Source organism: Sorex araneus, chromosome 2 (genome assembly GCF_027595985.1).
Source record: "Sorex araneus isolate mSorAra2 chromosome 2, mSorAra2.pri, whole genome shotgun sequence".
Classification (NCBI taxonomy): domain Eukaryota; kingdom Metazoa; phylum Chordata; class Mammalia; order Eulipotyphla; family Soricidae; genus Sorex; species Sorex araneus.
Genome location: NC_073303.1, coordinates 237,659,778 through 237,781,673, shown reverse-complemented (window position 1 = coordinate 237,781,673; position 121,896 = coordinate 237,659,778). Strand labels below are relative to the sequence as shown.

Sequence of the window (121,896 nt, the reverse complement as noted above, 5' to 3'; positions counted from 1 at the left end):
GCATCCCATATGGTCGCCTAAGCACCGCCAGGGGTAATTCCTGAGTGCAGAGCCAGGGGTGACTCCTGTGTATCCCCAGGTGTGACCAAAAAGGAAAAAAAAAAAAGAAAGAAAACAAATGCAAATGGGAAGAACAATCGGTGCTGGCCACCCTGCCCCTGGCAGCCAACATGCTCCTGACTCCTGCCCATGCACCCACAGTTCTCCTAAGTGGACGCGGACAGTGCTTGGGTGAGCTGCGTGCAGCTGACCTTCCTATCCCTGCTGAGCCTGGCGCCTGGTAGACCTTCACCTGCCTGTGCCAGAAGTAGTCCAAAGGGCTGGACACGGCCACGGGGGGTCAGGGCTGAGCGCTGTGCTTGCAGGGGGCCGCTGGCCAGGAGCTAGGCCTCAACCAGACAGCGGCGGCTGTGCTCCTAGCCCCCAGGATGACTGCTGGGTCCGTCGAGCGGGCAGCAGGAGGGAGCAGGGGGGTCTCTGCTCCAGCGTATCGTGCCCCAACCTGCTCTGCCCGCACCCCACAGTTTCAGAAGGGGCAGAACAAAACCCTGCTGGAATTCAGCGCTGCCCAGGGAAGTGTCCTGCCACTGCTTGACGTGGCAGCTGCTGGCTTAGGACACCTCGACCTGACCAGAAGTTCGGCTTCCAGCTAGGGCCCGTCCCCTGTAGTAGTGGAGAGTCTTGGGGATCGCGGGAGGAGTGGTAGAGGGACGCCCCCATGGGGGCATTAATGGTGCTAAGGCCTCTAGTTGCCCTAATATTTTCTTCTGCAACTGCCTGAAGGCAGACAAGAGGAATCTTCTTTCTTCTTCAACCCCTGGGGGGACCCCAAACATCTCCCTTCATCTCTTGGGGGATGCAGCCAAAGTTTAGCTGAAAGTTTAGCACCTCTGCACCTCATAGAAAGGACTTCCAGCTGACAGTTGATACAGCCCCTCCCCCCCCCAAACTTCCTCCTGCCTTGTCCCACCAAAACTCTGATGCTTCTGGACCTCCTTGTTGACCACTGGATTCCCTCCTGTTTGGCCGAGAACAGTGGACGGCTTCCCTTGGCAATTGGGGCCCCAGGGCGGGTTACTGAGTGTAGTAACCAAAGTTGGACTCCTGAAGGAAGTGGGAGCCCCTGGCAGAGCTGTGTGTGTCCCCCCACTGCCACATCCACACGCCGGATACTGCCCAATACTTGTTCTGACCACCCCCTCTCCGAATCACCCAGCCAAATCAGAGGTGTGGACATGCAGTGAGCAGTGCTCCAGAGCCAGCTGCCCGAGAGGGAACAGGGTGACACAGAAGAGGCTGTGCCTTCCTGCAGTACGATGTCTCCAACCAACTCAGTTCAAAAGGTCTCCAGACCCCACATCCCCACACCACAGCACCCCACATCACCGAGGATGCCATCTTCCGTCCCGAGCGTTTTGAGGCTCCTAGACACATGAGAAGTCCTGTATATTCTGTTCTCCATGGAGGAAGGTGGCAGAGGCCACATTCAACTCCAGCATCTCCAGTTGTCTAGGGTGAAGGCAACAGCCGTCAGAGGAAGTTGGGGTGGGTTAACAAGAAGTTTAATTAACACTGAAATAATGAGCCTAAGATGGGGCAATCTCCTTTCCTGGAAATTCTATATATATCACTTCTGCCTAGGATTCTTTTCTTTTTTGCTTTTTGGTCACACCCAGCGATGCTCAGGGTTACTCCAGGCTCTGCACTCAGGAATCTCTCCTGGTGGTGCTTGGGGGACCCTGTGGAATGCCAGGGATTGAACCTGGATCAGCTGCGTGCAAGGTAAACGACCTACCCAGTCTACTAGAGCTCTGGCACAGAAGTATGTTGGGGGGGGTTGGTGTGGGCCCTCTCGGTTCTGGGAACATTGAATACCGGGGATTAAATCTGGTCAGCCACAATAGGACAAGATTATTTTGTTGTTGTTCTCTTCTCTTTGAACAAGAAGAGTTATGAATCCAATTTGCTTTGTCTAACCCAGCCCTTTGGAAAGATTTCCTGGTACGGTCAACCCACATGCCATCACCCCACATTCTGAGGGTGCCCCAACACTCCACTACAAAAAGAAGAGGCATGAATACAGCAAGATACAGCTCAGACACCTCAAGTTGAGGTGAGGGAATACACCCTCAAGGCTCTGAAGCTGTTTTGCTTTTATTTGGTTTGTTCATGGTTTACGGGACACAAACCCAGCAATACTCAGTGGTTCTCCTGGCTCTGACTCGGGAATCACTCCGGCATGATGGTGGGACTGTATGGAGAGCCAAAAGAACCAGGGTCCTGAAATTGCAGGCAAGAGCTCTAACCACTTTGCTCCTGTTGCATAGGCCCAAGCAGCAGCCTGCTTGATCCTTACTGACCCTGTACTTAACATTGAAGCAAAGAAAAGGGCTGGCAAGCTTATTCGTGGGAAAATTTAGCCGCGGTATTTCTGGTGCAAGGCCACGAGATGGCGCTGTGGGCGCCTCCGTCCCTCCCCAGGCCCGTTTCTCTTATGAATTTTCCACCCTTGGCTTTGCTTCAATGTTAAGTATGGGCTAATTAAGAATCAAGCACGCAGCTTTCATAGGTGCAGCGGTAGGAGAATCTTGGGGGTGCTTGTCTTTCACGCGACTGACCAGGTTTCAAAACTCACCTCCAGACCTTTGTGGGGTACATAGCTGAATCTCCTTGATTTCGAGTAGGTTGTTCCAGAGATTGATCTCTGGACAACGGCGTGTACAGGGGTTTGATTCCGGTCTGGAATGAGCAAGGCAAGGTTATTTTCATCTATTTTTTGTTGTTGTTCTCTTCGCTCTTAGAAAAAAAAAACTTCTGAACCGACTTTGCTTTGTGTGACCAAGCCATTTACAAATGTTTCCTGTTGGGGCTGTAGCACAGTAGGTAGGGCAGTGCTCAGGGGACCATATGGGATGCTGGGAATTGAACCATTGTCGGCCATTTACAAGGCAAATGCCATACCTGCTTGCAATGCTATTGCTCCCCTTCAGTGATTCAACTTTTTTTTTTTTTTTTTGCTTTTCTCGGGTCACACCCGCCGGTGCCCAGGGATCACTCCTGGCTCTGCACTAAGAAATTACCCCTGGCGGTGCTCAGGGGACCATATGGAATGCTGAGAACTGAACCCAGGTTGGCCTTGTGCAAGGAAAATTCCCTACCTGCTGAGGTAACACTCCAGCCACCACCTCCCCCACACCCGTGATTCAATTTTTTTAGAAGGAAGGAAGGAAGGAAGGAAGGAAGGAAGGAAGGAAGGAAGGAAGGAAGGAAGGAAGGAAGGAAGGAAGGAAGGAAGGAAGGAAGGAAGGAAGGAAGGAAGGAAGGAAGGAAGGAAGGAAGGAAGGAAGGAAGGAAGGAAGGAAGGAAGGAAGGAAGGAAGGAAGGAAGGAAGGAAGGAAGGAAGGAAGGAAGGAAGGAAGGAAGGAAGGTTACAAGCTGGGCTTCCTGCATACTGTGTTATTGCTCCGGTTCCACTGAGAGAGGCAAAGCTGGCCCTGACCAAGTGACAATACCCGCAGCTTGGCCGACCTCAATGCAGGCTTGGTGTTCATCACACACTGAGTGGGATCCCTTTGCAGATCTCAGCTTTGAAGAAGCTTGTTTTTCTTCATATAGAGTCTCTGTTACATCAATGTCACATTAGCTTGGCAAATAAGGTAAACATCAGTGGCTGGTCTGTTGGACATTAATCCTCTTAACCGCTTAGACCTGTGCATCTCCTTACCCAACTGTGTCAATGTTTAGAGTCGTTACTGACTCTGCAATAAATGTTCATTGATAAAGAATGTCAGTGTTTTCATTTCCCAGGGGAAGCATCTTGGTTTATTCTCCTGCCCCGGATATGGGAGAAGAGAATCTCCCTCCCTCCAGAGCTAGAGAGACCCCTTCATTGTGCTGTGTGTATTGAGCGCTGCAAAGTTTGCCTGTGTGAGAAATGGAGTTGGTCCCTGTGCCAGGGGGACGACTTGCTCTCTTGGCAAGCGTGGTAGGAGTTTCTTGGTGGGAGAGACAGTGCAGCAGGGTTGGTGCTGGCCTGGCACATGGCCACCTCAGGTTCGATCCCTGGCATTTCATAGGCCTCCCTTGAGCAACTGGATGTGACCCCAAACCAAACGGCAGAGTCCCCAGCCTCTGTTCTCTGTGGGTCTCCACCAAAGAACTTGCTCCCTTTCGAGCATCCCATGTAGCCCTCAGAACTTTAATAATCCTTTCACTTTTTCCTGGCTATTGGCTAATGCACATGAGTATTGCTGTGGATTGAGTTGGGGGTCATCCACGAGTAGGGCAGGTTCCCTAATCACGATACTATCATCCCCGATACCTGTGTTAGGGCACGGTTCTGGATCTCCGACCGCAGGCAAAGACCACACAGGAATGCAATTAGCAAGCGCGTAGTTTATTAAGCTGGCTAGCCAGGGTTGTGCATATGCACACAGTGACACGCAGGTCCGTGTGCGAGGCAAGGCCCCGAGCTTCTTCAAAGGAGATCTTATATAGGCCTTCACCGGCTGGTAGAGCAGAGCCCACACATTTCATAGCCAATAGATTTGTAATGATACATATTTTCCCAAGCAATCCATTTAGAAGGACATCACTACTTAGCCTATAGTTTTAGACATCAGCATTTGCGTCAATGTTTAGGAATGTCCTGGGTCTTAGGGCAGTCATGGGTCTAGTGGCATGGGTTTTGTAGGAGGCATCTAAGAGACATCTGGTTATCTGGTCTGACTTGCAAACTGGGGCATTTGTATCTGAGTTCCTTGCTCAGGGGCAGAAAAAGAAGTTCTTCTGCAATGCGGGCTCCTGTATAAAGAATCTTGAGAAAGCTAAACTAATTCCTCACGTCTGTTCTGGGCCAGTTCCTCACACTCTTTGTGCTCAAGAATTACTCCTGACACTGCTCAGGGTTCTTAGGGGCTGCTGGGGATTGAGTCAGAGTCAGATGCATGCAAGGCAAGTGCCCTATCATTTGTACTACTCTTGGGTAGTACAATACTGATGAAATCATGTTTACTAAGATGGTTTATGGTGAAGAGGAGTGTGGTACTGTATTCTCTGCAAGCCACCCTTTGCTCCCAGTTATTTAACATTCAGGGCTGGAGTAATAGTGAGTTGGGGGAGAGGGGTGCTTGCCCTGAAGGCAGCAAACCTGGTTTTGATGGATGGAATCCCATATAGACCCTTGGTCCTAGAGTGATTCCTGAGAGCAGAGCTAGGAGTAAACCCTGAGCACTGCCTAGTGTGACCCCCCCTCTCCCCAAGAGAATTCTGAGAAGTGTCTTAGGTTCCCACTTGACCCAGCTCCCAACCTAGAACAATATGTGAGGAAACTGATTTTTCACATTCCCATTTGCACTTGGAGACCAGAGCTGGAGGGATTTTCTCCCTAATGGGCTGGATGTCTAGATTTTCCCAGATGCCACTGATTAAGTGAACAGGGACTCAGATTTTATTTTGTTTTTTTTTTTGGGGGGGGGCCATACCTGGTTCTGCGCTCATGGATCACTCCTGGTGTGGTTCTTGAGCGGAGGTTCTTGAGCCAGGGCTCGAACCCAGGTTAGCTGTGTGCAAGGTGTTAGTTTCTGAAATCGATAATTTCCCCCTCTCTGAACCCACACAAAAAGTTCATCCAGTAATATAACACACAATCAGAGTTTATTAAGCTGGCTAGCTGGGGACTAGAGTGATAGCAGAGCGGGTAGGGGGTTTGCCTTGCACGCAGCCGACCCTCGTTTGATTCCTAAGTTCCTCTCAGAGAGGCCGGCAAGCTACTGAGAGTATCCCGCCTGCACAGCAGAGCCTGGCAAGCTTCCCGTGGTATATTCGATATTCCAAAAACAGTAACAACAAGTCTCACAATGGAGATGTACTGGTGCCCGATCGAGCAAATAGATGAACAATAGAAATACAGCTGGGGTCAAGCTTCTAGGCACACAGGAGCAAGTAAGACCCCAAACAAGGGAAAAGCCGCAAATTTTATACTCAGTGCTTACATCATAGCCTGCACGTATGAAGTTTAACAAAAGAATAAGTGAAAATGCAAGTTTTATAATTCAGAAGAAAAAATACTTTCAAGTAGTACAAACAAGCAGTTACAGATCGGTGATCTAGACATGTTTTCAGAACATTCTGGCAGCTACCCACCCTGCTTGTGTCTGGGTGGCTTCGATACTCAGTGAATAGCGCTTGTGAAACTATTTGACAAGGCTGAGTTTTCAGCCCAGTTGTCCTTCCCTTACAGATGGCAGGTGGAATAGGGGATAGGGGTGGGCAGAGGAAGCGGGTTTTAAGAAAAACAAAAAGGTTTAAGTAAAACAAAATGTGAAGCAGGAGCCAGGCATGATGGAGTTGCTCCTGCCCTCTCCGTGTCCAACAAAGGGAAAGGCCCCCTGGCTGTGGTGTGGGAATTCACCAGCATTTAGGAGAGCCTGTTTGGATGTTTTCCAGGACCTTATGCTTCATGCCTTAAGCATTCCTCCTTAAACCTTTATTCTACCTGTTATCTGCAAGGACCTGGAAGGATGTGAGGCTGTGAAAGCGGAAAGGTGGGGCGCCACGTGATCTAATATGTATCTGATTGGCCCTTTTAATTTCACCGGCCCTCACCTTCAACCAATCAGAGGTAGAGCATAGGCGTTGAGGGCGGGTAGATAACTCCAGCCGAAGAGGCCCCAGCGCTGAACTGGGTCTTGGCCCTTTGAACTCTGCCGCGTGGCCTCTGGACCCGCGGGGCCGCCAGCTCCTGGGGAGGAGCGATAAGGCAGATTCCAGACCCAGAAGTATTGCCGGGAGGGCAAAGACGGCCTAGGAAATAGACCAGGTGGCCAGGAAGAAGCAATCGGGAACAGGTGAGGGTGGATTCTGGGAGTGGGAAATGGGGGAGGGGAGGGATGAATGGCGTCATAGCCGAGGCATCTGAACCCAACAGCTGAACAGTTTAATGAAGTTACTTTCATTTTTCTCTTTTGGCAATGTTCCCAATCTGCCCACAGGGCTTAACTTTGCCTTTGGGGACTTGTTCCTTCCTTTCTCAGTCTATCAGGTTTTTTTTCTGCCAATTTTGAAGGGTCAGATCGGTTCGATCAACTCCAGATGTGTGCACATGTAGTGGTGTTTTTAGTCAGTTCATTGTCTGTTGTCTGTCTCTCTATGTGCAACACTTGAGTGCTGGAGCCAGAGTGAAAATCAGTAGTAAAAATTAGGCCTGGGGAAAGCAGGTTTGTCTCAAGAAATCAGAGGGATATGCAGTTCAGCAATTTAAAGGATCTATGTGATTTTGGAACGTGTTAGACCAGGTTTAAACAAAGATTTCTTATCAGAATGTTGAGCCTAGAAAGAAAGCAAAATTCTCAATCTAGATTTCTTACTGGAAGAACATTAATGGCTATTAAGAGTTGTAATTCTTCTGAAATTCAGAATCTGTATTATCTAGGAAGAACTGCAGAAGTAGTGCCTAAAACTAAAGTGAAATAAGAGTTCAGAGAATATAAGGCTTTATCTTTCAAGCCTCAGCCAATTTTTATGAGGAATTTAGCTGTTTTACGAGCAACGGAGGTACAGAAGCCATCAAAATAAACGTTTTCTTATGTTTCCATAAACATTGACAGTCCAAGTATTTTTTTCTATGCTAATATCAAGGTTTGGTAAAAAAAAAAAAACAAAAACCTAAAGGGCTCTTTCTATGTCAAAAGCATGTTTGTATTGTGGAATTGTTTAAGTTAGAAAGCTCATGATTTGAAATAACTAAGGTATAAGAACTATTGAACTTAAGCCAAAGAAGGTTTTCCTATGCTTCATAAGAAATGATGGTTTAAGGGTTTTGTTATGCTAGTGTGTTAATGCATATATATTTGTTTGTATTTGTATTATATTATCAGAATGTGAGTAGAAATTATTGTGGTATACTAAAACAAGTTTAAAGAGTAATGAGTTTAAAATGTGAGTTGCTAAAGTTATAAAATTGGTTGCAAAACTTTTATCCTATCAGAGTTTAAAGATATTAGGCTTTCTTGTGAATCCAAGGGGCTGCCCCCCCCACCCCTTCCCCTTCTCAGCAGAGGCAAGTGAGAGCTGAGAATGGTGACTTATCACAATGTTATGCTGATTCCAGGCTTGAAGTTAGGAAGTTAATATCTAAGTGTTAAAAGTTTTGAATGTTTTTTTAATTGGGAATATCCAAAATATGTATATATGTATATATATATGTGTGTGTGTGTTTGTGGCAAGAAAGAATTTAAGTTTTAAAGCATTCTGGCAGAATTTTGTCTCAAAAGTTATGAAAAGGAATATTTGACCTTCATACTAAGAAAAATATAGATGATTAAAAATTTTGTTCCCTTTATATTTTTGTGATTTTCAAGGATTGTTTTAAAATACAAGTTTAAACTGCATATGTGACTATTTGAATTGTGTACTGGAAAGAGAGTAAAAACTGAGGTTAGAATCATTTAAAAGAAAATAAAATACAAAATGCAGTCCACTGGAAGTGATGAAGTGGGCAAAGGTTGAAGGAATATGTAGGTTAATGAAATATATGAATCTTGTGAGTATTTTAAGAATTTGGGAACCTATGTTATAAGATATTTATGAACCTTTTGAATATCTATGGGATTGATGTAATGCTTTTAAAAGATTACTGCAGAGTATAGCTTAGTCATGGTAACTGAAATAATGATTAGCAACTTTTTTCCAAATTTCTTGGTAGATCTAACTATATTAAGTTCAATAAAAATAAGGTTAAAACCGGAGAGATATAACAACAAGGAAGGGATGTAAGTGTGTATTCTAAGTTAAAAGGATGATGGATGGAGATACCATTAGTGGGGGGGGGAAAAGGAGAAAGGAATCCTGTAAAAGTGAAACTGGTTTTGAGGAACAGGACAGAATGAATGTAAAGGAATGTGTAGAAGGCTTGAGTATATGAAGAAATATGTGTGTAGGTTTGAGGTTGTGTTTTAAGAAAGAAGACTGTAATTAAACTATACTGTTAATAAGAAACTCCTTAAATGATCTGAAGAATAGTTCTAGTATAAGACTCCTGTTACAGTGCTCTTAGATAATTGAAAATCAAGGCTTTTAATTTGGGACTAAATAAGTTAGATCTGATGTTCTTAAACTGTATATCTCTACAGAACATTCATTTGACTAGGACCCATAGTAAATGGATAGATCTCATTGTGAGTAAGGGAAAGGTTTGCTTTTCTCCCCTCAGTGCCATGAAACATAAAGGTATTATGTTTGCATAAACTCAGACAAGACTTTTTCCTCTCTGCAATAGGGCCTATCCTGGAGCAGACAGGAAAACCAGCTATGGGACCCCAAAAACCCTCCTTCAGGGAAGGAGTCAGAGGATTGGTCTAAATGACTGGAGCAGGTATTTAACAGTTATTGTTTCAAGTACTCTACTAACCTCAGGGAGACCCTGAAGGCAGGCTGGCTCAAGGAAGGATTGGACATGGTCTGTGCCAGGGAAAATGAGGAAGCTGGAAATCTGCAATGACTGACTCAGCCTGAGCCCCACCCTCCTTGTATGGGATGAGCTCCTGACTGCAGGACACTGCTATGGAGGGGGAGAGGCCTGAGGCCAAATTTTGTTCTACCTGAAGGCTCTACCTTTAAGTTCCTCATGGGACCTGATCTTCACATTTTTTTTTCTTTTTCTTTTTCTTTTTTTTTTTGCTTTTTGGGTCACACCCAGTGATGCACAGGGGTTACTCCTGGTTCTACACTCAGGAATTACTCCTGGCGGTGCTCAGGGGACCATATGGGATGCTGGGATTCTAATCCCGGGTCGGCCGCATGCAAGGCAAACGCCCTACTCGCTGTGCTATCGCTCCAGCCCCCTGATCTTAACATCTTATGGCCAAGCCTGGGTTATCCCTGATGTGAGTTAAGGACATTAAATGCTGTTATTGGTGTGTTTCCTGCTCTGTCTTTGCTAGTGCCTAGGACTTCTCAGTAAGTAATGGGGTACCCCAAGTGGAGAGTTCTCCAAACTTGCTATGTTTATGCAAAAGAGCAAGCCAGATTTGTTAAGCTGTCTGGCAAATTTAAAATGGAGGAGGAGAGAAAACCATGCTTCTGTAATTTGCCTCTTTTGTGAGAATCAGATTCTAGTTATGCAAAGGTGATTGAATAATTGGGTAATTTAGTAAGTAAGCTGTCTAGTCTATAAAGATACTCAAATGTTGTGCATGCTGTCACCAGTCTGGCCAGAAAAGCAGGAGCCAGAGCTTTACCAAAGTGGGGGAACTTCAGCTTAAAGTATCAATTGCTTCCCCAACCTGTAAATTGATTAAAGACCTGAGAGTGGTGATCTAAATTGGTTCTAAGTCTTCACTCTTAGTTAGTACATAACAGCTCTCAATTCTTGTTTCATCATGGGGTTAATAGCCCATTACAGAATAGCTCCCCTAAGCCAGAACACCCTGCAGAAGAGGAGGAAGAATAGGTATTGGAGCAAGGTTGCCAAAGGGACACTGACAATTACAGACCCCTAGACTAAGAAAGTAAAGTACGTCCTATGTCATTGATAATTTGTTCTTGTACTCTGAGCGCTTGACCATTTGTCATTTGTTCTTCTGCCTCCAAGATTTGGGCATTTCGAAGTAGCATTTCTTAGACTAACGGATGTGATTTTTCAAATTCATTGCCTGGGGCCCACTAAAAACTAAGGCAGCTTGAGATTTCACCCCTTGTGCAGGCAGGGTTCATCAGCATCCCTGTGTCAGCAAGAAGCAGTTCCAGAAGATGGACCTCCAACCATTTTCCCTTAAAGGATTAAAGGTGGTGGAATCTCTGGGGGAATTCGAAGTAGATAGATTAAGAAGCCCATCCCACCTTGAAAATCCCAACTGCCCTGTTGTGAGTGTGAACCCCATTAACGGAGGAACTCTGTTCTCTTTGAAATTCTTTTGGGTCAACTGCCACTATTCCAACTTCGCTTTGAAATGGAAGTGTAGGCCAGAATGTATGCTCTCTCTCTTCCAGTTATTACTAGCATTTACAGGTATCAAGGCCCAGCTCCATGCAGGGCTTGGAGCACACTGCCAGAGTAAACTCCTCAACCATATGCATTGGGAGATCTGGTTTGAGTCAGGTGACATAAGACTGCCACCCACGAACCTCATTGGAGAGGTCCTCACACTGATCCCGAACACACCAACTGCTCTGAAGGAGGATGGAATCAAAAAGCTGCCTCCCCACTTGGAATCAAAATGACATCGACTAGTGGCATGTCCAGACAATGGGAGACGACCCCCTCAAGATAAGACTGATGAAAGTGACTTAAAGGAACCATGGGAAGGGCATGGGTTATTCTCTGTTTCCGTATGCTCGTAGCGAAAGCTGTAAAGCGAGCTCCTTAACTGCCCCAGTTTTGGCACTGGGTAGTTTTTGATATCGAGGCATGTAAAATTAACCTTGGTCTTTGCCCGTTATGACCCATGCTGGGATGTGTGTTGGATCAGGGACCTATTGAGCCTATTGTAACTAGAACTATACAGTGGCTTCCCAGCATCTATACTACAGGTTAGCTAGAAGAACCCCTATACCGGCCCCAACAATACTTGGCTTGCTTGTATGTAACCCCTTGCTTGTTCCCCTCCTACCTTGCCAATTCCAGTACTTCTGAATTGTGTTTTATGGCAAAGATGATCCTACAGGTATCTTGTAATAGAAAGGAAACTGGGAAAGTCAACTTGTTTACCCTGATCCCATCCCACCTGGGACCCCTAGTACCCCTGCCTTTTGTTCCTGACCATGGACCCCTTGAAACCAGAATGAGCTAGTAGCGTTTTTTAGGGATCTCATTAATGCAGTCCAACTGCTGGTTCTGAGACAGCAATACCAGCCTCTGACCCCCGCAGTGCCCAGGGAAGGGTATTCTTCAGTCTAGAGGCTGGGCATAGTGAAAGATTCCTCACTATATAGCAGGGAAAGGGAGGAATGTGAGGAACTGGCCCAAAACAGACCACAGGAATCAATTTAGCTTTCTCAAGACTCTTTTTTACATGAGCCCGCATGGCAGAATAACTTGATTTTCTGTCCCTGAGCAAGGAATTCAGCCAGAAGGGTGGTGGTCAGGCCAGATAACCAGACCCATATCACAAAACCCATATCACAAGACCGAGGACTGCCCCCAGAACCGGGACATTCCTGAATATTGGTGGGAATACTGATCTCTAAAACCATAGGCTAAGGAGTGATGTCCTTTTAAATGGATTGGTTAAGAAAGTTTATAACATTACAAATCTATTGGCTATGAAAAGACTCGGCTGTAATGGCCAGGGAAGGCCTATATAAGATCTCCTTTGGAGAAGCTCGGGGTCTTTTGCCCATCCTGCTGGACCTGCGTGTCCACGTAGGCGGCTGGAGCCTGGCTAACCAGTCTTACAATAAACCCTGCTTGCTGTTTGCAGTCTCTGGAGTCTCTTTGTCATTATAGGAAGACATCGATCCGCACCCTAAGAGTATTACTCAGAAATTACTCCTTGCAGTGCTAGGGGTCTATTTGGGATGCTGGGGATTAAACCTGGGGCAGCCGCATGCAAGGCAAAAAAACACCCTATCCACTGTGCAATTGCTCTATTCCCTTAAGGAACTTTCCTATTTTACAGGAGGGAGGTCACACCCAGCAATGCTGAGACCATCTCCCTGACTCTCTAGTCCAGGATCACTTCTGGCAGGGATATGGGACCCAGTGGGGTGATGGTAATCGAACCGCCTCATTTGTCTGCAAGACAATTCCTTTGACCTGCTTTCTGGTACCTAAGAGTGAACAACTTTTTTTGGTTTGTTTCCTTTTGTTTGGGCCACACCTGGTAATGCTCAGAGGTTATTCCTGGCTCTGTACTCAGGAATTACTCCTGGTGGTGCTCAGGTGACCTATAGAATGTGGGAATCAAACTGGTGGCCAAGCCCTCCTCATTCTACTGTTGCACAGGCCTCATGAACTTTTTATTCTTTTTGCTTGTAGGGTCACACCTGTTGATGCACAGGAATTATCCTGGTATTGCACTTAGGAATTACTCCGGTGGTTTTTTTTTGGGGGGGGAACATAAGGGTTGCTTGGAATTGAATCCGGGCTGGTTGCGTGCAAGGCAAACACCCTAGCCACTGTGCTATTGCTCCAGCCCAAAACTCATGAACTTTTAGGCTTCTGAATTTTGTCTGCAGATCTGTTCTGAAGAACCCACCCACTCTGGAGTGAATCTGCCGTCATCTAACATCCTCGTTATTTTTCTTGCAGCAAGTCTGGAAACTTCCCGACATAGCTTCTTCATATGACCAGATCCGCTGTGCCCTGACTACCGACCTGCTCTAGTAAATGGTGAGCTTGGGCTTATTGATGATGATGATGATGATGATGATTTTGGGCTTATTGATGATGATGATAATGATGATGATGATGATGATGATGATGATGATGATGATGATTGTGTCTTTTGGGCCTCAAACTGTGGTGCTCAGGGCTGATTCCAGGCTCTGTGATCGGGGATTACCCCTGTAGGGTCCTAGTGCCCATATGGGATGGTAGAGAGGAATTTGGTTTGGCCTCTTGCAAGATAATTGCCTCCCCTCTGTCTTACCTGCTCCTCCCCTCTTTCCCCAGTTTCTATACTGCAGTTAGTGGCTGAGATTTCCATGCCAGTGAGTGCTTGGGGATTGTTTGGGGTGTTGCATATCAAACCTGGATTGTCTGCATGCAAGCTGGGCTCCCTGCCTACTGTCTTACTGCTCTGGTGACACTGATGGAGGCAAGGCTAGCACTGACCCGAGTGAAGATGCCTGTGGCTCAGCCGAGTAAAATCAGCAATGAGAGGCCAGTATGATGTTCTGCCACGGGACCCAGACAAAGAGTGGGGAATTATATTTGAGGTTTGCAGCAGAGGCAGACAGACGTGTGCAGGGATTTGTGTTGATTCAACACCCAGAGTGGAATCTCCTCACAGCTCTGGGCTTTGAAGAAGATCGTTTTTCTTCAATCACAAATCACTGGTATACCAGTGTCACATGAGCTTAGGTCTATAGTAAAGATTGGTGACTGGTCAATTGGACAATAATGCTCCTAGCTGCTTAGACCTGTGCATCTGCTTACCCTATTGTGTGAACATTTAGAGACATTAGTGACTCTACAATAAATGTCCGTTCGTGATGAATGTCAGTGTTTTCATTTCCCAGGGGAAGCTTCTTGATTTATTTTCCCGACCCTGGATATGGGAGAAGAGAATCTCCCTCCCTCTAGAGCTCGAGAGACCCCGTCATTGTGCTATGTGTGTGAAAGAAGTGAAGGTTCCATGTTTGAGAAATGGAGTGGGTTGCTGTGCCATGGGGACAACTTGTTCTCTTGGCAATTGTGGTAGGAGTTTCTTCACTGAAAGAGAAAACAGTGGGGAGGGTGCTGGCCTGGCACAGAGCCACCACTTTCTCTGTCAGTCTCCACCAAAGAACTTGCTGCCTGTCCTGTATTCTATGTTGTCCTTGGAACTGGGATAAACCCTTTTCAGTTTTTCCTGGGTGTTGACTAACTCAGGTGAGTTGCAGTGAAATAATGGCCACATTGAGTTCCATATAGGTTTGTGGGGGAGGGAGGCCTGGTTAAACCTGAGCCCAGACCCTCTGATTAGGGTGGAGCAGACTGACGCAAGTCATTTAGTACTGGGGTTTCTTATTTGGGGGTGAGGGCGTTGCACACCTACTGTTTCCAGGGCTAACTCCTGGCTTGAGGCTCACTGATCACTCCTGGTGGATGGAGGGCCTATATGGGATGCCAGGGATTAAATTGGGGTCAGCCACGCATAGGGCATGTTCCCTAACCACTGAACTACCATTCCCAGAGGTTTCTGAAAACAACTTTGAGGGTTTTTTTTTTTTTTTTCAGGGCTTGTGGGCGACCCACACCCGGAGATTCTTAGGGGTCTCTCATCACAGTGTTCACGGAACCCTTTGGGTACCGGGGATCTAGCTTAGAATGGTTGCCTGCCTGGCCAGTGCTCTCCTCCGCTGGCTTATCTCCCCAGTCCCTGCTCTTTTCCAATTCCTGTTGTGCCTAGAGATGGGTGATCCTGGGATGTTAAATGACCCCATCTTGCACTTTGTTCGAGATGCTGCTCTTTCTGTTTTTTGGGAAGTCCAGACTCTGCTGGATCTGGGTTGCTGGAGGTGAGAACTTGCAGCACTTTTTAATCTGGTAACAGCCAGAGGAACTCAGTGTAACAAACTGTTTTCTTTTAGGTTACACCCAGCAGTGCTAAGGTAACACCCCTGGCCTTTTGCTCAGAAAGTTACGGGATTCTTGGGATTGCCCTGAGCCTGGCCATGCCGTGGATGGAGGAAACGACCTTAGTGTAAGAGTAAAGGTTGCCCGTGAGGTATCCACCGCCCAGCACCCTGATGGTGGCATACAGCAGGATGTCATTCAAGAGAGTGTGGGAACAAGCCTCTGAAGCCACTTGATTAGTTTCAGAGATAAAGGGGGATTTCCAGGACCATAGAGAAGGACAATCGGAGTACCATAAAACTTTGCAGTATGGAGTTCAGGGCGCACGTGATCCCACAGAGCTGGGGTTCATGACGACTGTGTAGTGCAGGGTATGGTAGTGACCACAAAGTGGTCATCAGCCCTCACGGTCAGAGGAGGTTGTCCAGTATGGCAAGAAGATGAGAAAAATGCTTCTAGTGATGCAGCCCTTGGATTTTTGTCTGGATGTTCTATAGTATTTGGGGATGGTGGTGGAGATGAAGCAGATGTCCACCAAGGACAGGTCAGAGAGCAAGAAGTACATGGGGTTGTGGAAGCGGGGGTCTTGACTGATGGCCAGGATGATGAGCAGGTTCCTTAAGACCATGACCAGATACATGGATAGGAGCAGCTCAAGATGTGGGACTGCAATTCTCGTTCCTTTGATAATTCCAGAAGAAAGAATTGTGAAATTTTGGTATAATTCTGTTTCCATGTGTAGATAACTACCAGGAAGGTTGGAAATTGAAAACATAATGGTAGTTTTCTCCAAACAGAACATGACTAATGTAAGAAGGGTAATTCTACAGTTGCGATTTTTCAGGAAAATACATTGGCATTTTGGCATGGAAATGGTAGGGAATCCCCTAGGTCATATCCAAGTAGGAATTTGTCTTATTCACAATCTTCCACCTCCAAATGTATGTATTGTATGATTAAATTTTACTTTGATTTTCAGTGCTATGGGAACCATTTCTAGAGAGGGACATAGCTGGTGGTGCTCAGAGACCCTATGGGATGCGGCAAATGAAACCTGAGTCAGCCACATGCAAGGGATATGTCATGGACCACTTTGGCAGTGCTCACGGCTTACTCTTCTCCTCTGTGCTCAGGAATCACTCCTGGCACTGCTTGGGATACCATAGGGGAGCCTAGGGATCAAACCTCGCTCATCTGTTGGCAAGTACTCCAGCCACTGTACTATCACCCTGGCTCTGAAAATGATTTTTATGTAGGAGCACTGTTACTTTAATAGCCACTGATGAAGCAGAATAAAGCAGGCATGAACTCCACATAACTTTTATAAAATTTGTAATTGAATATCCGTGAGCAAGACCATTACAATTTGTTCATTATTAGCTTTCAGTCGTAGAATAATCCAGCACCCATCCCTCGACCAGTGTACATTTCCCACCACCATGTCCCCTGTTGCCATCCCACCATCCCCCAGTACCTCAATCCCACCTCCAGCCTCCCTTCATGCAGACACTTTCCTTCTTGCTCTCTCTCTCCTTTTCCTTTTCTGCATTTTGGCTTGCAATACAAGTACTAAGAGATCATCATGTTTGTTTAGGGCATTCAGTCTTGAAATAAATTTTATTTTATCTTTATTTTGAGTCACACCCAGCAAACAGCAGGGTTAACTCCTCACTTTGCACTCAGGAGTCACTCCTGGGGTTCCTTGGGGGAACCATATGGAATACCAGGGGTTGATCTTGATTTGGAAGCGTGCAAGGCCAATGCCCTATCCACTGTACTATAGGTCCAGCCCTTAAAATCCTTTTTTTTTTTTAAATTTTATTTTATTGAATCACTGAGAGATTGTTACAAATTTTCAATTTTGGGTTACAATCTCACGATGATCAAACACCCATCCCTCCACCAGTGCACATTCCCCACCACCAATATCCCGGGTATACCCCCCTTTCCCACCCCCCACCCCCGGTCTCCATGGCAGACAATATTCCCCATTCTCTTTCTCTACTTTTGGGCATTATGGCTTGCAACACAGACACTGAGAAGTCATCATGTTTGTTCTATTATCTACTTTTGGCATGCATCTCCTATCCTAACTTGTTCCTCTAGCCATCATTTTCTTAGTGATCCCTTCTCTATTCCATCTGTCTTTTCCCCTCCACTCATGAAACAGTCTTCCAGCTCTGGGCAATCCTCCTGGCCCTTGTATCTACTGTCCTTGGGTGTCAGCCTCATGTCATTTTATTCTATTCTGCACAATGAGTGCAATCCTTCTATGTCTGTCCCTCTCTCTGACTCTTTTACTTAGCATGAGACTCTCCATGTCTATCCATTAATAAGGAAATTTCATGACTTCATTTCTCCTAACAGCTGCATAGTATTCCACTGTGTAGATATGCGAAAGTTTCCTTAACCAGTCATCTTTTTAGGACACTCGGGTTGTTTCCAGATTTTGGCTATTGTGAACAATGCTGCAATGAATATATATGTTGGGGCTGGACTGAGCTATCAGAGCGAGCCCATGTAGACTGTACTGTACTATGGACAGGAACATAGAGACCCATGAAAATGGGCGAGATTTCTTGTGTGTCCTGACTGGTTTGGATGAAGCTGAACATTTTCCCCCTTCAAGCTGCCTTGAGAAAAATAATTTCAGTATATTGAAAAGAGCAGTTTTCCTTCTCTCACAGAAGCCTGGCTGGCCTTTGATATGCAGATCTCCTGTGTTAGGCAGGCCTGACCTTTGATATTGTAAATTGCTGGCTCTGGTGCAGCCTAGTCTTTTGGTGTAGATTTCAGGTGGGTGGGGGGCACTTTTGTCTTTGTTATGTAAATCCAAGTGCTTTTAGCCCAAGAAAGGTTTCAGTCTTGGTTTTTGTATCTCCTTTTTGGAGTCCAAGATTCCTGGCCTGCAGATGCAAGGGAATAATGCATATTCTACTGCCTCAGTATTCTTCCTGTAACTTCTTTTGATGCCTTTAGTGACATCACTGTATTGTGCCCTTTAGAGGTGCCAAGATCAAGAAAAGGAGATCATGGGGCTCTCTACCTTTGTCTCACAGTCAGAGAGAACCAGACCCTCAATGAAATAAATACATTTCTTCCAGGTTCCTAGTCTCAGCGCCTCTGACCACGGGAACATTCACACAAGATATATAGGTACAGTTGTCATTTCTACTATGGTTTTTTGCATCCTCGGGATATATTCCCAGAAGTGGTATTGCGGGGGTCATATGGAAGCTCAATTTCTAGTTTTGAAGGACTGTCCATATTGTTTTCCAGAAAGGCTAGAGCAGTCCACATTCCCACCATCAGTGAAAGAGCATCCCTTTTTCCCCACATCCACCTCAGCACTGGTTTCTTTTGTTCTTTTGAATGTGTTTCAGTCTCTGTGGTGTGAGATGATATCGCAATGTTGTTTTGATTTGCATCTCCCTGATGACTAGCGATGTGGAGCATTTTTTCATGTGCCTTTTGGCCATTTGTATTTCTTTTTTGAGGACATTTCTGTTCATTTCTTCTCCCCATTTTTTGATGCAGTTGGAGGTTTTTCTATACAGTTCTACTAGTGTCTTGTATGTCCTGGATATTAATCCCTTGTCAGATGTATATTGGGTAAATATTCTTTCCCATTCTGTGGACTCTTCTGTATTTTGGTCACTGTTTCTTTTGAAGTGCAGAAGCTTCTTGGTTGATGTAGTCCCATTTGTGTATGTTTGCTTTCACTTGCACGGTCAGTGCCAGGAATGACCCCTGTGCATCACTGGGTGACCCAAAATGGATATATACATGCAAGACAAACGCCCTCCCCACTGTACATATCATCCCAGCTCCTATTTATTTAGTCACTCCTGGATCTTCACTCAGAGATCACTCGTAGAGGGCTTTGGTTGGGGGGGCATTATGGGTGCTGGTGACTGCATGGTGGCTGCATGAAATGCAAGTGCCTCACTCACTTTATTACCCCTCCATCGCTCTCAAAATCTTTTCTTTTTAAACAAATTTAAATCATTCTGAGAAACACAGTTACAAAGTTGTTCATGGTTAGGTTTCAACAGCCATCCCTACATCAGTGTACATTTCCTACCACCAATGTCCCCAGTTTCCCTCCCTCTACTTCGCTCCCCAAATTCTTTTTTTTCTTTTTCGGGTCACACCCAGCAATGATTACGGATTACTCCTGGCTCTTTACTCAGAAATCACACCTGGTGGTGCTCAGGGGACCATATGGGGTGCTTCGAATTGAACCTGGGTCAGTCATGTACAAGGCAAATGCCCTACCTGCTGTGCTGTTGTTCTAACCAATATCTTTGAACCTATTTTATATACAATTATTTCAATTCTCTTTTAACAGCTCATTTAATAGTTCTTATACTTTAGATATTTTAAATCATGAACCTTTTATATTAATCTTTAACAGTTTTCACCTTGGTTTCATGCTCTAATTTTACAACTCTTAATAAGCTCAAAAAAACACTCAAACTTTTAACAATTTTTTGGAGTAGGATTGCCACTTCTGATTTCAATCTGACTTCAATATTTAAACACTGAACACAGACAGACATACAGAAAGACAACAAAATCACATGCACAGGCATGTGCATTCATACCTACCTGATCCTCATTCTGACCCTCCAAGAACCAGGGAAGAAAAACTGATGGACAGAGAAAGGAAGGGCTGTCGCCAGGGTAAAAATTTCCCTGTCGGCTGATTGGGATTCTCCCCTGTTTCTCAGTCCAGCTAACCTGTCTCCTGCTTGTAGAATTGGATCCAAAAAGAAAAAGAGAGAAGCGCTTCTGTTTTTACAAAGCCGGCAAAAATCCATGAAAAAGGAATCCATACTGCAATGTTTTCATTTGCTATGCATTATTCACTGAGAAGCTTTAGTAGGACACCAAAAGTGGTTTCTGTTTGCTGAAATAAAAGCAAAACCTCGTCCCCACCTTTCCACCTGGCTTGGCATCCAACTCCCAGAGACTGGGTCCCTGTAAAGGACCTCAAGTCTCCTATTAGTTTTATCTAAATCATTTTTAATTCTATTAGAACTTATTTCTTCTTGAGCTATCCTGAGTTTTCCAGTGTTTTTCCGCCGATGTCATTTCATCAGAGCAATTCAAAAAATTCAAGGTGAACAGTCCAAGATGCATATTGAGAGTCCATTACAATATTTACTGGTTCAGAATAATTTTGTGAAAGAGAAATGTAAGCAATTCATTCTTTTGAACTGATTTATATGGAGTTTGTAAAACCTTGTCATTTTTCATATCAGTACAAGCAGCCTTTCCTTCTTTACTAGCATCTATGAAGAATGTAACAGCGGACTCAATAGGTTCAGCCTTTATAATATTAGGCCAAATCCAATTAGTAAATTTAAGAAATTGAAATATCTTTTGCTTTGGAAAGTTGTTATGAATTTTGTCCAGATAATCAGTGCAAGCAACTTGCCAATCTTCATCAATTTCCCATAGCTTTTGAATCTGCTCATTAGTCAATGGTACAATAATTTCAGTAGGATCGCCCCCTATTAATTGTCTAGTTCTTCTTCTTCCTTTAAAAATTTGCGCCTGATGAGTTGGTGTTCCCACTTCCCTACATACATTAATAAAATCATCCAGAGAGTTTTTTCCCATTAGCTTAGCAGTTTGAATTGACTTTTTGCAGTCTGCTGTAGCATTTTCCACTGCTAAAGTTAGCATAAGCATTTCACAAAGGCCTTCATTAGGTATAGCCTTTTCAAGAGAGTCTTGGGGTCTGGCAATAAAATCATGAAAGATTTTTGTGAATGACATAGTATGTTTTGCAGAGGCCTCAAGATAACGCCATGCCTTTAGACAGGTCTTATTGACAGCTTCTAAAATGTTTGCCTCTAAACAGACTTGTTCTTCTGCTACAGCCCACTTGCCAGTGCCTAAAATCTGGTTCACAGTGTTATCAACTTGTTTTGGTGTTTTAATTCTCACACATTTCTCAACCTATTCTCTCCACCAGGATTTAAATTGTACATATTGAGAATTTTCTAAGACTGCCTTTGCAAGATTTGCCAATCAAACGGAATTGCAGTATTAGCTTCTGCAAAATTTTCTAGAAGGGCTAGCACATAGTTAGAAGGAACACCATAGGTGGTCACAGCTTGCTAAAGCAAGGAAAGATACTTAAAAGGAACAGGCTCATATTCCCCTGCCTGTCTTTTTCTTTGTATATCAGGATTACAAACAACTGGAAGAGTCATAAACTGAGGGGGCTGCTGACTCAACTTTGCTTTATATAAAGGAGCTTCATATTTTTGCACCAGAGAATGCAACTCAGGAGTAAGCTTCAAATGGCAACACAGAGATTCCTCTTCCCTATTCTTATATAATTGAGGGGAAGGAACTGCCAAAGGGTCAGGATCAGTGATACCCTGTACAGCAGGCTTTATCCTTCTTTCAGAAGGGAGGTGCATCTCAAAGTACTTCATTTGTCTAAATAATTTATCTAATTTTTCATGAACTTTTCTCAACTCTTGGGAGTGTACATCCTCTTTTAAAACTGAATTTTCTGTGTCTGACTTGACGCTGTCACACTCAGACTGGGCAGGTGAATCATCAATTTGGTAAGATTCACCAGACAAGACAGATGTTGTTGGCTCAGCACAAAATTTTGGCAATATCAAAGATTCTTCCCCACTTTTCTCCTCTAGCACAGGAGCTTCCCTGTAATTTGCCTTAGAATTTGATGAATTAGTGGAGAGAGCCGTATGAGAAGACTAAAGAGTTGATGAATCAGTGGAGAGAGACTTATGAGAAGATGAAAGAGAAGGCTCCTCATACTCAAAGTCAACCTGAAAAATTCAGGGCAGCAACAATACAATTGTACGCCCTCCATTCCTTTGCTGGGATCAAATCTCCATTTTTCTATGCATAACACAGTTCTCTCCCTATTTTTATCCATAAATCTAGATTGAATTGTTCTATATTTTTTGGCTTAAACCAATGACAATACCTTTGTATCCTCTCAAGGAGGCATCTTATTATCTGTTCCTTTAAAGGCAGATCAGCTGCTTTTGTTAGAGATTTCAAAGTGTCAACATAAGCATCCTGCTGAGAAGTTACAGAATTGCCCATTGCCCCTTTTTCTTTTTCTTCCTTTATTCTTTATTTCTTTTCTCCCTTTCTTTCTCCTTTTCTTCTTTTCCCTTTCTTTCTTTCTTTCTTTCTTTCTTTCTTTCTTTCTTTCTTTCTTTCTTTCTTTCTTTCTTTCTTTCTTTCTTTCTTTCGTTCTTTCGTTCTTTCTTCCTTCCTGCCTATCTTTCTTTCTCCAAATCTATCTTTCTTTCTCTTTCTTTCTTTTTCTTCTTCCTTCCTTATGTATATTTCTTTTTCCTTTCTTTCTCTTTTTCTTCTTCCTTCCTTTCTTTGCTTCCTTCCTTTCTATCTATATTTCTTCCTTCTCCCTTTCTTTTTCTTCTTCCTTCCTTATCTATATTTCTTTCTCCATTTCTTTCTCTTTTTCTTCTTCCTTTATAGTTTTTCTTTCTCCCTTTCTTCTTCCTTCCTTAATTATTTCTTTTCTGTCTCTTTCTCTTTTTCTTCTTCCTTCCTATTTCTTTACTTCCTTTCTTTCTTTCTCTCTGTATTTCTTCTTTCTCCCTTTCTTTTTTTCTTCTTCCTTATCTATATTTCTCCTTTCTTTCTCTCTATATTTCTTTATTCCCTTACTCTTTTTCTTTCCTTCCTTTCTTTTTTTACATTTCTTTTTTTTATTTTATACTTATTTATTTTAATATTATAGGTTTTTTTTTTTTTATTGAATCACCATGTAGAAAGTTACAGAGTTCTCAGGCTTATGTCTCAGTTATACAATATTCAAACACCCATCCCTTCACCAGTGCCCATAACCCACCACCAAAAACCCCAGTATACCTTCCGCCCCCGCTCCCCACCCCCAACAGCATAACTGATGAATTTCACTTCATTTTCTCTTTACCTTGATTACATTCCATATTTGAACACAAAACTCATTATTGTTGTTGGAGTTTTCCCCCAAGAAAGAGAACCCTATTACCAAGGAAGCATTTGATAATTAGTTTTCCATTGCTGAGAATGAAGAGATATGTAGCCCCACTGCTCCAAGTACATAACTCTTTTTTTTCCCTTTTTCCTTTTCCTTTCTTTTTTTTTTTTTACCTCATCCCCCTTCCCGTGCCTCATAGTATTGTGGACGCCATGCCGCGTTTCTCCCCGAAAATGGGAAACAACCGGGAAAAAGGAATATTTCCTCTTCTCGGCTGGCGTGGGGCTGTTGCTTAGTTCACAGTCCAGAGAAATGGCTGCTACTTTGATTACCTTCACTATTTCAACAAAAAACTCACCATTATTATTTGGAGTTTCCCCCCCAAGTCAGAACTGCTAAAAAGGAACCATTTCACATTGCTGACAATTAAGAGATGTTAAGGTTTTGGATTTCCGTATAAAGTCCAGGGAAAATTCTGCCAGAAATTGCATAGCCCATCTCACAGTCCCAGTGCATTGCTGTAAGAAGCTGCGCTGGATGCCCAAATGTGTTAGGTCTCTGGAATCAAAGTCTTTTGGCGCAGAGGGTCCATTTAGCATTCAACAGCTCCTGCTTTATCTGGGTCCAGGGCGTGCCGGTTACACCCACTTCCCATGATTCCCTAGGAGCCCCAAGTGTAAAAACCGTATACCTCTGGGTTAGGAGTCTTAGAAGGTGGCTCCTGCCATGTGGATGTTGCTGCCACTGCCATTTTCCGTGCAGAGAGACAGGGTGGAGAGGAAAGATCCATCCCCGGGCAGCACGAAGTTGTAGCCCAGCTCACAGTCCCAATGCATTGCTGTAAGAAGCTGCGTTGGATGCCCAAATGTTTTAGGTCTCTGGAATCAAAAGTCTTCCCACATTGGGTGCCATATGTTGCAACAATGTTGCAGTTTTACTTGACAGTCCGAGGCATTTCACTGGCAGAAGAAATATACTTTTTGGGGGAGGATCACATGACTGTTTCCGGAGGTTTTTTGAGTTATGGCCTGCAGGAGAGCAGCCTGTTCAACCCCCTTTTATTTAGTAGGTTGATGTACTAACCAATGATATTCGGCCACATAGGCAGAATATGCAAATTAACTTAGCCAACGGAAACAGTATCAAAGTCAGTTAAAGTAACAGTAACAGTAACAGAAAAGGATGTTTACATCCAGGCCTAGCTAGGCCTGAGATTATGGGATGTTGTATACCAACACTCCCTAAAGACTTCTTCTCCCAGCTTGTCACCACCCACCATTCCCCTCTTACCCTCCTGGTGGCTTGATTATTTTAGAGACTGCCTTGCACACAGCCAACTCGGGTTCTATCCCTGGTATCTCAGAGGGTTCCCAGTGCCTGGCCAGGAGTGATCCCTTAGCGTTGTTATGTGCGGCCTGCAGAAAAACAGATCTTATTATTATTAATTTTGTTTGAGGTCCATACATGGCAGTGTTCAGTGCTGACTCGAGGGACCCTACAGTGTACCGGGGATCAAACCTATTCCAGCTGCATGTCAGGCAAGTGCCTCCCCACTGAAGTATCTCTCCGGCCCCACATATCATTGTTCTTTTAAAGTAAAGACAAGTTTTATCTAAAAGATCTGAGAAAGGAGAGAGAGAGAGAGAGAGAGAGAGAGAGAGAGAGAGAGAGAGAGAGAGAGAGAGAGAGAGAGAGAGAGAGAGGAAGAGGAAGATGAACAGGTAGAGAGAGAGGGAGAAAAAGGGAGTGAGAGAGGGAGAGAGACATGCAAGAGAGAACATGCGGGTCTAGGTTCTATCTCCAGCATCCTATATGGTCCCCCAAACACTTCCAGGAGTAACTCTGAGTGCAGAGCCAGAAGTTACCCCTGAGTATTGCTGGGTGTGACCCAAAATGCAAAGAGAGAGAGGAAATCAGAGGGCCAAGGGAAAAGACTCCTTTTCTGTCCTAGAAGATAAGGGCTCCCTTTGCACTGGGGACTCACGGGCTTGAAGGTCAACACACCAAGGTCTCTCATGAGCAGATGCAGGAGTAAATATTGTGAGCAATTAGCTCATCTTGGGCTGGGCAGGAGAAGGTCTTTGTCTTTTGATTTGGAAGTGGGGGCGATGGTCGGACACACCAGGTGATGCTCAGGCCTTACTCCTGGCCCTGCCCTCAGGAACAATTCCTGCTGGTGCTTCGGAGAACACATGGGTTGTGGGGATCAAAGACTGGTCACCTTTGTGTACGTCAGATGCCATCCTCAATGTGCTATATTTCTGACAGGTCCTCGTCTTCTATCTTCTATGTTTATCCTTTCTCTTTTTTGTCTGCCATTCTAAATTTGACTCAGGACTGATGTCTTTCTGCTGTCTGGGTCTTGGGAAGATTTCCGCTCCATCCTCCACCTTCTAACCCTGCCCATGAAGACCGTCTGCTCAAAATCCCCGTCTAGGTACATTCAAAGAGTCAGATGGCTCTGTAGTGAAGAGCCAGAGAGAACAGAAGTCAAGAATCTTTCCCTATGATCATCTGAGTGCTCAGTCAAGTTTGCAATGTGGTGAGACATCACTCTGGCGTTTGCTTGGTTCCTATGCCAGCATGTACATTTCTGCCCCTTATGACCCAGGGGCACTTTTCTTTCCCTAAACATGCCTTAAAGTAATCTGGAAGGCATGTTTGGTGGTCATTGATCCTCTGAACTGTTATTTGACTGAATGACTCTACTGTTCATTGAGGTCTGCGTTCTTAGTGAACTGGGTAGAGTATTGTTGGTGGGACATATTCTGCTGTCAGCACTTTTTGATACCACATCACCTCCACCACCCTGTCTTCTGATCTATAGTTTCTTGAGAACTCTGTGGACAGTCTTGTAGGCATTCTCTTCAGAAAGAATACTTTTCTTTTGCTGATTGTAGGGTTCACTCTTTCTCTTTGCTTTTTGTCATTGTAGGCTAATGTATCTTGGTGGTTCTGATTGGGTCTCTTCTATTTGGAGCTCTTTGAACCTATGGTTCTGGATGTGCAACTTCTGTCTCAGCTTGGAAAAGTTCTTAGCTGTTACTTTCTCCAAACTTTTTTGTTTGTTCATTTTTGTTTTGTCTCACACACAGCAATGTCATGTTACTTCTGGCTCTGCACTCAGGAATCACTCCTGGTGAGGCTCAGGGGACCCTATGGGATATCAGTTATCACACTTGGGTTGGCCGCATGCAAAGCAAGTGGTTTGCCTGCTGTACTATCTCTCTAGCCCCAATTCTTTTGTTTAAATAAGAATTTGGGGGTGGAGGGTTGGAGCAATAGTACAGCGGATAGGATGTTTGCCTTGCACGTGGCCAGCCCAGGTTTAATTCTCAGCATCCCATATGGTCCCCTGGGAACCGCCAGGAGTAATTCCTGAGTGCATAGCCAGCCGTAACCCCTGTACATCGCTGGGTATGACCATAAAAAGGATAAAAAACTAAAGAAATGGAAAGGAAAGGAAAAAAAGAAAAAAATAGAAAAGAAAAATAGAAAAGGAAAGAAGAATCTTTCCTTTTGCAGTATTCTTTGCAAGCCACCCTTTGCTCCCAATTACTTAAAATTCAGGGCTGGAGTAATAGTGTGTTGGAGGAGAGGCAGCGCTTTTCCTGAATGCATTGGACCTGGATTCGATGCCTGGAATCCATATAGTCCCTTGGTCCTAGAGTGATTCCTGAGAGCAGAGCTAGGAGTAAACCCTGAGTGCTGCCTAGTGTGAACCCCTCTCCCTCGGAGAATTCTGAGTAGTGTCTTAGGTTCCCACTTGACCATGCTCTCAACCTAGAAAAAATGTGTGAAGAAACTGATTCTTCACATTCCCATTCACACTTGGAGACCAGGAGCTGGAGGAATTTTCTTTGTAATGGGCTGGACATCTAGATTTTCCCAGATAAAGTGAGTACAGACACTGCTTTCATTTTGTTTTTTTGGGCCACACCTGGTTCTGCACTTGTGGATCACTCCTGGTGTGGTTCTTATATGGAGGGTGCCGGGGCTCGAACCCAGGTCAGCTGTGTGCCAGGTGTTAGGGTATGGAGTTGATAATTTCCCCATCTCCGAATCGGCAGAAAGAGTTCAGCCAGTAATGTAACACACAAGCGGAGTTTATTAAGCCGGCTAGTTGTGGTCAAGCTTCTAGGCACACAGGCCCAAGCAATACTCCGAACAAGAGAAAAGCCAGAAATTTTATTGTTAGTGCTTACATCATAGCCTGCACTTATAAATTTTTTTTAATTTTATTTTATTGAATCACCATGTGGAAAATTACAATGCTTTCAGGCTTAAGTCTTAGTCATACAATGCTGAAACAACCATCCCTTCACCAGTGCCCATATCCCACCATCGAAGACAAAAAAAAAAAAAAACCACAGTACACCTCCCATCCCGCCCACCCCCACACCCCCCTACCTTGTAATTGATAAATTTCACTTTACTTTCTATCTACTTTGGTTACATTCAATATTTCAACACAAACCTCACCATTATTATTAGGAGCACCCCACTAGAGTCAGACCTGTTGTGAAGAGAAATGAGGTTGCGCAGCCGCTACTGCGACCTCATTTTTGTATTTCTGTACTTTAACAACTACGTCCAGGGAGATTTCTTCTGGATATTCGATCATTGCAAGCTTGTAAATCCCATCTGTGGTTGTCATAATATGGCGCTGCCCACGCCCTTCATCCCCGGGAAGGGACAGGCGAGAGAGAGAAATACCTTTACCCTCCTGGGCGGGCATGGGGTCGTGGCTTAGTTCTCTGGCTGGCGACAATCTGCAAGGAGCAGTCCATGTTGAAGTTGGTTCAGCTGGGTCTGGATTCACGCTCGTGCAGCTTCGGAGGAGCCACAGCACTTATAAATTTTAACAAAAACATAAGTGATAATGCAAGTTTGATAATTCAGAAGAAAACATACTTTGAAATAGTAAAAACAGGCTATAAGCATGTTTTCAGAACATTCTGGCAGCTATCCACCCTGCTTGTGTCTGGGTGTCTTTGATCGACAGTGAATAGAGGTTATGAAACTATTTGCTGGGCCATTTTCCAGCACAGTTGTTCTTTCCTTACAGATGGCCAGGATGGGTTGGGGTGGGGGGGAAGCAGAGTTTTAAGAAAAACAAAGAGGGTTAAGTAAAACAAAACTTGAAGCAGGAGCCAGGCACGAAGGAGGTGCTCCTGCCCCCCTCTGTGTCCAACAAAGAGGAGGCCCCCCCGCTGTGGTGTGGGATCTCACCAGCATCTAAGAGAGACTGTATGGATGTTTTTCCAGACTTTATGCTTTACGCCTTAAGCATTACTCCTAAAGTCTCATCCTACCTGATATCTGAAAGGACCTGGAAGGATGTGAGTCTGCGAAAATGGAAAGGTGGGGCACCAGGTAATCTAAGATGCATGTGATTGGCCCTTTCTATCTCACCCGCCCTCACCGTCATCCAATCAGAGGTAGAGAATAGGCGGTTGGGGCAGGGAGATAAACGCAAATGAAGAGGCAGCAGTCCCAAACTTGTTCGTGGCTCCCTGAGCTCTGCCAAGCTTAGCCACTGGACCCACTGGGCCGCCAGCTCCTGGCGAGGAGAAATAAGGCTGACAGATTCCAGATCTGGAAGCCCTGCTGGGAGTGCAAAGACAGCCTCAGTATTAGACCAGGCAGCCAGGAAGAAGTAATCGGGACCACAGAAAAATCAAATACCGTAGAATCAACTTACCTAAAGAAGTAAAGAACCTCTACAAATAAAACTATAAAACGCTACTCCATGAAATAAAAGAGGACATGAGGAAATGGAAACATTTCCCCTACTCATGGATAGCAAGAATCAACATTGTCAAAATGGCAATACTCCCCAAAGCATTATACAGATTTAACGCGATCCCTATAAGGATACCCATGACATTCTTCAAAGAAATGGATCAAGCAATCCTGAAATTCATATGGAACAATAAATGCCCATGGATAACTAAAACAATTCTTGGGAAAAAGATGATGGTAGGCATCACCCTCCCTAACCTTATACTTTACTACAAAGCGGTAACAATTAAAACAGCATGGTACTGGAACAAAGACAGAGCCGCAGACCAATGGAACAGAGCAGAATATCCCTACGTACAACCCCAAATGTATGATCATCTAATCTTTGATAAGGGGCCAAGAAATGTGAAGTGGAGCAAGGAAAGTCTCTTCAACAAATGGTGTTTGCATACCTGGACAAGCACATGCTAAAGAATGGACTAGAACCTTACCCTGACACCATGCGCAAAAATCAGATCAAAATGGATTAAAGACCTCAACATAAGACCACAATCCATAAGGTACATCTTAGACAAGGTCGGCAAAACCCTTCATGATATTGAAGATAAAGGTATCTTCAAAGATGACACGGAACTAAGCAATCAAGTAAAAACAGAGATAAACAAATGGGACTATATTAAACTAAAAAGCTTCTGCACCGCAAAAGACACAGTGACCAGAATTCAAAGGCAATCTACAGAATAAGAAAGGATATTCACCCAATACCCATTCGATAAAGGGTTGATATCAATGGTATATAAAGCACTGGTTGAACTCTACAAGAAGAAAACATCCAACCCCATCAAAAAATGGGGCGAAGAAATGAACAGAAACTTTTCCAAGGAAGAGAAACGAATGGCCAAAAGGCACATGAAAAAATGCTCTGCATCACTAATCATCAGGTAGATACAGATCAAAACAACTATGAGATACCACCTCACACCACAGAGAATGGCACACATCCAAAAGAACAAAAGCAACTGCTGTTGGAGAGGACGTGGTTCGGAGAAGGTAACCCTTCTCCACTGCTGGTGGGAATGCCGACTGGTCCAGCTCCTTTGGAAAGCAATATGGACGATTCTCAAAAAATTAGAAATGAGCTTCCATTTGATCCAGCAATACCACTTCTGGGAATATATCCTGGAGAAACAAAAAAGTATCGTCAAAATGACATCTGCACTTATATGTTCATCAAAGCACTGTTTACAATAGCCAGAATCTGGAAAAAAAACCGAATGACCAAGAACAGATGACTGGTTAAAGAAACTTTGGTACATCTATACATTGGAATACTATGCAGCTGTTAGAAAGGATGAAGTCATGAACTTTGCATATAAGTGGATCAACATGGAAAGTATCATGCTAAGTGAAATGAGCCAGAAAGAGAGGGACAGACATAGAAACATTGCACTCATCTGTGGAATATAGAACAACAGAGTAGGAGACTAATACCCAAGAATAGTAGTATATAATACCAGGAGGTTGGCTCCATAGCTTGGAAGCCAGCCTCACATGCTGGGGGAAAGTCATCCCAGATAGAGAGGGGAACACCAAGTAACATATGATTGGAGATCCTGTGCGGGAAGGTAGATGCGTGCTGAAAGTAGACTAGAGACTGTACAGAATGACCACTCGATACCCCTATTTGGAACCACAACACCTCAAAGGAAAGAGAGATATCAAACTGGAATGCCCCACTACAGAGGCGGGGTGGGGTGGGGGGATGGGACTTGGGGGTGGGAAGGATACTAGGTTCATTGGTGGTGGAGAATGGGCACTGGTGGAGGGATGGGCTCTTAAACATTGCATGAGGGAAAAACAAGCACGAAAATGTGTGAATCTGTAACTGTACCCTCACTGTGACTCACTAATTAAAAAATAAATGAATTTAAAGAAAAAGTAGTAATCGGGACCAGGTGAGGGTGGAGTCAGAGAGTGGAAAGGGAGAGGAGAGGGATGAGGCAATAGACCACGCTGCCAGGAAGAAGTGATCCTGACCAGGTGAGGGTGGAGTCTGGGAGTGGAAAATGGGGGAGGAGAGGTATGAGTGACATCATACCCGACGCATCTGAACCCAACAACTGAACTGTTCAATGAAGTTTCTTTTTATTTTGGCTCACACCCAGCGATGCTTAGGCATTACTCAGAAATTTCTGCTTGCGGTGCTGGGGGACCATCACTGATGCTGGTTATTGAACCTCAGTCAGGCGTACACAAGGTAAACGCCCTACCCACTGTGCTATTGCTCCAGCCCCTTAATGAACTTTCCTATTTTTTTTATTAGTTTATTTTTAATTAGAGAGTCATCGTGAGGGTACAGTTACAGATCCGTACATCTTTGTGCTCATGTTTCCCCCATACAAAGTTCGATAACCCATCCCTTCACCAGTGCCCATTCTCCACCACCAGTAAACCCAACATCCCTCCCCTCCTCCCCAGTCCCGTCTCCCCCCACCCCACCCTGCCACTATGGCAGGGTATTCCCCCTTGTTCTCTCTCTCTGATTAGGTGTTGTGGCTTGCAATAAAGGTGTTGAGTGGCCATTGTGTTCAGTCTCTAGTCTGTATTCGGCCCACATCACCCTTCCCCCACATGACCTCCAACCACATTTTACTTGGTGGTCCCTTCCCTGAGTTACCCAGAATGAGAGACCAGCCTCCAAGCCATGGAGACAACCTCCTGGTACTTATGTCTACTATTCTTGGGCGTTAGTCTTATAGTCTATTATTCTATATTCCACAGATGAGTGCAATCTTTCTATGTCTGTCTCTCTCTTTCTGACTCATTTCACTTAGCATGATACTTTCCATGTTGATCCACTTATATGCAAACGTCATGACCTCATTTTTTCTAACAGCTGCATAGTATTCCATTGTATAGATGTACCAGAGTTTCTTCAACCAGTCATCTGTTCTAGGGCACTCGGGTTTATTCCAGATTCTGGCTATTGTAAACAGTGCTGCGGTGAACATATAAGTGCATATGTCACTTCGACTATACTTTTTGGCTTTTCTGGGATATATTCGCAGCAGTGGTATTGCTGGGTCAAATGGGAGCTCAACCTCTAGTTTTTTGAGAATCGTCCATACTGTTTTCCAAAAGGGCTGAACTAGCCGGCATTCCCACCAGCAGTGTAGAAGGGTCCCCTTCTCCCCACATCCTCTCCAACAGCAGTTGCTTTTGTTCTTTTGGATGTGTGCTAGTCTCTGTGGTGTGAGGTGGTATCTCGTGGTTGTTTTGATCTGCATCTCTCTGATGATTAGTGATGTAGAGCATTTTTTCATGTGCCTTTTGGCCATTCGTATCTCTTCCTTGGTAAAGTTTCTCTTCATTTCTTCGCCCCATTTTTTGATGGGGTTGGATGTTTTCTTCTTGTAGAGTTCAACCAGTGCTTTATATACCATTGATATTAACCCCTTATCTGATGGATATTGTGTAAATATCCTTTCCCATTCTGTAGATAGTCTTTGTATTCTGGTCACTGAACAATGAGTGGGTCACGGAGGAAATCAAGAAAGAAATTAAGAGATAGCTCGAAACAAATGAGAATGAAGACAGAAGCTACCAGAACCTATGGGACGCAGCTAAAGCTGTGTTAAGGGGAAAATTTATAGCTCTGCAAGCCTTCCTCAGAAAGGAAGAAAGGGCCTATATAGATAGCTTGACTTCGCAGCTCAAGATCTTAGAAGAGGACCAGCAAAAGGAACCCAAACCAGATCGAAGGAAAGAAATAATAAAACTTAGAGCAGAAATTAACGATATGGAAACCCGAAAAACAATCTGTAAGATCAATGAAACAAAGAGCTGGTTCTTCGAGAAAATAAATAAGATCGATAAACCGCTAGCAAGACTCACAAAGAAAGAAAAAGAGAAAACCCTAATAAACCGAATCAGAAATGAGAAGGGGGACATCACAACAGAAACCAAGGAGATTCAAAGGATCATCAGAGAATACTTTGAAAGTCTGTATGCCGCGAAGCAAGAGAACCTAAAAGAAATGGACGAATTCCTTGACTCCTACAATCTCCCAAGACTGAGCCAAGAAGACATGAAATACCTCAATAGGCCCATAAATATCAAGGAAATCGAAACTGTAATCAAAAGTCTCCCCAAAAACAAAAGCCCAGGTCCAGGCGGACTCACTGGCGAATTCTTCCAAACATTTAAAGAAGACTTGTTGCCAGTTCTCCTCAAGCTTTTCCAGGAAATTGAAAAGACAGGAACCCTTCCGAACAGTTTCTACGAGGCACATATCTCCCTAATACCAAAAGCAAACAAAGACACCACTAACAAAGAAAACTATAAACCAATATCCTTGATGAACACCGATGCGAAGATCCTCAACAAAATACTAGCAAATAGAATCCAGCAACTCATCAAAATGAACTTTCCTATTTTCTGAGGGGGAGGTCACACCCAGCAATGCTCAGAGCTTCTCCCTGACTCTGTAGTCCGGGATCACTTCTGACAGGGCTATGGAGACCCAGTGGTGTGACGGAAATCGAACCTGCATCATTTTTCTGCAAGACAATTCCCTTGACCTGTTTCCGGGAACCTAAGAGTGAACAAATTCTTTTGGTTTGTTTCCTTTGTTTGGGCCACACCTAGTAATGCTCAGAGGTTACTCCTGGCTCTGTACTCAGGAATTACTCCTGGTGGTGCTCAGGTGACCTATAGGATGTGGGAATCAAACTGGTGGCCATGCCCTCCTCATTCTACTGTTGCTCAGGCCTCATGAACATTTTTTTTCTTGTAGGGTCACACCTGGTGATGCACAGGGGTTACTCCTGGTGCTTTAGTCAGGAATTACTCTTGGCGGTGCTGTGGTACCATATGGGATGATGTGAATCAAACCCCGGTTGGCCGAGTGCAAGGCAAACACCCTAGCCACTGTGGTATTGCTACAGCCCAAAACTCATGAACTTTTAAGCATCTGAACTTTGTCCTAAGATCAGTTCTGAAGAACCCACCCACTCTGGAGTTAGTCTGCCAGCGCACTAACATGCTTGTTATTTTTCTTGCAGCATGTCTGGAAGGTTCCCCACATAGCTTCTTCACATGCCCAGATCCGCTGTTCCTTGACTTCCAAACTGCTCAAGTAAGATGGTGAGTTTGGGCTCATTTGTTTTTCATGATGATGATGATGATGATGATGGTGATGATGATAATTGTGTCTTTTGGGCCTCACACAGCGATGCTCAGGGTTGACACCAGGCTCTGTAATCTGGGATCACCCCTGGCGGGTCCTGTGTCCATTTTTGGACTCATGCAAGGTAATTGCCTCCTGACTGTCCTATGTGCCCTTCCCCTCTTTTCCCAGCTTCTATACTGCGATTAGTGGCTGAGGGGGCAGGCAGCACTTGGACTCGGGCATCCTATGAGCTCCCTTCCTTTGTTCAAGGTGGCCTCTATGGAGATTTCCAAACTGTCCCGCTTGGGGCTTCTACCTAGGTAAAAGTCCATTGCTAAGAAGGTTGCCAAGGAGTTGGAAATGGTGGTGGTCTTCTTTGAAATCCTTTCCTGTCCTGTTATTTCTTTAGGAGCTTCTCTGGGTCTGTTGGTATAGATTGATTAGGGTCTTGGCAAGTCTTAGTTCCTGTTTCTCCACAAGGTTGGCATTGCGATGTCAGATCTATTACTTCCCAGGAAATTTACTGTGATCACCTGGGGAGGGGCCTTCCCTATCTGCCAGCCGACCTACATCAGAATGATTCCTGACTCCGAGCTCAGGGATCTCGGCTGGGTGTCTGGGAAGATGTGATAGGATGTTGGGGATCGAACCTGGGTTGGAGCATGCAATGCCTGCGCCCTTCCCACTCTGCCGTTATCCTGCCCATAAGCAAGTCTTCTGGAGGTCTTGGTTTGGCCCCTTAATGCTGCATGGACGGACAGCAGAATCTCTCCTGTCCCTTAAGCAATCCTGCGGGTCTCCCGGAATTAGCTGTCTGAGCAGCAAGTCCCTGGGGTCTGAGGAGTTGCCCAGAAGTTTCTTTTTTTAAACTTCTTATTTTATTTATTTATTTGTTTGTTTGTTTGTTTGTTTGCATTTTGTGTCACACCCAGCGATGCACAGAAGTTGCTCTTTTGCTTTGCACTCAGGAATTACTCCTGGCGGGGCTCAGGGGAACTATATGGGATTCTGGGAATTGAACCCAGGTCAGCCGCATGTAAGGCGAACACCCTACCCGCTGTAATATATCTCCAATCCCTAGAAGCATCTCTTCTGCATCACTATAACAGGAACCTTGATCTAGGTCTTGGTATTGTGAAGTGGGTTTCCCATGTGATGCAATTAGGTCACCCACCATTTCGTGGGCGTGAATGGGAAGGGCTAGTCACAAGGCCACTGTCAGTTTCCACATTCTTCGAACAAAGATTCCCTTTGTCACTCTCTGCTTTTGCTTTTGGGGTCACATGCAGAGATGCTCAGGACTTACTCCTCACTCTTCATTCAAGGATCACTCCTAGCAATGCTCAGGGACCTTTAAGGGATGCCAGAGATCAAATATACATCCACCACGTGCAAAGCAAGTGTTGTCTCTGCTCTGCTTTGCTTCAGTCTCGTCCCTTTGTCACGCTTTTCAAAAGACCCCTCAGAGTTTCCATACGGGTCTGGGCCGGGTGGTATCATGGTTTCTGGCTTCCAGCACTTGCCACTGAGCTCTGCGTTATGCACACATCCTGGTGTTCCCTGTGAAGATCCTGACGGTTTAATGTAGATTAAAGTAAAACCCAGGTTCCTAAAGTCGCCCCTCTGAGTCCCGCTGCCCCCACGGGATGCAGAGGGGCCCTGGTGGATTGGCATCTGTGTGTGTTTCAGGAGTCAGTATCCTTTGAGGACGTGGCCGTGAATTTCACCCAGGCTGAATGGGCTTTGATAAATCCTGATCAGAGATGCCTGTACAGAGACGTGATGCTGGAGACCTGCAGGCACCTGGCCTTCGTGGGTAAGGTTCAGTCACAACCCTTTCTTACAGCACGGGGCATGGAGCCCGCTGCCTGCATTCTCTGGGGCCATAGTACAGGACTGCTGGGAAAAAGGGGCTGTCTGTAGGCACTTTAGCCCAGGCTCGGAGCATTCTCGGGCAGGAGACAGATTCTAATGGACTTTTCTATGACTTGGGGCCACAGTGAGATGGAGCAAGGTGTCAGGGCCACTGCCAGCACCCCTGGCTTTTGCTGTGACCCTATTGTTGCTGGTTGGTCCCCTAGTGATCAGGGGCCCAGGGCTGAACCCCGCAGTGCTGGGTGAGGGAGATGGTGCCCCCGATCATATAAGGAGCCAGGAGCATGCCAGGCATCGTGCTTCCTTGGAGATTCTTCTTGGGGACACAGGGCCCACACCCGGAGGTTCTCGGGGCTGACCCCTGACTCTACTCTCAGGGACACTCTTGTTCGTGCTCATGGGGTGCGAGAATCTGACCCACCTCATTCAAGGCAGCTGCTTCCATGTCTGTTGAAGCAAACCAGCAGCATAAGTCCTATTCCAGTTCTTTTTTGTTCCTGCAGAGCATCTTTTTTCTTTAATATACACACCTGGTGATGCTCAGGGCCGATGCTTCACATTGCTTGGAGGAGTCCATTGGGTGCTAGGGAGTGATCTGGGTCAGTTGTGTCCGAAGCAAGTGCCATCCCGGCTTTCCTATTCTTTTGGCCCTCCCCAGAGCCTCCCTTTCGGAATAAATTGTCTTCCTGCTTGTTCCAGAGGGTTTCTCTCCAGGAAAAGACAATGGTACTCTTGGGCATGTCTTGGAGTTGTTCAGTGAAAACTGCACTGTGGGGTACATGAGCAATGATTCCTGCAATCGTTTAGGAGAGAAGCAGATGTACCCTGATGTTAGTGACCAGCACCAAACTCAGAAGCGGCAACATAAGTGAGTGGAATGGCCGAGGGGGGAGGAGAGGAGGGTGTTGTTGGCGGGTTGGGAGACAGACCTTGGGAGTCTCCAATATCTTTCGAAGTAAAACCATGTGTCAAACTAGTACAGGACTGAGTAGTGTCCCCTTCACACTCTTCACCCTCAAGGGCCTTTTTTATTTACCACACCCGTGATGAGCATGGCTGACTCGTGGCTCTGCACTCAGGAATCTCTCCTGGCCACCCTATGGGTTCTCAATTGCCCTGAGTCATGTAAGGTGAGGATCCTGCGGGCAAGGCTGGCAACCTCCGCTGGCTTCTTAAGTGGTTTCCACTCAGTATCCTTCTCGGAGAGAAGCCCCTTCTCCAACTCCCAACACGCCACCCCACTATTTACAGGCTTAAACAGGGCCCTTCATGTACTGTTTTGATGAATGATGAATCAAGTATTTATTAAGAGGAATATCCAAAAAGCCCTACAGTCAGGCTCAAGCTATAGTACAATGCTTATTGTCTATTCTCTAGCATGGTTTTGGGCCTCCACATCTTGCTTCTAAGTGATTCCTGTGTCCTAAGCCAGGAGTAGACCGTGAGCACTGCAGAGTGTGGCCCCATAATAGGAGGATAAAATCAACCCAAACCAAAAAACCAAAACAAAACATAATCAAGGTACTGATTTATTGTTGATATTCATTTATTATTTTATGTTTGAGCATTGCCTAGTCCTGACTCCTTGTACTATGCTCAGGAATCACTTCTGTGGGCCTTGGGGGACCTGATGGTGTGAGGCGATGGATCAGGGACAGCCTCATGCACGGTCCCTGTCCTTTCGCTATTCTGTGGCCTCGGACGTCAGTATGATCTTGCTTTTCTGCTCATTTTGTCTCATCTATGGCAGACACCTCTTGCCAAAGAGTCTTGGTTATGATCACCAAGCCCCCGCACAAGCCAGAGGAACCTCGAAGCAGATTCGAAACCTCTCTGCACCCCAGAGTCCCGCTGCTACTTCTTCTGCGGAATGTTCTTCTCCCCAAGACCCTCCAATATTTCCCCACTGCTCTCCTCCAGGTGACCTCAAGAACGCCTTTAAGTGCCCTGAGTGCCCACAGAGGTTCCAGTATCCCTGTAGGCTGCGTGCCCACGCTAAAATGCACTCTGGGGTGAGGCCTTTCGCCTGCGAGCAGTGTGGGAAAAGCTTCAGTTATCGCTCCCATCTGCATCGGCACAGCCTGATTCATACTGGGGAGAGGCCATATGATTGCGAGGAGTGTGGGAAAAGCTTCAGGACTCACTCAGACCTGCGTAATCACAGCCGGACCCACACTGGGGAGAGGCCGTATGACTGTGAACAGTGTGGGAAAAGCTTCAGTGCTCGCTTCACTCTGCTTCAGCACAGCCGAATCCACACCGGGGAGAGGCCGTATGATTGCGAGCAGTGTGGGAAGAGTTTCAAGACTCGCTGCACTCTGCTTCAGCACAGGTGGACCCACACCGGGGAGAGGCCATATGACTGCAAGCTGTGTGGGAAGAGTTTCAAGACTCGCTTCACTCTGCTTCAGCACAGCCGGACTCACACCGGGGAGAGCCCATATGACTGCGAGCAGCATGAGAAAAGCTTCAGTACTCGTTCCGTCCTGCATAAACACAGCCTGATCCACACCGGGAAGAAGTCGTATGAATGTGAGCAGTGTGGGAAGAGTTTCAAGACTCGCTCCAATCTGCATCAGCACAACCCGTTACACACGGGGGAGAGGCCTTATGACTGCGAGCAGTGTGGGAAAAGCTTCAGGTTTCGCTCCAGTCTGCATCACCACAGACTGATTCACACTGGGGAGAGGCCATATGACTGCGAGCAGTGTGGGAAAAGATTCGGGACTCGCTCGGAATTGCGTAGGCACAGCCGGACCCACAGTGAGGAGAGGCCATATGGCTGCGAGCAGTGTGGGAAAAGCTTCAAGGCTCGCTTCACTCTTCTTCAACACAAAATGATCCACACTGATGAGAGGCCGTATGACTGTGAACAATGTGGGAAAAGTTTCAGGACTTGCTCGAGTCTGCAACAGCACAGCTTGATCCACACTTGCGAGAGGCCGTATGACTGTGAGCGGTGTGGGAAAAGCTTTAGGAGTTGTTCTAACCTGCGTAAGCACTGCCGGACCCACACTGGGGAGAGGCCGTATGACTGCCCCTAGTATGGGAAGGCATTCCGGCATAGCAACACAAGGGCAGAGCACATGCACATCCACAAGGGCGAGCAACCCTACATGTGCCTACATTGTGGGAAAGGTTTCCACAGCCCGTGCACCAACCGGGACCACCACGTGATGCACACGATCCAGAGTCGCTTCCAGTGTCCTAAGTGCAACAAGGCATAACGCAATCACTCCTACTTCAGAGACCACCATCGGACGCACAAAGCGACCCAGCCTCTCACCCGAGGGGAGTGCTGCAGAGTCTTCAGCCTCCCCAAAATCCTCCGCCGACATGAAGGCATGTTGAGGAGTAGCTGTTTGTGTACCACTGCAGGCAGGGTTTTGGCAGTGCTGCAACCCATGTCTGCCGAACTCACACTGGGGAGAACTGATGAACGTATCTTTTGCCCTATGCCAGGATAGTCTCCTGGTCTTCTACCAACCTTTGGGGCAAGAAACTTAGGGGTTGCAAGAGGGTGTGGGGTGCAACTCTGTGCCTCAATTTCTAACCCCCCACTCAAAGCTCAGGGTAAAGCCATTTCTTTCTTAAATCATGTTTTTCGTTTTTTTTTTTTTTAATTTATTCTTTTATTGAATCACCATGTGAAAAGTTACAGGTTTAAGTCTCAGTTATACAATGCTTGAACACCCATCCCTTCACCAGTGCACACATTCCTCGGGCAACCACATAGAAATCCATTGCCCTACCTGCTGTGCTATTGTAATCACCCCCGAAAACTGTAATCTCCAATGCTGTAAAGTCATTTTTGACTTGTGGAGCGTCTGGAGAGAGTCTAGTGGGGAATTCTATTTGAGTGATGTTATGTTCTTTCTGTTTATATTTCCTTGGTGCCCACACCTGGTGCCGCTCCAGTCAGATTCCTGGCTCTGCTCTCAGCGATCAATCCTACATGCCTTTGGGGACCCTGTTATATGTTCCAGTTCCCACCCGGTAAATTGCTGCATGGCCAGTACCTTGCTCTTTACTATGGCTCCGGGTCTGAAATTTTATTTTATTTTAGCTGCTGCATGTTATCCACGATGGTTTCAGGTAGGGTTTACAAGGATCAAGTACTACAGAGTTTTTTATTATTATTACTAATATTATTATTATTATTATTAGATGGAACAGATTGGTACTCAGGATTTCCCTCTGGTTATAGACTCAGGGATTACTCCGACAGTGCTTGGGAACTGTTCAGGGTGTTTCGTATCAAACTCGGTTTGGCTGCATGCAAGCTGGGCTCCTGCCCACTATCTTACTGCTCTGGTGACACTGATTGAGGTAAAATTAGCACTGACCAGGGACTGGAGCGATAGCACAGCGGGTAGGGCGTTTGCCTTGCACACGGCCGACCCGGGTTTGATTCCCAGCATCCCATATGGTCCACTAAGCACCGCCAGGAGTAATTCCTGAGTGCAGAGCCAGGAATAACCCCTGTGCATCACCAGGTGTGACCCAAAAAGCAAAGAAAAAAAAATTAAAATTAGCACTGACCATAGTGAAGATACCCGTGGCTCAGCCGACTAACAGCAGCCCTGAGAGGCCGGTACGATGTTCTGCCACGAGACCCGAACAAAGAGAAACGCCGGCAACGGAGGCAGACAGACGTGTCCAGGGATTGGTGTTAATCCAACACTCAGAGTGGAATCTCGTCACAGATCTGCCCTCGAATATCGTTTTTCTTCAATCAAAATCATGGATACATCAGTGTCACATGAGCTTTGGTCACTGTGGTAAACATTGTTGGCTGGTCATTTGGACAAGAATCCTCCTAGCTGCTTATACCTGTGCATCTGCTTACCTTATTGTGTGTACATTTACAGATGTTAGTGACTCTACTATAAATGTCCATTTATAATGAATGTCAGTGTTTTCATTTCTCAGGAGAAGCATTTTCATTTATTCTCCCGACCCTGGAATTGGGATAAGAGAGTCTCCCTCCCTCGGAGCTAAAAGACCCTTCATTGTGCTCTGTGTGTTGAACGAAGTGAAGGTTCCATGTATCAGAAATGGAGTGGGTCGCTGTGCCATGGGGACATCATGATCTCTTGACAATTGTGGTAGGAGCTCAAGGATCCCACCCTGGAGCAGATTACCTAGTAATCTTGAGTAATCACCTTAGATGAGATTTTGTCCCTGGGGAGTGGTCTTGCCTCTCTTTGTTGATGTGTTTAATGTTCCAACCCACCTTTGTGTTACCGTCCTATGTAATTTCTATATAAACTAAGACTGTAGAAGAAGTGAGGAAGAAGACACAAGCAGGGGGAAGACACAGAAGCAGAGCACAAAGTGAAATAAGCGAGAGCGAAAGGGGCTTGGGAGAGAGAGAGAAGCAGAAGGGGAACAGAGATTGGAATAAGCTGCAACTGATACCGACCAGCCTGGCATTCATTCCTTCCTTTGCCTGCCCATCTCCATCAGCCTCCCTGGGATGGGAGAAGCTGCGTGAGACTACCAAATGTGGGCTGCAGGAGAGATAGAGCCCCGCTGCCTTTTGTAAACACACAATAGAGGGCACAGAGCAAAATAGAAGAAGGAAAAACCCAATCAGTGAGCTTGAAGGCACAGTAGAGGAAATTCTCCATACCCACCGGTTAAAAAAAAGAAGTAATTAAAAATCATCAGAATGAAAACCATATAAACTACATGGAAATCCAGAGGCGATACCCCAGGAATTCCAGAGGAAGAAGAGGATGAAATTGGCAGAGCTCATATATGTTTCTGGAGCACACCTGTTAATGCTGAAGGGTTAGTCCTGACTACACTCAGGAATCACTCCTGGTTTGTTCAGGGAAACATATGGGATACTGGGGATTGGATCCTGGTCATTTGCATGCAACAAAACGCACTCCCTACTGTACTTATCAATACAGCTCTTTTTTTTTTTATTTTGGACATCCGGCAATTCTCAGGGATTACTCCTGGCTCTACACTCAGGAATTACTCCTGGCAGTGCTCAGGGGACCCTATGGGATGCTGGGAATTGAACCTGGGTTGGCCACGTGCAAGGCAAACGCCCTACCCGCTGTGCTATCGCTACAGCCCCTCTTTTTTTTGTTTTTTAGTAAATCCTGAATCTTCACTCAGAGAACACTCCTAGTGGAGTTTGATGGGGGGCAACATGGGGTGCTTGTGATTGAACCCATGTTGGTTGCATGCAAGGCAATTATCGTACTCTTTATGTTACCCCTCCTTCCCTCTCAAAAATCTTTTCTTTAAAAAAATTAAATCACTGTGAGGTACACAGTTACAAAGTCGTTCATGATTGGGTTTCAACAGCTGTCCCTTCCTCAGTGTATATGTCCTACCACCAATGTCCCCAGTATCCCTCCCTCCACCCCTCACCCCAGAATTGTTGTTTTTCCTTTTTGAGTCACACCCAGTGATGTTTTGGGGTTACTCCTGGCTCTGCAAAAAGGAATAACTCCTGGTGGTGCTTAGTGGACCAGATGGGATGCTGGGAATCAAACATGGATTGGCCACATGCGAGGCAAATGTCCTACCCCCTGTGCTATCGCTCCAGGCCCCCGAATTCTTATTCAATAAATTGGGGTTGGAGAGATAGTACAGCAGGCAAGGAACTTGCTTTGCATGTGGCCAACCCAGGTTCGATCCCTGACATCCAATAGACTCCACTGAGCACCACCAGGAGTCATTCCTGACTGCAGAGTCAGGAGTAAACCTTCAACATCACTGAGTGTGGCCCCAAAACAAAATGAACAAACAGAAACGGAGAAAATAATAGCTAAGAACCTCTCCAAGCTGAGACAGAAGTTGAACACCCAGAATCAAAAGGTTCTAAGAGCTTCAAATAACAGAGACCCAATCAGACCCAAGAAGATACATTCGCATACAATGGCCAAAAGCAAAGATAAAGCGTGACCCCTATTAGCAGCAAGAGAAAAAGTATTCTTTGCTTAAGAGAACCCCCAGAAGGCTGTCAGCGGAGTTCTCAAGAATCTATAGATCAGTAGGCGGGGTGGTAGAAGTGCGTGCTATAAAACAGTGCTGAAAGCAAAGTACATTTTTATTTTGGTATAGGAACTGAGCAAACCCCAGAGTGATGTCTCCACACTGCAAACTTGGATGAGCTCTCAGATAATCACAGGGAACAATTCTTGACTTCTGTTCTCTCTGGCTTTTCAATACAGGCTGGTGTGGTTGTTTGGATGCACGTAGAAGGGAATGTTGAACTTCAATGGCAGGGTTGGAAGGTGGAGGATGGAGCCTAAATCTTCTCAACACCACATAGCAGAAAGCCATCAGTTCTGAGTTAGAATTAGAACATCAGACAAAAAAGAGAAAGGATTAACATAGAAGACGAGGACCTGTGAGAGAGATAGCACATAGGAAGGTGCTGGTCTTTCTTGCAGGAGTCCTGGGTTTGATCGCCGAAATCTATGTGGTTTCCCAAGCACCAGAAGGAATTGTTCCTGAGTTCAGAGCCAGGAATAAGCCCTGAGTATCACCGAGTATGCCCAACTACTGCCCCCACCTCCAAATCAAAGGCAAAGACCTTATCCTGCCCAGCCAGATATAAGCTAATTGCTCACAATATTTGCTCCTGCATCTGCTCATGAAGTCTTTGACCTTCAAGCCATTTGCAAAGGGAATCCTTATCTTAAAGGGCAGAGAAGAAATTATTTCCCTTGGCTCTCTGATCTCTCTCTGTCTCTCTCTTTGCTTTTTCGGTCACACCCAGTGATACTGAGAAATTATTTCTGGCTTTACACTCATAGATTACTCCTGTCTGAGATTGTGGTAAAATATGGGATGTCACGGGTCGAACCCAGGTTGGCATGTTCTCCCTGACATCTCTCTCTCCCATTCTGTCCCTCTCTCTGTCTCTCTCTTCTTCCTCAGAGCTTCCAGATAAAATCTGTTTTTACTTTGAAAGAACAAAGATATGTGAGGCCGAGGAGATAGTTCAGTGGGAAGGCGCTTGCCTCACATGCAGATGGCCCAGGTTTGATAACCAGTACCCTGTAGGGTCCCTCAAACCTGCCAGGACTCAGCCCTGATCACTGCCAGGTATGGCCCTCAAACAAAATTAATAAGATTTGTTTGTCTGCGGGCCACACATAGCAATGCTCAGGGATCACTCACGGACAGGCTCTGGGCATCCTCTGAATTACCAGAGGTGGAACCCTAGTTGGCTGTGTGCGAGGCAGGAGTCTTCAGTATTATCTCACTGTCCCTAGGGAAATAGGAGGTGGTGGGTGATGAAAAGCTGGGAGAAGTGGCCCCAAGAGAGCTTGGATACATTCTCATCGTTGAGTGTACTCGGCCTCACTGGGGACAACTGGGAGACAATGTGAGGCAGGTAGCACTTGGGAATTGCCCCACACTGGCTGAGAGGGAGCCGAGAACTAAGGGCATTTACCCAGCAACTCCATCTGTCCATCAATGCTTGAAGAGTGTGTTCTGGATCGAACCTCTCCTGAAACATACAAGAACCCTGGAAAAACCTCCAGTTTTCATGGTGGTATGACAAGGCCAGAAAGGTCAGGTCAGGGCCTGGGGAGGTAGGTCAGGAGGTGGGTACCATACCTTGCACGTGCAAAGACCGAGTTTTGATCATGGCACCACATGTTCCCCACACACAGGTGTGGCCCTAGGAGCCCTCAGGACCTCAAGGCCTGAGCAACCAACTCTACCGGGAGAGTTCCTCAAACCCCTGAGCACTGCTTAGGAGTTTGACCCTCCCTCTAAAAAAAAGGATGCTAGTGGGATGCACCCAGAGCCTGTGTTCCACTGACCCCCTGCGTCCCCCAGGTGAAACTGACCTCACGGTCCAGGGAGAAGCCAGAAATCTGGTACAGCTACTTCAGAAGAGGGAAAATGGTCACTCAGAGCTTGGGACACTGGCTGACCAGGAGGAGAGAGGCTGGCTCACAGGAGAGGGCGGGGACCCAAAGGCATGGTGGGAGTTTTAGGGACCTGCATGATGGAAGGACCCACAGGCTCCCCCAGGGACAAGGTGCTGCCTGACTGAGGACTGAGCAATGACTGGGGTTAGTAACTGGGAACAGGGACAAATGTGCTAGCGGCAGGAGCAGGCCCTGCAGAATATCAGAGATGATAGAGGTTAAGTTGGACTTTTTTTTTAAGTGTGTGTGAGTGAAGCAAGATCATTTTCTTTTTTCGTTTTCTTTTTGGGCTATACCTGTGATTCTCAGGGCTGATTCCTGGCTCTGCATCTTGGAATTACTCCTGGCTGTGCTCAGAGGAACCCTACAGGATGCAGGGAATCAAACCCAGTCTGCTGTGTACAAGGCCAGCGTACTCCCCACAGTACCATCGCGCGGGCCCCAACAAGATAGTTTTTATACAAACTTACATAGAAATATTTGTTTATTTTTTTTTCAATTTTTATAAAAACACTGTGAGAGCAGTTACAGAGTTTTTGGTTTAAGTCTTGGTCATACAATGATGAAACACCCGACGCTTCACAAGTGCACATTTTACACATCAAATACCCCAGTATCCCCCCTTTCCCAGACCCTCCCCCTGCCTGAGTGGCATTCAATTTCCATGATACTTTCTCTCTACTTTGACCACATTTAATGTTTCGACACCAAACCCACCATTATTATTTGGGATTTTACCCCCACACTCAGATCTGATGAAAAGGCAACATTAGACAATTTGTTTCCTATTGCTGATTATGAATTGCATATGATGATGTGGGACTGCTATTGCAGTCGCAAGATTTTGGAATTCTGAAGTTTTAATTAAATCTAGAGAGATTTCTGCTAAAAGCCACTGTGTTCCAAGCTTTGTTTCTGAGTCCTTGGGATCATGGCTGAAAAGAAGCTCAATCACTAGCCAGATGGCTCGTTTGTGGGTGGCAACTTGGGGTCTCATAGAGACGGGGGGGGGGTTGGGGATGGACTGGCTCTGCCCCCATCCCATGAGGTCCCACATTCCTCATCACTGCTGGCCCCACCCTGGTTGTCCCTAGGTCTCTGGAAGATGGTGGCGGCAACTGAGTCTCCAGAGGAAACAGGCCAAGGCACAAAACCCATTCCCACCTGGGGTGGTTCAGTGCCAGAAGCCTAATGCGTACTCCTGACACATTTCCTCTAAAAGCCACTGGGTTCTGAACTTTGTTTTTGAGTTTCTGAGATCATGGCCAATAAGCAGCTTGATGAGCAGCCAGGGGCCTCATTCGTGGAAACACCCACAGCGCCATCTCGTGGCTTTTCTGCGGAACTGACACGGACCGATTTTCCCAAGTTTAAGATTTCCAGCCCTTTGCTTTGCTTTAGTGTTAGGTATACGATCATTAAGGATCAAGCCAGCCATTTGGGCTGCTGCAGAGGGAACAGAGCAGTTAGGGCTCTTGCCTGCAGTCACAGGACCCCGGTTCTTTCTTTGACTCCCCACAGTCCCAAACAGACTCTCCATGCAGGACTGATTACTGAGAAAGAGCCAGGAGAATCCCTGAGTGTTGCTGGCCTTTTGCCCCCCAAACCATGAACAAATCAAATACAAGCAAAACAGCGTCAGAGCCTTGATGGCGGATTCCCTCACCCCAACTTGCGGTGTTCTGAGTTGTATCTTGCTCTATTCATGCCTCCTCTTCCTTGTAGAGGAGCGTTAGGCCACCCTCAGAACGTGAGGTGGTGGTATGTGGGGTTGACTATAACAGGAAGCCTTTCCAAAGGGCTGAGTCATACAGAGCAAAGCGGGTTCAGAACTCTTCTTGTTCAAAGTGAAGAGAACAACAAGATTACTTGCCCTGGTCATGGATGACTAGATTCAATCCCAGGTACTCAATGCTCACCAGAACCCTACGGGTCCACACAAAAGCTCCCCCCCAAAATCCTCAGTGCCGGAGCTAAAGTACAGTGGGTAGAGCATTTGCCTTGCACACAGCTGACCCGGGTTCAATCCCCGCCATCCCATAGGGACCCCCAAGCACCACCAGGAGTCATTCCTGAGTGCAGAGCCTGGAGTAACCCTTGAGCATCGCTGGATGTAACCAAAAAGAAAAAAATCCTAGACAGAAGTGATGTATTTAGAATTTCCTCTGTCTCTCTGTTCATTCTCAGGCAGTTGGCTCTCGAGCACTGCTCACTGGGTGCCCCTCCACGCTGAGTTTGAGTGAGGTGAGCCCCAGGCAGCACGGACACCTGAACAGAGTTCACCAGTTTATTCTTTGACTCGAGGCCAGGCAGGGCACGGGCAGGGCCGGAAGTTGCTGGACTCTTTCATCTCTTCCAGCCCTTGGCAGGTGTAAGCGAGTTGAATCCACCAGAGGCGGCTTCCTCTGGCACACGGATCCTTCAAGAGTGAAGACAGCACCACTGAGATCCAGGATAAACCCTGACCCCTACTCCACCTTAGCCAGTCCACATCCCCTTATCTGGCCCGGTGATTCAGGGGAGGGGGTCGGAGGCAGGGGTGTGGCAGCCTCCGGAGTTGGACTGAGGCTGTTGGGGGCACACAGCTCTGACCAGGGGCCCCAAGCCTTTTGGGGTCCGACTTTGGTCCTTCACTCAGGGACCACCGCATCTGTCCAGCTCCCTCAAATGTCAGGAGAAGCCAATGAGCAGTCTCTGTCGAACAGGAGGGAATCTAGTGGTCAAGAAGGAGGTCCGGAAGCACCAGAGTTTTGGGGGGACAGGGCAGGAGGCAGGTTAAGGGGGGCCTGTACCAGCTCCGAGCTGGAAGTTCTCTGTTTGGGGTACAGGGGTGCTAAACTTCTAGCTAAACTTTTGGTGTGCCCCACAAGAGAGGAGGGAAGAGGTTTGGGATCTCCCTGGGGGCTGAATAAGGAAGGAGATTCCTCTTGTCTGACCGTCTGACCTTGAGGAGTTACAGTAGATAAATGGGGCGACTTGAGTCTCAGCTTCATTAGAGCCCACGTGGGGCCGTCCCATCTGTCCCCCACTTCGCAATCCCTGAGACTCTCAGCTACCTAAGCAGAGGGGCCCCAGCTGGAAGCGAACTTCTGCCTTGTTGAGCACTGCAGGACGCTTCCCTGGTGGCGCTGAATTCCAGAAGGGTCTCGGCCTGGCCCTTCCGGAATTGCGGGGCTGTGGGCAGGGTGGGACAGGGGCGCGGGGATCCCCCTTAACCTTTCCGCCCCATGGTCTGTGGACCGGGCAGTCGTACTGGGGGACCCAGAGCACGGTCCCCATATCTGATTGGGGCCCAGTCTGGCCCGCGGGCCACCGCAAGTGCAGCACATGACCCTCACCTGAGGTCGCGTCCAGCCAGGCAGCAGAGTTCAGGCAGAAGCAGGTGTAGGTCTGCCAGGCGCCTGCCCTCAGCAGGTACAGGAAGGTCAGCTGCACGCCGCTCACTGGGCGCCGTCCCCGTCCACGTTGGAGAACTGCAGGTGCACTGGTAGGAATCGGGGGCCAGCGGAACGCCAGGGGCAGGCCGGCCAGCCCCAGCAATTTCTCCCGTTTGTACTTAGTTTTGTTTTTGCACACCCGGCGGTGCTCAGGGTTCACTCCTCGAGGGGTTCAGGGGTACCCATGGGGTACCAGGGAGCGAACCCTGGTTGACGCGTGCAAAGCCAGCGCTGTCCCCGTTGGATATTGCTGTGGCCCCGCTGAGCCTCTTTCCCTCTGGAGACACCTGTGCTCTCTCTCCGCAGCGCGTGCTTCTCTCTAAACCTTTCTAAGTAAATGTCTATAAAAACTCTTGTTGGTACCGGGACGCCAGACAGAGAAGGTGCAGAGTCCCCGCCTTCTCCAGATGGAGTCCTGGCGACACTGAGTTCTACTAACACGGCTACAATTTGTGGGACTGGGATATTTGTCCAAACCGGGCAGCCGCTTATGCAGCCACGTAACCTTTCTTGGTATCCAAAGAAAACACTCAGGAATGACTCCGCCGCACCTAAGCAGCCATTATACCAGAGGCACAGAAACCCAGAGGCTGCTGGTAGCTACACTCGAGTCTTTGAACTTAACTATGGTCCTGTGCAGCCCTGGAAGGGAAAGGGTTTTTGTCCTCATCCTTTTCCCTTCTCGGCAGCATGGCGACCACCACCGTTTAGTGCCACATGGACAGAGAGGTAGGACCTTGCAATAATGGGACGCATGGGGAATCTCGCGATGGGGGTGGGGGTTGCAGAACCAACCCTGTTTCCTGCCCAAATGAGACCCCATGGCCTCCCACGAACAGCTCCCCCACTCCTGAACAGCCATGATCTCAGAGGCACACAAACCAATCTTGGAATGCAGCGGCTGCTGGCAGAAATACCTCTGAACTTAATACCTGAATCCCAAAACTTGGTGGCCAATTTCACGACCTTGCAACATCATATGCTCATTGTTATCAACAATAGAAAATATACTATCTAATGATGCCATTCTGACAGGTCTGACTGTTGGGGGAAAAACTGCAAATAATGATAGTGAGTTTTCGGTCAAAAATTGAATGTTATCATAGCAATGAGAGAGCTAATTGAAAATCATCTGCCACACAGGCAGAGGGAAAGAGGGAGGGAGGGTCTCTGGGGTTCTTGGTGGTGGATCATGTGCACTGGTGAAGGGATGGGTGTTTGATCATTGTATGACTGAGACTTGAAAAAAAAATAATATGTTAATTTCCATGTTGATCCACTTAAAAAAATCTGGAAATAAAAGACAAGCTACCAATAAAGGTTAAAAAAAAACTCTTGTCGGAGCCTGAGTGATGGTACAGCGAGGAGGGTGCTGGCCTTGCACACAGCAGATTCAGGTTTAATTCCTGGAATCTTATAGGGTTCCCCTGAGTACAGTCAGGAAACATTCCAGTATGCAGATTCAGAAATTATCCCTAAGCATTGCGGGTGTAGCCCAGAAAGAAAAAACATAGAAAATGATCTTGCTTCACACACACACACACACACACACACACAAACACACAAACACTTTTTTTTAAAAAAAATCCAGCTGAACCTCTCGACTCTGAGCTTCTGCAAAGTCTGTTCCTGCTGGTGCTTTGGGGACCGCATGGATTTCAGGGGATCAAAAGCTCGTCACCAGCGTGTAAGGCCAGTGCCCTACCCGATGTGCTGTCTTTCCAACAAGTCCTTGCCTTCTATCTTTTATGTTTATCCTTTTTCTTTTTTGTCTACCGTTCTAACTCTGATTTAGGACTGATGTCTTTCTGCTGTCTGGTCTTGGGCAGATTTAGGCTCCAACCCCATCTTCCAACCCCGCCCATGAAGACCATCTGTGGGAGTCGATGTGGAGGTCTCATTCTGTTCAGCAGGGAGAACCCTTCGTAGGGCGCAGCCGAAAGAACAGACGAAGAGCCCGGAGGAGGGAGAAAAGGCATGTATTCTATGACAGTTACAGTATTTATACCTCCCTGTTGGGAGGAGGTGGTGCCAGGACCCCCAATAGAAATGCAGGGTGTGGCCCGGGATTTAGCTAGTAAAAAACAAATGCTGATAGGATAAGATCAGTAAGATTAGGATTGGCAACCTTTGCTAGGTGTGGCATGGGGTTAGCTAGTGATTAAACAAATAGTGACAGGATAAGATCAGTAAGGTAAAATGGCTCCCTACAACCATCTGCTCAACATTCCCTTCTAGGTGCACCCAAACACCCAGATGACCCTGTATTGAAGAGTCAGAACAGAAGCTAAGCTTCTTTCCCTGTGATCATCTGAGAGCTCATTCAAGTTTGCACAGTGGGGAGACAACACTCTGGGGTTTGCTCCATTCCTATACCACTGTGTTCAGAAACTTTTCTTTTTCTAGAAGTCCCTCAAGGTAATCTGGAGGGATGTCATCGATGCTCTGAACTGTTATTTGACTGAAAAACTCTTTAGTCCGCATTCAAATCTACATTCTAAGTGAACTGTGTAGAGTATTCTTGGTTAGACATATTCTGCTTTCAGCACTGTTTTATACCACACCACCACCCCGCCTTCTGATCTATAGTTTCTTGAGAACTCTGCTGGCAGTCTCGTGCGGGTTCTTGAGAATTCTGCTGGTGCTCATGGGGGTTCTCTTAAGCAAAGAATACTTTTCTGTTGCTGCTTTTAGGGTTTGCTTTTTATCTTTGCTTTTGGCCATTGTATGCTAGTATATCTTGGTGGTTCTGATTGGGTCTCTTCTATTTGGAGCTCTTTGAATCTCTTATTTCTGGGTGTCCAACTCCTGTCTCAGCTTGGAGAAGTTCTTAGCTATTATTTTCTCCTTTTATGTTTTGTTTTTCTTTTTGTTTTGGGGCCACACCCAGTGATGCTGAAGCTTCACTCCTGACTCTACTCAAGAATCACTCCTGTAGGTACTCAGGGGACCCTATGGGATGTCAGGGATAAAACTTGGGTTGGCGTCATGCAAAGCAAGTGCTTTTCCTGCTATACTATCTCTCCAGCCCCTCTTATTTTCTTTAATAAGAACTCGGGGTGGGGGAGCTGGAGCGATAGCACAATGGGTAGGGCATTTGCCTTGCACACAGCCGACCCAGGTTCAATTCTCAGCATACCATATAGTCCCCCCAGCCCACCATGAGGAATTCCTGAGTGAAAAGCCAGAAGTATCCCTTAAGCGTCACCGGATGTGACCCAAAAAGAAAAAAATCTTGTCTATTATCAATAATGTTGCAATGAACATGATTGTGTATATTCCTTTCAGATTAATATGTTGGGATTCTTGGATTAGGTGCCTTGGAATGGAATCAGGGCTCATATGGAAGTTCCTATTTTAAATGTTTTGAGAAATCACCAAAACATTTCCCAAGGAAAATGAATCAGACAATCCCACCAGCATTGAATGAGCATTCCTTTCTTAAATTTGCTTTTGGGGTCATACACAGCAGTATTCAGGGCTTTCTCCTGGTTCTGTGCTCAGGGGGACTTTCTGGGGTGCCGGGAATCAAACCAGTGCCAGTCACATGCAAGGCAAGAGCCCTGCCCTGCTGTACTGTCACTTCAACCTAGTTTATGTTCTGATTTTGAGTTAAGTTTTCTTTTATTGTTTTTTTTTTTAAAGGAAGGTCAGCATGGTGCTCGGCGGCATTATTATTATTATTATTATTTTGCTTTTTGGGTCACACCCAGCGATGCTCAGGGATTACTCCTGGGTTTGCACTCAGGAATTACTCCTGGCGGTGCTTGGAGGACCATATGGGATGCCACGGATCAAACCTGGGTCGGCCACGTGCAAGGCAAACGCCCTACTTGCTGTGCTATCGCTCAGGCCCCTAGCATTATTTTTTTTTTATTGCTTTTGGGGTCACACCCGGCGATGCACAGGGGTTATTACTGGCTCATGCACTCAGGGATTACTCCTGGCTTTGTAGTGTTCAGGTTAACTCCTGACTCTGTACTGATGGATCATTTCTGTCAGGCTCAGGGAGCCCTATGGGATGCCAGAGACTGAACCTGGGTTGGCTTTATGCAATCAAGAACCCTACTCTTCTGTAATATATATCGTTCATATTAGTTTCTGGGTTTGTTTTTTTTTGGGGGGGGGGTTTTGGGTCACACCCGGCGATGTACAGGGGTGACTCCTGGCTCATGCACTCAGGAATTACTCCTGGCGGTGCTCGGGGGACCATATGGGATGCTGGGAATCGAACTCGGGTTGGCCGCATGCAAGGCAAACACCCTACCCGCTCTGCTATCACTCCAGCCCAAGTTTCTGTTTTTTTTTTTTAATAAAAACAACTTGGATAAATTTTTTGTATTGGGCCACAAGCTGTGATGATAGAGCTTACTTCTGGCTCTGAGCTCAGGGATCACTCCTGCTGGGGCTCAGGGGTCTATAGAGGGTGCTGGGAACTGAACTCAGGTCAGCTGTATGTAAGGCAAAAGCACAACCCAATGTAATATTGCTCTGACACCATAACTTTATCCATCAACTGTTATTGGATATTTGGGTGTTTCCATATCCTGGCTCTTCATTTACCTCAAAATAAGTCAGCTAAACAAAACAAGTTAGCCAAAAGACAAACCCTACTTATTGGTGCTGTATCAAATGAATACACTAGACATTTAAAGGGCACAAACGTGCCTACTGTTTGGGAGGTGTAAGTTTGAAAATAAGTCAGGGAAATTGTACAGTGTCAATTGTAGAACAGGGTTCCCACTGAGGGTCCAAAGAAAGAAAACTTGGGGCTGGAGATATAGCACAGCGGTTAGGGCATTTGCCTTGCACGCAGCCGACCCGGGTTTGATTCCCAGCATCCCATATGGTCCCCCGAGCATCGCCATGAATAATTCCTGAGTGCAAAGATCAGGAGTAACCTCTATGCATAGTATGGGGTGACCGAAAAAGATAAAAAAAGAAAGAAGAAAAGAATTTGATATTTGAAAATAATGACTTATCAAATTACAACGTTGAACTTGTGAGTATGAAACTCATAGCTGTGTAAAACTATTGACAAGGCAGGAACTGTGGTACTGCGGTTCATCTCATAGAAACAGTTATTCTTCTTGTAGAAGAGCAGAGTTTGAGTTTCTGGGGGTACCAGGATTGTGTCCATCAGAAATCAGTGCTTCGAAGGCCCACAGGTGTCCTCTACATTTGGAAAATAGGGGAGGGATGGACACTAGTGAAGGGATTGGCATTGGAACATTGGATGCCTGAAACTCAATCATGAATAACTTGGTAACTTTATAATTCAGGTTATTTCCACATTTTTTTCTTTTCTTTTGGGGTCACACCTGGTGATGTACAGCGGTTACTCCTGGCTCCACAGTCAGGACCTACTCCTGGCAGTGCTCAGGGGACCATATGGGATGCTTGGAATTGAATCCAGGTCTGCCGCTGCAAGACAGATTCCATACCCGCTGCGCTATTGCTCCAGCGCAGTGATTAAGTTTTTAAAAATTTTGGTTTTTTTTCTATTGAGCCACATCTGGAGATGCTCAGGGGTAGGTTCCATAAGGATTTGCACTCAGAAATTACTCCTGGCAGTGCTCAGAGAACACTATGAATCTTGGGGATCAAACTCTGGTGGGAACATGCAAGGCAAGTGCCCTACCCACTTCTCTATCATTCCAACCCTCCCCAATATAATTTTAAGACAACGGGAGGAATGGTGTTAGTAATTGAAAACTCTGTCAGGTGAGAAAAAGTGCAGATCAGGATAGAGGAAGGATTTCTATACATAGTCCCACTTCAGTTCTATCCCCTGGGACTTGAGGTTATTAAGAAAAAAAAAATGATTCTCCCTTTCTCAGTAGGCTAATTTCTCCCATGTACTCTCATCCTTAGAGACTGGAGTAACCAGTGGGAAATGAGTGTAATGAGAATAGGTAAATATTACAGGGAGATGTAAATATTTCTCTGCCTCAGTCCCTCAATATGCCCCACACTGGGTGAACAGTCTTTGGCTTCTTAAGTCTGGCTCATAACCAGACCAGCAGTTCGCTCCTTCTTTTCTTCCTCCAGGACCTTATCAGAAATCAGGGCTTGATTCTCCACCAGTCGCCATTTAGGGAGGAAATCAGACATTTCTGCTGAGTCTTTTTTCTCAAGCACCCAACCCAGTAAGTATCAGACCCCCGTTGGGGGTCACAGATAAAAATTGGAGACAACTAGAAGCTGGAGCAATAACATATTGGAGAGGGCACTTGCATTTCACACAATCACCTGGGTTTGATTCCTGGTATCTCTTATGTTCCCCTGAGCACTTCTGGGAGTGATCCCTGAACGCAGAGCCAGGGGTAAGTTCTGAGCACTGTTGGGTTTGTCTAAAAATAAATATATAAATAAAAATGGAGAGAAGGAAAACAGACCACTTACAACTAGACACTCGCCTTTGGCTCAGACTTCGTTTCTTTGCATGAGTTGGCTTAGCAAATGGATTTCTACTTCCTTTCTTTCTTGGCTCTGTGAAGGAGGGAAGTGTTCCCCGGACTGAGTGATGGAACAATCATCAGTGACAGTAATGTGAATGATGCTGGGGCCAGTGGGGTTGAAAAGAGGAAGGAGTGGGAGTGGATGAGTTTACCATAGTAATTGACTCTATCTTGGAATTGGGCTATCCAACTGGGGAAAACCAAAGGAAGCTTTGCATGCTGGACGTTGAGGATCCAACCCTGTCACATGACATTTCCAGTACCATCAGGAGTAGTTGCTGGGCACCTACCATGTGTGGCCCCCCACAGGTCTAAATTTTGTGGGGGGTTTTGTTTTGCTTTGGTTTTGCTTTTTGAGAAACACCCAGCATTGCACAGTGATTACTCCTGGCTCATGCACTCAGGTATCACTCCTGGGGATGCTCTGGGAACCATATAGAATGCCGGGAATCGAACCTGGGTCAGCTGTGTGCAAGGGAAACACCCTACCAGCTGCACTATAGGTCCTGCCACAAAAGTAAATTTTAAGAAAGGGCTTGAGAGTGTGGAAGTCTAGGCAATATGGTTTGCATGTGTAGAACCTGGGAACATGTTCAGCACCCTATTGCTCCCCACACCCCAAGAGCAGACCAGAAGCTTCAACATCACAGGGAGTACTGCATCCTCTGGCCCTAGACCTTAACTATTTACTGGCCAAAGAGCAATGGGTGTGACACCTGAGCATTCCTTGGAATGGTAGTCCCCCCTCAATAAGACGTTAATTGATGGGAAGGGCCTATCTGTGTATATTTTTATTCCTTAGAAAGATTCATTCTAGACTGATACCCAATTTATAAAGGAAGGAAGGAAGGAAGGAAAGGAAGGAAGGAAGGAAGGAAGGAAGGAAGGAAGGAAGGAAGAAAGAAAGAAAGAAAGAAAGAAAGAAAGAAAGAAAGAAAGAAAGAAAGAAAGAAAGAAAGAAAGAAAGAAAGAAAGAAAGAAAGAAAGAAGGAAGGAAGGAAGGAAGGAAGAGGGTGGGAGGGAGGGAATAAGGAAGGAAGGAAGGAAGGAAGGAAGGAAGGAAGGAAGGAAGGAAGGAAGGAAGGAAGGAAGGAAGGAAGGAAGGAAGGAAGGAAGGAAGGAAGGAAGGAAAAGCAAAGTAAGATCCATTCTAGGGACTGGAGTGATAGTACAGTAGGTAGGGCATTTGCCTGGCACATGGCCAATCCATGTTCAATCCCCAGCATCTCATTTGGTCCCGTGAGTCCCACTAGGAATAATCCCTGAGCACAGAGCTCGGAGGAAGCCCTAAGCACCACCAGGTGTGACCCAGAAACCAAAACATAAAATATTTCTTGAAAGAGAAAGAGCCTTTCCAATAGATACAAAGATCAGGAAGAGAGGAAAACTCATGAAGAAAAAAATATCACACAGTTGAACTCACTTGACTTTTAAGTTGATCTCTTGAGATCTGAGAGTTGTAGGAAGTACAACTTCCTGGGGCGGGCGACTAGAGCGATAGTACAGTGGATAGAGTGTTTGCTTTCCACAGGGCCAATGAGGTTTGATCTCCAGCATCCCATATGGTCCCCCAAACCCACCAGGAGTGATCCCCAAGTGCTGAGCCAGTAGTAAGCCCTCAGCACCTTTGGGAGCAGCCCAAACGTTCTTTAAATAATGTAGCACTGTCATCCCGTTGTTCATCAATTTGTTCGAGAAGGCACCAGTAACGTCTCCATTGTGAGACTTGTTGTTACTGTTTTTGGCATATCGAATACTCTCAGTAGCTTGTCAGGCTCTCCGAGAGGGACAGAGGAATCAAACCCAGGTCGGCCGCATGTAAGGCAAACACCCTACTTACTGTACTATCACTCCAGCTCCTTTAAATAATAATAATGATAATAATAATATAATTATCTTTTTATCCTAGAAGATATGGATTCCCTTTATACAGGAGAATCATGGGTTCAGAGGTTGGAAAAACAAGATGAAATGTGTTGCATGAGCAGACCTGGAGAGATGCTGATAAATCCTCATCTCCAATCCTGCCTGGGACATGCGGTCATCTGGGTTGGGTGGGACAAGATCACACTTTTCTATTTTGTTTGCGGACCTAATTTTGATTCAAGATTTGTGTGTTTTTGTTGTTTTGTCTTGGGACAGGATCTTAGGGTCCATCATCCACCACACACACTGATGCATGGATTGAGGTCAGCATTTCCCCACTGGGTACAACCAGACACTCAGATGATCCTTCACTGAAGGCTCAGAGAGGACAGAAGGCTCGTTCTCTGTGGTCATCTGAGAGACCGTTCAAGGTCGCACAGGTAGGACATCACTATGGGACTTGCTGAGTTAATGTGTTCCTGAGTTAATGCGTGCAGTTCAGCAACTACTTAATATTCCCCAGTGCCACCTTCCCTTTCTAGAAGTTCTTTCAGTCTAACTTGGAGGACTGATTTGGTGAAAATGAATCCTCTTAACTGTTGTCTGATGAAAAGCTCTTTTATATTCTTCCAAATTCTTCATTCTACTTTAACTGAGTAAAGTATCCTTCTCTGGAGTTTCTTCGAATTTTGCACTTGTTTGTTGAGGGGCAAAACCCATCAGTGCTCATGGCTTCCTTCTGGCTCTGCACTCAGGAATTCCTCCTGGCTGGGCTTAGGGGACCTTACAGGGTGCCAGTGATTGAACCCGGTTTGGCTATGTGCAAGGCAAGAGCCCTCCCCGCTATACTATACCTCCAGTTCCTGCGTTCAGCACTTTTTATACCATGCCACTCCCTTAGTACTTACAGTTTCTAGAGAAATCTGCCAACAGTCTCATAGCGGGGACAGGGGGTGGGCACAGGTGATTTCCCTTAAATAAAGAATTTTTTTCTGCTTTAGGGTTCTCTCTTTATCTTTGATTTTGACTACTTTCACGTGTCTTGTGTCTGATTGAATTTCTTATATTCTAAGCTCTCTGAACCTCATTTTGGTTTGTTTTTATTTGGGGGTGTCACACCCAGTGTTGCTCAGGATTTACTCCTGGCATTGTAGTTTGGGATCAATCCAGGTGGATTCAGGAAACCATATGGGATGCTGTGGATCAAATCCAGGTTGGTTCTCATTCAGGGTAAATTCCCCACCTGATGTACCATCACTCTAGCCCTGAAGCTTTGATCCTCTGGATTCAGGGAGTCCAATTCCTTTCTCGGCCTGGAGAAGTTTGTGCTAGCTGTTTCTTTGAATAAGGACTCTGTTACTCTCCCTTTCTGCTTCCTCTGGAATCCCTGTACTGCAAACAGGTGTTGTCCTGTTGGGAGCCTGTGCTAGTTAGATATGAAGAAAGCTCTTGTTCTTGGAACGTGTTGTCTAATCGCTGGTTTATAGAAACCATTGTCTTGGGGTTATACAATCCAAGGGCTGACTTTCTTGTTTTTCTAGTGGGCTCTTTCTTCCTTCTTATGGCAGAACATGTTTCTAAGGTGTAACAATATATAACCAAGGAAAATATTGAAACAATGTAATTATAAAAAAATCATTGATGTCTAAAAGCCCAGTACATTCTAAACTTATGCATCCTGAACATTCCTGCATATTTTTCCAATGTATGCTTCCTTCTAGAGACCTATAAATGTCTGTTGCTTGTTCAATAGAGACGCTGCATGAGCATTGTTTGTCCAGCCCTCCTTACCCCGTTGCCCTTCTCCCTTCACCTTGGGGACCCTATTCGACTTAGCCGCGTGGGACACGGCATTGTACCATTGAGTCCATATCATTTTCTAGTCATCATTTTCAGTTCTCATTTTACCAATGATCTCTGTGTACTTTCCCATACTTTACCTACTGATTTGGGTTTTACCTTCTTCCACTCTGCCACGGTGCCCTTCTGATTTACCCCTCAGTTCTTACAAGCGGTGTTTGAGCTCTTTGATATCTGGCAGCTCTTCTCATATGCTCTCTATCTTTTGAAGTTCGCTTCCACTGACCTCATCTTCAGTGACACCCTGAGAACAGTGAGCTACAGAGCTCACTCTGTGCTGCTCATTCTTCCCCAGTTGTTTGTTCAGATCCATTAGTGTGGGTGAGTTTCTTGAGTGCTCCACAAGGAACAGCAGGCTGGGGACCTGTATTTACTCAACTGATATCTGTCAAATGACCGGAGGTGTTTGCTTCAACCTTGGAGAGCCCATGGGACTTGGAGAAAGCACTACCCTGTTCACTGTCTCCACAACACAACTTATGCATCATGGTCGTCTGTTCAGGGGTGCAGGCCTAGCTGAAAACTATTCACGACTTGCCTGCAAAGCATGCTATTGATGGGAATAACGAAGCCTAGGTTAAACATGATCACGTTAGGGCTAGAGCGATATTAGGGTGTTTGCCTTGCACACGGCAAACCTGGGTTCAATCCTCGGCATCCCATAAGGTCTCCTGAGCACCATCAGGAGTAATTCTTGAGTGCAGAGCCAGGAGTTACCCCTGAGCATCACAAAGTGTGACCCCAAATGCCAAAAAATGAAATTCGTGATCGTGTTATTTCCCTCTTTCCCCAAAGTTCCCTCCACCCCATGGACCAACACAATGACACACAGATCACAGATTTCAGACTTGATTCTTCTGGGCTCGTCGAACGAATGACCCAAGACTGCAGTCTGTCCTGTTTGGGGGTTTTCTCTCCATGTATCTGGTCGCTGTCCTGGGGAACCTGCTCATCATTCTGGCTGTCGCCTCCAACCCTCACCTGCACACCCCCATGTACTTCTTCCTCACCAACCTGTCTGCTGTGGATATCGGCTTTGTCTCCACCCTAGTCCCAAAGATGCTGCAGAACATCCAGACCCAGAGCAGGCGCATCCCCTGCACCTACTGCATCACGAAGATCTGTTTTGTCATGCTCTTTGCCATGCTTGACAACCTTCTCCTCACTGTCATGGCCTATGACCTCTTCGTGGCCATCTGCCACCCATTACACTACACTGTCATCATAAATCTTCGGCTCTGTAGGCTATTAGTAGTGGGGTCCTGGCTCACAGGGACCCTAGATTCTTTGTTGCAGAACTTCATCTGAAGCAGCTGTCGTTCTGCCTACGCGTGGAGATCCCACACTTTTTCTGCGAACTCAATCAGATGCTCCAACTTGTCTGCTCCGACACCTTCCTTAATAACGTGGTGATGTATATCGCAGCTTTCTTTCTGGGCTGTTGTATGAGCGTTTGTGCAGTCGGAGGCGCTGAGACAAGGAACACAGAAGAAATATATATAATGGAGGGTTCAGGTTCTCTCTGACTCTGTGACAAAGGTAGAGAGCCCTGTAATCTCCTTTTATTGATCATGGTATCCCTTAAGGGTGCAATACAGTGAAGTCACCAAAGGCATCAAAAGAAGTTACAGGAAGAACCTTGAGACAGCAGAATATGCATTGCTTTTCCTTGCATCCCCAGGCCAGTAATTTTGGCCTCTGGAAAGATACAAAACCAAAACCAAAACCTTTCTTGGGTGATAAGCACTTGAATTTACATCCCAAAGACAAGGCTGGGCCAGCACCTGAAATTTACATCCAAAGACAACTGGGCCAGCACCTGAAATCTACATCCCAAACTTTAGGCTGGGCCAGAGCCTGAAAGTTACAGGTGTCAAAGACCAGCCAGGCTTCTGTGAGAAAAGGAAAAACTGCCCCTTTCAATATATTAAAATTATTTACTGAAGGCAGCTTGAAGGGGGAAAATGTTCCTGTCTGTAGTACGGTACAGTCTACATGGGCTCACCCTGATAGCTCAGTCCAGCCCCAACACTGAGTGTTGGCCCCTTTGCTGGGGTTCTCTACTCCTACTGGAAGATTGTTTCCACCGTCCAGAAAATCCCATCAGCTCAGGGCAAGTATAAGGCTTTTTCCACCTGTGCGTCTCACCTCTCTGTGGTGTCCCTCTTGTACTCTAATGATCCTTGGAGTGTGTCTAGCTCTGTGGGCACCCACAGCTCCCACGCAACTTCAACGGCCTCGGACATGTACACGATGGTCACCCCCCATTCTGAACCCCTTCATCTACATTCTCAGGAACAAGGACATCAAGAGGGCCCTGAAAGTTCTCGTTGTAAAGAAGCTACACAAAGGACAGTTGACTCAGGGATGAAAGACTGTTCCTCACTGCAGAGGTCAAACCTCAGAAACTGTGCATTAGGAACTGGAACCATAGGACAGCGGGGAGGGCATTTTCCTCGCATGCAGCCAACCTGGGTTCAATTCCCGGGACCCCTTAGGGTCCTCTGAGCCCCACCAGGAAAGATCCCTGAAGACAGAGCCAGGAGCCAGCCCTGAGCTCCACCGGGTGTGTGGGACCAAAACCAAAACAAAAAAATTACTCTTGATCATTGAGGAAATAAGCTTGATCTTTACACTTACTGGAATTTTCTTTTGTCTGTTGCTCCACATCTCTATTCATTTTACAGACTTCAATCATTGTTCTCTTTGATAACCAACATTATTCCCTTCCTAGTTTCTACTCTTTTTTCCGATCTTCCTTTTCTTCTTTCCTCCCAGTTCTTCAACTTGAAGAGGAGGGCAGGTTAAGAGTCAAGAACTGAAGGGCAGGTTAAGGGTTAACCGCTGAAGTTGCCCTTTGTAACTACTTGACTGCTTTGAAAGATGTCTTCAGGACCTACTGCTGGGCAGGACTCTGTCACCAAATGGGCCAACAAACTGCCCCTAGGAACTGTAAACAAACCTCTGCTCAGAATGGTCAACAAATGTTGAAATTAGCATATTAAGTGAAATAGGTGTGGTTTTCCCTTTTGTATGGTTTTCCTATTGATCCAATACCTGTGATTTTCTTTGATATGTATGATTCTCCTTTGATTCAATACATGTAATTTTCCCCCAATATGTGTGATCCCCTTTGATATATACATGTGATTCCCTTTGATATGTGAGATTTTCATTTCTCCCCCAAAAGGGTATAAAAACAGCTAGCTTTTTGAGTTCGGGGCCTTCAGTTATGCCACGCTATTGAGGCACAATTGAAGGTCCTAATATAGCTATATTGGCTTAAATAAACCCCATGCATTTGCAGAAAGAGTTGTCTTGGTTTTGTTCTTTTGTCTCTCCGAGCCTCCCCCGGGCAGAGATCTGCCGCCCCTAACAAACTTTTTATCATTTTTTTCCAGTAAAAAATATTTGGAAATTACATCTACATAGTAAGACAGCATGGGTTTTATATGTATTATTTTTCTCCAATAACATCATGCCCAACTATTTTTTTAGTAGAAGAATTATCCTGAGTTTCAGTACTCTTTCTGAGCGAGAAATTACACTTGAGAGCTGAAGAGATAGTACAGTGGGTAGGGCACCTGCCTTGTATTTGTCCAACCCTGGTTCAATTCCGGCATCCCATATAGTCTCTGAGCACCACCAGGAGTAACTTCTGAGTGCAGAGCCTCAAGTAATCCCTGGCCACTGCCAGGTGTGAGCCCCCTCCAAAAGAGAAAAAGAAAAGAAAAGAAATTATACTTGATTCTCAAGGAAATAGAGGAAAATATCATAACATAGTTTTCTCTCTTGTGCCTGAAATTTTTGGCTTTGAACTTTAACTGCTTCTCCTGACCATGTAATCAATAAAGTGTAGTGTTTTACTTGGGTATTTGTTTGTTTGTTTGTTTGTTTGTTTGTTTGGGGCAGGCTGTGCTGCAGGTTTATTCTTGGCTCTGTATTCAAGAATCACTCCTGGTGATGCGTGGGGGACAATATTTGATGCCAGGGATGGAACTGGGATTAGCCGTATACAAGGCCGTTGCCTTAACCTCTGTACTATCCCTCTATCCCTAATGTTTATTATTTTTTGTTTATTTCTGCTGCACCCAGTGATGCTCAGGAGTTACTCCTAGATCTGCACTCAGGGACCACCCCTGGCAGTTCTGGGGATAATATGGGTTGCAAAAAATTGAACCCAGGTCAGCTTGCCTTGTGTGGGAGGCAAACTCCCTACCTGCTGTACCATCACTCTGCATCATCACATTTATGATATTGATATGCATAGTGATTGCCATCGAAGTGCCCAAGACCCTCCAAAAAAGACTTAATATCATTTCTAGCCCACCACTAACTCCCATCCTTTTCATACTTCAGTTTGATTGCCCCGTCTAAAGGAATAATGGCACTTTGAGAGTGGGTGTCACTTGGTAACATATACCCCTAAAATGATAACACATTCATACTTGAAAGTAGTGTCACCTCAATAAAAAAAATAATAAGTTTTAAAAAGAATACTTTTTGAAGTCTACAGAGAAAAGCAAATTTGCTAAATAGATTGAAATTAAAAAGGCTGACTCTCACAATTGACTTTAAGTATGAAGAAACAAAAAATTCAATCAAACATTTGTTTACTATGAAAAGTATTTCCTGGGGCCAGACCAATAGCACAGTGGGGAGGACCTTGCATGAAGTCAACCCAGGTTCAATCCCAGAATCCCATAGGGTCCCCCAATCAGGGCCAGGAGTGATCCCTGAGCACAAACCAAGTGTCAGCCCTGAGCACAGCCAGGTTTGACACCAAAATAACAACAAATAAAACTACCATATTACCCAGGAACATGAAAGTAACACCCAGTAATTTATGAAAAAGATTAATCAAAAAAATTTAAAGAGTTAGGGAGGTTGAGATAGATAGATAGATAGATAGATAGATAGATAGATAGATAGATAGATAGATAGATAGATCCTGGGCATCTCTTCCAAGATCAAAGGGATACAGAGACAGACTTTCATCATGTATTGCAACACTAGTCACAATACTCAACATCTGAAAATGACCAAAGTGCTAAAGATCTATGAGTGTATCAAGAAGTTATGTGAGGGACCGGAGCGATAGCACAGCAGGTAGGGCGTTTGCCTTGCACGCGGCCGACCCGGGTTCAATCCCCGGCATCCCAAATGGTCCCCCAAGCACTGCCAGGAGTAATTCCTGAGTGCAAAGCCAGGAGTAACCCCTGAGCATTGCTTGGTGTGACCCAAAAAGCAAAAAAAAAAAAAAAAAGTTATGCGAGGGGGCTGGAGCAATAGCACAGCGGGTAAGGCGTTTGCCTTGCACGCGGCCGACCCGGGTTCGAATCCCAGCATCCTATATGGTCCCCTGAGCACCGCCAGGGGTGATTCCTGAGTACATGAGCCAGGAGTGACCCCTGTGCATCGCCGGGTGTGACCCAAAAAAAAAAAAAAAAAAGAAGTTATGCAATATTGCACCAGAAAGACAACCCAGTGGGTAGGGTGCTTGCCTTGCAGGAGACTTGTTAGGGGCGGCAGATCTCTGCCCGGGGGAGGCTCGGAGAGATAAAAGAACAAAACCAAGACAACTCTTTCTGCAAATGCATGGGGTTTATTTAAGCCAATATAGCTATATTGGGACCTTCAATTGTGCCTCAATAGCGTGGCATAACTGAAGGCCCCGAACTCAAAAAGCTAGCTGTTTTTATACCCTTTTGGGGGAGAAATGAAAATCTCACATATCAAAGGGAATCACAGGTATTGGATCAATAGGAAAACCATAGGAAAACCATACAAAAGGGAAAACCACACCTATTTCACTTAATATGCTAATTTCAACATTTGTTGACCATTCAGAGCAGATGTTTGTTTACAGTTCCTCGGGGCAGTTTGTTGGCCCATTTGGTGACAGAGTCCTGCCCAGCGGAAGGTCCTGAAGACATCTTTCAAAGCAGTCAAGTAGTTACAAAGGGCAACTTCAGCGGTTAACCCTTAACCTGCCCTTCAGTTCTTGACTCTTAACTTGCCCTCCTCTTCAATCCCCACTTCTCCTTGTGAATATCTCTAATCTTAGAGATTGTGAGGGGGTGTCTCCCGTTGTCTGGACATGCCACTAGTAGTCTCTTGTTGTCTGGACATGCCACTAGTTGATGTCATTCTGGTTCCAAGAGGGGAGGCAGCTTTTTGATTCCATCCTCCTTCAAAGCAGTTGGTGTGTTCAGGATCACAGACCTCTCCAATGGGGTTCTCTGGTGGCAGTTTTTATCACCTGATTGAAACCAGATGTCTCAATGCATACGGATGAGAGTTCACTCTGGCAGTGTGCTCCCAGCCCCCATGGAGCTTGGCCTTGATACCTGTAAAGACTAGTAATAACTGGAAAAGAGAGAGAGATCATATTCTGGCCTACACTTCCCTTTTCAAGGCTAAGTTGGAACAGTGGCAGTTGACCTCCCCCCCAAATTTTTTAAAAGAGAACAGTTCCTCCATTAATGGGGTTCACACTCACAACAGGGCAGTTGGGATTCTCAAGGCCGGAGGGGCTTCCTTAATCTAGCTACCTACTTCATATTCCCCTAGAGATTCCACCACCTTTAATCCTTAAAGGGAAAGTGGTCGAAGTTCCGTCTTCTGGAGCTGCTTCATGCTGACAGAGGGGCGCTGGCCCTGCCTGCACAAGGGGTGAAATCTCATGCTACCTTAATTTAGTGTGCCCCAGGCAATGAATTTGTTGGGTTCCTCAAGTTATCTGAAAGAAAAGATCAGATCAATTAGACGGAGGGGTGGCACTTAGACCCTGGAGATGTGGAAGGTCCTTTTCTGACATAGTAACAACAATATAGTTTGCTATCTTAGAAAACATAAGAGTTAAAGCAACAGAAACCAAAGCAACGTAATGCCATACCCATTTCTATCATAAAAGCAATGGAAAGGAATAACTGCTTTACCCATGGTTGATAGAAAATGACTTCTTATGTTCAGATTTTTCTAGTAACATAGAAGCACCAAGCTACTTCTCAGATAGGAAAAGCTATCCATTCACTGAAACTATCAGTTGGAGCCAGTAGATACCTTGAATATAAGTGTTTGATCATTTGCATGTCAAGCTGCCAATCCTCTCCTTGATAAGTTCCTTGAAGTTACAAGTGTTAGGAAAGGAGGCCCACTGTAAGAAATCACGCAACCTGGAGATTCTTCTTGCAGTGATTTATTCAGAGACCTTCTCGGGAAAGAGGACCGAGGGATGAATGAGAAGAAAACCATACCTAGCTAGGCAGCTTCCCTCCTTATCTACCACTCGCTGCCTGCTTAAGCCCAAGTGTCTGCAGCTAGTTACAGCTCGTGGCGTGACAAGACATCCTGATTCCTTATCAGGTGTTATCTACGAAGCAGGGTGTAATTAACAAGAAACAGGTGTCCACGAAGCATGGTCCCGTGGCGGCTCTCCACAACCCACGATTCATTAATGAAACAGAAAGCACATTTCTGAGTTCCTTTCCATGAAAGATGGCTTTCACTAGGGTTGGAAGCCTAGTGAAACCCTTTATCTATCAATTTCCTTTTGAAAACATTGTTCCAATGCCCATTGTCCCTCTTTTGCAGAGTATTTTAGATGAGTATTCTCTGGATGGGGTATTAATCCCATGATGGAACGAGAATTAAGAGCTGTTAAAATTCTAGTTCTCTCCAAATGACTGTGTTCATAGAACTAAGAGTGAATACTTAGATGCCCACTCTTGGCACTGTAGCCAATTGACAGGTTGGGGGGAAAGTAATTAATTCTGCACTTTGAGCTGAGGTTCCCCCACTAAAGCTCTGGCTTCCAATACCCTGGTCAGACTAGTGACAGCATCTTCAACATTGAGTCTCACAGACTAGACTGCTTACTTTACAGTCAGCAAAACACATTGTACCTGAATTACTCAAAAGGGATACCTTATAGATCAAGATTAGAATACATTTACTAGATCACTCTATAGAATTTGAATCTAATTCTTTAAAAAGCAAGTTACAGAAACATGGTTTTCTCTTCACCTTCATTTTAAAATTTGCCTGACGGCTTAACAAATCTGACTTGTTCTTTTGCATAAACACAGCAAGATTGGAGAACTCTCCATTTGGGGTACCCCATTATTTACTGAGAAGTCCTGGGGGTTGGCTAAAGACAGGAGGCATACCAATAACGGCATTAATCTTATGTGGCACGTCAGAGTTACCCAGGCCTGGCCATAAATGTCCCACGATGAACTGGATGGCTTCAGGTCTTCAGGTTGAACTGGAGGTAACCTTGAGCCTCATTTGCCATAGAGGCATCCTGGCAGAAAGGAGTCCCTCCCCTCCCTTCTTCAGGGCTGGGAGAGATCCTAGTTTCCAGGGTTTTTCTTGATGCTGAGAGTAGGCCGGGCCATGTCAGTCACATAGATTTCCGGATTCCTCATTCTCCATAGCAGTGATGATTTCCATTCTTTCCTTGAGCCGGCCTGCCTCTAGGGTCTCCCTGAGGTTTGTAGGGTACTTGAAACAGTACCTGTTAAATACATGCTCCTGTCATTTAGACCAATCCCTTGCTGTTTCCCTGGAAGAGGGTTTTGGGGTCCCATAACTGATTTTCCTGTCTGCATGAGGGGTGGACCCTATTACAGAGAGGAAAGACTTTTATCTGGATTTATGCAAACCAACACAGTGCCATGAAACATCAAAAACATACTGAAGGTACAAAAGAAGAGAAAAGCAAACGTTTTACTTTACTCACAGTGAGATGCAACACACTCATTTGTTGTGGGTCCTAGTCAAAGAAGCTAAAATCTGTAGAGGAAAAGTGTACAATTTAACATCGTATTTAACCCATTCAATTCTATGTTGAGAACCTTGACTTCCCATTAATAAAAGCACTGTACTGGGAGTACTAGAACAATTCCGCATGAGATTTAAAGAGTTTCTTAAAACAGTGATCAATTTCTTTCCTTCAAACACAACTTCAAACCTTCTACACATTCCTCTATATTCATTCTGTCCTGTAACTTTCCTTCAACTCATTTCAAAATCAACTTCACTTTAACAGGATTCCTTGCCTTTTTTCAACTGATGATATCTGCATCCATTATCTTTCTGACTTAAGACATACATCTATATTCCTTATAGTCATCCCATAAGTTTAAACTTTTATTTTACTGAACTTAGTATAACATAATCTCCCAATTTAGACAATAGTTACCAATCATTTCATTTAACATGACAAAACTACTCTGCAGTACCATTTCAAAAGCATTAGGTTAGTTCTATAGATATTCATTTTACTGAACTTAGTACAACCTAATCTCCCAAATTTGGACACTAGTTACCAATCATCTCATTTAACATGACAAAATTACTTGCAGTGCTATTTCAAAAGCATTAGGTCAATTCTATAGATATTAAAAAAGAAAACTTTAAAGATGCTCACACCTAAAGTTCTTAAAACATATTCATTGGGCAAAGGTTCAGTTCACATTAGAAATTAACCAGGAGACATCCTAGAATTCTGATTTCTAGGAAAACACAAATATAAAGATTAAAACACTCATAGATTACCATAAAACATTAAGGATCTCACACTTGCATACAAAGTTCTCTAGGTTCAGGATAAGGTTGGTACCGTAAAACCCAGACTAAGTCCTCAGGCCAATTCGGCCTGTCCTTTCTTCCTCAGATTTCCTTGTGACTTCCAGCTGAGATCTGTTTGAGGTGGTTTGGGGTCTTTATCAGGAAAATGAAGTTTACTCCAGATGAAGCCAAGCCATAGCAGGACCCAGAGTACATTAGTAGGTGTTATCTGTTAAAATATAAGCATAGACTTTTCCTCCTACAAGGGGTTTCACACTATTTCTTTTTTGTGTGTTTGTCAGATTTTAATGCAAATATAAGAATCAATTATTTTCCCAGACCCTTTCTCATTCACAAAGTTGCAAGAACCAGATACCTGGAAGAGTTAAGAAACCCGATTAGCAAGTCTTATTTGCTGGGCAAACCTGTAATTAGAATTCATTGTTGAGGGAGGGTCTGCATATCCAGTCCGACTGAGGCAGAGCCTGCTGAGCTGGAAAAGCAGGGGGATGGGTAGACCCAGGGAAAATCTTAAAAAAAAAAAAAAAATCTCTCAAACTGACATCTAAGATTAACCCTTCATTACCCTGAGCTAAGTAGCTTTAAAAAGTTTTGTTACCGGAAATCTCAGAGATCTAATAAAACACAGGTACGATAAGTTTTTCAACCAATATTGCAACTCTAGAAAATAATATTTTAAACCTAAGCATTACTCTTTGAGCCTGTTTTCATATATCAGTTATTTCAACTCACAAGATTCTCTAGGTCAAATAATTCTAATCCAGTGCAGATACAAATATATACATTGGTATTCTAGCATAAGACCTCTGGACCATCAATTTTTGTGAAACACAGTAAAACCTTCTTTGACTTAAGTTCAATAGTTCTCGTACCTTAGTTAGTTCAAATCATGAGCTTTCTAACTTTAAACAAGTCCACCATACAGACATGCTTTCAAATACAGAGAGAGAGCCTCCACCTCCCCTTTATTTTTTTTTAAACCAACCTTTGATATTAGCACAAAAAAAAAAAAACAAAACACTCAGACCATCAATGTTTATGGAAACATAAGAAAACTTTGTCTATTTTGGTGGTTTCTATACCTCTGTTGCTTTAAAAACAGCTAAATTCCTCATTAAAATTAGCTGAGGCTTGTAAGATAAAGCCTTGCATCCTCTGAATTGTTATTTCACTTTAGTTTTAGGCTAGTTTTAGGAGCTACTTCCTCAGCTCTTCCTAGATAGTACAGACTATGAATTTCAGAAGAGTTACAACTGTTAATAAACATTAATGTTCTTCCAATAAGAAATCTAGATTGAGAATTTCAATCCCTTCGTGGTTACCACATTCTGATTAGAAATCTTTGTTTAAACCTGATCTAACAAGTTCCAAAGATACCTAAATCTTTTAAATTGCTGGACTACATATCACTCTGACTTCCTTGATTTTGTTTGCTCAGTTCTAAGAATTAATGACTTCAAACTAGCTCTAACACTCGAGTGTTCCACAGACAGACAGACAGACAGACAGACAGACAGACAGTCAGACAATGAACTGACTAAAAAACACCACTACACGTGCACACATTTGCAGTTGATCGATCGATCTGACCCTTCAAAAATGGCAGGGAGAAAAACTGATAGACAGAGAAAGGAAAGAGCAGTCCCCAGGGCAAATTGAGCCCTGTCGGCCGATTGGGAACATTGCTCCCCGTTTCTCTGTCTGACCAGCCAGTTTCCTGCTTGTTAAAAACAGGTCAAGAAAGCGCTTTTGTTGATATACAATGGCAAAACAACAAATTATGACAAAGTTGCTGAAACCTGAGGTTGTCAGATGTTACCCTTTTAAGGTCAAGACTACTTCTGAGGCAGAGAGCTAGTCTCTTCTTATCAACCATAGGGATAGACTGCCTTCTTTTATAGGGAGAGAGAGATGAGCTCTAGCCCGAACCTCAGACCAATGTGCTAGGGTTAGGGACAGGGGAGTTGATGTGTTTTGTCCCATCTCGACGTACAGGAAGATTCCTGCGATCAAACCTAAAACAAAACAGTACGCAAGCGCTTATCCCTTAGGGGACTTCAGAAGGAGAGAGAAACAGATGGTGCAGAGGCAGAGAAAGGGGAGTTTTAGCTGAGAATATAGGGGTTGCCGGAAGCTTGTGGAGCGGTCAATCTCAGAATTGAGATAGAAGCAAGAAGCAGGTATGGGAGTCAATATGCTAGAGGGGGTAAGAAAGGTTTAAATGACTCCTTTCACCTGCAAAATAAGGGGGAGGTGAAAAGATCCCTCAGGGGGGCCAGTTAACCTTAAAGGAAGGCCATTCAGCAGAACAAAGAGTTAACTATGAGAGAGTGAGAGAGAGAGATTCTGAGCCATTGAGCAGACTTCAGACCAGTGAGAGAGAGAGTCAGAGACAGCCGGGTGGAGGTGGACTGTCCCATCCTCAGGAGATCTCTGTGGAGAAGGAGTCCGAAGGTGATAGAACAAACCAAATGCCAGAAGGAGGGACAAATAGAAAAGCGGCCGATGTTCAGATTTAAAGCGGCCGATGTCCTGGGATAGACCAGACGTAGATCCTCTGGACCTACCAGATGGAGGCAAGCCAGGCGTCCCTGGGTCTCCCTTTATCATCCTGGGGCGTCCCCCAGGGCTGTAGCTAATGTCAACCGGACACGTCTGTCAGACACAAAGCTACTTCAGATCCCAGGACCGGTATACCACAGATACACAGATACAGAATAATTGTGCACATGAAGTCGGTACCGAAAAAAGTTGGCGCCAGTACTTACCCCAAAGAGAAGCTCGGGACTGTCCGGCGTCCCTCAGGCAGAGTCAGATCTCGGTGGGACCTCCAAATGTTAGGGGCGGCAGATCTCTGCCCGGGGGAGGCTCGGAGAGATAAAAGAACAAAACCAAGACAACTCTTTCTGCAAATGCATGGGGTTTATTTAAGCCAATATAGCTATATTGGGACCTTCAATTGTGCCTCAATAGCGTGGCATAACTGAAGGCCCCGAACTCAAAAAGCTAGCTGTTTTTATACCCTTTTGGGGGAGAAATGAAAATCTCACATATCAAAGGGAATCACAGGTATTGGATCAATAGGAAAACCATAGGAAAACCATACAAAAGGGAAAACCACACCTATTTCACTTAATATGCTAATTTCAACATTTGTTGACCATTCAGAGCAGATGTTTGTTTACAGTTCCTCGGGGCAGTTTGTTGGCCCATTTGGTGACAGAGTCCTGCCCAGCGGAAGGTCCTGAAGACATCTTTCAAAGCAGTCAAGTAGTTACAAAGGGCAACTTCAGCGGTTAACCCTTAACCTGCCCTTCAGTTCTTGACTCTTAACTTGCCCTCCTCTTCAGACTGACCTAGGTTTGATCCCCCGAAATCTTATAGGGAGCCCTGAGCACTTTCAGGAGTTCTTCCTGAGTGCAGAGCTGGGAGTAACCCCTGAGCATAGCCAGGTATAGCCCCCTCCCCCCCAAAATTTTAAAGCTGTGCTATATATACACAAAGAAATACTCCTCAGAGGTAAGAAAATATTAAATCTATGATCAGAGTGTAGTTTAATGGCCTAGGTAAGACACAGCACCACCAGCAATACAGCAACAATTTTTTTTTAATTCAACACTGAAAAAAGCTAGAACTTTGCCATGTGCCTGTTGGGCACGGGGCAGGGGTTGGGGGTAGGGAGGAAATATGGGAGCACCAATGGATGGAAGTTGACACAGGTGGTGAGACTGGTATTGAAATATTATATACCTAAAACTCAATTATTGATAACTTTGTAAATCACAGTTCTGTAATGAAAATAAATTAATCAAAAAAATTTTAATGAGTTGGGGAGGTTGAGAGTCTGGCATGCATCAGTGTGTCTGCTGCAACACCTGAATGTCTGCAGGGCAAGGTTCCTTTCGAAGGCTCCAGGAAAGAATGCATTAACTCTAGAGGTGTATGTCTCTATAGACATCAGGAACCGGATGCAGTGCCAGGATGGGACACTGGTCCACCACGTGCCAGGCAAGTGACTTCCCTGTTGAACAAAATCCCCAGCTCACAGAGCTGGTACGCACAAACTCCAGGAAGCAAAAAGAGTCCATGGAAATATCATCCAAACTGATGACTTCTCAGCTTTGTCTCTTGGGATGAGAGAATCATTAGGAAAATTTCTTTTCTGTCCAGACCCGTGCCCCAGAGGGAACTTGTGTGCTGAGAGCTTTGGCGTTACAAGAGGGAAGAAACACCAGTGAGCAGGGACAGGGAGATGTGAAAAATTATCACCAGAGCAAGCCTCTGAGCATGCCCGGCACAGGACAGAACCAGGCGTGGGTTGGTTTTAATTTCTAAGTCTGGGTCAGGAATTGATTCCTGATTATGGCTGGCCTGAGAACAGAGATTTCTTCTCCATTATCAACTGTCTAGTGAGGAATTTGGGCTTTCGGGCAGAGGTCTGCCTCTCATAACTCCTGGACTGGTGAGTGTGAGAGGCCAGCACATAAAACAGAAATTTGTCTTGGGGTAAAGAGAAGCTGAGCACCTTTACCTGCACCAACTGCAAAGGTCAGTCAGCCTGGACCAGACACCCGGGAAAAATCTCTGTGTTGCTTCTGTTTCTAGTTGATTTATTATGGGTTTGTATGCATGTTAGAGAGAGAGAAGTGTCTGCTGGCTTTGAGGATATAGGAACCAACATATAGATTGACCACCAAGGGGGTCCGGAATGATAGCACAGTGGGTTGGGCATTTGCCTTACATGCTGCCAACCGGGGTCCAATCCCCAGCATCCCATATAGTATCCCAGAGCACCACAGGGGATTCCTGAGCCCAGAGCCAGCAGTAACTCCTGAGCATCACTGGGTGTGACCTGCCCCGCCCACTACGTGTGCGCACACACACAAAAAAATTTCTTGAGATATCCCTTAGCACAGTATATTGCGGATCTCCGTGACAATTGTTAAGGAAAACCTGACCAGCAATACTAAAAAGAGAAATATTTAGTATTACTGATATCGTATTTAGCAACACTAGTTAGAGAAATACTAAATAATAAACACTAAAGAGAGCAATACTAAAGAATGCTAAGGTTACTATTTTGGAATTATGAGGAGGACCCATAGATGTTAGAGCCAGTGACTTTTGACTTTGCTTGCTGTGGTGAGTGTGCAAGTTCTTTATAGAGTTAATCCACAGAGGTCTGACATTGTTATTATTTGTGAAAGCATACTTTCAAACAAACGTGGTCACGTTGCCTCTGACTTTGTTCTTTGTCATTTCATTCTTTACAGGTCCTTAGGGGTGTGGTTAAGCGGGGGGGAAGAAGGGGTGGCATTTATTGTAAATTCTGTGCAGAAAATTCTATCATCAGTTACATTATCAGTTAGTTGCTCCCCCTGTTCCTTTATTAACCGTGAATAAGCTTCCTGCACCATCAGTGTCACCCCCTGCTCTTATGTTGTGTGTTCCTATGCCTGACTGTTTGTCTCCAGAAATACCATATTGCTTTGGTGCTTAAACAGCACTAGTTTATTCCCCCTTGAGGACATCCTTTAGCAATTTATGAATGATTGTCTCAGATTTTTCCTATCAGTACATATGTATCCACTTACATTTAACTTTGGGGAACATTCCCTCCAAAGGGAATGTTCTTCAAAGCAATAAAGTTTCTTGTTTTGTTTTGTTGGGGGGAAGGGGTACACTCAGTGGTACTCAGGGTTTACTCCAAGCAGGAATCACTCCTGGCAGTGCTCGAGGGTCCCTATGGGATACCGAGGATTGAACCCTCGTCGGCTACATGCAAGGCAAGCACTGTACAGCCTGTACTATCTCTCCAGCCCTTAGTCGATTATTTTTGTATTTTTCACTTCTAGGTCTTTAACACTTTAAATTTGATTTGTAGATGCATTCACTTGGTTTGGGTTTGGGGGCCACATCCTGAGATGCTCAGGGTTTGTTCCTGACAGACTCAGGGAACCATACGCAGTGCTGGGGAGAGAACCCAGGATGGCCACATGTAAGGCAAGCTGCTGTACAGTCTCTCTGGCACAGAAAATTAGTTACTATTTTGTCTTTTCTTTCAGAGGTAGGTATTGAATTTCTATTAAGATTTTAGCGGCTGTAGCAATAGTACAGTGGATAGGGCATTGGCCTTGCATGCCTCCGAATCAGGATCAATCCCCAGCATCCCATATGGTTCCCCAAAGCACCCCTAGGAGTGTCTCCTGAGTGTAGAGCAAGGAGTAACCCCTGAGCATTGCTCGGTGTGACCCAAAAAGAAAAAAAAAGATTTTATTTCAAGACTGAATGCTCTGAATAAACATAACGATCTCTTAGTACTTGTATTGCAGAACATAATGCACAAAAGTAAAGGGAGAGAGAGCAAGAAGGAAAATGCCTGTCATGGAGGGAGGCTGGGGGTGGAGGTGGGGTACTGAGGGATGGTGGGAGGGAAACAGGAGACAATGCTGGTGGGAAATGTACACTGGTGGAGGGATAGGTGCTGGATCATTGTATGACTGAAACCCAATTATGAACATCTGTGTAATGGTCTTTCTCATGGATATTCAATTTAAAAAAATTTTTAGTAATGTGGAATTCATTCCCACTCCATTCAGCTTAATCAGAGGCTGAATAAATAACAGTCCATCTACATTAAAAAATTTATTTCAGGGGCCGGAGCGATAGCACAGCGGGTAGGGCGTTTGCCTTGCACGCGGCCGACCCGGGTTCGATCCCCGGCATCCCATATGGTCCCCCAAGCACCGCCAGGAGTAATTCCTGAGTGCAAAGCCAGGAGTAACCCCTGAGCATCGCTGGGTGTGACCCAAAAAGAAAAAAAAAAATTTATTTCAGGAGCCAGAGTGATAGTACAGTGTCTGGGGTACTTGCCTTGCACGCAGCTGAGCCGGGTTCAATCCCTAGGCTCCCATAGGGTCCCCTAAGCACTGCCAGGAGTGATTCCTGAGCACAGAGGAGAGAGTAAGCCCTGAGCACTGCCAGAGTGGCCCAAAAACAAAAACAGTTCCGTTAAATAGAAATAATAATAATAATAATAATAATTTAACCCCATCAGAAAATGGGCCGAAGAAATGAACAGAAACTTTTCCAAGGAAGAGATACAAATAGCTAAAAGGTACATGAAAAAATGCTCTGCATCACTAATCATCAGGGAGATGCAGATCAAAACAATCATGAGATACCACCTCACACCACAGAGAATGGCACACATCCAAAAGAACAAAAGCAACCGCTGTTGGAGAGGATGTGGGGAGATAGGGACCCTTCTACACTGCCTGTGGGAATGCCGACTGGTCCAGCCCCCTTGGAAAACAATATGGACGCTTCTCAAAAAATTAGAAATTGAGCTTCCATTTGATCCAGCAATACCACTTCTGGGAATATATCCTGGAGAAACAAAAAAGTATAGTCGAAATGACATCTGCACCTATATGTTCATCACGGCACTATTTACAATAGCCAGTTGGTTACCAAGTTGGTTTACGGTGAAGTGAAGTGTGTGACCGTATTCTCTGCAAGCAACCCTCTGCTCCCAGTTTTTAAAATTCAGGGGCAGAGCAATAGTGAATGGTGGTGGTATTGGGGGGTGCTTGTCGTGCAAGTAGTGGTCCTGGGTCTGATGCGTGGAATCCGTCCTAGTCCCTTAGTTCCCACCAAGAGTGACTCCTGAAGGCAGAGCTAGGAGTAAGCTCTGAACACGGCCCAGTGTGACCCTCTCTTCTCCAAGAATGTGCGAGGAAATTGTGATTCTTCACGTTTCTGATTCGCACCTGGAGACCAGGAGCTGGAGGGATTTTCTCCCAAATGGGCTGGTGTCTAGATTTTCCCAGGCTATACTGATTGAGTGAGCAGGGACTCTTTGATTTTATTTTTTGGGCCATACCTGATTCTGTGGTCAGGGATCACTCCTGGCGTGGATCTCGTGGGGAGAGTGCCGGGGGTCGAACGCAGGTCTGCTGTGTGCAAATCAAAGGCCACCTTGCCATGCTGTGGGATCTCACCAGCCTCTAGGAGAGCCTGTTTAGATGTTTTCCTGGGCCTGATGCTGACTTGGAAGGATGTGAGGCAATGGGAGTGGAAAGGTGGGGCGCCAGGTCATCTAAGATGCGTCTGATTGGACTTTTTCATCATACCCACCCTCACCGTCATCCAATCAGAGGTAAAGAATGGGCGGTGGGGGCGGGGAGATAACTGCGGGCAGGAGGCCCCAGCCCTAAATCTGCTCTTGGCTCCCTGAGCTCTGCCCAGCATAGTCGCTGAACCGGCGGGGCTGTCAGCTCCTGGGAAGAGGCGCTAAGCTAGACAGATTCCAGATCAGGAAGCGCTGCAGTGGGCGCGAAAACGGCCTAGGAATTATACCAGGCGGCCAGGAAGAAGTAATCTGGACCAGGTGAGGATGAAGGCTGGGAGCTGTGGAAGGGGGAGGGGGAGGGATGCATGATGTCATACCCGAGGCATCTGGACCTGACAACTGAACTGTTTAATGAACTTTCTTATTTTTATTGTCTTGGGGGTCACAGCAGGTGATTATCAGAGATTGTCCCTGGCTTTCTAGTTTGGGATCACTCCTAGTAGGGCCTTGGGGACCCACTGAGGTGCTGGGGATCGAATCTGGGTCATTTGTCAGCATACAAGCACCTTGACCCGTTTAGGGGTCCCTAAAAGTGAACAACTTTTGGGCACATTGGTAATGCTCACGGGTTACTCCTGACTCTGCATTCAGCAATTACTACTGGTGGTGCTCAGACCTTATAGGATGTAGGACTCAAACCAGCGGCCATCCCTTCTCACTGTACTATTGCTCAGCCTCATGTACTTTTAAGCGTCTGAACTTCGTCTACAGATTAGTGGTAAAGAACCCACACACTCTCTTGAGTGAATCTGCCATGGTACTAACATATTCGTAATTTTTCTTGCAGTGAGTCTGGAAGCTTCTCCAAGCAGCTTCTTAATATGCCCAGAACCACTGTGTCCTGACTTCTGATCTGTTCAAGAAAGATGGTGAGTTTGGGCTCATTTCTTTATTACTATTGTAATAATTGTGTCTTTTTGGCCTCATGCGGCAGTGCTCAGGGCTGACTCCAGGATCTATGATCAGGGGCGGTGCCAGGAACCCATATGGGATACTGGGAATCGAACCCAGGTCGGCTGCATGCAAGGCAAGTGCTTTCCCAACTGTCCTATCTGCCCCGCCCCCAGAAGCTTCTTAGGCATCAGCATATCACAGGAACCTTGGTCTTGGTCTTTGCTATGTGAAGTGGGTTTCCCAAGTGATGCAGTGAGTTCACCCACCAATTCTTGGAGGTGAAGGGGAAAGGTTGGTCTCCAGGCTGCTGACGGTTTCCACATTCTTCGAACAAAGATTTCCCTCATCACTCCCCTCTTTTGTTTTTGGAATCACACACAGAGATGCTCAAGAGTTACTCCTCACTCTGCGTTCAGGGATTATTTCTAGTAATGCTCGGGGACCTTAAGGGATGCTGGGAATCAAATCCAAGCCTGTCGCGTGCAAGGCAAGTGTTGTCCCTGCTGTGCTTTGCTCCAGCCTGTCCCTTTGTCACTCTTTTCGAAAGACCCTTCAGAGTTGTCCATACATGTCTGGCCGGGTGCTTTTGTGGTTCGTGGCTCCCAGCACTTGCCACTGAGCACTGCATTCTGATCACATTCTGGTGTTTCCCGTGGAGACCCTGAGGGTTTAAAGCAGATTAAAGTAAAACCCAGGAGCCTAAAGTGGTCCCCTGAGTTCCCCTGCTTCCGGGATGCAGAGAGAATCTGGCTGACTGGCATCTGTGTGTATTTCAGGAGTCGGTATCCTTTGAGGACGTGGCCTGAACTTCACACGGGCTGAGTGGGCTTTGCTAGCTCCTGCCCAGAGGACAGAGACATGATACTGGAGGCCTGCAGGAACCTGGCCTTCATGGGTGAGGCTGAAGCAAGACCCCTTCAGAGCTCATGGTATGGAGCTTGCTGCCCGTGTTCCCAACGGGACCATGGAACGGGGCTGCCAGGAAGGAGGGGCCCTGTCTCTGGGCACCCTGGCCCAGGCACGGGGCTTTCCAGGACAGGCATATGGGTTCGCGCTTTAATTGCCTTTTCTCTGATTCTGGGCCACCCCGGGATGGAGCAGGGAGCAGGGATCCCTGCTCCATCAAGGCCACTGCCAGCACCTCTGACTCTTGCTATGACCCTAACGGTGCTGGTCGGTCCCCCCAGTGTTCAGGGGCCCTGGGGCTGCACTTGGCAGTACTGGGTGTGGGAGGTGGTGCCCAGGATTATATACTGGGCCACGAGCATGCCAGGCATTGTGCTACCTTGAAGCTTCTTCCTGGGGTCACATCATTGGGCCCATACCCGATGGTGCTTGGGGCTGGCCCCATACTCTATGCTCAGAGACACTTTTATCCATGCTCAAGGGATGCCATGCAGTGAGTGGATCTGACCCTCCTTGTTCAAGGCAGTTGCTTCCATTTCTATTGAAGCAAACCAGTGGCATAGGGCCTATTCTAGTTCTTTTCTTTTTGCAGAGAACCTTTTTTTCTTTGGTTTTCACACCTGACGATGCTCAGGGCTGATGCCTGGCATTGCTCAAAGGAGCCTGTCGGGTGCCAGGCAGTAACCCGGATCATCTGTGTCCAAAGCAAGCACCATCCCCGCCGTCCTATCGCTCTGCCCCTCCCAAGTCTCCAAACGGGTCCAATGTGTCTTCCTGCTTGTTCCAGGGGGTTTTGCTCGTGGAAAAGCCAGTGGTGCTCTTGGGGATGTCTGTACTGATGGTATAGACCACGGTTTAGATGCTCACAGGGCAGCCAACCTCAAAGCAGACCTGAGTGGCCAGGTCATGGGACAGGCTCTGCTGAACGACCCAGACGCAGAGAAACACTGGCAGTGGAGGCAGGCGGACAAGTGACTGGGCTTGGTGTTGATTCAACACCCTGAGTGGGATCTCTTCGCAGATCTGGGCTTCGAAAAAGATTGTTTTTATTTATTTTCTTTTTTTTTTTGGGTCAATGACCCGGTGATGTACAGGGGTTACTCCTGGCTCTGCACTCAGGAATTATTCATGGCGGTGCTCAGGGGAACATATGGGATGCTGGGAATCGAACCCGGGTCAGCGCATGCAAGGGAAACCCCCAACCCACTGTGCTATCACACCAGCCTGAAAAAGCTTGCTTTTATTTGTTCACAATCTACATCAGACGGTCACTTAGCTTGATCACTATGATAAATAATGGTGGCTGGTCAGTTGAACTGCTTAGACTGCTTAGACTTGTACATCAGTTTACCCTACTGTGTCAACGTTTAGAGCCTTTGCTGACTCTACAGTAAATGTATGTTCATAATGAATATCAGTGTTTTCATTTCCCACTGGAAGCATCTTGGTTTATTCTCCCACCCCTGGATATAGGAGAAGAGAATCTCTCTCCCTCTGGAGCTAGAGAGTCTCCTTCATGCACTATATCTGTTGAACACCGTGAAGTTTCCAAGTTTGAGAAATGGAGTTGGTACCTGTGCCATGGGGGACGACTTGCTCTCTCAGCAAGCATGGTAGTTTCCTCAACAGAGGACAATGCAGCGGGGAGGGTGCTGGCCTGGCACATAGCCACCTCGGGTTCGATCCCAGGCATCACACGGGAACCCGCTGAGCAACTGGATGTGATCCCAAAACTGAAAGGCAAAGTCCTCCAGCCTTTTCTCTCTGTAGGCCCCACCAAAGAACTTGCTGTCTATCTCCCTTTCATGTAGTCCTCTGAAGTGTAATAAAAGTCTATCATTTTTTTCCTGGATGTTGGCTTACTCAGGTGAGTTGCAGTGAAATGATGGCCACATGGAGTTACACACAGGTTTGTAGGGCGGGATGCCCTGGGGAAACCTGAGCCCAGATCCGCTGATTAGGATGGATCCGCCTGACACAGTCATTGAGTGCTGGAATTTCTTATTTTTTGAGGCGGGGTGGGGGTTGCATACCCACTATTTTCAGGGCTGACTCCTGGTTCTGTATTCAGGGATCACTCATGGTGGGATAAGGGGAGGGGGTCCCTATGGGATGCTGGGGATTGAATTGGGGTCACCCACATGTAAGCCAGGTTCCCTGACCACTGTACTGTCATCCCTGCTCCCTGGAGTTTCTGAAAACAACTTTGAGGGTTTTTTTTTTCAGGGTTGCGGGGGAACCACACTTGGCAATGCTCAGGGATCACTTCTGACCGTGTTCAGGGAACCCTATGAGTGCCAGGATTCTAACACGGAATGGTCGCCTGTGAGGTCAGTGCTCCTCCTGCCGGCCTTTCTCTCTGGTCCCTGCTCTTCCCGATTCCTGTTGTGCCTAGTGAGAGGCGATCCTGGGTCTGTTAAACGGCCCCCATCTCACATCTTGGTCCCAGTGCTGCTTTGTCTGGTGCTTTTGGAGAGTCCAGAGTCTCTGCTGGTCTGAGTTGTTGGAGGTCAGACCTTCCAGCACATTCTAATCTGTAGCTATTTGATAAAAGCCAGAGGCACTCAGTGTAAGAAATCTTTTTTTGTTTTGTTTTAGGTTCTCAACAGAGGACGATGCAGCGGGTTACACCCAGTAGTTCTCAGGTATTATTCCTGGCTTTGTGCTTAGGCGTTACTCCTGCCTTTGCTCAGGTTGATGTTGGCGGACCCCACTGGTGGCTCACGTGAGTGGGGTCAAGAAAGTCAGTCACTTTCTCCCAATCCCCCTCCGCCACCTGGGACCCAGGGTTACTGGGTTCTTGTCTCGCTCACGGAAAGGAATTTCAGGAGTAGACAAGCAGTGAAGTAAAACAGGTTTTGCTTTTTTTTTTTTTTTTTGGTCTCACCCGGCGATGCACAGGGAGTCACTCCTGGCTCTGCACTCAGGAGTCACTCCTGGCGGTGCTCAAGGGACCATATGGGATGCTGGGGATCGAACCCGGGTCGGCCGCGTGCAAGGCAAACGCCCCATCCGTTGTGCTATCGCTCCAGCCCAAAACAGGTTTTATTTGGAGGGTTTAGGTGTGGAGGGGGAGAGGGTGAGAGAGTAATGTGCTCTGGAGAGAACGCGGGCTTCTCCAAGGGCGGAGAGAGCCCCTACACACACCCCAGCACTAGACACGAAAGCACAAAAGTACACATCTCAAGAGAGGAGATGCGGGAAACACATGTGCTCGGGCACTACATGTGCTCGGCCACGTGTGCACAAGCAGCACATAGGCTCAGGCAGCATATGCGTGCCCTTTGTTCAAGGTGTCTTTATAAAAGACTCTTCTTGGGTTATCTTGATTCAGAAGTTCTGGAGTCTTCAGGAGCTGAATCACTAAAGTCAATCGGATTAAAGGAGAGGTTTTAGGATTTTCGAGGAAAGAAACTTCATGGGGAGGGGTCCAATTTCCTCAGGGTCTGCTGGAGGTCTTATCAGGTCTGTTTTCTGTATCAACAGGGTGGATCAGTCTTAGGATTTTCCTCCCAAGAAGTTCTGTTTCCCTGTCTACCTGCCTACATCAAGGGGATCCCAGAGGTTATTGGGGATTGAACCAGAGTATGCAAGGCAAAAGCCCTATCAGTTGTACTACCCCTCAGGCACCACTGATGAATTCATGTTTACTGAGTTGGTTTAAGGTGAAGAGCAGTGTGCTACTGTATTCACTGCAAGCAACCCTGTGCTCCCAGTTATTTAAAATTCAGGGCTGGAGCAATAGTGAATGGTGGGGGATAGAGGGGGTACTTGCCCTGCACACAGTGGACCTGGATTTTGATGTGTGGAATCTGCTACATTTCCTTGGTCACCTCCAAGAGTGAGTCCTGAGAGCAGAGTTAAGAGTAAGCCCTGAGCACGGCCCACTGTACCCCCCTCTCTCCCAGAGAATTCTGAGAAGTGTCCCTGGTGCCCACTGCCCCATTCCCAACACAGAAAAATGTGTGAGGAAGCTGTGATTCTTCACGTTCTGATTCGCACTTGGAGACCAGGAGCTGGAGGGATTTTCTCCCCAATGGGCTGGGCATCTAGATTTTCCCAGGCACCACTGATTAAGTGAGCAGGGAGTCTTTGGTTTTATTTTGGGTTTTTTTGTGGGGGGCCATACCTGGTTCTGTGGTCAGAGATAACTCCTGGCGTGGATCTCGTTGGGAGGGTGCCGAGGCTCCAACTCAGGTCAGCTGTGTGCAAGGCAAAGGCCGCCCTGCTGTGGGGTGGGATCTCACCAGCCTCTAGCTGAACGTGTTTGGATGTTTTCCTGGGCATTATGCTTTATGCTTTATGCCTTATTCCTTATACCTTCTGCTACCTGAGATCAGGAAGGCCTTGGAAGGATGTGAGCTAGTGGGAGCGAAAGGGTTATCTTAGATGCATCTGATTGGCTCTTTTCATCTCACCGACCCTCACCGTCATCCAATCAGAAGTAGAGAATGGGCGGCTGGGGGCGGGAAGATAATCGGAAGAAGGTTCCAGCCCTGAACTTTCTCTTGACTCCCTGAGCTCTGCCCCGCGTGACCTCTGGACCCACTGGGCCATCAGGTCCTGGGCAGAGGCGCTAAGACAGACAGATTCCAGATCATGGAACGCTGCTAGGAGTACGAAGATGGCCTAGAAGTTAGACCAGGCGGGCAGGAAGAAGTAATCGGGACCAGGTGAGGGTGGAAGTTAAGAGTGGGGGAAGGGAGAGGGGAGGGATGAGTGATGTCATACTTGAGGCATCTGGACCTGACAACTGAACAGTTTGATGAACTTTTTTTTTGCTCTTTTTTGGGTCACCACCAAGTACCCCCAGGGGTTTCTCCTGGCTCTGTTCTTGAGTTACTCCTGGCAGTGCTCAGGGGAACATATAGGATGCCGGGGATTGAACCTGGGTCAGCTACGAGCAAGGCAAATGCCCTTCTCCCTGTAATATCGCTCGCCCCCTTGAACTGTCTTATTATTTTGACCAGTGGGTCACACCTGGCAATGCTCAGCTTTTTCCTGGCTCTGCAGAGGGATCACTCGTGGCAGGGTTCTGGGGACCCAGTAGGGTGCTGGGGGTCGAATCTGGGTCATCTGCCTGCAAGACAAGCGCCTTAAACTGTTTTATTATTGTTTCAGGAACCCAAACGTAAAATACTTTTTTTGTTTTGATGGTTTTCACCAGAGCTGGCAATGTTCAGGGTTTACTCCTCACCCTGCACTTAGGAATCACTCCTGGCAGTACTCAGGTACCGTATGGGTGCCTGGAATCAAACAGGTTGGATTTGATTGGATCATTCCCTCCCCACCCACTATGTCTCAGACCTCATGAACTTTTCAGCATCAGAACTTTGCAGATCAGTTCTGAAGAACCAACCCACTCACTGGAGTAAGTCTGCCGTGGTATTAACATGCTTGTTATTTTTCTTGTAGTGAGTTTGGAAGCTTCTCCAAGAAGTTTCTTCATAACAACAGAGCTGCTGTGCCCTGACTTCTGACCTGCTCAGAAAGATGGTGAGTTTAGGCTCATTTCTTATTATTACAATAATTGTGTCTTTTTGGACTCACATGGAGGTGCTCAGGGCTGACTCCAGGCTCTGTGATCAGGGATCACCCCTGGCAGTGCCGGAGGCCCATGTGGGATGCTGAAGAGGGAACTTGGTTTGGCTAAGTGCAAGGGGAGTGCCCTCCCCACTGTCCTATCTGCCCATCCCCTCCTTTCCCAGCTTCTATACTGTGGTTAGTGGCTGTGATTTCTATGCCAGTCAGTCTATGGGTGGGTTTCACTTCTGTGGTGACCCCCCAAGTCAACCCTTTCAGGTTCTGACGCCGAGTGCTGATGGCAGCCAGATGAGGAAAAGGGAGTCAGAGAGGATAAGGCCTGAGGAGAATGGGTGGAGTCTGTTCAAGGTTAAGTCCAGAGGTTTTACCCAGAAGTTGTTCTTTTACTGCCTTTGGGGATTTTATGGGGCGTTCACGATGTAGACAGGAAGGATGAATCACTGATCCTTGGGTTTTATTTACTTTCTGTTAGGAGCCACCTGCAGCAGTTTTGAGGGCTGACTCCTGGCTCTCTGCACAGGGACCACGACTAGGCATCCTTGGGGGATTCTATGGGATGTCGGGATCGAACCTGGGTTGGAGCACGCAAGGCGGTGCTCTCTGCCTGCTCTGTTATCCCACAGCATCAGAGAGCAGTGCCCCACCTGCTGACCTCATAGGCTTGTCTTTTTAGGAGGTCTTTGTTAGGACACGTGATCCCACAGTGATGCCAGCCCTGATCTCCAGCCCTTAGGGAATTTCAACAGTTGCAGGAGCTCTGGAAGTAGGAGTTTGAACAGCTGGGGGTCCTGCGGTCTGAGGAATGGCCCAGACTGGGAACCTATGGGTATAATCCCTGGGATGGCCAGGGAAGACCCTGACGGAAATGAGGCCCAAGCCTTTTGGTGGTCAGTTGCCATTTATTCCCTTCTCCCCACACACCTGTTCCAGTCTTCCTAAGGCCCCATTCCAGTCTCACACTCCCATCATTCCTGTCTCCTCTCTCTCCCGTTCATCTTTCCGTGTTCCATCTCACAGCCTGGGCTCTCTCTCTGCTCGAGCCTGCTTCTGTATTCTTCTACATTCTTCTCCTTCTGTCCCCCTTGCTAGTCTCTCCATGCTCCATCTTGCTGCCCTGCTCTCTCTCTCTCATCTCTCCCACTCGCTCCTCTTTCCACCCCCTCATCTCTCTCCAACTCCACTGTGCTAGGAATAGATGCTACACCCAGTCAGGTAGCAAAATTCTCATAAGAAAGCCCTTCCTGGTTGCTCCATAGCTGGAATCCTGCCTCATGAACTGAGGGAAGAAGGCAGCTGGAATAGAGAAGGGATCACTAAGAAAATGATGACTGGAGGAATCTTCGGGATGGGAGATATGTGCTGAAAGTAGATAATGGACCAAACATAATAACCTCTCAGTATATGTATTGCAAACTATAATGCCCAAAATTAGAGAGAGAGTATGGGGAATATTGTCTGCCCTGGAGAAAAGGGAAGGATGGGAAAGGGGGTGTATACTGGGGAGATTAGTGGTGGGGAATGTGTGTGCACTGGTGGAGTGTTTGATCATTCTGTGATTATAACCCAAACATGAAAGCTTGTAACTATCTCACAGTGATTCAATAATATATATATAGCCCAGCGGTAGGGCATTTGCCTTTCACGCAGCCAACCTGTGTTTGATTCCTCCGCCCCTCTCGGAGAGCCTGGCAAGCTACCTGTGGTGTATTGGATATGCCAAAAACAGTAGCAACAAGTCTCACACTCACAATGAGCGACGTTAACTGGTGCCCGCTCAAACAAATCGATGAGCTACAGGATGACAGTGACAGTCCATATATATAGACAGTCCATATATATATATATATATATATATATATATATATATATATATATATATACATACACACATACATACATATAAAAAGCCCTTCCTGACTGCCCATCAGGTTCAAGGGTGGAAACACCACCCAGGGGTGTTCCTCTTCTCCTTAGTCAATAACTTAATTAACATCTTAATTAACATCTTAATATTAGTTATTTTTGTATGGACACAGTAAAGGATACATTGAGGTTTGTAGGGCAGCTCTCCTCGTAACATCTTGCCACAGATTGAGGCTACAGTGCTCAGGTCAGATTAATCTTTCCTAACCCTAGCAGGGTCCAAATCTAGTTATTACTTTTTGGATCATGACCGAATTTATCCAGGACCATGCTCTTAACTTATATTAAGCTTTTTGGCACTTTGGCCAGGTCCATTTTGATGCCGGGGTAGCACATAACTCACTGCTCACCCTGAGCCCATCCAGTTTCTCGTCAGGACCCAGCTTTGGGGTGCTAGGAAGTAAGGGCAACTGAGGCTTAGGTCGGGAGAACAGATGTCTAGGAGTAAATATCATTGAGAGTCAATTCATTCCCAAGTTACAAAAGCATAGCATTAACTGTCTTCCTGTGTCCATACAAAAAGGATATTGCTTTGAAGTAACTAAGCAAAGGACTTAAGGAGAAGAGAAAAACAATATTTACAAGTGTTGCGTGAACGTTCGTGCAGTCAGAGGAGCTGGGACAAGGAACGTGGAAGAAATGTATGTCATGGAGGGTCCAGGAGCTCTCTGACTCTGACAAAGGTAGAGAGCCCCGTAATCTCCTTTTATTGATCATGGTAGCTCTAAAGGGCGCAATATGGTGATGTCATCAAAGGCATCAACAGAAGTTACAGAAAGAACATTGAGGCAGCAAAACATGCATTGTTTCCTTCTACCTGCAGGCCAGTAACCTGAGGGGGCCTAGGAGATACAAAGCCAAAACCAAAACCTTTCTTGGGTTACAAGCACTTGGATTTACATCTCAAAGACAAGGCTGGGCTGTTACCTGAAATATAAACTTCAAATACAAACTGGGCCCAGGCATCTGAAATCTACATCCCAAACACTAGGTTGGGCCAGAGCCTGAAATCTACAATGTCAAAGATCAGGTCAAAGACCAGCCAAGCTTCTGTGAGAAAAGGAAAAACTGCCCCTCTCAATATACTGAAATTATTTACTGAAGGCAGAAGAAGGGGGAAAATATTTCTGTCTGTAGTACGATTCAGTCTACATGGGCTTGCCCTGATAGCTCGCTCAGTCCAGCCCCAACATACAAGTCAATAGAGCACCAAGAATGAACTTACAAATAAATACCAAAAGATGGGAGCACTTGATGGAAGTGGCCCAATAAACCTAAGCTCCCTGCGGCAAGACAGAAAGGACAAACCAATGTTATCCTACCTATGGGATGCCAGGCATCAAATCTGGCTAAGCTAAGTGCAGAGGCAAGAACTGTCCCTGGTGTACTATTGCTCCACCCCAGCTCTTTGTCACATTTCTTTTTCTTTTTGAGTCACATCCGGGGATGCACAGGGGTTACTCCTGGCTCTGCACTCAGGAATTACCTCTGGCGGTGCTCAGGGGTCCATATGGGATGCTGGGAATTGAACCCGGGTCAGCCGTGTGCAAGGCAAATGCCCTGCCCGCTGTGGTATTGCTCCAGCCCCACCTTTGTCACTCTTTTCTGAGCAGAAGCCATTCCCAGTTGTCCACAGGTGTCCGGGTGGGGCTTTGTCAGGGAGGTGGGGATATGGCTCCCAGCCCTTGCCACTGTAATATTCCCAGGGACCGGAGGAGGGGGGTTGAGCTAGATTCCAAGGCACTATTTTTGCCCCCCTGAGTGTCTCTGCCCCTTGTGGATGTAGAGGAGGCCTAGCTGATTGGCATCTTTGTGTGTTTCAGGAGTCAGTATGCTTTGATGATGTGGCCGTGAACTTCACCCGGGCCGAGTGGGCTTTGCTGGATCCTGCCCAGAGGCGCCTATACAGAGACGTGATGCAGGAGGCCTGCAGGCACCTGGCCTTCGTGGGTGAGGCTGAGGCATGACCCTTCCTCAAAGCTCAGGGCACAGAGCCCACTGCCTGCTTTCCTGAGGGGGCCAGGAAGGAGGGACCTATCTGGGCACCATGGCCCAGGCGCGGGGTTTTCCTGGGCAGGCAGACGGGTCCATGCGTTAAATGCCTTTTCTCTGATTTGGGGCCACACCTGGATAAAGCTGGGTGTGAGGGACACTGCCAGTATCTCTAGCTCTAGCTGTGACCCTGATGGTTGTTCCCCCCAGTGTTTGAGGCCCCAGGCTGCACCCGGCAGTGCTGGGTGAGGGAGGTGGTGCACAGGATTACATTCTGGGCCACAAGCATGCCAGGCATTGTGCTACCTTGGAGCCTCTTCATGGGGGCACAGGGTCCATACCCGAAGGTGCTCAGGGCTGACTCCTGACTCTGTGCTCAGGGCATGCTGTGAGGTGCGGGGATCTGACCTGCCTTGTTCAAGGCAGCTGCTTCTATTTCTGTTGAAGCAAACCAGCAGCATAAGGCCTATTCCAGTTCTTTTTTTGTTCCCGCAAAGAATCTTTTTTCTTAGGTTTACACACCTGGCGATGCTTAGGGCTGATGCCTGGCATTGTTTGGAAGAGCCTGTCTGGTCCCGGGGATTGTCCCAGGTCATCTGTGTCCAAGGCAAGCGCCCTTCCTGCCGTCCTATTGCTCAGCTCCTCCTGAGTCTCACTCTGGGACTGAATTGTCTTTCTGCTTGTTCCAGAAGGCTTTTCTCAACAAAAAGCAAGTGGTGCTCTTGGATGTGTGTTGGAGAATAAGTTGTTCAGTGAAGACAGCACTGTGAGATTCATAAGCAATGATTCCTGGAATGGATTTGGAGAGAAACAGATGTTCCCTGATGCTAGTGACCAGCAGCCACTGCAGAGGAGGCGACAGAAGTGAGTGACCTGGCCAGGGGTGGGCAGGAGGAGAGTGGTGCTGGGGTAAATCTGTGGAGTCTGAATATCTTCAGAGTGAAAACCAGTGTGTTAAACTAGTGCAAGACTGAGTAGTGTCGCCTTCACACTCTCCCTCTTGGGCGTCCTTCATTTACCACACCCATGATGCTCATATGGTGACTTATGGCTCTGCGCTCAGGAATTCCTCCTGGCTGGCCTATGGGGTCCGAATTGACCCTGAGTCAGCCTCATGCAAAGGTAGAGTCCTGTGGGCAAGGATCTGGCTTCTTTTTTTTTTTTTTTTTTTTTTTTTTTTTGCTTTTTTTGGGGGGTCACCCCTGGCTCTGCACTCAGGAATTAACCATGAGATGCTGGGAACCAAACCCGGGTCGGCCACATGCAAGGCAAATGCCCTACCCGCTGTGCTATTGCTCCAGCCCCGGAGCTGGCTTCTTAAGTGGTTTTCAGTCAGGACCTTTCTCGGTGAGAAGTCCCTTCTCCAACTCCCCCATGCCACCCCATCTTTTGTAGTCTTTTTTTTTTCTTTTGGGGTCACACCTGGAGATGCACAGGGGATACTCCTGGCTCTGCACTCAGAAATCACTCCTGGCGGTGCTCAGGGGACCATATGGGATGCTGGGAATCGAACCCAGGTCAGCCGCATGCAAGGCAAACGCCCTACCCGCTGTGCTATCACTCCAGCCCCGACAGCCCCACCTTTTGTAGTCTTAAAACAGAGGCCTGTGTATATTCTTTGATGAATAATGAATCAAGCATTTATTAAGAGGAATATTCACAAAGTCCTACAGTCAGGCCTGAGGCTATAGTACAGTGCTTAGGGTTTAATCTCCAGCATGTTTTGGGCCTCCAAGGCCTTGCTTCTGAGTTATTCCTGAGTTCACAGCCAGAAGTAGACCCTGAGCACTTCACAGTGTGGCCCCAAAGTAGGAGAAAAATAAATCAAACCCAAACCAAAAAACCAAAGCAAAACATGATCAAGGGTGGTGATAGATTGTTGATATTCATTTATTATTTTCTTTTTTTTTTGCTTTTTGGGTCGCACCTGGCGATGAACATGGGTAACTCCTGGCTTTTCACTCAGGATCACTCCTGGCAGTGCTCAGGGGACCATATGGGATGCTGGGAATTGAACCTGGGTGGGCCATGTGCAAGGCCCTACCCACCGTGCTATCGCTCCAGCCCCCATTTATTATTTTCTGTTTGAGCATCGTCTAGTCCTGATTCCTGGTCCTATGCTCAGATATCGCCCCTGGGGGGACTCAGGGGACCTGATGAGGTAAAGGGGATGGATCCTGGGCAGCCTCGTGAATGGTCCCCACCCTTCTGCTGTCCTATGGCCGCAGCAATTGGGCTGATCTTGCTTTTCTGCTCAGTGTGTCTTATCTTTGGCAGACGCCTCCTGCCAGACAGTCTCGGTGACAGTCACGGAGCTCCTGCAGGAGCTGGAGGAACCCCAAGGCAGACTGGAAGCCTCCCTGCACTCCAAAGTCCTGTTGCCGCCTCTTCTGCAGAATGTTCTTCCCCCCAGCACCCCCCAGCACTTCCTTATGGCTCTCCTCCAGGTGACCTGACTCAGGGGGGTGTCTGCTGCCCAGCTACCCAGAGGACCCCCTCTCCCAACCCAGGTTCCCTCATGCGACGCCCTCGGCGGGGCGCTGGCACCTGGAGCCCAACATCCCACGAATGCAAAGTTTGTGGGGAGACCTTCAGTGCCGCCAACCTGCTGACGCGTCACATCAGGGAGCACCACGAGGAGACGCCATACGTGTGTGAGCTCTGCGGGAAGGGCTTCCGCTTCCCCACGTACCTGCAGGCTCACGCCAAGACCCACTCTGACCTCGGGAAGCCCTTTAAGTGCCCCGAGTGCCCCCTGAGGTTCAGGTACTCCTGTAAGCTGCGCATCCACGCTAAGGTGCACTCGGGAGTCAGGCCTTTCGCCTGCGAACAGTGTGGGAAAAGTTTCAGGACTCGCTCGGAGTTGCGTCAGCATAGCCGGACCCACACTGGGGAGAGGCCGTATGACTGCCCCAAGTGCGGGAAGGCGTTCCGGGAGAGTGGCGCAAGGACCAAGCACATGCGCATCCACACGGGCGAGCGGCCCTACACGTGCCCACAGTGCGGGAAAGGTTTCCGCAGCCCGGACACCCTCCAGGTCCACCTAGTGACCCACACGACCCAGAGTCCTTTTCAGTGTCCTGAGTGCGGTAAGGCCTACCGCTTCCGCTCCTACTTCAGAGGCCACTTGCAGACTCACCAGACGACCCAGCACCTCACCTGCGGGGAGTGTGGTAGAGTCTTCAGCCACCCCCAGAACTTCCGCCGACATGTCAGGAGGCATTTTGAGGAGAAGCCGTTCGTGTGCCACTGCGGGCAGGGGTTTGGTCGGGCTTCAGCCCTGCACACGCATGTGCGCCGAACCCACGCCAGGGAGAAGCACTAAACCCATCTCCCGCCCTATGCTGGGATAGTCACTTGGTCTTCTGCCAATCTGTGGGGAAAGAAACCTCGGGGTCTCAAGAGTGTGTGGGGTGCAACCCCGTGCCTCTATTTCTTATCCCCAAAAAACTTAGTGGAAAGCCATTTCTTTCTTAAATCATATTGGGGCTACAACTGATAATTCTAAGGAAGAATGTGAGGTTCTGCTCCCAGGAATCAGTCCTGGTGGTTCTAAGGGGATCCTGTGGGATGCCCGAATCAAACCTGGGTCAGCCACATGTAAGGCTAGTAGTGCCCTACCTGCTATTGTGATAGCCCTATGGATATTGTTATCTCGCTACTGTGAGATCATTTGTGACTTGTGGATCCTCAGGAGAGAGCCTAGTGGGGAATTATATTTGAGTGACCTTATGTTTCTTGTGTTTATATTTGATTGGAGCCCACACCCAGTGCTGCTCCAGGCATATTCCTGGCTCTGCTCTCAGCGATCAATCTTTGGACCACGGGGGACCCTGTGATATGTCCTGGGTCCCATTCGGGTCAGCTGCTGCATGGCCAGTGCTTTCATCTTTACTATGACTCCAGCTCTGAAATTCTATTTTATTTTAGCTGCTGTGTGATTTCCACAACTGTTTCAGCAGTCATCAAGCAATTCAGGTATTTTCTTTCTTCCTTTCTTTCTCTCTTTCTTTCTTTCTTTCTTTCTTTTTTTTTTTATGGACATGGATTGATATTCAGGGCTTCCTCCTGGTCCTGCAGTCAGAGGTAACTCTGGTGGTGCTTGGGGACCCTACGGGATGCTGCATATAGAAACTGGGTTGGCTGCATACAAGCTTGGTTCCCTGCCCACTGTCTTATTGCTCCGGCAACACTGATGGAGGCAAAGCCGGCACTGACCACAGTGAAGATGCCCGAAGCACAGCCAACCAAAGAGCAGCCCTGAGAGGCCAGGACGATGTTCTGCTACAGGACCCAGACAAGGAAAAGTGCCAGCAGCTGAGGCAGACCAGACAGGTGGCGAGGATTGGTGTTTATTCAACACCCTGAGTGCGATCTCTTCACAGATCTGGGCTTCGAAGAACCTCGTTTTTCTTCTCTCACAATCTCGGTTAAGTCAGTGCTTTGGTCACCTTGGTAAACATTGGTGGCTGGTCAATTGGACAATAATCCTCTTAGCTGCTTAGACCTGTGCATCTGCTTAACCTACTGTGTGAGTGTTTAGAGACCTTAGTGACTACAATAAATGTCCATTAATAATGAATGTCAGTGTTTTCATTTCCCAGTGGAAGCATCTTTGTTTATTCTCCCGACCCTGGTATGGGAGAATAGAATCTCTCTCCCTCCAAAGCAAAAGAGACCCCTTCATTGCGCTATGTGTGTTGAACCCAGCGAAGGTTCCATGTGTGAGAAATGGAGTGGGTCGCTGTGCCATGGGGACAACTTGCTCTCTCGGCAAGAGTAGTAGGAGTTTCTTCATTGGAGGACAGAAGAGTGGGGAGGGTGCTGGCCTGGCAGGCAGCCACCACATTTTTGATCCATGGAATTTCACAGGACCCACCCTGAGCAACTGGATGTGACCCAAAATCAAAAAGCAGAGCCCCCCAGCTTCTGTTCTCTGTGGGTCTCCACCAAAGAACTTGCTGCCTGTTCCATATTCCATGTAGCCCTCGGAACTGTGGTTAAACCCCTTTTCAGTGTTTCCTGGATGTTGGCTAATTCAGGTGAGTGTTGCAGTGAAATGATGGCCGCATAGGTTTGTGGGGTGGGAGGGCCTGGGAAAACATGAGCCCATACCTTCTGATTAGGGTAGGGCGACCTGACTGCAGTCATTGAGTGCTGAGGTTTCTTTTTTTTGGAGGGGGGGTTTCACACCCACTGTTTCAGGGCTAACTCCTGGCTTGAGCTCAGGGATCACTCGAGGTGGGATTGGAGGGGGGCCTTTATGGGATACCAGCGATTAAATTGGGGTCAGCCACATGCAGGACAGGTTCCTTAAGCACTGTACTGTACTATCATCCCCACTCCCTGGGGTTTTTGAAAACAATTTTGAGGTATTTTTTTTTTTTATCAGGGGTTGTGGGGGACACCCGGCGGTGCTCAGGGATCACTCCTGACAGTGGCCAGGGAACCCTATGGGTGCCTGGGATCTAGCTTAGAATGGCCGCCTGCCTGGCCAGTGCTCCTCCTCTTCCCTTTCTACCTGTCCCCCGCTCTTTCCCGATTCCTGTTGTGCCTAGTGAGGGGTGACCCTAGGTTGTTAAATTGCCTCATCTCACACCTGCGTCCTGATGCTGCTGTTTGTTTCTTGTGGGGAGTGTTTCCTGGAGGTCAGACCTCCCAGGACTTTCTAATCTGCAGCCATTTGGTCAAAGCCAGAGGAACTCAGTCTAACAAACTTGTTTGTTTTGTTTTAGGTTACACCCAGCAGTGCTCAGGTATTATTCCTAGCTTTTTGTTCAGGACTTTAAGGGATGCTGGGGATTGGAACAGTCAGTTGCATGCAACGCAAGCACCCCATCAGCTCGGGCACCACTGATGAATTCACGTTTAACAAGATGGTTTAAGATGAAGAGTGTGCCACCGTATTTTCTGCAAGCAACCCTCTGCTGCCAGTTATTTAAAATTAAGGACTGGAGCAATAGTGAGTTGGGGTGGGGAGTTGCTTGCCCTGCATGCAGTGAACCTGGGTTCAATGTATAGAATCCCTTATAGTTCCTCGGTCCCCTCCAAGAGTAACTCTTGAGACCAAGTTGGAAGTAAGCCCTGAGCACTGCCCGGTGTGACCATCTCTCCCCCAGAGAATTCTGAGAAGTGTCCTAGGTTCCCACTTGGCCCCGCTCCCAACTCAGGAAAATGTGTGAGGCAACTGTAATTCTTCACATTCTGAATCGCACCTGGAGACCAGAAACTGGAGGGATCTTCTCCCTAATGGGCTGGGTGTCTAGATTCTTGAGGAGCCACTGGTTGAGTGAGCAGGGACTCTTTGCTATTATTTTGTGTTTTGGGCCACACCTGGTTCTGCGCTCAGGGATCTATCACTCCTGGCTTGTATCTTATGGGGAGGGTGCCAGGCCTGGAACCCAGGACAGCTGTGTGCAAGGCAAAGGCCGCCTTGGCATGTTGTAGGATCCCATCAGTCTCTAGGAGAGCCTGTTTGGATGTTTTCCTGAGCCTTCTGCTACCTGAGGTCAGAAAGGACTTGGAAGGATGTGAGCCAATGGGAGCGGAAGGGTGGAGCGCCAGGTCATCTAGATCCATCTGATTGGCCTTTTTGCTCTCTCCCGCCCTCACCGTCATCCAATTAGAGGTAGAGAATGGGCGGTTGGGGGCGGGGAGATAGCAGTGGGCGGAAGAAGACCCCATGCCAGAACCTGCTCTTGGCTCCCAGGGTTCTGCCCAGCGTGGTCCCCGGACCCGCGAGGCCGTCAATTCCTGGGCAGAGACGCTAAACTAGACAGATTCTAGATTAGGAAACACTGCGGGGAGCATGAAGACTGCCAAGGAATTAGACCAGGCGACCAGGAAAAAAGTAATCGGGACCTGGTAAGGGTGGAGGCTATGGAGTGCGGAAAAGGGGAGGGGAGGGATGATTTTTTTTTTTTTTTTTTTGCTTTTTGTTTGGGTCACACCCAGAGATGCTCAGTGGTTACTGCTTGCTCTGCACTCAGGAACTACTCCTGGTGGTGCTTGGGGGACCTATGGGATGCCAGAGATTGAACCTGGCTCGGCCTCGTGCAAGGCAAACACCCTACCTGCTGTACTATTGCTCCAAACCTTTAATGAACATTTTATTTCTTATTTTTTTTTGTCTTGGGTCACACAGAAATGCCCAGAGCTTCTCCCAGACTCTGTAATCCGGGATTACTCCTGCCAGAGCTATGGGGCCCCAATGGGGTGCTGGGAATCAAACCCGGGTCATTTGTCTGCAAGACAATCACTTTAACGTGTTTCAGGCCTTTAAAAATGAACAGCTTTTATATTTGGGCCACACTGGTCATTTTTAAGTATGTGTATTCATGTGTGTGTGTGTGTTCGTGTGTGTGTGTGTGTGTGTGTGTGAAGCAAGATCATTTTCCTTTTTTTTTTCTTTTTTCTTTTTTTTTTTTTTTTTGCTTTTTTTTTGGATCACACCTGGCGATGCACAGGGGTCATTCCTGGTTCATGCACTCAGGAATCACCCCTGGCGGTGCTCAGGGGACCATATGGGATGCTGGGATTCGAACCCGGGTCGGCCGCGTGCAAGGCAAACACCCTACCCGCTGTGCTATCACTCCAGCCCCTCTTTTTCTTTTTGGGCTACACCCGCGATGCTCAGGGCTGATTCCTGGTTCTGTATCCAGGATTTACTCCTGACTGTGCTCAGGGGAACCCCATGGGATGCCGGGAATCAAACCCGGGTTTGCTGTGTGCAATGCTGTGTGTCCTCCCCACTGTACCATCGTGCGGGTCCCAACAAAATAGATTTCATAAAAACTTATTTAGAAAGGTTTAGAGAGAAGCATGTGCTGTGGAGAGAACACAGGCATCTCTAGAGGGAAAGAGACATGGCTGGGCCACAGCGATGTCCAGCGGGGACATACTGGCCTTGCACTCTTAGATCCAGGTTCAATCCCAGGCACCCCATAGTGCCCCTGAGCCCCGCCAGGAGTGACCCCTGAGCGCCACTGGGTGTGCAAAAACAAAACCAAGTGCAAACAGGAGGAAGAGCCAGGGCTGGACATCATGCCCCTGGCTGCCCACTAGCCCCCAACTCCTGCCTGTGCACCCGCAGTTCTCCTGCGTGGATGCGGAGGGCACCTGGTGAGCACCGTGCAACTGACCCTCATGTCCCTGCTGAGTGCCAGAGCCAGGCAGACCTGCCAGTACCAGAACTCGACCACCAGGCTGGACGCAGCTGTGGGGAGCCAGGGCCATGTGCTTTGCTTCCAGGGGGCTGCAGGCCAGGATCTGGTCCTCAACCAGACAGCAGCAACCGGGCTCTGGGACCCCCAGGATGGCTGCCAGACCCATGGGGAGGGGGGACAGGAGAGCGCAGTGGGGTTCTCCCGTCCGTGCACCGTGCCCCTGACCCGCCCTGCCTGCACCCCTGCAGTTCCAGAAGGGCCAGGCTGAGACCCTGCTGGAATTCAGCGCCACCAGGGACGCATCCTTCCGCCACTCAACATGGTGGCCGCTGGCTTCGGACAACCTGACCAGAAGTTTGGCTCCCAGCTGCTGCCCATCTGCTTCAGTGGCTGAGAGTTTCAGGTGGCGGGAGGGGGCCACAGATGGGACGCTCCACGGGGACACTAATGGTGCTGAGGCCTTGAGCTGTTCTATTTATCTTCTCCTGCAACTGCCTCATGGTCAGACAAGAGGAATATTCTTCCTTCTTTAGGCCCCAGGGACCCCAAGCCTCTCCCCTCCTCTCCTGGGGGGGAGGGGCACACAGTGGAAGTTTAGCCGGAAGTTTAGCAGCCATGGCCCCCATAAGAGGACTTCCAGCTCAGAGCTGACACAGGTCCCCCAAACCTGCCTCCTGCCCTGTCCCCCCAAAACTCCGGTGCTTCCGGACCTCCTTGTTGACCATTAGATTCCCTCCTGGTCAGCCCGAGACTGCTGGACAACTTCCCGTGACATTTGGGGGAGTAGGGTGGGTAGGGGGTTCCCGAGTGTGGGAACCAAAGTCGGACTCCAGAATGAACTGGAGCCCCCTGGTGGAGCTGTGTGCGTCCCCCCACTTCCACAGCCACATTCCAGATACTGCCCCACACCTGCCTCAAAGCCCCCTCCCCGAATCATCAGGCCAGATCAGAGGTGTGGACCGAGTGAGGTGGAGTGGGGGTTGGGGGTGACTCTGATCCCAACGGTGCTGCCTTCATTCTCAAGGGATCCATGTGCCAAGAGGAGGCTGCCTTGGGGGATTCGACTCGCTTACACCCGCCAAGGGCTGGAGGGGATGAAAGTCCCGCATCTTCTGGCCCTGCCCGCGCCCTGCTGGGCGTTGGGTCAGAGAATAAACTGGTGAACTGTGTTTGTGTGTCCGTGCTGCCTGGGACTTGACCCACTCACTCACTGCAGGGAAAGACAACCAGTGAGCAGTGCTCCAGATCCAGCTGCCAGAGAGTGAACAGGGTGGCACAGGAAAGGCTGTGTGCCTTGCTGCAGTACGATGTCTCCAACCAACTCAATTCTAAAGGTCTCCAGACCCCACGTCCCCACAGCACAGCACCCCACATTGCTGAGGGTGCCATCATCTGTCCTGAGAGGGTTTTGGGATTCCTAGATATATGAGAAGTCCCATGTCTTCTGTTCTCCGTGGAGGAGGTTGGCAGAGGCCAAATTCAACTCCGGCATCTCCAGATGTCTGGTATGAAGGTAACAGCCATCAGAGGAACTGGGGGTGGTTTAAGAACTATTTTAATCAACACAGGACTAATGAACCTAAGACCGGACAATCTTCTTCCATGGAAATTCAAAATACATCACTTCTGCCTAGGATTTTTTTTTTTTTTTGGCCTTTTGGGTCACACTCAGTGATGCTCAGGGGTTACTCCAGGCCCTGCACTCAGAAATCCTTCCTGGCGGGGTTTGGGTGACTGTATGTGATGCCTGGTATTGAACCTGGGTCAGCTGCATGCAAGGCAAACGCCCTACCCACTCTACTTAGGCTCTGGCACTGAGGATTTTTTTTTTGGCTGGGTGGGCTTTCGTGTGGCCCTCTCGGTTCTGGGGACCATTGAATACCTGGGATTGAACCTGGTCAGCCATGACCAGGGCAAGATTATTTTGTTGTTCTCTTTGTTTTGAACAAGAAGAGTTCTGAATCTTCTTTGCTCTGTCTAACCCATCCCTTCAGAAAGATTTCCTGTTATGGTCAACCCTACATGCCATCACCCCACATTCTGAGGGTTCCCCAACGCTCCTCTACAAGGAAGAGGAGGCATGGATACAGCAAAATACAGCTCAGAACACCCCAAGTTAGGGTGAGGGAATCCGCCATCAAGTCTCTGAGGCTGTTTTGCTTTTATTTGGTTTGTTCATACTTTGGGGGACACAAACCCAGCAACACTCGGTGGTTCTCCTGGCTCAGACTCAGGAATCACTCCTGCATGATGGTGGGACTGTATGGAGAGCCAAAGAAAGAATCAGGGTCCTGTGACTGTAGGCAAGCACCCTAACCCCTGCTCCTGCTGCAAAGACCCAAGCAACCTGTTTGATCCTTAATGGCCCTAAAACTAGCATTGAAGCAAAAAAAGGGCTGGAAATATATTTTTTAAATTTTTAATTTGTGAATCATCATGAGGTACAGTTACAAACTTATGAGCTTTCGTGTTTGCATTTCAGTCATACAGTGATCATTTACCCATCCATCCACCAATGCCCATTCTCCACAAAGGTTCCCAGTATCCCTCCCACCACGCCACCCCATCCCCCACCACCCCACCTGCCTCTGTGGCAGGGTATTTCCTTTTGTTCTCTCTCCTTTTAGGTGTTGTAGTTTGCAATAGAGCTATTGATTGGCCATCATGTTCAGTCTATAATCTACTTTTGGCACGCATCTTTCAACCTGAATGGTTCCTCCCAAGAAAAGGGCTGGAAATCTTAAGCGGGGGAAGGGAGTGGGGGTGGGGGAATCGAGCCGTGGTAGTTCCCGTGAAACGACACGAGATGGCGCTGTGGGTGTCTTGTCCCTCCCCAGGCTAATTTCTCTAAGAATTTTCCACCCTTGGCTTTGATTCAATGTTAAGTATGGGGTAATTAAGGATTAAGCACGCAGCTTCCACAGGTGCAGCGGTAGGAGAGCCATGTGGGTACTTGTCGTTCACGCGGTGACCAAGGTTCGATTCCCGAATTCAGACCTTTGTGGGCTACGTAGCTGAATCTCCTCTGGGGTTCAGGTGAGTTGCACTAGCTTGGTCTCTGGACAACAAGTGTGCACGAGTTTGATCCCGGTCTGGAACGAGCAAAGCAAAGTTATCTTTTTAAATTTTTTGTTCTCTTCGCTCTGAGCAAGAAAACTTCTGAACCCACCTTGCCATGTCTATGACCAAGCCACTTACAAATGTATCCTGCTATGGGCAACCCACACCCCGTCACCTCACATTTTGAGGGTGTCCCAAATCTCTTCTAGAAAGCGCGGGGGATGGACGAAGGTACAGCTCAGAAGCCCTCTAGTCCGGGTGAGGGAAACCGCCATCAAAAAATAAAGCAGCTTTGAATTTTTTTTTTTCTTTTTTGGGTCACACCTGGCGATGCACAGGGGTTACTCCTGGCTCTGCACTCAGGAATTACCCCTGGCAGTGCTCAGGGGACCATATGGGATGCTGGGATTTGAACCCGGGTCGGCCGCGTGCAAGGCAAACGCCCTACCCGCTGTGCTATCTCTCCAGCCCCAGCTTTGAATTTTCTTGCTTGTTTGTTTATGGTTGGGGACACACCCAGATATGCTCAGGGGTTCTCCTGGCTCTGACTCAGGAATCACACCGGCATGACTGCAGAACCCCATGGGGAGCCTACAAATGGACCGGGTCCTATGAATGCAAGGCCCAAGCGCTTTGCTCCCGCTGCATAGGCCAAGTGGCTTGCTTGATCCTTAATCATCCTATATTTAACATTGAAGCCAAGAAAAGGGCCGGAAACCTTAAGCATGGGAAAATCGAGCTGCGGTAGTTCCCATAAAATGCCACGAGATGGCGCTCTGGGCGTTTCCGTCCCTCTCCAGGTCCGTTTCTCTAAGAATTTTCCACCCAAGACTTTGCTTCAATGTTAAGTATGGGGTAATTAAGGATCAAGCACGCAACTTCCACAGCTGCAGCGGTAGGAGAGCCGTGTGGCTGCTTGTCATTGACGCAGGTGACCCGGCTTCAGACTCCTGTGGGCTACATTGTTGAATCTCCTCTGGGGGTTCCGGTGGGTTTCTCCAGCACTTGGTCTCTGGACAACGTAAGGTGCAGGGATTTGATCCAAAAAGAAAGGCAAGGTTCTTTTCTTTTATTTTTTGTTATCTTCGCTCTCAGCAAGAAAACTTCTGAACCCATTCTGCTATGTCTGCAACCAAGCCTTTTACAAATGTTTCCTGTTATGGGCAACTCGCTCCCAATCACCCTACATTCTGAGTGTGTCCAAACGGTCTTTGAAAAGGAGGAGGGGAGCATGGAAGAAGATACAACTCAGAACCTCCAATGTCGGGTGAGGGAATTCGCCATCAAGGGACTGAGGCTGCCTTGTTTTTATTTTCTTGTTTGTTTGTTTGTTTGTTTATGTTTGGGGCCACACCCAGAGATTCTCAGGAGACAGTCCTGGCTCTGAACTCAGGAATCCCGTCAGACACAACAGGGACACCATATGGGGAGCCAACGGAAGGATGACGGTCCTGTGAAGGCAAAGGCATGGGTCCTAGCCGCTCAGCGCTGCTGCACGGCCGAACCTGTGTGCTTGATCCTTCATTACCCCATACCTAACATTGAAGCAAACCCAAGGGAGAAAGCTTTTAGAGAAACGTCCCTGAGGAGTAACTGATACACTCCACAGCGCAGTCCAGTCCTGTGGCATTTCGGTGGAATGACTCGGTGTCACTTTGCCTAGCTTAAGATTTCTTGGCTTCAATGTTAAGTAAGTATGGGGTCATTAAGGATGGAGCAAGTCTCTTGGTCCTATGCAGCAGAAGTAGAGCAGTGAGGGCACTTGCTTGCAGTCACAGGACCCTGGTTCTTCCTGTGGCTCTCCATACAGTCCCACTGTCATGTAGGAGTGATTCTTAAGTCAGATCCAGGAGACCCCCTGAGTGTTGCTGGATTTGTGGCCCCCAAACCATGAACAAACCAAATAAAAGCAAAACAGCCTCAGAGCCTTGAGGCGGATTCCTTCACCCCTACTTGGGGTGTACTGAGCTGTATCTTGCTGTATTCATGCCTCCTTTTCCTTGTAGTGGAGTGTTGGGGCACCCTCAGAATGTGCGTAGATGGCATGCGGGGTTGAATGTGACAGTAAACCTTTGCAAAGGGCTGGGTCAGACAGAGCAAAGTGGGTTCAGAACTCTTCTTGTTCAAAGCTAAGAGAAAAACAACAAAATAACCTGGCCCTGGTCGTGAGTGACCTGGTTCAATACCAGGTACTCAATAGACCCCAGAACCCAGAGAGTCCACACCTAACATTCCCCCCCCCCCCCCCGCCCAAAAAAAATCCTCGGCTCCAGAGCTATAAAACAGCATCTAAGACATTTGCCTTGCACTCAGCCAACCCAGGTTCAATCCGTGGCATTCCATAGGGTCCCCCAAAGCACCGCCAGGAGTGATTCCTGAGTGCAGATCCTGGAGTAACCCCTGAGCATCACTGAGGGTGACAAAAAAGAACAAAAAATCCTTGGCAGAAGTGATGTATTTAGAATTTTCAGAGAAGGAGTTTGCCCAGTCTTTAGGCTCATCATTTCCGTGTTAATTAAAATTCTTCTTAACCCACCTCCAGTTCCTCTGACGGCAGGTACCTTCACCCCAGACATCAGGAGATGCCGGAGGTGAATCTGGCCTCTGCTACCCTTCTCCACGGAGAACACTGGACTTGGGACTTCTCATATGTCTAGGAACCCCAAAACTCTCTCAGGAAGGAAGATGGCATCCTCAGAAATGTGGGGTGCTGCCTGTGGGGCTGAGGGGTTGGAGATCTTGTGAACTGGGTTGGTTTGGAGGGATGGTCCTGAGGCAAGGCACAGCCTCTCCTGTGTCACCCTGTTCTCTCTCGGGCAGCTGGCTCTGGAGCACTGCTCCCTGGATGTCCCTCCACGCAGAGAGTGAGTGGGGCGAGCCCCAGGCAGCATGGACACCCGGACATCGTTTTCACCAGTTTATTCTCTGGTTCGAGGCCCAGCAGGGCCTGGGCAGGGCCAGAGGAAGATGCTGGACTCTCTCATCCCCTCCAGCCCTTGGTGGGTGTTGGTATACAACATCCCATAATCTCAGGCCTAGCTAGGCCTGGATGTAAACAAACGGTTTATGTTTTGGTTACTGTAACTTTAAATGGCGGTTACTGTTTCCGTTGGTTGATTTGCATATTCGCCTATGTGGCTGAATATGATTGGTTTGTATGTTAATTTAATAAATAAAAGGAGGTTGAACAGGCGGCTCTGGGCAGGCCATAACACAAAACCTCCTGAGGCAGTCCTGTGATCCTCCCCCAAAAATGTATATTTCTTCTGCTAGTAAAGTGCCTCTGACTCTCCGGTAAAATTGCAACATTGTTGCAACAGTGGGTATAAGCGAGTTAAATCCACCAGAAGCGGCCTCCTCTTGGCACACGGATCCCTCGAGAATGAAGGCAGCACCATTGGGATCCCGGGTTACCCCTCTATCCCCCACTGCACCCCACCCATTTCACATCTCCTGATCTAGCGGGTGGATTTAGGGGAAGGGGTTGGAGGCAGGGGTGGGGCAGTGTTCGGTGTGGGGCTGAGGCTGTAGGGGGGGCCCACACAGCTCTGCCAGGGGGCCCCATTCCTTCTGGAGCCAGACTTTGTTTCCTACACTCAGATTCCACTTTACCCACTCTGCTCCCCCAAATGTCAGGGGAAGCCAATGAGCAGTCTCCATCGAACAGAAAGGAATCCAGTGGTCAACAAGGAGTTCTGGAAGCAACAGAATTTGGCTGGCACAAGGTGAAGGACAGGTTTGGGGGACCTGTATCAGCTCCGAGCTGGAAGTTATTTGTATGGGGTGCAGGGGTGCTAAACTTCCAGCTAAACTTTTGCTGCACCCCCTCAAGAGAGGAGGGGAGCTCTCAGGGTGAGAGCACACAAGGCAAGCGCCCTACCCAATTCTTTATCACTCTGACCCCCCCAAAATAATTTTAAGACAAGGGGAGGGATGGTGACAGTAATTTAAAACTCTGGCAGGTGATGGGGCTGGAGTGATAGCACAGCAAGTAGGGCGTTTGCCTTGCACGCGGCCGACCCGGGTTCAAATCCCAGCATCCCATATGGTCCCCTGAGCACTGCCAGGAGTAATTCCTGAGTGAAGAGCCAGGAGTGACCCCTGTGCAACGCTGGGTGTGACCCAAAAAGAAAAAACCTAACAATAAAACTCTGGCAGGTGATAAAATGTGCAGAGCAGATTTCTGTACATAAGTCTGCTTCAGTTCTTATCCCCTGGGACTTGATATCATTAAGAAAAAAAATGATCCTCCCTTTCTCACTAGGCTTGTTTTCCCCCAGGTAATCCCATCTTTAGAGGCTGGAGTAACCAGTGGGAAATGAGTGTAAAATGAGCAGATGTAGATGTTACAGGGAGATGTAAATATTTCTCTGCCTCAGTCCTTCAACATACTCCACAAAAGGTGAACAATCTGTGGCTTCCTAAGTATGGCTTGAAACACATAGGCAGTCCACTCCTTCCACCTTCCTCCTGGACCTTGTCTGGGATCAGGGCTTAAATCTCCCTCAGCTGACACCCAGGTAGGAAATCAGACATTTCTACTGAGCCCTTTTTCTCAAGCACCCAACCCAGCAAGTATCAGACCCCTGGGGGGGTCACGGATAAAAATTGGAGAGAAGTAGAGGCTGGAGTAATAATACAGTGGGGAGGGCACTTGTCTTGCACACAATCAACCTGAGTTCCATTCCTGGCACCTCTTATGGTCCCCTGAGCACTGCCAGAAGTGATCCCTGAACGCAGAGCCAAGAGTAAACCCTGAGCACTGTTGGGTGTGGCCAAAACTAGATATGTAAATAAAATAGACCAAAGGAAAACAGACTACTTATAACTAGACACTCTTCCATTGCTTGACTTGTTTCGTTGCATGAGTTGGCTTAGTGAATGAATATCTATGTTGTTTGTTTCTTGACTCTGTGTAGGAGGTAAGTGTCCCGCTGACTCAGTGATGGAAGAGTCATCAGTGACAGTAATGTAATGGGTGCTGGGGCCAGTGGGATGGGAAAGAGGAAGGATAGGAGAGGATGAGTTTATAATAACAGACTCTATCTCCGAGTTGGGCTATCCAAATGGAAAAATCAAAAGGAAACTTCACATGCTGGACATTGAGGATCCAACCCCATATCACGTGACACTCCCCATACCATCAAGAGTAGTTCCTGGGCACCTACCAGGTGTGGCCTCCCACAAAAATGAATTTTATTTAAGAAGGGTCTGTGGAGGCTGTGAAGGTCAAGGCAATATGGTTTGCATGTGAAGGACACATTCACCCCGTGGCTCCCCCCACCCCAAGAGCAGACCTAGAAGCTCCAACACCACAAGGCATACTGCAGCCTCTGACCCTAGCCCTTAACTATTTACTGGCCAAAGAACAATGGGTCTGACTCCTGAGCATTCCTTGCAATGGTAGCCCCCTCAGTAACAAGTTCAAGGAGGGAAGGATATATCTGAGTATATTTTTATTCCGTAGAAAGATCCATTCTAGACTGAAACCCAATTATAAACAACTCTGTAACTGTGTATCTCACAGTGACTCAATAGAATGGAAGGAAAGGAAGGAAGGAAGGAAGGAAGGAAAGAAAGAAAGAAAGAAAGAAAGAAAGAAAGAAAGAAAGAAAGAAAGAAAGAAAGAAAGAAAGAAAGAAAGAAAGAAAGAAAGAAAGAAAGAAAGAAAGAAAGAAAGAAAGAAAGAGAGAGAGAGAGAAAGAAAGAGAGAGAGAGAGAGAGAGAGAGAGAGTTCTCTCAGCACCACAGGCTCCCTCCATCAGGTTTGCAGAAGTCCCTGCTGGTGCCTGTTCTGTTCCCTGAGCGTGCCCAGACCAGGAACCCCAGGGCAGCAACTCCGGGCATCCCTTGGGACCTAGAGTGAGACAGTGGGCGTGGCCTTCGCCGAAGTGGGCGTGGTCATCGCTGGATTGAGTGTGGTCTTCCCTGAAGTGGGCGTGGCCTCTGGTGACTTGGTTACTGAGCTGCAGCAGTTACGTAGGGTCCACCTACATACTAGAGCTTGTTCCAGGCTCAGATCTGTGAAGGGATCCCACTCAGTGTGTTGATAAACACCAACCCCCGCCACCCCTCTCCCTGCCTCCTCTACCACATCCTTTCTCCACATCTGGGTCCCGTGGCAGAGTGTCAATCTGTCCTGTCAAGACCATAGGCATGCAAGCTGGTCTCCCTGCCTACTGTCTTATTGCTCCCGTGAACTGATGGAGGCAAAGCCAGCACTGACCACAGTGACGATGCCCGTGGGACAGCCAACCCCCGAACGGTCTTGAGAGGCCAGGTTGACACTCTGGGCCTGAAACAAGCTCGTTTTTCTTCATACAGAATCTTTGTTATGTCAGAGTGTCACATTAGCAAGGTCACTATTATAAACACTGGTGGCTGATCAACTGGACAGTAATCCTCTTAGAAACATAGACCTGTCTCAACGTTTAGAGCCATTACTGACGCTACAATAAATGTACAATACATGTCCATTTATAATGAATGTCAGTCTTTTCATTTACCACTGGAAGCAGTGGGAAATTTGTTTATTCTCCCACCACTGGCTATAGGAGAAGAGAATCTCCCTTACTCCGGAGCTAGAGAGACCCCTTCATTGCTGGTATGTGTGTTGAGCGCTGCGAAGGTTCCGTGTGTGAGATAGAGTGGGTCCATCCATCATTGCTTGAAGAGTGTGTGCTGGATTGAACCTCTCCTGAAGCCCACAAGTACCCTGGGAGACCCAGACGCCTCCAGTTTTTATCCTCAGATGACAAGGCCACAAGGGCCAAAGCAGAGACTGGGGGGTATCTTAGGAGGTGGGGCGCATGCCTTGCATGTGCAAAGACCGAGTTTTGATCCATGGCACTGCATCGTCCCCACACACAGGTATGGCACTGGCAGCTCTCAGCACCTCAAGGCCCGAGCAACCAACTCCCACCAGCAGGGGTCCCCAAGCCCCTGAGCACTGCTTAGGAGTTTGGCACTCCCCCCAAAAAATGATGCTGGTGGGAGGCACTCAGAGCTTGTGCTCACTGACCCCCTATGTCCCTCAAATGAAACCAGCCTCATGGTCCAGGGAGAATCCAGGAAGCTGGTACAGCTCCTTCTGGTGAGGGGAGAAGGTCAGTCATGGTGTTGGGACGCAGGCGAGCTGGGATGAGAGAGGCTGGCTCCCGGGAGAGGGCAGGGGACCCACAGGCATGGTGGGAGTTTGGGGGCTGTGCATGCTGGAAGGACCCGCAGGTCCCCTAGGGACAAAGTGTAGCCTGACCAAGGACTGAGATCTAAGCAATGACTAAGGTCAGTGACTTGAACAGGGACAAGTGTGCCAGCGGCAGGAACAGACTCTGCAGAAGTTCAGAGTCGAGAAAGGCTCAGCTGGATTTTTTTTTAAGTGTGTGTGTTCATGTGTGTGTGTGAAGCAAGATCGTTTTCTTTTTTCTTTTTCTTTTTGGGCTATACCTGCGATGCTCAGGCTGATTTCTGGGTCTGCATCCAGGAATTACTCCTGACTTTGTTCAGGGGAACCGTATGGGATGCCGTGAATCAAACCCGGGTCTGCTGTGTGCAAGGCTGTGTGTCCTCCCCACTGTACCATGGCTCAAGTCCCAACAAAATAGTTGTTATAGAAACCTACTTAGAAAGGTCTAGAGAAAAGCATGCGCTGTGGAGAGAGCACAGGCATCTCTAGAGGGAAAGAGGCTCAGCTGGGCCGCAGCGATGTCCAGCGGGGATGCGCTGACCTTGTACTCGTCTATTGGGGTTTGATCCCAGGCACCCCATAGTGTCCCCTAAGCCCAGCCAGGAGTGATCCCTGAGCACTGCCAGATGTGCAAAAATAAAACCAAGTGCAAACAGGAGGAAGAGCCGGAGCTGGCTGTCCTGCCCCTGGTGGCCCGCTGGCCCATGACTCATGCCCGTGCCCCCGCATTTCTCCTGCGTGGACGTGAAAGGCGCTCCAGTGAGCCGTGTACAGCTGACCTTCCTGTCCCTGCTGAGCGCCAGCGCCCAGACCTTCACCTGCCTGGGCCAGACCTCGGCCGCCGGGCTGGACGCGGCTGCGGGGGTCAGGGCCATGCGCTTCGCTTCCAGGGGGCTGCGGGCCAGGAGCTGGGCCTCAATCAGACGGCAGCGGCTGGGCTCCTGGGACGGCTGCCAGGCCCGCGGAGCAGGCGGCGGAGGGAGGGTGCAGTGGGGGGTCCCCTCAAACATGCACCGTACCCCTGACCCGCCCTGAGTGCACCCCACAGTTCTGGAAGGGCCAGGCTGAGACCCTGCTGGAATTCAGCACTGCCAGGGACACATCCTGCCGCTGCTTGACGTGGTGGCCGCCGGCTTTGGACAGCCCGATCAAAGTTCGACTTCCAGCTGGGGCCCGTCTGCTTCAGTAGCTGAGAATCTTGGAGGTCGCTCGAGGGGGACACAGATGGGATGCCTCCACGAGGGCAGTAATGGTGCTGAGGCCTTGAGCGACCCTAGTTATCTTCTCCTGCAACTACCTCATGGACAGACAAGAGGAATCTTCTTCCTTCTTCAGCCTCCCGGGGACCCCAAACCTCTCCCCTCTTCTCTTGGTGGGGGGCGCAACGGAAATTTCGCTGGAAGTTTAGCACCCATGCACCCCATACGAGGACTTCCAGCTCAGAGCTGACACAGGCCTCCAAAACCTGCCTCCTTCCCTGTCCCCACAAATCTCTGGTGCTTCCAGACCTCCTTGTTGACCACTAGATTCCCTCCTGGTCAGCCCGAGACCACTGGACAGCTTCCCCTGATATTTGGGGGAGTAGAGTGGGGGGAATCCCAAGTGTAGGAACCAAAGTCGGATTCCAGAAGGAACTGGGACCCTTTGGTGGAGCTGTGTGGGTCCCCCCATCACCTCAGCCACATTCCAGATACTGCCCCACACCTGCCTCAGACCCCCCTCCCTGAATCATTGGGCCAGATCAGAGGTGTGGACCAGGTGGGATGGAGTGGGGGTTTGGGGTGACCCCAGATCCCAGTGGCACTGCCTTCATTCTCGAGGGATCTGTGTGCCAAGAGGAGGCCACCTCTGGTGGATTCGACTCGTTTACACCCGTCAAGGGCTGGAGGGGATGAGAGAGTCCAGCATCTTCCGGCCCTGCCTGCGCCCTGCTGGGCCTCATGCCAGAGAATAAACTGGTGAACTGTGTCCGGGTGTTTGTGCTGCCTGGGGCTCACCCCACTCACTCACTGCAGGGAGAGATACCCAGTGAACAGTGCTCCAGAGCCAGCTGCCAGAGAGCGAACAGGGCGGCACAGGAAAGGCTGTGCCTTGCTGCAGTACGATGTCTCCAACCAACTCAGTTCTAAAGGTCTCTAGACCCCACGTCCCCACACCACAGCCCCCCACATTGCTGAGGGTGCCATTATCTGTCCTGAGAGTTTTGGGGTTCCTAGACATATGAGAAGTCCCATGCCTTCTGTTCCCCGTGGGGGAGGGTGGCAGAGGCCAGATTCACCTCCGGCATCTCCAGATGTCTGGGATGAAGGTAACAGCCATCGAGAAACGGGGGTGGGTTTAGAAGAATTTTAATTAACACAGTAATAATGAGCCTAAGACCGGGCAATCTCCTTCCGTGGAAATTCAAAATACAACACTTCTGCCAAGGATTTTATTTATTTTATTTTATTTATGTTTTGGGGTCACACTCAGTGATGCTCAGGGTTTACTCCAGGCTCTGCACTCAGGAATCACTCCTGGTGGGACTTGGGGGACTGTATGCCATGCCTGGTATTGAACCCGGGTCAGTTGCATGCAAGGCAAATGCTCTACCCGCTCTACTAGAGCTCTGGCACTGAGGATTTTTTTTTTTTTGGCAGGGGAGGCTTTGGTGTGAGTCCTCTGGTTCTGGGGACCATTGAGTACCTGGGGATGAACCTGGCTAGCCACTATCAGGGCAAGATTATTTTGTTGTTTTCTTCACTTTGAACAAGAAGAGTTCTGAATCTTCTTTGCTCTGTCTAACCCATCCCTTCAGAAAGATTTCCTGTTATGGTCAACCCTACATGCCATCACCCCACGTTCTGAGGGTGCCCCAACACACCTCTACAAGGAAAAGAAGGCATGAATACAGCAAGATACAGCTCAGAACACCCCAAGTTGGGGTGAGGGAATCCGCCATCAAGGCTCTGAGGCTGTTTTGCTTTTATTTGATTTGTTCATGGCTTGGGGACCACAAACCCAGCAAGGCTCAGGCGTTCTCCTGGCTCTGACTCAGTAATCTCTCCGGCATGATGGTGGGACTGTATGTGGAGCCAAAGAAAGAACCAGGTTCCTGTGACTGCAGGCAACAGCCCTAACTGCTCTGCTCCCGCTGCATAGGCCCAAGAGACTTGCTTGATCCTTAATGACCCCATACTTAACATTGAAGCAAAGAATAGGCTGGAAATCTTAAGCATGGGAAAATCGAGCCGCGGTAGTTCTGGTGAAATGCCACGAGATGGCGGTCCCTCCCCACGCCCGTTTCTCTAAGAATTTTCCACTCTTGGCTTTGCTTCAATGTTAAGTATGGGGTCATTAAGGATCAAGCACACAACTTCCACAGGTGCAGCGGTAGGGGAGCTGTGTGGGTGCTTGTCATTCACGCGGGTGACCTGGGTTTGATTCCCGCCTTCAGACTTTTGTGAGCTACATAGCTGAATCTCCTCTGGGGGTTCAGGTGGGTTTCTCCAGAGCTTGGTCTCTGGACAACGTAGGGTGCAGGAATTTGATCCAAATCTGTGACGAGAAAGGCAAGCTTCTCTCTCTTTCTTTTTTTTTTTTTTGTTTCCTCTTCCCTCTGAGCAAGAAAACTTCTGAACCCACTTTGCTATGTCTGTGTCCAAGCAATTTACAAATGTTTCCAATTTTGGGCAACCCACACCCCACCACCTCACATTCCGAGGGTGTCCCAACCGTCTTCGAAAAGGAGGAGGGGGGCATGGAAGAAGATACAACTCAGAACCCCCAAAGTCGGGTGAGGGAATTTGCCATCAAATTTCCTTGTTTTTATTTTCTTGTTTGTTTGTTTGTTTGTGGTCGGGGCCACACCCAGAGATGCTCAGAGGACACTCCTGGCTCTGCACTCAGAAATCCCACCAGACACAACTGGGGCACTATATGGGGAGCCAACGGACGGATGACGGTCCTGTGAAGGCAAGACAAGGGTCCTAGCCGCTCAGCGCTGCTGCACCCGCCTGAGTTGCGTGCTTTGTCCTTAATTACCCCATACCTAACATTGATGCAAACCCAAGGGAGAAAGCTTTTACAGAAACGTCGCTGTCGAGCAACGGAAACGCTCTTCAGCGCCAACTCGTGGCATTTCTGTGGAACTGCCGTGGCCCGACTTTTCCTTGCTTAAGATTTCCAACCCTTCTCTTGGCTTCAATGTTAAGTATGGAGTCATTAAGGATGGAGCAAGCCACTTGGTCCTATGCAGCGGGAGCAGACCAGTGAGGGTTCTTGCCTGCAGTCACAGGACCCTGGTTCTTTCTGTGGCTCTCCATACAGTCCCACCATCATGCAGGAGTGATTTTTGATCAGAGCCAGGAGACCCCCTGAGTGTTGCTGGGTTTGTGGCCCCCAAACCATGAACAAAGCAAATAAAAGCAAAACACGTCATAGCCTTGATAGCGGATTCCCTCACCCCAACTGGGGTGTTCTGAGCTGTATCTTGCTGTATCCATGCCTCCTCTTCCTTTTAGAGGAGCGTTGGGGCACCCTCAGAATGTCTGGAGATGGCATGTGGGGTTGAATGTAACAGGAAACCTTTGCAAAGGCCTGGGTCAGACATAGCAAAGTGGGTTCCGAACTCTTCTTATACAAAGCAAAGAGAACAACAAAATAATCTTGCCCTGGTCGTGGTGGACCAGGTTAGATCCCTGGTACTCAATAGTCTCCAGAACCCTGCGGGCCCACACCAACACCCCCCCCCCAAAAACAAATCCTTAGTGCCAGAGCTCTAATGGAGCAGGTAGGGCATTTGCCTTATTCAATTCCCAGCATCCCATAGGGTCCCCCAAGCACTGCCAGGAATTATTCCTGAGCACAGAGCCTGGAGTAACCCCTGATCATCGCTGGGGGTGACCAAAAAGAAAAAAATCTTCAGCAAAAGTGATGTATTTAGAATTTCCAGGGAAGGAGATTTCCCAGTCTTAGGCTCACTGTTTCCCATGTTAATTAAAATACCTCTTAACCCACCCCCAGTTCCCTGAGAGCAGGTACCTTCACCCCAGACATCTGGAGATGCCGGAGGTGAATCTGGCCTCTGCCACCCTCCTCCACGGAGAACAGAGGACTTGGGACTTCTCATATGTCTAGGAACCCCAAAACTCTCTCAGAAAGGAAGATGGAATCTTCAGAAACATAGGGTGCTGGGGTGTGGGGCTGAGGGGTTGGAGACCTTGTGATCTGGGTTGGTTTGGAGGGATGGTCCTGAGGCAAGGCACAGCCTCTCCTGTGTCACCCTTTTCACTCTCGGGCAGCTACTCTGGAGCACTGCTCACTGGGTGTCCCTCCACACAGAGAGTGAGTGGGGCGAGCCCCAGGCAGCACGGACACCTGGACACAGTTCACCAGTTTATTCTTTTTTTATTTTTTTGCTTTTTGGGTCACACCCAGCGATGCTCAGGGGTTACTTCTGGCTTTGCGCTCAGGAATTACACCTGGCGGTGCTTGGGGGACCATATGGGATGCCGGGGATCGAACCTGGGTCGGCTGCGTGCAAGGCAAACGTCCTACCCGCTGTGCTATCGCTCCGGCCCTCACCAGTTTATTCTCTGACCCAAGGCCCAGCTGGGCGTGGGCAGGGCCAGAAGACACTGGACTCTCTCGTCCCTTCCAGCCCTTGGTGGGTGTGAGTCAAATCCACCAGAAGTGGCCTCCTCTTGGCACACGGATCACTCGAGAATGAAGGCAGCAACATTGGGATCCGGGGTCACCCTCAACCCCCAGTGCACCCCATTCATTCCACATCTCCTGATCTGGCCGGGTGATTTAGGGGAAGGGGTCAGAGGCAGGGGTGGGGCAGAGTCCAGTGTGGGGCTGAGGCAGTAGGGGAGGCCCACACAGCTCTGCCAGGGGCCCCCAGTTCCTTCTGGAGTCCGACTTTGATTCCTACACTCAGGGACTCCCCCCCACCCGCCCTACTCCGCCAAATTTCAGGGGCAGGCAACAAGCAGTCTCCACTGAACAGAAATTAATCCAGTGGTCAACAAGGAGCTCCGGAAGCACCAGAGTTTTGCTGAGACAAGGTGGAGGGCAGGTTTGGGGGGCCTGTATCAGCTCCAAGCTGGAAGTCTTTTGTATGGGGTGCAGGGGTGCTAAACTTCCAGCTAAACTTCCATTGCGCCCCCCAAGAGAGGTTTGGGGTGCCCCCGGGGCTGAAGAAGGAGATTCCTCTTTTTTGATCTTAAAGCAGTTGAAGGAGAAGATAAATAGGGCAGCTCGAGGCCTTAGCACCATTAGTGTCCCCATGGAGGCGTCCTGGCTGTGGCCCCCTCCTTCGACCCATGAGACTCTCAGCTACTGAAGCAGACGGGCCCCAGCTGAAAGTCGAACTTCTGGTCGGGCTGTCTGAAGTTGGCTGCCACCACGTTGAGCAGCGGCAGGACGTGTCCCTGGCAGCGCTGAGTTCCAGCAGGGTCTGGCCTGGCCTTTCTGGAACTGCGGGGGTGAGGGCAGGGCGGATCAGGGGTGCAGAGTGCGGGCACGGGGACCTCCCTGCACCCTCCCGCCGCCACCTGCTCAGCCAACCTGGCAGCCGTCCTGGGGGCCCCCCTCGCCCCCCCCCATGCCCCCCGAACGCGGCTGCGGCAGTCTGGTTGGGGCCGAGCTCCTGGCTCGCAGCCCTCCGCAAGCTCAGCGCGCGGCCCTGATCCCCCGTGGCCACGTCCAGCCCCATGGCCCAGTTCTGGCTCTAGCAGGTAAAGGTCTGCCAGGAGCCAGCGCTCAGCAGGGACAGGAAGGTCAGCTGCACGCCGCTCACCGGGGCGCCGTCCGCGTCCACATAGGAGAACTGCTGGTGCCTCGGCAGGAGTCTGGGCCAGCGGGCCACCAGGGGCAGGCCAGCCAGCCCTGGCTCTTCCTCCTGTTTGCACTTTTTTTTTTCCCCTATTAGGTCACACCCTGCGATGCACAGGGGTTACTCCTGACTCTGCACTCAGGAATTACTCCTGGCGGTACTAAGGGACCATATGGGATGCTGGGTCAGCCACGTGAAAGGCAAACGCCCTACCTGCTGTGCTGTTGCTCCAGTCCCGTGATTCAACTTTTTTAAAATTTCTGTTTTTTTTTTTTTTTGTTTGTTTGTTTTTAACTAAGCCACACCTGGAGAAGCTCAGGGGTAGGTTACATAAGGATCTGCACTCAGGAATTACTCCTGGCAGTGCTCAGAGAACACTGTGGGATCTTGAGGATCAACCTCGATGGGAGCACGCAAGGCAAATGCCCTACCTAGTTCTCTATCATTCTGACCCCGCAAAAAACATAACTTTAAGACAAGGAGAGGAATAGTGTTAGTAATTTAAAACTCTGGCAGGTGACAAAAAGTACAGAGCAGTATAGAAGGATTTCTATACGTAGACCCGCTTTAGTTCTTATCCCCTGGGACTTGAAATCGTTAAGAAAAAAATGATCCTCCCTTTCTCACTAGGCTAATTTCCCCCAGATAATCCCATCCTTAGAGGCTGGAGTAACCTGTGGGAAATGAGTGTAATGAGCAGATGTTAATGTTACAGGGAGATGTAAATATTTCTCTGCCTCAGTCCCTCAACCTGCCCCATGCTGGGTGAACAGTCTCAGGCTTCCTAAGTCTGGCTCAGAAACAGACCAGCAATTCGCTCCTTCTTTCCTTCCTTCGGGACCTTGCCTGGGATCAGGGCTTGATACTTCATCAGTCGCTATTCAGGGAGGAAATCAGACGTTTGTGCCAAGCCCTTTTTCTCAAGCACCAACCCAGTTAGTATCAGACCCTTGTGGGGGGTCACAAATCAAAACTGGAGAGAAGTATGGGGCTGGAGCAATAGCACAGCGGGTAGGGCGTTTGCCTTTCACGCGGCCGACCCGGGTTCGATTCCCAGCATCCCATATGGTCCCCTGAGCACCGCTAGGAGTCATTCCTGAGTGCAGAGCCAGGAGTAACCCCTGTGCATCGCCAGGTGTGACCCAAAAAGCAAAAAAAAAAAAAAAAAAAAAAACTGGAGAGAAGTAGAGGTTCGAGCAGTAATACAGTGGGGAGGGCACTTGCCTTGCACACAATCAACCTGGGTTCGATTCCTGTCATCTCTTATGGTCCCCTGAGCACTGCTGGGAGTGATCCCTGAATACAAAGCCAGGGGTAAGTCCTGAGCACAACTGGGTGTGTCCAAAAATAAATATATAAATAAAAATGGAGAGAAAGAAAACAGACCACTTATAAGTCGACACCCGCCCCTTGCTCAATCCCCATTTCTTTGCATGAGTTGGCTTAGCGAACGGATTTCTATCTCATTTCTTTCTTGACTCTGTGAAGGAGAAAAGTGTCCCCCAGACTCAGTGACAGAGCAATCATCAGTGACAGTGATGTGATGGATGCTGGGGCCAGTGGGATGGAAAAGAGGAAGGAGTGGGAGGGGATGAGTTAACAATAATAACAGACTCTATCTCCGAGTTGGGCTATCCAACTGGGAAATCAAAAGGAAACTGCACATGCTGGATGTTGAGGATCCAACCCCATATCACATGACACACCCAGTACCATCAGGAGTAGCTCCAGGGCACCTACCAAGTGTGGCCCCCCACAAAAATAAATTTTGTTTAAGAAGGGGCTGTGGAGAGTGTGCGGTCAAGGCAATATGGTTTGCATGTGAAGGGCCCTGGGCACATGCACCCCATGGCTCCCCCCACCCCAAGAGCAGACCTAGAAGCTCCAACACCACAAGGAGTACTGCAGCCTCTGGCCCTAGCCCCTAATTATTCACTGGCTAAAAATAAACGAGTCTGACTCCTGAGCATTCCTTGGAATGGTAGCCCCCCTCAATAACAAGTTCAAGGAGGGAAGGGTATGTCTGAGTATATTTTTATTCCATAGAAAGATTCATTCTAGACTGAAATCCAATTATAAACAACTTTGTAAGTGTGTATCTCACAGTGACTCGAAAGAAAGAAAGAAAAAAAGAAAGAAAGAAAGACTGGGAGGAAGGAAGGAAGGAAGGAAGGAAGGAAGGAAGGAAGGAAGGAAGGAAGGAAGGAAGGAAGGATTTTTTTGTTTGTTTTTTTGGGTCACTCCTGGATCTACTCTCAGGAATTACCCCTGGTGGTGCTCAGGGGACCATAAGGGATGCTGGGAATCAAACCTGGGTCAGCTGTGTGCAAGGCAAACGCCGTACCCGCTGTGCTATCGCTCCAGCCCTGAAGGAAGGAAGGATGGAAGGAAGGAAAAGCAAAGTAAGATCCATTCCAGGGATTGAAGTGATAGTACAGTGGGTAGGGCATTTGCCTTGCACATGGTCAATCCATGTCCAATCCCCAGCATCTCATTTGGTCCCATGAGTCCCACCAGGAATGATCCCTGAGCACAGAGCTCGGAGGAAGCCCTGAGCACCACCGGGTGCAGCCCAGAAACCAAAACATTAAATATTTCTTTTTTTTTTCTTTTTGGGTCACACCCGACGATGCTCAGGGGTTACTCCTGGCTCTGCACTCAGAAATCACCCCTGGCGGTGCTCGGGGGACCATATGGGATGCTGGGAATCGAACCCGGGCAAACGCCCTACCCGCTGTGCTATCGCTCCAGCCCCAAAACATTAAATATTTCTTTTTTTTTTTTTTTGCTTTTTGGGTCACACCCAGCGATGCTCAGGGGTTACTCCTGGCTCTGCACTCAGGAATTACTCCTGGCGGTGCTTGGGGGACCATATGGGATGCCGGGGATCAAACCTGGGTCGGCCGCGTGCAAGGCAAACGCCCTACCCGCTGTGCTATCGCTCCGGCCCCAAAAACATTAAATATTTCTTGAAAAGGAAACATCCATTCCAGTAAACACAAAGATCAGGAAGGGAGGAAAACTTATGAAGAAAAAAAAATCACACACAGCTGAACTCACTTGACTTCTAAGTTGATCTCTTGAGATCTGAGAGTTGTAGGAAATAATTCCCTCTCTGGGGGCGCTAGAGCGATAGTACAGTGGGCAGAGTGTTTGCCTTCCACTGGGCCAATGAGGTTTCATCTCCAGCATCCCATATGGTCCCCCAAGCCCACCAGGAGTGATCCCAAAGCGCTGAGCCAGGAGTAAGCCCTCAGAACCACTGGGCGCAGCCCAAACATTCTAATAATAATAATAATAATAATAATAAATTCCCTTTGTATCCTAGAAGACATGGATTCCCTTTATACAGGAGAATCATGGGTTCAGATGTTGGAAAAAAAAACAAGATGAAAAGTGTCTCATAAGCAGACCTAGAGAGATGCTGATAAATCCTCATCTCCAATCCCAGGACATGTGGTCAATCTGGGTTGGTGGGACAAGGTCACACTTTTCTTTTTTATTTGTGGACCTAATTTTGATTCAGGACTTGTGTCTTTTTGTTGTTTGGTCTTGAGACAGGATTTTAGGTCCATCATCCACCACACACACTGACGCATGGATTGAGGTCAGCATTCCGCACTAGGTACGTCTCGACACCCAGATGATCCTTCACTGAAGGCTCAGAGAGGACAGAAGGCTCATTCCCTGTGGTCATCTGAGAGACCATCCAAGGTCACACAGAGGTAGGACATCACTGTGGGATTTGCTGAGTGAATGCGTTCCTGAGTTATTGTGTGCAGTTCAGCAACTGCTCAATATTTCCCAGGGCCACTTTCCCTTTCTAGAAGGTTTTTTTTAACTTTTATTTATTTATTTATTTATTTAGTTTTACAATGCTTTCAGGTTTAAGTCTCAGTTATATAATACTGAAACAACCATCCCTTCACCAGTGTACATATTACACCACCAAAAAAAAAAACCCAGTATACCTCTCATTCTTCCCCCCCACCTGTGTAACTGATAAATTTCACTTTCCTTTATCTTTACTACTTTACATTCAATATTTCAACAAAAAACTCACTATTATTATTAGGAGTTCCCCACTAGAGACAGACCTGCTGTGCAGAGATATGAGGTCGTGCAACCGCGATAGCGGCTGCACGGTTTTGGATTTCTGCATTTTAGCAACTAAGTCCAGGGAAATTTCTTCCAGAAATTGGATCATTGCAAGCTTGTATCTCTCATTAGTGGTCCTCATAATATGGTGGTCGCCACGTCCTCCCCACCCCCCCAGCCAGCAAGGAAAAGGCGAGAGAGAAAAACATTTCCCCTCCAGAGCAGGCATGGGGCCACGACTTAGTTCTCAGTCTGGAGACATTCTGCAAGGAGCTGCCGGTACCAAAACGAGTATACCTGCCAGCTGCCGCTGCGTTCTGAGATTGGTTTCTGTGCCTCTGGGATAATGGACGCTCAGGGGTGGCGGAGCCATTCCTGAGTATATATTTTGTATATCAGGAAAGGTCTCGCGGCCCCTTATGCCGGTTTGGAGGTGTCCCAGTCCCGAAAACCAGAGCTGTGTTAGTAGAAGCTCAGTGTCGCCGGGGCTCCATCTAGAGAAGTCTAGAAGTTTTTTAAGGCTAACTTGGAGGGCTGGTTTGGTGAAAATCAATTCTTTCAAATGTTGCCTGAATGAAAATCTCTTTTATACTCCTCAAAATTCTTCATTCTACTTTAATTAGGTAGAGTATTTTTGTTTGGAGTTTCTTTGAATTTAACACTTGTTTGTTGAGGGGCCACACCCATGGCTTCCTTCTGGCTCTGCACTCAGGAATTCTTCCTGGCTGGGCTCAGGGGACCTGATAGGGTGCCAGGACTCAAACCCTGGTTGGCTGTGTGAAAGGAAACTGTCCTTCCTACTATACTATCGCTCTAGACTGAGTTCTTCTGGCTTTTACCAGATTAGAAAGTGCTGGAAGTTCTCACCTCCAGCAACCCAGACCCAGCAGTCTGAACTTCCCACAAGAAACAGAAACAGCAGCATCATGACAAGAGTGCAAGATGGGGTCATTTAATATCTCATTGTCACCCCTCACTAAACACAACAGGAATTGGAAAGGAGCGGGGAGTGGGTAGATAGGCCAGCAGAGGAGCACTGGTCTGGCAGGCGGCCTAAGCGAGATCCCCAGCACCCATAGTGTTCCCTGACCACTGTCATGAGTGATCCTAGAGAATCGCTGGGTGTGGGTCCCCCACAAGCCCTGAAAAAAAAACCCTCAAATTTGTTTTCAGAAACCTCAAGGAGCAGGGATGGTAGTTCAGTGGTTAGAGAACCTGCTCAATGCGTAACTCACCCCAATTTAATCCCTGGCATCCCATAAATACCCCCATCCCAACACGAGTAATCCCTGAGCATCGAGTCATAAATTAGCCCTAAAAACAGTGGTTATGTAACCCTGCGCCCCCCCCCCAAAGAAAAACCCCAGCACTCAATGATTTGAGTCAGTACACCGCACCCTAATCAGAGAATCTGGGCTCTGGTTTACCCAGGCCTCCCACCCCCATAAACCTATATGTAACTCAATATGGTCATTATTTCACTGCAACTCACCTGAGTTAGTCAACATCCAGGAAAAATTGAAAAGGGTTTATCACAGTTCCGAGGGCTACGTGGAATATGAGACAGGCAGCAAGTTCTTTGGTGGACACTCACAGAGAACATGGTGGCCGTGTGCCAGGCCAGCACCCTCTCCGCTCTTCTGTCCTTCGATGAGAAACTCCTACCACAATTGCCAAAAGAGCAGTTGTCCCCATGGTACAGTGACCTTCTCCATTTCTGATATATGAAACCTTCACTTCATTCAATATACATAGTACAATGTCTCTCTAGCTCTGGAGGGAGGAAGATTCTCTTCTCCCATATCCAGGGCCGGGAGAATAAACCAAGATGCTTCCCCTGGGAAATGAAAACACTGACATTCATTATGAACGGACATTTATTGTAGAGTCACTCATGTCTCTAAATGTTCACACAATGGGGTAAGCATATGAACAGGTCTAAGCAGCTAAGAGGATTATTGTCCAATTGACCAGCCACCAATGCTTACCATAGTGACCAAAGGTCATGTGACACTGATGTACCAATGATTGTGATTGATGAAAACGATCTTCTTCGAAGCCCAGATCTGTGAAGAGACTCCACTCTGGGTGTTGAATCAACATCAATCCCCACCACCCATCTGTCTGCCTCCACTGCTGGCATTTTTCTTTGTCTGGTTTCCATGGCAGAACATCGTACTGGACTCTCAGGGCTGCATTTAGTCAGATGAGCCCTGGGCATCTTCACTGTGGTCAGTGCTAGCTTTGCCTCTATCATTGTCACCGGAGCAGTAAGAAAGTGGGCAGGAAGCTCAGCTCATATGCAGCAAATCTGGGTTTGAAACGCAACACCCTGAACAGTCCCCAAGCACTGTCGGAGTGATCCCTGACTCCAGAACCAGGAGGAAACCCTGAATACCAATCTGTTTCCATCTAAAAACAATAAAAATAAAATCTCTGAAATACTCGATGCTTGTAAATTCTACCTTAAACAGTTGTGGATATCATGCAGCAGCTAAAATAAAATAGAAAGTCAGAGCAGGAGCCACAGTAAAGAGGAAGGTGCTGGCCACGTAACAACTGACCAGGGTGGGACCTGGGACATATCACAGCACCCACAAGGCACGCAGGATTGATCCCTGAGAGCAGAGCCAGGAATCTGCCTGGAGCGGCACTGGGAGTGGCTCCAAAGAAATATAAACATAAGGAACATACTGTCACTCAAATATAATTCCCCACTAGACTCTCTCCTGAGGCTCCACAAGTCACAAATGACTTCACAGCAGGCGAGATTACAGTTTCCAGGGGCTATTACAATAGCATAGCTGGTAGGACACTGACCTTCCATGTGGCTGACCCAGGTTTCGATCCCGGCATCCCAGAGAATGCCCCGAGAAACACCAGGACTTATTTGCTGGGAGCAGAACCTCAAGTCATTCCTGAACATCATCAGTTGTAGCCCGAACATGATTTAAGAAACAAATGGCTTTACCGTGAGCATTGGGGGGAAAAGAATTTGAGGCATGGAGTTGCAACCCACATAATCTTGCAACCCCAAGGTTTCTTCTTACAGGTTGGTAGAAGACCAGGGGACTATCCTGGCATAAGGCAGAAGATAGGTTCAGTGCTTCTCTCCAGTATGGGTAGGGCAGACATGTGTGTGTAGGGGTTCAGCCTGGTTTGTGGCACACAAACAGCTGCTCCTTGAAATGCCTCCTGATATGCTGGCGGAGGTTCTGGGGGTGGCTGAAGACTCTCCAAGACTCCCCGCAGGTGAGAGCCGGAGTCGCCTTGTGCATCTGCAGGTGTTTTGTGAAAGAGAAGCGCCATCGGTAGGCCTTTTCGCACATAGGACACTGGAAGGGACTCTGGGTCGTGTGCGTCACCAGGTGGCCCTGGAGGGTGTTTGAACAGCGGAAACCTTTTCCGCACTGCGGGCACATGAAGGACCGCTCGCCAGCGTGGATGCGCATGTGCTTGGCCCTTGTGCTGCTATAAGGGAACGCCTTCCCTCACTAGGGGCAGTCATACGGCCTCTCCCCGGTATGGATCCAGCTGTGTTTATGCAGATTCCATCGAGTCCTGAAGCTTTTCCCACACTGCTCACAGTCATATGGCCTCTCCCTGGTGTGGGTTTGGCTGTGCCTACACAGATCCGAGTGATTCCTGAAGCTTTTCCCACACTGCTTGCAGTCATATGGCCTCTCCCTGGTGTGGGTTTGGCTGTGCCTATGCAGATCCGAGCGATTCCTGAAGCTTTTCCCACACTGCTCACAGTCATACAGCCTCTCCCCGGTGTGGGTTTGGCTGTGCCTATGCAAATGATAGCTAGTCCTGAAGCTTTTCCCACACTGCTCACAGTCATACGGCCTCTCCCCAGTGTGGGTCTGGCTGTGCTCATGCAAATGCGAGCTAGTCCTGAAGCTTTTCCCACACTGCTCCCAGTCATACGGCCTCTCCCTGGTGTGGGTTTGGCTGTGCCCATGCAAATGCGAGCAGTGAATGGGTCCTTCAGATCTGATCAGCAAAGTTCAGATGCTTAAAGTTCATGAGGTTTGCACTGGGGTGATAGCACAGCGGATAGGGTGTTATGCCTTGCACAAGGCCAACCCAGGTTCAATTCCCAGCAACCCATATGGTCCCTCCACACCGCCAGTAGTAATTCCTGAGTGCAGTACCAGGTGTAATCCCTGGCATCGCCAGATGTAACCCTACAAGCAAAAAAAAAAAAAGTTCATGAGGCCTGAGCAACATGAGCAAAGTAGAATGAGGAGGATGTGGCCACCGGTTTGATTTCCACATCCTATAGGTCACCTGAGCACCACCAGGAGTAATTCCTGAGTACAGAGCCAGGAGTAACCTCTGAGCATTACCAGTGTGGCTCAAACAAAATGAAACAAACCAAAAAAAAAGGTGTTCACTCATAGGTACCCTAAAACAGTTTAAGGGAATTGTCTTACAGACAAACGGTGCGGGTTTGATTCCCATTACCCCACTTGGTCCCCATAGCCCTGCCAGAAGTGATCCCAGACTACAGAGTCAGAGAGAAGCTCTGAACATTGCTGGGTGTGACAACCCTCCAAAAAAATAGTTAAGTTCATTAAGGGCCCGGAGCAACAGCACAGTGGGTTGAGTGTTTGCCTTGCGTGCGGCTGACCCAGATTCAATCCCCAGCATCCCAGATGGTCCGTCCCCCAAGCACCGCATGGAGTAATTTCTAAGTAATGCCTAAGCATTGCTGGGTGTGAGCCCAAAATGAAGAAAAAGAAAATAAACCATTAAACTGTTCAGTTGTTGGGTCCAGATGCCTCGGGTATGACGTCACTCATCCCTCCCCTCCCCCTTTTTCCACTCCCAGACTCCACCCTCACCTGGTACTGATTACTTCTTCCTGGCTGCCTGGATTAATACCCAGACCGTCTTCACGCTCCCGGCAGTGCTTCCGGAATTGGAATCTGTCTGCCTTATCGCTCCTCCCCAAGAGCTGGCAGCCGCGAGGGTCCAATGGCCACGCCTGGCAGCGCTCAGGGAGCCAAGAGCAGGTTCAGGGTTGTGG

At 47.5% G+C, this 121,896-nt stretch overlaps 2 protein-coding genes and 1 pseudogene across 4 annotated transcripts; all 3 read left to right on the top strand.

The window, feature by feature from the left end:
• Positions 1-6,649: 6,649 nt before the first annotated feature.
• LOC129398781 (olfactory receptor 7A10-like) lies at positions 6,650-62,716 on the top strand (annotated as a pseudogene).
• LOC129401794 (zinc finger protein 239-like) lies at positions 36,780-39,227 on the top strand. The gene is made up of 3 exons (XM_055124663.1): positions 36,780-36,868; positions 38,333-38,877; positions 39,139-39,227. Exons 1-3 carry the CDS (start codon positions 36,780-36,782, stop codon positions 39,225-39,227), a joined length of 723 nt encoding a protein of 240 aa, XP_054980638.1.
• Positions 62,717-76,514: 13,798 nt separating the features above from the next.
• LOC101545708 (zinc finger protein 77-like) lies at positions 76,515-92,108 on the top strand. 3 transcript variants are annotated; one of them, XM_055129368.1, is made up of 9 exons: positions 76,515-76,531; positions 77,061-77,142; positions 77,944-78,096; positions 80,300-80,403; positions 80,672-80,718; positions 83,489-83,569; positions 87,364-87,490; positions 88,222-88,396; positions 89,810-92,108. In XM_055129368.1, exons 6-9 carry the CDS (start codon positions 83,567-83,569, stop codon positions 90,855-90,857), a joined length of 1,353 nt encoding a protein of 450 aa, XP_054985343.1. In that variant the 5' UTR covers positions 76,515-76,531; positions 77,061-77,142; positions 77,944-78,096; positions 80,300-80,403; positions 80,672-80,718; positions 83,489-83,566; the 3' UTR covers positions 90,858-92,108. The 3 variants fall into 3 exon arrangements, with proteins under 3 accessions (XP_054985343.1, XP_054985345.1, XP_054985344.1); XM_055129370.1 differs by lacking the exons at positions 76,515-76,531; positions 77,061-77,142; positions 77,944-78,096; positions 80,300-80,403; positions 80,672-80,718 and adding exons at positions 81,163-82,746; positions 83,195-83,304; XM_055129369.1 differs by lacking the exons at positions 76,515-76,531; positions 77,061-77,142; positions 77,944-78,096; positions 80,300-80,403; positions 80,672-80,718 and adding an exon at positions 82,820-83,304.
• Positions 92,109-121,896: the final 29,788 nt, after the last annotated feature.

Bases quoted from the DNA above. Each gene is read 5' to 3' on its own strand.
- LOC129401794 (XM_055124663.1), top strand. From the start codon at position 36,780: ATGAGCAATGATTCCTGCAATCGTTTAGGAGAGAAGCAGATGTACCCT. The intron at 36,869-38,332 runs GTGAGTGGAATG...GCTTCAGCACAG, and splicing joins ACTCAGAAGCGGCAACATAA to GTGGACCCACACCGGGGAGA. The intron at 38,878-39,138 runs GTGGGAAAAGTT...ATTGTGGGAAAG, and splicing joins GCCGTATGACTGTGAACAAT to GTTTCCACAGCCCGTGCACC.
- LOC101545708 (XM_055129368.1), top strand. The intron at 87,491-88,221 runs GTGAGGCTGAGG...TGCTTGTTCCAG, and splicing joins CAGGCACCTGGCCTTCGTGG to AAGGCTTTTCTCAACAAAAA. The intron at 88,397-89,809 runs GTGAGTGACCTG...TATCTTTGGCAG, and splicing joins CTGCAGAGGAGGCGACAGAA to ACGCCTCCTGCCAGACAGTC.